Here is a 144179-nt window from a genome sequence, read left to right on the forward strand (position 1 = left end):
ATATTCCTTCTAGGTGTAGCATTTTCATAAACTTCTTTTTATCTCCCCAAAATATTTAAACTGTTAATATTGTCACTCTGCATACAAATCAGTGTTTTAACAGATTTGTTAAAAACACCATACAAGAAATTTATGAGCTACAAACACAGAGACACATAAAGCATTATAACTTGGATTCTCTTTCAGAATTTAATTTGTAGATGTTCAAATTTTCTGGTTTCTAGACCTGCCACTAGAAAAGGGAATATTTGTCAATCCATGTGATTGGAACCATGATAGTGCACTGTGCTTGTGACATAAGAATAGCAGGCTAGCATACTGAGGCTCCACTCCATACTACTAATTAGGAAAGTGAGATGAGACAGCTTTAGGTGGTGTACTTCACAGCAGAAGAATTGTTCAAAGAATTCAAATAAAAGGTGGTCTCTTGACTTACTCTTTCATTGGACTGCATCCAGAGATCACTCCTTGAGACCTTAGTCTGATATTTTGATTTAGATGGATAGTCATGCTGAAAAAAACCCACTAGGATTTGTGGAAACTTAATAACCATAATATCCCAATGTGACAGTTGTACAGATAAAATGGTGATTTCATTATGTGTCTATGAAAGGCATAATTTTTGGTGAGCTCTAGTTAAATGAATATCAAATGGAATCTTGCTTGAAATAGCAGTCAGTAAATAAGCAAAAGGTATTTAGATAGGAGCATAATTAAAAGATAAAAAAATGTTATATTGCATTTCAAAAATGTTGTTGTTGAGTAAATACCACTTATAAATCATTTCCATAGTGCAGAATGAATATAATATCTTTTTACCCAACACAAAGGAAGAAATTCCTGGTAGTACAATTAATACTATGGAAGATGTTGTTTTAAAAGGTCTGCAAGGGACACAGATCTACCTCTCCCTTTGCTGTACCTGCAATTTTGAAACTAGCCAAAGCAGTGCTCCTTTTAATACTTGCTATTACTATGCTACTCTTCTATGTTGGGCTGGGAGGCATTTAAACAGAAAAAGAGTGAGCTGGAAAACACTCCAAAATTCTCAGTCCTGAGGCAGGTTTTGACTAATAAATCTAAATTAAAAGTAAACAAACCAACAAATAACATGACCACTACAATCCCCCCACATACACACAAACCCTCAAATGAACAACTCCCATTAATAAGTGTCTAAATACTTCAGTCAAAATTATATGGACTGAAGGCATTTCAGGATCACGTGGCTGTCCTGAAAACCTTGATTGGTGGCCCTTAGACTGGATTTATGATATCTCCAGCTGCTTCAGTTGGATGAGCTTTTAGAATCAGCTGGCCTCATGCAGACACAAAGCTGTAGAGGGAAAAAACCCCAATAACATTACCATCTCCCTATCTACCACTGGAAATAACTGTTTTTCAAAACCAATAACTTGGTTTTGTTTCATACCTTCCTTAACAGGTGAAATATTCTTTCATTATAGCCCCAGATCCCAGCTTCTCTGGTACTAGGGTAAAAAAGGTTCCTTTAGAGTTGGAAGACTAAACTCCATACCATGACCTAACCATGCTAGGTACTGACCCACACAAGCACCCACACAAGTATGATATAAGATACTTCCCACCCAAATCCTCATATGTACATGGACTTAATAGGAATATTTTTGCACATGCATTTGAAACTCTGTGCTCAAATTTTCTGATACTCCAGCTGTTTTGATTGTATTGTGTTTAACTTTATGACTCCCACATCTGCTTTTCACTTACTTGCTTATGTTTTTATAGAACCATAAAAAGTTTTGGGTTGGAAGCAACCTTTAAAGATGTACTGCAAGTCCCTTGCTGAGACACAATTCACTAGGTCAGGCTGCTAAAAGCCCCATTCAACCCTGAACACTTACAGTGGTGTGACAGCCAAAACTTCTCACTCTCATCATAAAATATTTCCTGCTTATGTTGAATTTAATCATCCCTCTTCCAGTTTAAAACCATTACCCCTTGTCTTGTCACTGCAGGCCTTCGTAAAAAAAGTTACTCTCCACCTTTCTTTTAAGACTTTTTTGCATGTTGGAAGGCCTCAATAAGGTTTCCTCTCCAGGCCAAACACCTCCAGAAATCTCAGCCTTTCTTCACAGGAGATGTGTTCCCTCCTTCTCGCCATTTTTGTGACCTTCCTCTGGATCGCTCCAAGATGCTTATGTCTTCCTTGTACTGGTGAGTCCAGAGTGTGGTGCAGTACTTTAGGTGGAGTCTCATGAGAGTGAGGTGGAATGGAGAGGAAAAATCACCTCCCTTGATCTGCTGCTGGCCACAATAATTTTGATGCAGCCCAGACTGTGACTGCCTTTCTAAGATGAAAGTTCACATTCCGGCTCATATCAAGGACTTTCTACTTGGCCTTGTTGTATTCATGAGGCTCATATTGACCCACTTCTACAGGGTGGCAAGGTCCCTCTGGATGGCAACCCTTCCCTGAAGTCTTTCAATCCTTCCATGTTTCTATAACAGCAGACAGGCACTTGTATCTGTGTTTCTGGTGTAAAAATCCAAAGATGGAGGACATTCACAGTGCTTCCATAAGCACACATAGGTTTTTGGTTTTTTCATTTGGATTATCTACTGCTTGACTGATGGTGTGAAATACATCTTCTATCCAAGAAAAGTTATTTATTTCCTTCAAGAAGGAAACAGGTTTCTCTTATGTGAGTAGACTCTCAAGTCCTTCAAAGAGATAGAATTTTGGATTACTATGTGAGAAATCTGCATGACTGGGCAATGAACACCAGATCAGTCTGATTTTTAATATGGCCCAGGATTAAAAAAGTATTTTCGATTGAAATTGCAATTTATTAGTATAATATTATTTTTTCACGGTAAGTCGGTTCAGATCCCAGTATAAAATTCCGTATTGCTAGGAAAGATATAACTTTCATGAAGTGACAAGGCAAAAAAATCACATTTTATCTCCCCCATGTATTAGCTAATCCACAGTTTTGAGAAGCTCTTTCTGAAGACTTATCTCATAGAAACTTTAATCTCTATCAGCAGTTCTCCTAATACATATTCCCAGTTGTGAGTATATCCCCTCTTCTTGTTTAGTAATTTATTCTATCCTGGGATTTGTGTGAGGCATTATGAAACAAAATAAAGAACTAGAATAAAATACATAGGAATATACCCAGACCAAACATCTTGAAGAATTGGGCTGTCAAATAGCTTTCAGTAGCACCAGTGACCTGCTGGATGTACAGTGCTCTTAAAGTACTTTGAGGTTCTGAGTCTTCAGAGGTAAATAAATCCAGAGGATAATCATAGGACCATTTATATGATCAAAATAAAATTAATCAGTAAAGTTAACCCTGAAAACAAATTTAAAAAATTTAAAAATATTTAAAAAGAGACAGGAGGGAAATATATACACGGGGATCAACATAAGAAGCAGAAAAATTGCCATTTCATCTCTTTCTCTCTTTCTGGTAAAATGATTATAATATCATTATATTTCAGGAACTTAATGAATGTTTATAAAAGTATTCTTATGACAGGCACTGCTTTAGGGGATATCACATCTACTCTTACCTGAACCTTTTATGAGAGAATATCAGGAAAAGATTACATTAGCATCTATTCCAAGAAGAGATATATATAAAAAGAGCAAGCTGCCTCTCATATTCTGAAATTCTGAAAAGACAAGCCATTTCTTGGATTTCTCTGAAATTCTGAAAAGACAAGCCATTTCTCTTCATAATATTTTTTCTTGAGGACTACATTTTTGAAAGTCTTATAGTACTATAGTCTTATAGTACTATAGTCCAACAGTCAGGACAAAACAATTGTATTTTAATCTAGTTCACAAAAAAAAAAAACCAACCAAAAAAAACCCAAAACCAAAATGTACAAAACAACACAGATCTTAGCTTCCTCAATGTGGTACTACAAAACTTAAAGAGACATATTAATTTAAAGGATTTAAATTAATAAGGGTTTAATTTAGGAGAACCACAAAACAACAATATACATATAGCAGGTGTACTAAATGTTTGTCTTTTTGAGGGGTGGTAGTGTTTATTTTGTTTTAAGATTGGGTTTTATCATCAAGGTTCATTTCTAGCTGGAGATGACAGAAAGACATCTGCTTTTCCTCTAAAGGAAACTAAGGAAACTTTATAGGAATTAACTAATAGAATGATATGGCTTGAAGAGGGATTTAATATGAAGCAGTTATCAAATTTCAATTTATATTGGAACAGCTGAGCTCACAACCCGTTGCACAGCACCTCAATCACAGTCTAGGGCATTCCCAGATTTCTTCTAATGCAATTCTAATTTCTTCTTCATGCAATGTCTTCACTGATGTACCTACCTGAATTCAGGAACTTTATGTGGGTAGATTTTAGAAAAGCTTCTGAGCTATTCTGATTCAGGACTGAATATCTTACTTAAAATATTCTGACATATATAATGAAATTTCTTGTCACAAAATGCATTCATTCGGGAAAAAGGTGGTATTAGATATAAGCAAATACACAATTTAATAATTTTATCTACTTTTTCCCCTCAGAACACAAATGCAAAGTTAGATATGTTCTTAAAGACATTGTCATACACACTACTGTCTGAAACAATGACAAGTTATTAAAATTTTTTAAAAAATAATTTTTGAACAGCATTTCTCATCATTATTTTTGATGTATTGCTCTTAGATAGGACACTCTGACAGCACATTTACAAACTTTTAATCAGTCTTTAGTTGTCCTAATACTTTCTAAAAATAAATGTGAAATACCTCTCTTTGATCTGTATATAAGGAATTATAAAAATTAAATATACATCACTCTTCTTGTAACACATAAGGCTCTTGCACAAGTCCTGCACAGAGCAATTCATTAAACCTCACGTGATGCAATAAGCATAAACTACTTGGTGTCTTATATGCACCAAAAAAAATCTCATTGCAATAGCTGAAATGCTTTAATTAATGACTGATATGAAGAGCATAAACATTCTTCATGCTCATGATGACAAGGTTTTTCAGCACTAAAGTGTTCTCTCTAGTAAAACAAAAGAGAAAACTGAATATCCAGCCCAGCAAGAACAGAATGAGCTACACTATATTTCCAAACAAGTAATCTTGTTCAATGTCTTTTTCAGTGATACAGACAGTGGGATTCCATGCACCCTCATCAAGTTTATCCATGACACCAAACTGTGTGATGTGGACATACTGGAGGCAAAGGACTCCAGAGGGACCTCACCAAGCAAGTCCATGTGAACCTCGTGAAGTTCAACAGGGCAAAGCACCTGGATCAGGGAAATCCTTAACACGAATATTGGCTGGTTGGAAAATAAATCAGATGCAGCCCTGAGGAGAAGAACTTGTTGGGTGTTGATTGATGAGAAATTTATGAGCCAAAAATGTGAGCTTGTAGTGCAGAAAGCCAACCATAACCTGGGATGCATCAGAAGCAGCATGGCCAGCAGGACCAGGAATGTGGTACTGCCCCTCCACTCTGCTCTCCTGAGGTCCCACCTGGAGTGTTGCATCCACCTCTGGGGTCCCCAGCATACGCAGGACATGAGCAAGTTGGAGCGAGTCCAGAGGAGGCCACGAAGATGGTCAGAGGGCTGGGAAAGGTCTACTATGAAGACAGGCTGAGAGGGCTGGGGCTCTTCTTCCTGGAGAAGAGAAGGCTCTGGGCTGACCTTAGAGCAGCCTTCCAGTACCTAAGGGGGGTACAGAAGGGCTGGAGAGGGATTTTTTACAAGAAGCCTGTGGCAATAGAACAAAGCGGAATGACCTTAAGCTCAACATGAGTAGGTTAGGATTAGATATTAGGAAGAAATTCTTAACTGTGAAGGTCCCCACTGGGGAGATTGGCACTGGAACAGATTGCTCAGAGAAGCTGGATGCTCCACCCCTCTAATTGTTCAAGGCAAGGCTGAACAATAAGCTAGGGGTCTGAGAAACCAGGTTTTATGGAAGTTGCCCCTGCACACAGCAAGGAGGTTAGAGAAAGATGATCTTTAAGGTGTCTTCCATCCCAAAACATTCCGTGAATCTATTCTATAGTTAATCAGAAAAATACTTAGGAAAAAATAAATTAAACTAACAGGTGACAATAAAAAGATTAAGAATACAAATTAACATGTCTATAAGCAAGCATTAGAGAAGTAAATACAGGCTTAGAAAAATTACTGGAAGCTGGAAGTCAATAAGGGCAGATACAACAGGGGTCTTATGAAGTTGAAATTTACAGAAAAAAAAGCTGTGCTGGAACAAAATTTGCCTTTATTTTCAAAGGTCAGATTCTGATCAGTAAGGAAGTTATCTTTGGTGTGAAACTTCTGAACACAAATTATGGATTTCTCTGTATTGCACTGCTAGAATAAGTCCTTAACAAGTTTTAGTTTACAGTCCTACCACTCTCATTCAGATTATCTCTGGTAGTTTCAAGACTAATTTTCATCTGAAAGAAAACCCACTTGAATTTTGTAATTACTTCAAATTTAGTCAATTTTTATTTCACTTTTCAGTGATTGGCAGCAGCTTTCCTGAGACTATATTTGTTCACCTGTAACCTTTTCTGTTTCTGAAATATTTTACTTGTATATTTTTCTTGATCTTCTAAGTGTCACCTCCTGATTTAGATTTGTTATTTCACTGAGTTATTTGATTTCTTGTCTGTTAAGATTTGTTTGATTTCAATGGGGTTGTGACTGGTATAAGTGAATTTTTTACTTCCCCTGGATCTAATTGTCCTTCAATTCATAGATTGTCATTTAGAACTGAAAAATAAAAGGGCATATTTACAAAGCATCTGCTACTTGCATAGTACAGCACTTGTGTTTGAAAGGAAGATTGTTTGAACTTTTATGTGATCATACCCCATAAGTTTTCCCTTTAGCTGTCATTTGAGATCTCAAGCCTGTTTTCCAAGGCAATCTTGTATAAACACTGAAAAGATGAGTTAGTCTACATTTTTAATAGAAAATTTAAGTTGTTGCAATCACATGTGAGAGATATATGAAAGATACAAGCAAAATTTAAAAAATAAAAGCCCAAAATTCAGTTTAAAAAGTTACTAAAGAAAATAATTTATTGAAAAATATATTTAAAATGTGGTGTTATTTTTTTTCCTTAGGCCCCATTCCCTAAATTATGCCTAAAGTTAAACTTTATTTTCTCATAAAATGTTTAAATATAATATGATCCTTTAATCTACAGTACCTGTACTCCATATATTATTTGTGGGGTCAGCTAAATTTTTTAACAGGTAAGTATATCTCAAAGATATTTTCAAGCTGGTAAAGATTAAAAATTGCTCACAGAATAAATAATTTGCTGGATCATCTATTTAATAATTATTTTGCATTATTGTTGTATGTTTATTTGTTTGCTTCTAATGAGGGAAATAAGGGCAGTCATTGCAGAGTATTTTAGCATCCTCAGTGTTTAGCAACGTCCCAGAAATGCTCACCTGTGTGATCAAGTGAAGATAATGCTGTGGGTTTCCTTCTGCAGTCTGAGATAACATTGCTGTGCAAAAAGAGTTGCCTCACTTCCATGCAGCAAAGCCTGAAATGTTTTGTAACAAATTGTGCAGCAGAGTGGTTGGAGTGAGAGGTAACTGTCAATACCAAGCTGTGCAGATGTGGTCCAAAATGGCCAGGATCTCAGCATTTTGCTTTCCCATGGATTTCCAGTCACATACAAAGGCCACGTTTTAGTTCTGTGTATGCAGACAGCGGTTACATTCTAGGAAGAAGTATGGTGAAAGCAGGAAGGGAGAAAGACTTCAGAATACCATGCCAGTAAGGAAATTACAGGACCTGGATGAAAAAGTAATGGGTCAAGTGCACACAAATGGACTTCTAAGTCTAACCACTGAATGGGTGGAAAGGCTTGGAAGTTCAGCAAGGGTAATGACATCTTCTAGGAAAAGAGTTCCAGCGGTCCTTCAGCCCAAGTCATCAACCTTTACTAAGGCCCTAGGATTATCCTGAGAAGTAGACTAGTGAAAAAAATTGCTCTCACTCTTCTATTATTATTTTAATTGCAGTGTGTCACTCACAAATATTTTTCTCTATCAAAATGAACTTGACTTCTCAAAGTCTGAGTGGCTCTATCCACCAGAGGAAGGGATTGTCACATCAGAAGAATAAGAACATTGATTTCCAAAGGTTATTTAAATTTCTTATGGGCATACATATTGCTCCTTGCTTTGTATTGTATATGAGTAGTACCACTATGTCAGCCTCAGAGAGCTGATGAGTATGGAGCTTAAATATATAGTTTAGGCGTAAAAAATTCCTCAACAATCCTCATATACGTCTTCACCAATGATTTATGTATTTGCCCAAGGTTTGTTCAAATGCTTCATTCAATTAAAAAAATGCATATAATTGAAAAATCTCCATCTTATATTAAAAAAAGTTGTTTATATTTGTTCTTGACTACTCACCTAGGGATAGGAATGTGAAAGAAACATATTTTTATTAAAATATTTATAAAATGAGCTAGTAGCTTTCTTAGAGGAAGTTCCCTATTTATTCTGTTTGGAAATGGTAACAAGAAGGCTTGAAGGAACACTTAACCTTTAAAATAAGAAAATTAAAATTCTTTACTACACACTGCTAAATGTTAAAACTGAAGTTTCCTTTGCTAATTCGCATAATAATAATGCCACGCAGAATATTTGTCATAAAATCCAAAGTTATTTTTTTACAAAACACATCCACCCACCCTGAAGACACACCTTAAATGATCTTTATTCACTCTACTAATGAAAAAGAAACAAATATTCTATTGTGAAGAGATGAACGACATTTCAGGCACAATTCCCTTTGCAAAGGAGAGCTATTTAAGTAATTTGTCATGCATTTTTGCATGCTTGTTTGTCTCCTCTGAGTACACGTGAACAGATTTCTTAATGAGACACATTTGTTTTATTTGGATAATGTTTATGCAGCTCTTTGAGTACAAAAAGAGCTATGTAAGTGCTCAGTATTATTCAGTCCAGTCCTCAGTCATGACCTCTGTTATTTTTTGATTCCTGATATAGCCTATAATGAGGAAAGATAAGAAAAAATAATTTTAAAATTATGCCTCATTTAAGACTGTGACTTAGATCTATTGAATTGTGACCACAGAATAAGGAAGCAGAATATCAGACTAAATTCCTCTTTGTAAAAGAGAATGGCAAAATGAGAGAGAGAAAGACTTGATCTGAGGGGCTTTCCAGTTATGGTTAAAAATCCAGAGTATACGCATATGGGTCACAAGTTCAGATTCAGTCCAGGTCACTAATGGCTGAAAATCATTACCACCTGAAAGTTATTTAGCTGCCCATATGAAAGTATGTTAGTGTTCTAAGGTCACAGAGAAGAGAAATCTGTATATTTAACATTGTCATCGTATTAGGTAGTATGTGCCTTTTGGAAATGGCCTTGAGGCTGATTTTTAGCTCAGAGCACTCCTGTTCCAAACTAACATAAATTAAGTTCTGCTTTAGAACCTTCTAGATAAAATTAGTACAGAGTCCTGAAAGTTTAAAAAAAATGAGAAATGCATTATTATTTATGAGGGGAAAATAAAATTAAAATTCTACATGTCACACAACACATCAATTTATTATGATGAAAATTCTTGTGTTCATTGTATAGAGAGATTTAGGAAGTTCTTGAGCTAGATCTTTTTTCAAGAAATGAGCTTGAGAAAATATTTTCAAGCATAGAACAGACATTAAAACAAACTGAAAGACTAAGAATCAATAAATCAGCAATATTACAGCCAGTAAAGATTTTTAATTGAGCTTTATTAAACCATGGAAATTTCAATTATGTATATATTTTACTAGCTAAATTCTATGTAATTACCTAATTAAGTACTGCTAAAATTTGTCTCATGGTTACAGAAAGGTAATGTTCAGAGATTTGTATGGGGACTTGTACTTCTCAATACATTTGCATCTAATACAGTGACTAGAGAGAACAGTAAAATGACAAGATTTGTTGATATTACAGATATAGAAAAATTAAATCTGACCCAAAGAGCTACATGACAATTTCACAAAAATCAAAGACTAGTTGATGGAATGAATCTAGTGAGGCAGTGTAACAGGTTGGCCAGAGAGACTGTGTCTGCCTCATCAGTTGGAGATGTTCAAGGTTGGATGGGGTTTGAGCAGCCTATTGATGGAAAGGGGCTGGAACTGGATGATCTTTGGGCTCCCTTCCAACCTCTAACATTCTATGATTCTATAAAAGTCAATGTGAAATAATACACAGAATAAAACATATGTAACTGTATCCAGACAAAAATAAATTTGTAGTAACTATAAATCAATACATTTATGGTGAATAGGTCCTTCAAAGTTTTGGTGTTCATAATTGATTGAAAAAAACGGCCAGAAATATTAGAAGAGGAGATGAAAAAAGAAAAGAAGCAGCAAACATAATTTGGCTACTGGGTAACTATTTTGACCTTGAGCATTTTATTTTCTGAACATAACAAAAAACTCCAAAGGTAAACAAAGATTTCAAACTTCTGCACAAGGACAAAGTCAATCAACTAGAAGCTTAAAAATATTAAATTTTTTTGGGTGACAAAACAGTTTTACTTAATAATTAATGAGATGGATAAAAAAGCAGAAAAACTTACTCTTTGAGAGAATTCACCATATCCCACAATGAATGAATGAAGGGCCATCAAATGAAGCAGTCAGGTTATTAGTTTAAAGCAAAAATATATATATATTTTCATGTAACATGCAATTAAATCATAGCACTTACTGTTTAGAATGTTGTGCATGTTAACAGATGAGATGGGTTAAAAAAATCTATTTGATTAATTCATGAGCAAAAAGTGTATCAAAATCTATTAAACAAAAAATATAATTTTTAGTCAAGAATTCTATCACAGTCTAAAAGAAACTTAGACATTACCCAAGAAATAGTGTTAATGTTGAGCTAGCCTCCTATAAGGAATTCATAGGCTTGATTTCAGGTGGAAGAATATAATTTATGTTTCTCAATAATGATGTAGTAGTTTAAAATGTAGCAGAATTGAAGAAAGGAGTTTGCTTTACTCTAGGATAAGGAGAATACTTTTGGGCTCAGTCATGGGCTCAAAAGCTTCCACAACTCAATCATGTCAGCAGATTTCTCAGTGAGAAAAAGATTTAATTAATTTTAAAATAGTCCCATTTTTATTCTTGAAAAGTGATACTCAAGCCTATTTATTCCCAATTTTCATCATTCGAAAATCTAAAGTTGCTTCTCTTTCTTCCTTGACTTATTTGTCAGTGCCCTTCCTCAAATTGCACTAGTGTCTGTGCCTCAGTGGTTTTGAAAACTGTCACTTTCATCTGTTGCCATTTCACATGGTCAGTCCTCAATGGGAGATTATTTTATACTCCATTACCTTCAAGTAGAACAAGGACTGAAGTATAGCTGTTAAGAAAACTTATTCAAAGTCACAAATTTTCCTATCATTTAAGAGAACCAAACACATTTTGGTTATTTCTGTAGCTCTGATGCTTTATATAACTTCAAATTCTCACCATCCATAATGACATTGCAGTTAAAATGAAGTTGTTTTGTTGTTTTTCTTTTTTTAATTTGATTCAATTGAACTATTCTGCAGTTACTTCAACTAACAGAATCACCTAAAAAATTCATCCTGATTTTAAGAGTTATTTTAAAGAAAGTTTATCTTATTAAAATTATTTAAAGTTACCAGGTTTTGAGTTCCTAGCCTGGTAATTTAACAAATCATAAAATGTGTTGTTCTTTGGTGACATGCTGCACAATGAAGTCACATTTTTCACCGAGATGCTCTTTTGAATTCGAACTGAAAAAAATAGGAACCAGGGAGAAAAAGGGGCATTTTACAATGCTCACTTGCTCACAGGCTTTTATGAAATCATTTATAATTTTAAGCCTGAAAAATTGTAGTAAACTAGAATCCCAATAGACTTGAAGATTGGTGGTAGAATATCGAAATGCTGCTTCACCATAACACTTGGTCTTTGAGCTCATTTATATTAACAATAGACAGAAAAGCAGCCAGATAAGATCACTATTACTTTCCATATCCAGATGGGACTTTTGCACTGGGCTCATTAATCTCTTGTCCTTTTCAAAGTACAAATAAAAAGTCTCAGTTTATTTTAGCTAAACTAGAAAAGCTTTGTAGACATTCTTAGCATAAGTATCTGTGTGTAGTGGATTTGCATGGCTAGGTTTCGGTAGCAGAAGACACTGTGGGGTGGCTTCTGTGAGAAGTTCTTATAAACTTACTCCATGTCTGACAGGACCAATGCCAGCTAGCTCCAGGACAGGCCTGCCATTGGGCAAGGCTGAGCCCATCAGAGAAGGCAGTTACATCTCTGTGATAGTGTATTTAATTCAGAAAAAATGTTATTGCACAGATGTAATTTCATTAAGAGAATAGAAGGGGGAGCATTTGTGACAGGACAGACACCAAATTCAGTGGACAAGAAGGGGGCAGAGGTGCTCCAGGTGCCAGAAATTAGATTCCCTTGCAGTCCAAGGCACATCCTGCTGTAGCAGCTGTGCCCTTGCATGGAGGACCACGAAGATGCAGAGACTCACCTGCATGCCATAGAGTAGACCCAGACCAGAGCAGGTGGATGCCTGAGAGGAGGCTGTGACCCCTGGGGACACGCACGCAAGAGCAGAGTGCTGGCAGGGACCTGTAACCTGCGGAGAGAGGAGCCCATGCTGGAGCAGGTTTGCTGGGAAGACCTGTGATCCTGTGGGGAACCCATGTTGCCTGTCCATGACGGACTGCACCTTCTGGAAAGGGAAACCCATGGGAGCAGTTCACAAAGAACTGCTGCCTGTGGGAAGGACTGATATTGGAACAGATCATGGAGGACTGTCTTCTCTGGGAGGAATCCAACACTAGAGCCAGGGAAGGACTCTTCTTCCTCAACAATGGCAGAAACAACCTGTGAGTTTTCAAGATTCGTTTTATTTCTCATTATCTTGCTCTTAATTTTATTGATAATAAATTCAATTCATTTCCCCAAGTAAAATCTGTTTTGCCTATGACAGGAAGCAATGAGTGATCTCTCCTTCTTCTTATCTCAATGTAAAAACCTTTCATTATATTTTTCTCCCTTCTGCTCCTTTTTGGAAGGCAGTGATAGTGCAGCTTTGGTGGGTACCTGGCACCAAGCCAGGGTCAACCCGGATGCTGTGAAACCAGTTTTCTTTATCACCCACCAGCCTTTAGATAAATGCTGCATCTGGAGAACACAAGTGTTAAGTGTTGGTTTCCTACCTGCTGAAAGAGATATATATATATATATATATATATATATATATATATATATATTTCTACATCACTCAAATGCTATCTTTACAGTGTGGAGAAAGAAAGCAGAGATGACAGAACTTTGTTCTAAACCAAACATTTTTTGCATAATTTTCTTCTGAAGGCTGCTGGACTAGAACCAAAACTAGATTAAAACTAATCATTAAAAACTTATCACCCTCTATTCCCTGAATCTGTAGGAATGGTTGTCTCTGAGCCTTCATCCCCAGGACCACCACATCAGTCATGTAAGAAAACTTGATGGCCAGCACTGCATATCATCATCATACATTCAACGCGGTTTTCTTTTTTCAATTAAAAATACCTACAAATCAACAAAAGAATGCAATTTCTTTTTCGTTACTCCTGACCATATTTTCCCATTGTATTCACAGAGCCCATTTCACAGTTCCTGTTTAACAGATGCACTTGACCCAACTAGAACGACTTCAGCATTGTATGATACCTAGTAAATTAAGTGTAAAGAAAAATTATGGCTGTGTTTAGTCCGTGCTTAGGTAGAACACTGCAACCTACACTTGCCTGCACATCATCAAAGGACCACTTAGGAGAGCTGAAAGTCTTTCCATCCCTCTCTGAATGTATACAAACCTTGTGGTGCTGTATTAATGAAATACTATCCTCTGGGTAGGCTTGAGGGTTCTGCATGCTCCAGAAGTTCCATATTCCCTCCCTGGCATCATAGATAACTGAGGATGACCAATAGTTACAGTACTGATATACTCAATAGGTTCAAAATAATCATGGAGGTATGGCATGCACTATGCAGCAAGCCCTTTGTGTTTACTAATATCAAATAAGGTCTTGATTAGCAATGTTAAACTTATATTGAGTGCATTTTCTGAAATAGAAAAAAAAAATAAACCCTCCAAATATTGTACACTTGTACTTTTGTACATACAAATATTGTATATTAAAACAGTGAAAATTTGGTATTCCAGAAGTGACAATTTTAGAGACTCAAACAGTCGTGAGAAGTTAACACAGCTGATGCAATATTTCCTGAGAAGATGAATTGTGAGGTTTGTTGAAGTGGAAGATTGAGTGGATTTTCCTTTTGATATTATTTTTTCACAAACTGTGCTTTTTTTACCTGCTGCATACAGCTTTTAGATATGTGGCACTGAAACACTTAGCTAATACACTTATAGCATTCTACTTGCAAATCACAGCACACACAGAGGACTTGACTTATATTTCAACCTGGCAGCTGTCTTTCCATTTGCTATTTAATGAACCCAGCAGCTTCATTTATATTTTTTCATCCTAATTTTATTATGAGGATCTTTCAGAGGCCATGCAGAGCACTGCTTGCAAGAAAAAGTGGATGGGGGATTTTAAAGGCACATACAGTTATTTTCAAAAGAACAGCTCTTAGACACTACTCAGACCTTTGTGTTTATTAATCAAGTCATTACAAAGCACCATGCAGAAAGAAAAAAGAAAACATTTCTTTGTTTCATTCAACACTGCTCGCTATGCTCCTTAATAAGGAAAATTTATGGAATAAAATGATATTGCACTCCAGTGGAATGTTTTATTACTCTTTTTTTTTATATCCTTAATATATTCTTGCATAACTTTAGATATAGTCAGTACCACAATTTTTTGCTTTGGATTTGGTGTAGAATTTATTTTTAATCTAGTAGAATAAATATATAAAAAATCTTCTTGAAGTATAAGTCACTTACAAAAAGAGAAGCAGGACCTAATCTCAGCTTCAAATCATGCTGCCCTTTGTACTCTACTTTTGCAATATTAACTAAGCAGCTAATACAAAGTACTAGTATCAGTAGTTAGTAATACTAAATAGCATGAATGCTACTTGGTGCAAGGATTCTTGACTGAAAAATGAGGCCTATTATCAACATGCCTAAATTTTTGCCATAATGAATGTTTTAAGTACATCATTTTTCCCTGGCCAAATTCCAACCTTAAGGAGGAATCCTCCTCCATTAAGGAGGTTTCCATTCAGCCTCAGTCTTTTCACTTCCCTTCTCAGACAATTCTGCACTATATCAAACACCAGCATGAACAAAACATCAACTTTGTAATTTTACTTCTTTTAATGTATCATTCATTGACATGATGCTCTCATCATTGATTTGGGTACTGAGGTGGGATGACCCAATAAAAAACATATCTTACTTTTTTACCCCTTACTAGTTTAATTTTCTCTCATGTTTGACATGGGCTACACACAGTCTATCCTGTCCTATTCATATGGTGAAAACATAAGTAGAACAGGAGGGGCATGTATTGCTTTTTGTCTGCTGCTGCATGCCTCTGTCTCTCCCACTGCTTTGGGCTTCTTCATTTTCCACTGCTCTGACATGTGCTGTCAACAGGCTACTGGCTTCAGAGGTGTCCCTGCCTCAGCATGGGTAATTCATAGCTGCAGCCCTTCAGGGTGCTTGTCGCAGCAGTGGTCACCCATGGCCACACAGGTCCTCAGCAGTCTCTAAGCCTTAACGTGTGTCCTCCAAAGGCTGAAGTCCCTTAGGAGTGCTCCTTCCTGACAAGTGTCACCCACAGCCAGAGTCCCCAACCCACGAGACGTCCCTAAGCCAATGTGGGTCTCCTCTTTGCAGGACACCATCTCCAGCCTTGCCCGCAGCTGTCTCCTCCTTACCATCTTTTCTACCATGTCTTCCTAAATCTGTATCGTTCTACATGTCTCCACTGCATCCAGAGCCTCACCAGCCCCTTGGGCCTGCTGGTCTACCTTAAAAAATGCACCACAGTGTTCCCAGTCAGGCTGCAGTGTCCACAGGTGATGGGCTGCCCAGCTCAGTGTCAGACTGGGTCGAAATAAGCACTAGGCACTTCATGGCCTCCTCCACAAAGGTCACCTGCAGCTCTTTACTTCAAAAGCTTTACCATTTATACTCCATACAGTCACAGTGGCTCTGGCTATATGACTCTGGATACTAGCCACATTATAGTTACATGCTATAACACACATCAAGGCTGTCCAAAATTCCCTAAATCTTTATACCACCTTATTTTTCATCCTCTAAAATGGAGATACTGATGTTTTCAAATCCTCCAGATGTCTTTTGGAGCTCACTATTCAGCTAGCTGTCATATATTCAGATGGCAATCATATATTAAACTAGGACAGAGCTCTGACTTTTCCTTCTGCATGTAGTTTTAACTGTCAATCAATCAAAGCTAATCGCATTAATGAAATTCGTAAATAAAGTAAAAGCAGAATGAAGAACAAATACCTTCTGAAAAAAATAAATAACACTTCAAAAGCTATTATAAAAGCACCGGCTGAGAAAAACAAAGGGAAATTTATCTTGGAAAAGTCAGGCTAATGCATCTGTGCAAAGCAAATCTGAAATGCTGGCATTTAACATGACATACGTTTGAGAAGCCGTAACATTTTCAAGAGGCCATGGACTGATGATGGAACTGAACGTCAGGGTAGAGCATCCTGAATCAGAGACTTAACAGTCACTTTTCTACACTCTGATTCAAGAAACTATGCTGCAAAAGCATAGTTAGATACAGCTGAATTTGAACCCTGCAAACCACCCTGAAGACCACTGAATAGAAGCCTTTGTTAAGAGTGCTACAAAGGTTCATATAGAAGAAAAGGAAGACAAAAGTAAAAAATCATCTGTGAAGAAGGATACATGTGCTTATTTATTTAGTTATTTAAAAGAGAACTTAGGCCATGGAAGAAGGTCTGCAAGAAAAATAATTTAAATTTTTTCTTGGTTATGCCTTTAAAAATAACATGTAGAAATAGTTCATTTACAATACAAACCCTTTCTGACTGGGAATTGGCAGATAACTGGTTGTTCGAATTTCAAGATAAGTATTTGTATTTTCATATTTCTCTTCTCTGTCAATATCTGATGTTCAAAAAAGGAACTTCAAGAGAAAGAATAAAATTAATGTCTTCATATGCTTTCATCACCTTATTACATGAGCACACTGCACCACACTGCTTATGCAAAACCACAGAAAAGCAATCAATACTAGGGAGCACTTAAGTATAAGGGTTTGCTTAGTAAAAAAAATCCAAGTGAAATTGTAGGCAGGTAGAGGAGTTATTATACTCTGTGGGCCAGATCCCAAGTGCTCTGTGGCACTAATTTCGCTGACGACTGAGTGGTTTGTCTCAGTCTACCCAATGTGAAATTGCCTTAGAACAGCACAAAAGCTAGTGCTGACAGCAAGGGAATGTTGAAACAGAAGCAGCATGAAAAATATCAGTCCTTCCTAGTTCAGCAATTATTAGCAGTAAATTTTTAACTGCAATGGACTTCTGCCAACATGTCTCAGCCAAAACCACTACTTAAAAATGTAATTTTAGTGCTGCATTATACTCAGGAATCTGAAAGAGTTTAGTGCAGGTGTACTGGTTGTTCCTTTTAGTGGAAACATTTCTCACTATCTGCCACATTATGACATTTGCAGTAGCACAGCGCTTTTGTGTTCCGAGGAGGGAACTATTCTGGTGTCTTCAGTATCAGGGTGGCCACTATAAGTTTTTATTAAGTATACATTACTGCACATCACATACAAGGTGAAAATGGTAATCAACTCAAATCTAACCTGGCAGTAGAGTATTTTACAAAACCACTATGTGACTGCAGTCAAAGAATATATAAGAAAAATTTGGGAAGGTGACATCTGGATAATTCTGTGTTTCTTGCCTTTTCTGTGTGAGACTGCCTCTACCCTTTAGAGGCTTGACTAGATTATAGCATTTACTGCTGCTAAAAATCCTCTGAGAAAAAAAATGAATAGAGCTGTTTTCACCTGGTGAGTACTTGCTAATTTATAAGAAATGTTACAAAGTCCTTAGCTCCAGGAAAATTGCACATTTTGACACTTTGCCTGAATCTCTGAATAAGTCACTAGTATTGTAGTATCTGCTTTCACCTTACTTGCCAAACACAGTTTTTAAAAAAGCTAGTCCCAAATTCTTCCTTCTTTCTCTGATGCTTTGATATATAAACTTAAATAGAATTTTTGGAAACAGCTATATTGCTAGTAAGTGGAAGGCTTTAACATCAAGCATTAGTATTCGCCTGATAGCAATTCTCAGCTGAAAACTTTTGTGTGTTCTCTAGAAGAGGACATTAAAGTAGTTAAAGATATATAAATATATATATGTATGCATATAATAAATAATGTAAGTAGACATAAATATATAAATAGAATTTATAAATTATATAACAAATATAAAAATAAATAATAAAATATATAATTATAAAAAATGTAGTATATAAAATGGATAAAGCTTTATATAACTATTTATACATTCATATGTTGTGAAAAAAGTGAGGAAGGGAATGAAGTTCAAATAAGAAGATACATTTTAAATTTTATAATTAGTCCATGTTATGTCCATTCCACTCAGCCCTGAAAGGTCCTGATGGCATGTATAAAACAATGGGTTAAGTGTTCTCCACTTTGTTCATCAGAAGGAAGTGTGGGGGGAGGGTGAACCTCACATATCATGAGGGTTTGATGGCTGTTAACCTACACAATCTGAAAGCTTTCTCTGCTTTGTGGATGAAGAGTAGTACTCTCTCTTGTGCAAGCAGGATGTTACCCCACACAGATTTGAAAAATGGGATAAAATATGAAGAGAAAGGGAGAAAATAAGGAAAAGGAAATTTAAAATATATTTAAAATATTTATTTCCAGCCTGAGCTGTTTGAAGACAAACTAAATTGGAGTCCGAGTACTAGTGATGTGCAAACCTCTGGCCTCTCCAGTGCTGAATGGGAAGACATTAACTTCCCTCTGTCTGCTGACCACACTCTTTCTCTTTCAACCCACTATGATTTTGACATGCTCATGAGGGCAGAACACTGACAGTTAATGTGAATAACCCAATTCTTTCTCATCATGCCTTCAGTCAATTGTTTCCCAGTAGTAATTAATGGGATTGTTATTCTTTTATCACTTCCTCTGCAGAACTTTGCATTTCTTATTACTGAATTTCTCACACTTTCTGCTGGCGCCAATTCCAAAGTTTATCATGGTCCCAGTGGACTGAACTCTGTAATTTGGCACTACAATTTTATATCCTAATTTAGTACCATTTGAAAAGGTGCTGAGGGTGCAGACCATTTCATCATTCAGATGAGAATCAAATAATAGCAATACAGCATTGACCCTTGGGCTGTTTATTTGTTATTGGCTGCCAACCAAATATTAAGCCAACAACAGCTACCCTTTTAGACCCCTTGTCCAACCAACATTTAACCCATCCACTGATCTGTTCCTCCAGTTCATATTTTCTTCATTTTCAAAATAGAATTGATTGAATGTTTTATTATTTTCCTATCACTGTAAATTATGCCTTCTTCAAGCCAGCTTACAGTAAATATGCAAATATTGACAGTATCTAAAATAGACAACTCAGTCATAAATCTTTAAAAAATTCTAAGATTGTATAAAAAGTTCTGTCTTTATGATATTCATCAGCCTTGCTCTATCTTAATAAACTATACAGCAATTGGACAGTATATTTTCTTTCTTTTAGTGGACTATATGTGGTTTAATAGCCAATCTTTACTCTGAAGTATTTCAAAAGTTATAGACTAGCTTAACATTTCATCCCCCAGATTTATTTTCTTTCTTCAATGAAGTGTTAAAACTCTGACTTCCATCTTCCTCTCTCAGTAATTCTTAGGCATTCTTCAGTGGGAAAGCTCAATTAACTTCATGTTCTAGACATTTTTCCTTTACATTAAAAACATACATAATTCAAACAGCTGTAGTCTTACTGTATGCAGTGTATAATTGAATTTTGATTGAGACCAAACAAACAGAAATCAAATTACTTTGGGTAAAATGTCCATTAGGAGTGATGGAGCTCCAACATCTTCCTTTTAGACATGTTGTAAAACCTCTTTATATATCCTCATTATAATTGAAAGATAGAATAATCAGAGCAATGTTCTCACTGTTGGTCAAAACAAAGATGAATAATTAGATGAAACATATCATAGAGACAGATTTTAGAGTGGCAAATCTCTCTTGAAATATAGTGCGAAAACTTCAGAATGTTATTTCTGAGTCTGAGTCAGATATGATCTTATTAATGATTAGTTCTACTGTAGATGTTAAGCATAAAAATGTGTTTTTCAGTGAAAGACCCTCGCCTCAACCAGTCTTTGTGATAAAAAAATAACAGTAAATAAATATGTCCCTTTAAAAAAAGAAAAAAGTTGTAGTTTGAAACCATAGTCACTAGAAGAAAGATAGCAGATCTCTAAGAATATCAGACATGGCTTTCTCAGAAATAGACCCTATGATGAGTAAAAGCATCCCTTTTGCAAAATCAAACAGCAGCTTCCTTCATTACTCCGAGAACTGTGAAAGTCAACATTTTGCAGTAATGTAGTTGAATAATTCAGATCAGTGAATAGGAATGAGAAAGGGAAATAGAAAAGGTGTACATTAAGTACTTGGGCATTACATAAAGATAAACTGAGTAGATCTTAAGTTGAAATTATTAAAATCTGCCTCTCTCAACCTGCATGACAGAGAAGAAAAAGAATATATGGAAGGTGTGATAGATTATATAGAAAATATAGTTATTATAGATAATACAGTTAGAGAAGTAAAATTACTATCTCCTTTTCTGTGTTAAGTAGGAAAAAGTGGGAAGTAAGGACTCAGGACAAAAGGTAAATGAATATGCTCTATCCCTAAGCTATTTTAAAACTTATTTAAATAGCAGAAACGCAAGCAATAAGTTTCATAAATATAATAAGTCTTTTGGATAAGTCCAGAGAAATACAAATACATGTAATTTCCAGCATTACCAGTGATACTGAAGTAGGTTTTTTCTGAAAGATAAGGGTAGCATCATGTTAGGCATTATACAGAATCACCACATGGCAAACTTTGGATCAGTTCATCAGTGGCAACTTAGACAACTAGAACAGGGACCATGTGGTGGTATTTTTTTTTTTAATTACCTTTTCCCCTCATTTTTGTGAATGCACAGAAAAACATGATTTATAAAAGTTCCTAGGATTAAGGGAAAAGGACACTGCTGTTGAAAACAATACTGAAAGGCTAAACTGCTAGAATAACATTTTGGGAAAAAATTATTTGGCTTTAGGAAAAAGAAGCAAGAATAAGTTTTGACGAGGATACCGTGAAAAATTTCACATGGAAGGTACTATTGTCTAAGTAAAATTGGGAAAGAGAGTACATTCTCTTAAAAGGATAATTTGAAAAGGGGGAAAATAACAAAGACTGGCAAAAAGAAAGGTGGTGTTATAAAATGTGAGATAAAGCCCTTAGTTCTCATATTTCTGGTATTGATTAAAAAATATAACTCAGTTATTAAATAGGGCATGTTAAAGAGATTCAAATGAAATCTAAACAATCAGATCAAAATATTATCATATTGTTTTCTTAAATCACAGTGAATTCAGCTGGCAATTCATTTAAAATGAATACTATTACTTCCATTCAACACTCAAGTCAGGCCCCAGGAATTTCACATTGTAAAACATTTCATCTTCTTTGACCTTCCTTCAAATATAGAGCTAAAGTTTACTGTGGAACCAAACCACCTCTTTTCATTAGTAAGGGATACAAACTTAGTTTGTATCTGCAGCAGTATCCTTAAATGAAAGCAATATTCCTCATACAGCAAAAATTGGAAGGTGCTGAGGCTTTAAAGACATTAAATATTATATGCCTGTGGTAAAGTTATGGAAGTTTGCTGATAAAATAACTCAAGTGTGCATCTGTTTGCTGATTAAGGATCACAAAAAGAGGAAAAAGGAGGTTAATGGAGTTGCAGTGTTTTATAGCAAAAACATTAAGGGAAGACTGACCTTGATAAGAATTTGGGATTAATTACAATGAAAAGTAGTATACAAAGAATCAGTCATTAGCAAAATGGTTTTGCTCTGTCTTTAGGTCAAGATAGCAAAGCAGACTTACCACTTCATTAATAATGATGATGATGAAATATATATTCCATAGCTGTCACTGCATACATATATCAATCAATGTTAGAGACCGAAGAGTTTTTCCTGTTGCCACTTCAGAACAGTTTTAGGTTTACATCAGAAAATTCTGAGCAAATTTCTGAAGACATATTTGTAGCTCATATGTGATGAAGAGTGTTCATTCAGATGCCATATATTTTTTTGCTTGTTTTGTTCCCTTCAGTTACACAAACTGAACTTAATATAAGCAAACAGCTTCATGGAAAATTGTGACTATTAGTTGTAGAAAACACCAGAAATAGAAGTGCATTAGGCTAATATACATTGTGTTCTTGAAACAAGAAACATTAAAATCTATATTAAATGAGTTTTCACTTTTTACTCAAAAAAATAGACCTCCCATCCTGCCCAGTAGCTTACTGTTCTTCTATAATATTAAAATTATGGATAAAATAATGTTATTTGAAATGAAATTGTTCATGGTAAACTGTGTCAAAGAAAGTCATGGTTGAGCTTATATTGAAATAGTGGGGCAACTTTTTACCAGGTAAAAAACTCCTCTCTGGGAGAATTTCACTTCAAAAATACTGTTGGAATCAGTTCTTGCATTTTAGTATAATTATTTAGTAGGCTTGTTGTTCGTGATGACTGGATAATTTAAGAGATTTGCAGGTCATTTGTAACCATGGAAATCATGTTGCCTGCATATCTAATAGACTAATTTCCACATGCAGCAAGGCAGTAGTTCTGTTTATTTACTAGCTTGTTAAATGCTATTTTGAACTACCTTGTTTTCCTCAGGGGAATTGTCACTCAATTTCTGAAAAGAAAAACAACAAAGTAATACTATGTCCTTACTGAACCTCAATGAATATGCACTTTCTTATATTTTCAGTAAATGTATATTTGACCATATTTGTAGAGGCACACCTTTGTTTGATTCTTGTCTTTCACATTTAAGGTAGAGATTGAAAGTATTTAAAGATTAAATATGTTAAAGACATGCATTAGATTTCAAAATTTTCAGTTGTTGGCCTCAGTAGATAGGGATATGAATTAGTGATTGATTCAGGACATCTCAACTGTGGTTAAAATTTACTAGCCAACTGACTGCATATGCATGTTTCTTATTCTGTCTTACCTGTGGGTCAAAATGTTTCAATCATATTAATTTCAACATAGTAGAGTATGTCAAACTAAAAGTTCTTAGAAAAGATAGGAGAAACCTGAGGAGATCAATTAGTTTCTGCATCCTTTTAATTCACCACAGTTGAAAAGCAGTGTCAAGTTCCTAGCTCAGAGGACTTAAATGGCAATAATACAGACTTTTTAGAATAGGTCCAAACTCCAGACTGCAGAAATTTTAAGTTATTAGTAGTAAGGGTTTGTGTTTGCTTTGGGGGTTTTTTTGGTTGTTATGGGGGTTGATTTTGACTGTGTTGTAGGGGTTTTCTATGCAGGCTTTTATTAAAGACGTCTGGGATGTCAAAACATTTCCTTTTCTGTTAGTTGATGTAATCAAGATTCAAAGGTCCATTTTTCACATGCAAAATGTACATCATAAAGTACCATTCAAGCAGACAGGTCTTAAAAGGTCACAAAAACCATGAGTCACAAGGTGACTCACCTATCCTCTGAAGTGTTTTCTCTGCCTTCATGACTGTGAGGCTGTTTTCATGTCCCAACAGATCAAACTCACATTTTATTTTATTACTCCCATCACTAATTCAGCCAAAATACTTTAATATTTCCATAGTACTTGCTTGATTTCAAGTTTGTGTCATGGCCATTGACAATTTAACTGTCTTCATCTTCACTAATCTTAAAGCTGTCTACAAGCTATTATCAATCACTTGTTAAAATGACAATACTCTCTTGGCATCTAAATTATTTTAATAGGAAAATTGCACAGCAATGTGATGTTGAAACATTAGATGAAAAATATTTTCAAAAAATTTGCTTCCCAAACTTTTTCAATTGAATGAGCACTTGGGAAACAAAAGAGAAATTTGAAAAAATAGTAACAGCATATTAAGCTTTAACCACAATTCAATAGTATCAGAATTGTCATTTCTATCCAATCAGAGAATCACATTTGAAAGATAAATCAAAATAAATGTCATGTGGAAATAAACCAATAAATTCTTAACCAATAAACTAATACATTCCCTCCTTCATCAATATCTCTGTATAACAGATATCCCTGTTTAAATGCTAAACAGAAAAAAATTCTTCACAAGAATGGTAGTTCATTCTTCAATACTCTCAAAAATTTAAGAATTGGCATGTTTTAATTTTTGCTGTGCTGTAGCAGCCTTGCACTTTTTATATTACAGAATCATAGGATGGTTTAAGTTGGAATAGGACCTTGAAGATCTAGCTCCAACCCCCCTGACATGGACAGGAACACCTTCCACTGGACCATGTTTCTCAGTCCCATCCAGCCAGGCCTTGAAGAATTCCAGGGGTGGGACACCCACAATTTCTCTGGGCCACCATTCTAATGCCTCACCGCCCTTACAGTAGAGAATTATTTCCTCATATCTAAGAGAAACCTACCCTCATTCAATTTGAGCCAATTATCCCTTTGAAGCCATTTGATATTACATGCTCCCATAAATAGTCCTGCCCACCTTTCCTGTAGGCTCTCTTCAGGTGCTGGAAGGACACAACTCAGTCACTCCAAAGACTTCTCTTCCCCAGGCTGAACAATCCCAATTTTCTCAGCCTTTCCTCACAGGATCATCTTGATCCTATGAGGAACATATGAGCACATACGAGCACACCTCTGGATGTGCTCCAACAGGTCCATATCCTTCCTGTGCTGGGGTACCCCAGAGATGGATGCAGCCTTACAGATTAGGTCTTACCATAGCAGAGGGGCAGTGTCACCTTCCCCAACCTGCTGGCTACACTGCTTTTGGTGCAGCCCAGGATACATTTCGCCTTCTGGGCCAAGAGATCACATTGACACACATTGACAGATCATGTTCATCCTCTCACCCACCAGCACACCCAAGTCCTTCTGGGCTGGGCTGCTCTTGGTCTGTTCATTCCAGAGTCAGTGTTGATACCAGGGATTGCCCCAACCCAGGTGTAGCACCTTACTCTTGGTCCTGTTAAAACTCATGAGATTCGCATCGACCGCTTCTTGAGCCTATCCAGGTCTCTCTGGATGGCGTCACATCCTTCAAGTGTGACAACTCAGCTTGGTGACATCTGGAAATTTGCTGAGGGTGCATTCAGTTTCTCTATTTATGTAATTAATGAAGATATTAAATAATACTGGTCCCAAGGGTCTTTTTTCTTCAGTTTTTAAAAATATTTATTATGTTTCCCTTTTACCAGTCAGCCAGGACTTCCTCTGAGTGCCATGACTTTTCGGATTATCATGGGTATATATATCTAATATAGAGCCAGGTGGTATCAGAAATTACCTCAGTAAATACATTGAAACAAATGTTACTGGCAAAAGAGGACTAACCTTGACCATTATGTCTTGGGAAAATTTCATTGAGGTGCAATTGAATAGCAGATCTACAACATAAATGTTCATTTTTATAAACTGTACTAAGCAATGGACAGAAATTTTAGTTAAACATTAAATAACTTGTGCTAAGTTTCATAGCAAATTTCAAGCAATATATCAACTAGAAAATATACTCAATGACAATTAGACTGTCCCATTTCAACCATCTACAGTACATGAATGAGAGATGATACATGCTCTGTTTTTTCTCTTTCAGGTATAACGAGAACTTAGATAACAAGCTCATATAAAGTTGTCTAAAACTGCCTGAAAAAAATGCTGTAATGTGAATTCACCCAATGTGATAATCTCCTTTTTTTCCACCACTAATGTTATGAAAAACAGTTGTGACTTACTTAGCTACATACATTATGTCATTTCTGGACCCTATAGAGAAAAATTCATTTTTTTCATGCTGCCAAAGGGAATTCAGGGAGAAATAGGAGGGCTGGGCAAAGTCAGAGAGACTTCAGACTATATAGGGAGGTTGCTTAGGCTTGGGTACTGTTTCCTCCACTTACAACCAAACTGGACAAAGCCCTGAATAATTAGATGTCACCTCAGATCTGACTCTGCTGACCAACAGGTTGAGCTAGAGTCATCATGAAGTCCTTTGCAGCCTGAGCAATCCTGTGATAGGATTATATATAGGATATTCATACCATTTATAGGATAGTCACCTATAAAATTCCTTGATAGGATCCTATAAAAGAAAATTAGTGAGGTCAGTCAGAGACCAAGAGATGAAGCTTCTGGAAAATATGTAAAACTGACATGTGTTGCTTCAGCCTCAAGTAGTTGGATGCTTCTTTGAATAGTGAGATTGTGCTTACTGTACTGCTATTATTCTTTGACTGATATGTCTTTCCTGTCCCTATATTAGTCTGAGGAACATGATCTTTCCTCCCCTTGCTCTCTCACTAATGTGCTGTAGTAGGTCCTATTAACTTTCTTGTCTCACAAAAATTTCCTGGGATCCTTCCCAGCAGCCACTGTTCTCTTGATGAGAAAAAAAAAAAAGTATGAAAGGATTGAGATGTGGCAGATGGAAGACAGAACTGGAAACAATGACTACCTCACTATTTTTTCCACTGACATTTTAATCTATCTCAAATATACACTGTGTGTTGTGTATATAAGGGAACACGGACGAGTAGTCAATATTTTAATGATTTCTATGTCATAATATAATTTTCTTATATTACTCATATTTGTGTAAATAGTGAATCGAGAATTAAAATATATTTTTTAAGTCTGAAGAAAATGTAACTTATGTGTTTCCTTTCTTTTTTCTTTTTCTTTTGCATAAAATGATACTTCTGACGCTTGAATCTTCTCAGTCCTGAGAAAGAAAAAAAATCTTTATCTGTTTTAAGGAAAGTTTAAATTTTTGAGCTTTAACCATAGTGGAATAACCAAATTTCTCTGTTCAGTATATCTCTGCTGGACCAGATCCCACATGTAATCACATGGATAATTTCTCTTCCTTTTGTACTCACATAATATTGTAGGAGATACTACAGCAAATATGTCATATGACATTATCATCTCTTAGAAAATCAAGCCCCATGCATTGATTTTTCCTTAGATCAATTAGAAAATTATTACAGAAATTACTAACTTGAAATGGGTTGAATTTCTTGTTAATAATGACACTCCAATTATTTTTTGTGCTAAATTTACTATAAAATAAATTTTAAAAAATACTTAACACTGTTGGAAAACTTTTTTCTTACACTGCTTCTTATGCATGGAGTGATCCCAAAATTTATGAAGATTCACATTATCTACATCTAAGTTTTCTGTAAGACTCATTCCTCTACTGGTATCAAAAGAACATTGGTTATTCATACCTGCTGAATAGGAGAAATGTCAGTTTCAAATAATTTAGATGCGTTATGTTTAACAGATCAGGCAACTGGTGAACAAGAGTAAATGGCACTAAGCTGCTCCAGGGGAGCTTCAGGTTGGACATGGAGAAGACTTTTTTCACTGAAGGTTGGTTAGCTCCCCAGGGAGTGGTGGAGTCACCATCCCTGGACATGTTCAAGAAATAACTGAATGTAACACTTAGGGCTGTAGTTTAGTCAACAAAGTGATGTTTGTTAAAAGACCAGATTCAATGATTTTGGTTTTTTTCCCCAACCTTAATGATTCTGTCTAGAATAATAAAAACCAGTTACATGTTTACTCTCATGTTGCTTGACTTGGCACCACTGTCTTGTTTTGTAAGGTCTTTATGGTCTTTTTACTATCTTTGATCACATTTTAATACCTAACATAGCAAGCTCATGCAGAGCCACTGTAATTTAATTTCTTAACTCCACTTCTTATCAGCAAATATTTTGTTTTAAATGTCCTTGTAAAGGATTAGCTGCACACTTCCAGCAAAATTATTGTTTTGAAGAGGAATTTTAAATATTTATTAAAAAAGAAATCCGAACCCTAATATTTTTAGATATTTTATTTTATTTTTAATTGTAATGAAATCTGCCTTTCTTATGATTCATTACATACTGTGATCTGGATCCTATTGAAAGGTTCTGATGGAGAAGAAAGTGAATGTTATTTCATATGAAATCAAAAATGGAAAGGCAGCAAGGTAAACACTAAAGAAAAAAATTAGCAAAGTAAAACAGCAAAAAAACAATAGGAATCCAAAGGGAAAAAAACTGACACTGTTATCTGAAGAAAATATGGAATTTAGTTCAAGAAATTGGAAACTCACTATGTATCTTCACCATAGGTACTAGATGGCTATTTCTGAGGTTTTATAATTATAATAAAAGTGTGTGTTCTGTTACATATTGCAAAATAAATCAAATTAAGTCACAACTTCCTGGTGTCAGAGAAATAATAAAAGAGAAAATAACGTGCTAAAATAGAAAGTTGGAAATTCTAATTGCCTTTCACTGAAAAAGAGAATATGTTTGTTTTCCAACAGAACCCTGATAGACTGACCTAATGACTACAATGAAAAAGATGAAGTTTTCATTTGATTGATTGGTTGAATTTTTTTAATGTGAGCAGTAATAAAAATAGTAATAGCAAAATGTCTTAAGCAGTTTTTCTTCCTCATATATTGTCTGTAGTCTTTCATGCTATTTAGAACAGCTTGAGGAAGAAAATACTGTTCAGATAAATCCATATGTCACAATTCCTTCTTTAGTATGTGTTCTGCAGTAGAAATAAGAACTGGGATATAGGTACTTCTGAAATTATCTCATACACAGAAAGAATTGGGTTAAATTAGAGTTTACTAGAGATTATTCAAGAAATAGAAATGTTCACATAACTGTGTGCTGGGGGTTTTTTTGCTTTCAAACTTGTTATTATAGGCATAAAGTGTGATATACAAAGAAAAATCAGGGAGCTACAAAGATTGAAACACAAAGATAATTAGAGTCATCAATAACTTCTATGTATACTGGGTAAAATTCAAGTCAAGCTGTGGGCGTTAGATTTTTATACAGTATAATTTACGTTTTCTTGGAGGATCAGACACACCACAAAGAAAATGGCAGTTTCTGCTCTAATCTTAACTATCCTTCTAGCTTTAGTTCAAAACATATCTTTCAAGCTTCATCTGTAGAGTAAGATCTCAGAAAACTTCCCACGTCTTTTCATCTTCCGTTCCCTTCCTCTTTCTCAATACATTCAGATTTCTCCTGAAAGAAAAACACGTGTAGAAAAGGAACAGTGAGACCCTTTGGAAGTTACAACCAGGCAGCTGGAGGGGATGATGGGTAGTATTCTAGAGAGCACAATAAAATTCACTGGCCACTTTTTAGAGTAACCTTTGAGTTGGTATTTGATGGACATAATCATCAAAATATATTTTAGTTCTGCATCTTGTAGGAAGAAAAAGATTGACAAAGCTCACTTTCTCATGTAAATGTGAGAAAGATAATTATTACAAAATTGAAATGGTAGAATATATGAGTCTTTAAATGGACTTTATTTATGGGGGAAATAAGCCTCAAAAACACAAGTTGCATCCATGAAAGGTGCAATAGAGCATGCACCTGGAAGTTCAGATTTAAACCGATAATGTTGGGTCAAGAAACATGTCAAGAACCTGTATATTTAAGTTGTAAAGTCTCAAAATAAAATCTTTTTAAACATATCAAAATCAGAGGGCTTGTCAGAGAGTGAAAGATATCAGCAGATGATGAAAGAATGTGAGGAGCACTCATACAATAAATTTGCATGAGAAAACTGCAGAATAAAGAAGTGAATTTCTAAAATTGTGCTCAGTCCAAAGATAATTCAGAAGATTCTCATATCAGGTCTTAATTTTGCAGCATGAATTTGAGGAAGTACTTCCAACTGAATCTATCTTGAGATTAAAAATCCCCAAAAGTGTGTATAAGCAAGAACAGTGAACCGAATAAAATGAAATAAATTTCACCAAACTTTTAGAGCACTCTGATGTGAAGCTATGAGGATTTTACTACCATGTGTAACCTATTTCTTTAATCAATTGACAGAGCAATGGAAGAACAAAAATATGAAAAAATATTTAAAACTGAAAACTAAGGATTTGACTGATATGTATAAATCTAACTGGTAAAGCCTATGCAAAGAAAGGAACTAGTAAACACAGGACATATAAAGAATAATTATGTATAGTTAATATGGGCTTTGCAAATGAAAAATATGGCTTACAAATTTTTCTGCTTTTTCAAAGTATCACTGAGTATGTGGATAAGAATGATGTGATTATATTTCTATTTTCAAAATGCTTTCAACATTTCTTAATTTGGACATTGGCTGCTCAACATATGCCTAAGTGTTTGGAAACATGATAAATAACAAGGCAGTGATGTTTTCAAATAATTCAAAATAACTCTACGTAGTCAAAATAACTCTACATAGTCAAAATCAAAAGTGTCTGTAAGGAGATCAAGAGGATTTCTCCACAGTCAGTGACTCAAGAATAAAATAACATATGAAATGTAAAATCAGTAGGCATAGAATAATGCACACAAAAGGAAAACAAAAGCAGCTACAAAACAGTTATAGTGAAAATCTCTAATTTGGGTATACAGAAAGAAGCCACCAGTCAATATGGACAGGTCCCTGGGAAAGTATATTATCAATTATTATTGACTTGCATAAATAACTGCCATCTGGAATGTTACATTAAAAATATTATCTGTGATTGAAAACCAGACTATGGCAGATTTAGAAAAAATGTTATAACAAAGAACAATTAGACATATGTTATCTCACCCACATAAAGTGCAACTGAGTCTTAAAAGGTATGACTGAGGAAAAATAGCATCAAGGTCTGTATAATTTCGAAAAATAAATTGTAAATGTGGTTATGAATCATATTATCTTTTTTTAATATTATAATTATGGATTTTCATCAAAAGTTCATCAGATATACAGTAAACACTGTTTTTCTCAGCACTGTGTTGAATGTAGTGTTGAGTTCTTTGTTACAGTCATTTTGGAGGTCAAATGTGCAAATGTATTCAAGAAACAGATTTAAAACATGTCTCAGGCATTTAGGCTGAATGAATATTAAATACTATAGTTCAGATGTAATTTTTACAGGCAGATTTTAAATGGCTAATTAATAGAAATCAAGAGTTGGCTAAAAGATGAATCACCCAGTGATTCCTACATTTCCTAAGCATTGGTGTTGCTTCCAAAGACAGGATGCCAAAACATGTTTCATTTTGGTTTGACTCTATAGAACAGCTCCTGCATTCCTTGTCTAATATAATATAAACAAAGCATGAAATAAAGGAGTTAAACATAGACAGAAAAGTATTCTAAAATATTTGACCATGTCCTTTTAACCACTTGAAAATTCACTTTTAACTGTTCTGCCTATGCAAACATTAAGTCTTTAAACTCTTAAAGAATTTATTACCTTGGACTTGTGCCACAATTCCTCCCTTTTATGAGATGATTAAAGAGATATCTATTTTAGGGTGAAATGTGTGACTCTGAAGATGTTGTTGTTTACAGCAAAGGTAATCTAAGAAAATTAACCTAGATTTAGGCAGCTAACTTTTGAATATTTATACTATATAAAATTAAACCCATTCAATAAAAGTTGTGTCTTGAAGTTAATATTGTTACCTAATTAGTATAAAATGAAGAAATAAAGACATCTCTTGCTCTTGCTACAATCACCAGGTTGTCTAAATGGCAAAAAAAAAAGTAAATATTCAAAAGCAAATAATCTAAATTATTTGTACTTACCACACTGTAGTCACATTAACTATTAATTAACCTTGCTTCTAATTTTTTCCCTGTTACACATTGGAGGACTAATAAAACCAATTTGCATTGAATCAAGACAGGAATTATCATGAAAGCGTATTGTTATGAAATGTGTTCTTCACAACCTATCATAAAATTCACTCTTGGGAATGAAAGTTCTAAAAACCAGAGGACTCTACTGTAAGTGCTGCAGGTTTGACAGCCCTTCATCTTTACATACATCTGTATCTTGCAGAGCAGATTTTGAATAATGTATGTCATGGCATATTTTCATGCCATGAGTGATACTGTAGATCAGCAAAGTTCTTCATTGTTAAATGCCAGTATTTCTGAGTGAATATAACCTGTCAACCCTGAGAGGGAGAGAAAATTGCTACTATTTTCAGAGGAATCACAGAACTGTGTTTGCTGGAAAACACCACTTCTAGAGGACAGCTAGACCAACCTGCCCAATCAGAGTAGGGCTATCACTCAAATGGAGCAAATTATGGCTGTAAAATGGTCTAGGTACTGTTTGTTTACTAACCACATACAAATCCAAAATCATAATCCCTCTGGCTACATCTGTACTGGCAAGTATGATCACCAAATGGCTTCACACATAGCACATAGCACTGGTCTACAACAATCCACTACACTTCGCAGTTATCCCATTGCCTGACACAATTTTTGGCTCACACCCCTGTTAACAAAAACTACAATGTAAGACAGTAACTGCAGCTACCTTAATGATCTGATCAGAAGACTACAAAAAGCTTGAAGTAACCCAATAGGCAACAAAGATGAGACAGTTCTCTTTGGTAGGGGGAGAGAGAATTTGGCTGTATAGATTCAAATTGTATTGTCAAACTTGCTCTTGGTTAGCAAGATGAGCCTTTGGGTTTTTCCAGTTACCAGAATATGCTCAATCAGCTGGTCATTCAAGTTACAAGAGAATTTCTTCTCCCCAGTGCCAAAACTAATATTCTTCTTTTCCATTAAAATGCTGTGATTAAATGGTGCTTGCTGACTCAGTGCATTTGCTATGCAGTTTGAATGAGATCTCATTGAAACTGCATAGCAAAATGCTCACCACATAAGTGAGCTTTTTGTGTATCTGTATATGTGTGCGTTGTAGATCTCCACTGTCATTTCTTATGAGGTAGTATTTTGCAGTTTGTGGGAAAATGGTTGTACCAGTTAATGCTGTTTAGAGAAAGGATAAATTTATGCTAAGGCTTGCCAAGATTCTCTGTTTCCTCTTGTATGGAGACAGCTTTATCCTGACACAATCCTTTAAATAACAGTACTCTTAGTAGTAGAATTGTTTGCAATAAATATAGGAGAAACACATGCCCTTTCCACTCATATAATAAATATTTTCCTGTTTTCTTAGTGCCAAGAGAAACTTCCCTTCTGACCCTGTTTCTGTTTCTATCATGCATTGTATCCAGAACACTGATACAAATTGTTGTTAAGTTAGTAGCAGAGACTGTTAGCGCTTAAAATCAGAACTTAAAATAAATGCTTTAACTTATTTTACATCTAGACCAGAGAAACTATCCCTAAGAATTTATTGCCTGCCTTTATCTCAGAGAATCAAAGATGAATCTGGCCTCACTGAAAAAAGTTAATGAAACATGTAAGCCTCAAATCCTGCCTGCTTTTCTGAGCACTATTTTTGTTTTCCTACTGAGGACACATTCTTTCCTGTCTAACTCACTACAAGCAATCCTTGCTTAGCATCAATATTCAAGGTTGAATCTACAAAAATATTACTCTGGAAAACTACCTTCCTCCTGTAACAAAGGGGTAAAAATTTTAATATAACAAAGGGGTTAAATCTTTAATATACCTTAACTTCCTTTTCTGAACAGTAACACCTTCCTTCCTCAAAATCAGTAGGCAGAGTAAATGCTCATGAACACCAGATGTCCACACTGACTTGTGAAGTTGGAAAGATAAAATTCCATGTGCACACAAGAAGACATTCTCAGCATCAGCAGAATGAAATAGAGACATCAGATAAGTGAAAACAGATGTTGTTAAAATGTCAAGTGCAGCAGATGTGTGTATACAAGACAAGCTTTGAAAAGATTAAACTTTGATCCTGGTTGGGCTGTAGGAATTTATGTTAATCAAGTAGAAACAGTAATCTACTTTGGAACAACTATTTCCACCTTTACTATAATATGTTATTGTGCATTGTTTTTAATGGAAGTACCTCTGAAATATTAACCAGTTGAGCATGAGCAGTGGCAATATGTTGGCTGTGTAGGCTTTATGTTGTGTTCCCATAAATCTGCTCTCATGAACAGCCAGCGTTCTCAGTAAATCCTTTTCTAGTCACATACCCACATTTTAATCCAATGGAAAGGGGAGGCAGTGGAGGAGAGGGAAGGATGATGTATGACACGATGTGCATTCATGTCTCAGCCTGATATGCTGTCAGCATACATCCAGGCACCATTAGCAGTTCCTCAGTTTTGATGTGGCTCATATTTTTTGCATCTTCCATTTAAAAGGTAAATATTCTTCCTCTTTGGTTTTAGAACCTTCCAAATATGAATTTCTGGATGGAAAATCTGACTTGGTTGTAATTTCAGAGTTACGTCTGCATGTTTCCTCATATCTGCTGTGGGATTTGCTTCATCAATAAGAAGGTTTTTGTTCTGTGTCTGTTTTAAAGTATCAAGACCATATTTTTTCAACCATCACAACCACGAACATGTGTTACTAAAAGTCTTGTATATATCTGCCAGAGAAAGGAAGAAGGAGCTACCTTACAGAAGCATTGTACTTCAGAGGTGCTCTGTGGTATTGTCTCCATAGGGGACTAAAAAGTTCTCAGGTTTCTTTTCAGTTCTAAATTCCTATAATTTACTGCTTCATGTAACACCTTTCTCTACACCCATGCAGCAGACCTGTGTATTTTGTTAGTAGTACTGATTCAGTGTGGAGCCAAGGTTTATGAGGGACTCTTATCATTTCATTAATGATTTGGAGCTGGTAGGTTTAGCTGTGCATATTTGTGGTGTAAAAATTGCCACATGCTTATCTCTTTGATGCATAGCTCTTTTATTTTTCCCAGAGTCATATGAGAGATCAGGGTTTTTTTCCAAGCCTTCATGGAGATGAAATCTCAATTCCGTTGTGTCTAAGCTCTCTTCTCTTTACTTTCTCATAGGAAGGTCATTTTGTTGGCTGCCATATTTACCTCACATACACCATGTGGATATAGCAACCTAATCTATCAGAGGTTCAAAATAACTGTTTTGTCCCTCTAAACCAAGTGTTACACACCGATGACATACAGAATAGTAACAGCTTACATGTATTTAACAAAAACTGGATAATGATTTCTGGTTACGATTAAGTATTTAAAAAAAACATTTATTTCTACCTTTTAGTACCTGAATATAATCAGTCTTCAGTTTAGATGACTAAGGGCAAGAGTCTTACTCAGATTTTTAGATGATTGAAATTTACAGCAAATAGGTAATGCTCATTTTTAATAGTCTTTTGCTCCTGAGAAAGGAGACCAAGAGAAACTGAGGTGCAATTATACCACTTCTACACATCCTCTTTTTGTATTGCTCAATAAAACTACTTGGTTTTTTAGGTAAGAATTTATACTGAATGAAGTTGATGGAGGGACTTTTTCTAGTACCAGCGTGGCACTTTAATACCTCAGCTCTTTGTGACTTACAGCTGCAAAAAGCTCTAACCTTTAAAGGAATTTTCGATAAGTGCTTTTTCTTTTGCAGAGATAGCACTGCACAGACTTGTGCTCTGAGATCAACCTCAAGATACCTTATTGCTTTTAGGGGCTTTAAAGTCATAATAGAATAGTTTTATTTTATTACCCAGATCAGAACCTTGTCATCCATCCCAACTTGTTTGAGTTACACTTTGGTTATACTTTCAAGTTTTTCTAGAATTTTTATATGGTCTTGAACGTTTTGCTTTCTGTTTGTATCAACAAGGATACTTGTGCACTTAACTGGGAATTGGCACCTAGGCACATTTCTAGCAGGTCAAACTTGCCTTGCAAGTTTTATGCTAATATCTATTTTAACAAAAATTTCTTGCTTTTTAGTAAGCAAGAATAATTTTGTCAAATTCAATTCTTTAGTGAAAGAATTGACTTTGAATAAGAAACTAAATTTTAAGTTAATTTTAATATTAATTTTATTTAATACCATGTCCATTCATATAAGATCCCAAAATATCCAATTGTCTTAAGTGCTCTCCTTCACTCTATATGTGTTTGAAATTTGTGCAGGCAGTACCAACTTATCTGATAAAGCAAACTCTAGGTATCTTTTCAGAGAGTTTATTATGAACAGAGATTTTGCACTGAGGATGTTACCAAAAGTTGGAAAGCATTGTAATAAGTTGGGGGGAAAAAAGAAAGCAAATATTGCATGTTCCCTTTCTAGTGGATCATCCCACCTTTACAATAGGCTTCTAGAACTTGAGCAGATGGCTACTAAGTTGCATCCTTTTTTGCATGATTTTGGACTTTCTCTGGTTTTACTACATATCACAATTTGAGCAGCATGACAATGTCCCAGGGCATATCTCTGCTGGGGCAAGTAAATTTTCTAGTTCTTCACTGTGTGAAGGCTCAGGGGCATGACTGGCATGAGTGGTCAGTGCTCATTCCTGTTTTGTTCTAATTAGACAGCAGAACAGTGTTTCTTTTTTAAAAAAATCGTCAGTGACAGAGAATGCATTATTGTATGCTTCTTGCTTTAATATATATCCACAGAAAACAAGGAAACCAGACTTTTAGAAACTCTGTTCAGGGGCCCATAACTGTGAGTACACCCTGTCTAAGCTGTCATTCTGTTTTCAGCATTGCTGAGAAGTCTAAAGATGTGCTGGAATTACATGTACCTACTGCTCTGGGTCAGAAGAAAATAAAATGGCACAAAAATATCAACATGCATATATGTAGTACTCTGCTTGTACAGTAGCAGTATCCTGTTCACATGTTACACTCTGCTTTTCAAATTACTCTTAACTGGGATAGGCTTTGCCTAAAATATCCAATTTTCTTCTATTAAGAGTGAGAGCAGCCTTGAGTACAGCACTATCGACTACACTAGGAGAATTCAGCACCCAGAGTGATGATGAGTTCTGATGAGAACATACCAGTGGTGACTATGAGTATAAACTGTTTAAAGAATGCAACTATGTTAAATTTTAAGTCACCATTGAAGATGGCATAAGGGTCATTTTTAACACAAGAAATAATATCTGCAAAATGCAAAGTTTCAAAAAAGAAAAATGCATAGTGTATTTCAGGGTATTGTAGCACTTCTCCGAGTCTCAAGCAGCATTTAAGATGGAGAAATTTGCTTTCTTCTCTGGTTTCTTGGTCATAACTACACTTTCATTGCTGAAAATTTTTTGAAACATTCATGAAGATGTTTACTATTATAATTTTCAAGTAAAACAGGAAAGTTTGGCAAAGCTCATATAATATAGACAGCTTCGCACAGCAGGGAGTATCAGGCAGCTCTAAAAATAGAGACTGCTACTAGTTCTGCCTAGAATAACATGCCTGAAAGAAGAATACACATTTACACAGCTGGCTTTACATGACCTTGTTTACGCAATAAAACAAAAGGAAATTGCCTCTTCTGAGGTTTTATTTTTTTATCAGGCACTGATTAAATAATAATTAGTTCAAAGTATCGTGAGTCATTTCTACGTATGCATACTTATCCTTTTTCAAAGAGCAATTGTTTCCCTGAGGTAATATAGAACATCAGTGATCTGTGCTCTGCTCTAACAACCTTTAGTTCAGTCGATTCAGTTTCAGCAGTTGCATAACCTTTGTTTTTGTCTTAAACAAGTGTCAGAGTAATGGCTTCTTCCTATGCGGAGGTGATCAAAGCTGAATTTGGTCAGAAGTTGTCAGCTGAATGCTTAATATATATTTAGACCAATGAGAAACTTGCCATTTATTCCAGAGTGTTTCTTTAGGATTGTAGTCTTTCAGCACTTTATTTCTTCTTGAAAGCTCTCCCTCTGACTCTCATATTTTTTTCCCCAAAAAAATCACTCATTGATACGTCCATGGGCGTCCCATTATTCTCTTTATTTTCCTCACAAATGCTATCCAGGAAGTCTCACAGACACTGCATTTCATTTAATTCTTCCCTAGCACGTTCATAATGGAATTTAATTGTGTTTCTCTTATCTGAAACCTTTCTGCTCCCTTGAGTAGTTTTCTCCTTCCTTCAATATAATAGAATATTCCCTAGTATTGTTAAGATGTTAATCTCATTTATGTCCTCTTCTCTAATTATTCCATACCTGCAAGGATGACAAGCAATCTTTTACCAAAAGCATTGCATAAAGACATGACCTTTTTTTAAAAAACATAGAATAAAACCAGAAGTCAATCAAATATTGTTTTCCTGAGAAGTCTTTCTTTGTTTTTCCACAATGCTTTATAATATTTTGAAGGAGAAAAATGAGAAAATCTGTAAAGGTTTTAATTTTAAAAATAATTTTTAAAACCCCATGTAGTCTGAAGCCTTTGACTGCTTTACAACTTTTATTTAAGCAATTTAATTTTCCTTAGTTCCTGGCTTGTTCAGTGTAAAAAAACCCCTTATTACTATGGGAAACTGCTAAACAGGGGAAAATATTGTAATATATATTTTGCTCCAAAAATTGAATGAAAGTGAACTTCCTTTCGGTTTATCTGTGACTACATCTCTGGTGGTCTTACAAGACTGTTCTGGTCCTATTTTTTTTTTTTTTTTACAGATTCTTTTTTACAGATTCTTCTCAGGTTCTACCACATCTCCAAAAATAAATTAGAAAGAAAACAAAGATTTGTATGTGTGAGGTTTTTTCCAGCCAATGTGTCAGACTGGCAAAATGCCCTCTTTGAAGATAGAATAGAACTGACATATAATTGTTGCCCTTACCTTTGTTGCCACTGACACTAGAATCTGAACCCTCCTTGGAGACCTGAAAACAATTTTGCTGTGACACTCTGAGAAGTTACCACTAGTATTTTACAAATACTGTGAGGTCACAGATTTTGACCTATATAGAGCCCAGCAAACCTCTGGAGGGCGTTGTGTTTTATGGGAAAAATGTTTCCATTGATTTTTTGATTAGCATTTTACTGCAACATAGAACAGATCAGTAGCCATGAAAGACAAAATTCACATTACAGTAGCGAGAAAAGTAACATAACCCAAGATGTGTTTAAAATCTAAACTTTATTTTTTTCTAACATTCTTTTATGCATGATTTTCCATAGTCACAGCAGAAATATAAACAAGGAGGACTAATATCATATATTTAGATCAAATAAAAAATATACCATGCTTCTTCTACATGGCATTCAGTATTTCCTGAAAGTCTGAAAGGGTTAAAACCAGTCATTTAGCATAAATCCTATTTAGCATTTAATAACATTGTGATATGTAGAATCTTTCCTTCTTTTTCTGAATTTCTGTAAACACAATATTTACAGCTATTTTGCAAGAGTAAGCACCAAAGCTATATTCCTGATTTAACTTTAAAACATTGCCCAGGTACAATACAAGTTTATTAAGTTTACAAATTAGATATTTACAAGTAGGTATTTGCAAGTTAAATAGCCAATGGCAGAATTTTCTAAGGCAATTGCCTCATAAAAAGAGCTTGCTCATTTATTCTGAGGCTCCCATTTTCCCACAAAGTCATAGTATTTCCAGACATATGTTAATATCTGGGGAAGTAAACAAATATTTTCATAAATTACTCTTAGTAATTCAACAGAATTTGAGGTGAAAAAGGCATGATTTCTTTGTCCCTCACACCTGTAGGGTGTGTTATTATATCTTCTTTTAGGCAGAGACTGAGCACAATGTCACAGCACAAGTGACATCTCTTGACCTCCTTTCTTATGAAGAGAGGATGTACAACACTCATTTGCGAATAGAGAACAGATGAGACATAAAAGTAGTTCCTTTTACAAGCTATTTTAAATGTATGTGGAAAGATTTTTTTCATTAGACAGAATCTGGGTATTAAAGTCCACATATAAGACCCCAAGGCATTCCCTATTATTAGACTATTGCTATTATTTTCCTGTTAATTCAATAAAAGCCTTTGTTTTTTTACTTGTGGGACAGGTTTTCCCTGTTGAAGAAGGATTAAGAGTTGTCAGTCTAGGCACTAATGTGATATATGTTCAAAAAAATCACAAGAATTTTATATTTAAAAAGTTGCCTTTCTTATGGTTTATTTATTTTAACATGATACCATGTCAAAATAGAAATTTCTGTATTTATCATATTCAGCATGCATCAGTAATTGCATAATAATGGATGTGTTGAGACAAACTGGCAAGATAACTGTGAAGAGTATATTTTAAATACTCTTAAATTACTGACACTAAGCAATACCTTTTAACAAGAGAGACTTGAAAAGCAAGGACTTGCAAAAAAAGTAAAATTGAAAATATATTTTGAGATACATTGGAAAAAAATTTCTTTACAAGAAGTTTTTTTAGGAAAGTTACTCCTTTTGCTGCCTTTTTTTGTTTCATCCCTCATTTGGGTATTGAAAATTAGACGAGGAAAAATTGGCACACACTTAAATAAAGCTTCATGCTTTTATTGATAATTATTACTAGATCTTTAACCTAATTAAAATATTTCATATCACTAAATTATTTTTGTTGCACAGGAATCTTGATTTTTTAACATAGGCTTTTTTCATGGAAAAAAGTCTACCTTCCAACTAAAGAAATCATGAAGATGAGACTCGTGAATGAAAAAATATGTGGGTTTTTTCCACCATTTATGAATTCGTTACAGCATGCTCCTCCTTCAGATATAAGAAATTCCAAGGAATCAAGTGTTATCAAGATTAACTACTAAAACATTACACCTAAGTTTTGTGGAATATTTTTTACATACTCAGTACCATGGTGGTAGTTTCACAGACAAGCAAGCAAAGAGGAAGGAAGGTCAAAGAAAATTCTGCAATGTATTTGTCAAAACCTGGGAAATGACTAAAGGACTTGGGAATCCTGGCCCATAGCCCAATACTTATGACCACAAAATAAATACTGCACTCTAATATATCCAATCTAGCCAAAGTGTTTTAGTCTACATGACAGGGCTACCCAGAGCTGACAGGATATTAATTCTAAAATTGATCCCCATTGGTTTTTTAGGCAACTTTATATTAATCCTCCTGCAAGCCACGCAATGCACAATTTTCATCTTACATTTACTTTTCATCGTGTGCACATTATTTCCTACTAAAACAGTTACGGTGCCATCTGATATGAGTTTTGGGAGGTTTCCATAGTTCAGCACTGCTGCCGATAGTGAGGACCCCTCTCTAAATAATCATCCTTAATCTCTTTAAATGAAAGGAGAGAGAGAGAAGGTGGTGATGGCAAGTGTGCGCTGGGCTCTGAGCACAGCAAGTGGGCAGAGGCTGTCAGTGCCAGACTTTCAGTATCTCCCCACAGGACAGCAAAGAGAACCCACTCCCACAGCCATGTTGGCTTCACTGCTTACTGACCCCTTGCTGAAAGCCCACCCCCCAATGGAAAATGACTAATAAAAAATTATGATGCTAGAATGAATTTGGCTCATCCTTAATGCTCCATAATAAAATCAGAGGTGCACCTAGTGTTCTGCACATTGTAAGATTACTACTCACATGTTCACTTTTTTTTTGGTTGAACTGAGAGGAAGAATCAAATCCAAATTAATTAAGCTTCATGTAGGACTGGCTTTGGTAGATACAGTTAATTTTCATCTTCTACCAAAGAGATTAGAGTTCATATCTCAAAGGTAATTGAAAGCCCATATTTGAAAGGAAATAATTCCCTTAGGTTCAGAAGTAGGATTTACTTAACCTACAATGAATGAAGGAGTGGTGCAGTGAGTTTAGCTAATATAACAGCTTTATGCTCTTCAGATATTTTTTCACTGAAATTTCCCTCCTGCTTCCTGTGTTTGACATTTTAAGGAGTACATTTAGTTGAGTTTTTCAATGAGTCTCTATGGTAACAGTAAAAATGCCCAATCAAAATACTTTGCCTCCTCTGCCTTCTTGCCTGTTCACCCAGCAGAAGCTGCAAAGCAGAGAAGTGAGAATCGCTGGTCCTTTTAAGTGTAATGACAGTGTATTATAAAGTACGAAGAAATGATCTGTAGATTTCAAGACTACTAATGATCACACTAACTAGAGAAAGAAGTAATCATTTGTCAAGTAGCAGCTTCAGTATCAAATAATTTTAGTTTTACAATTAAATCTTTTGTATAAAACTGAATAATTTATATTTTGTTTTATATTAAATCTAAGAATTGTTCTTTCAGTTTTTCAGCCAACACTGGGCTCTACTGGAGTACAGCAGCAGGTGCAATATATTCATAAAGTATTTTACTATAAATAACCACAAAATGCCGCTTTTGGGGCAATGTGTATATATTTTTCTGGAAAAGTAATAATCACCAACTCCATTTTTGCACATGTAAAATAAAGACATATGTTAATAGATTGCCTGAATTTTAAAAAAAATAAAAATGGAGGAAGACAGAAAAGATACAGGGGATTAAACCTTCTCGTCAGGAAAGCATGGTAGCCTACTGAAGTCTGTTGAAGGGATATTAGTGAACAGATATTGTTGTAGCAAGAATGGCTTTTCCATGTATTACTGCTTCTTTCAGGAGATACTAGAGGCTCAGCTGAGATCCTCTAAAATGTAACTGAGCCAGTGTATTGCCATTTCCCCTAGAAACTGTTTAGTTGCATAAGATATATTTTAGAAAGATATTCAGTGTGCTGTGGGACACCTCCCACACCATTGTCAAAGCAGTGGTGCCAGGCTAGAGGTTGCCAGCATTTGCCCGCCAGGAAAGCCCTCAGGGGCCGCATCCTTGCCAGCCCAGCACGGCAGGCTGGGAGCTGGACCACATCACGGGGCTGCTGCAAGGTCCTGTTTGTGCCGCCTGGTCACGGCAGCCTGCTCTGCACAAAGAGCCAGGCAACACACAAGCAGATCTATTTCACTGTTCTAATCAACCTAGCTCAAGCTCCAACGTGGTTATTCATAGCTTAACCTTTTGGAGATCATTCATCATTAATAAAAAGTGATATGTTCATAAAAATTCACTCATAATTAATAGTCTTTTCAGCAATGCAGAAACAAACTGCAATGTTTTAATGTGATTAAGAAAACTTTTCTCTGGCATTTGGTACTCAGTGGACAGTTTCTCATTGGTTTCTAATGAACCCTGACCATTTTTTTTAAATCAGCTGAGGATCTCCTTGGAAGTGGATAACTACCACTTCTTAGGGGGTAAGTAAATTAATTAACCATGAACAAATGCATTGTGTCCAAAACAGATTTAAGTCACTCATTTTGACTTCCTATTGTTTGCCCCTTTTCAGGAACAACTGAGTGGGACAAGGGCAGGAAAGCCAAAAAAGCTGCACAAAAGATGGAATCTCAACTGCAGTGTTTGTGCTAGGTTTCTATTACCAAATAATTAGTTTTTGTCCAACTCTTAACCAGCAAAGTAACTTGATCGAGTTTTGTTTAAAGGTAATGTTAAATGTAGCAAGAGAAAAATCACTCAGGGTATATTGCAAGTTCCAAGTATCTACAATTCACAAATGCAATATCAAAAATGGATAGAACAATTGTAAAACATATTCAATTATTTATGTGTGAAAAACTGGAATTCTGCATGCATTTAAAACAAACTTTGATATTTGCATAACATCATGACTTTTAGAAAAGCTCTGAGAGGTCTAAAACCAAATTCAGCTTGAAATGAAAATATAAATTGGTGTTGTATATTTATAGCATATGCTATTAAGAAAACTTCCCTCTTCCACCATCAGACACCTCTCTGGCAGTCACATTTAACCACCTGAGCTCGGACTGAGGGTCCTTCACCACACACCCCACCCTCACACAGTCATACCAGGTTTCCTCACCAGCTCAACACCAGGTTCACCACAGCACAATCTTAGATGTCCAGGTGCTTCAAATAATTTAATCTTGCTGCAACAACAAAGTGACAGCTCAAGCTGGGTGCCTCCGAGGAGGGACCCCAAGCAAAGGAGCCCATCATCTTTTATACTTGCACAGTCTGAGTAAGCAGAATCCTGAGGTCATCAGCTCCCGCTCTGTGCATTCACCTGGCTGGCCCACAGGTCCCTATGCCCCTTGTTAGGATAAGGGTCAGCTGTTCATATCTTCTTGCCCAGGGCTTTCTCCACCCAGAGCTCAATCTGCAGCTGGCACTGCATCTTGCAAACCGAGGTACCTGCCCCTAATGTATTCCTTAACAACAAAAAGTGTCAAAGCTGACCAAAATTACAAGCAGTGCAGTTTCACTGAAGAGAAGCAGTAGAAGAACAGCTGCACATGGTTTTCAGAATTTTTATTAGAAAGAATACATGTGAAGTCAAGCAGATTAGTGAAACATTTCCAAATACAGTAACTGTTGATAAATGATATCAGAACTGAAAAAGATTTCTGAATTCCAGTGAACTTGTTCTATGGTCAGATCAGATGTTATTTATGAGTTGCTACAACTGTACTGAATTTTTGACAAAAAATGCTGTTGCATAATCAAGATATAAAAAGTGGCTAGTACATATAGATCAAGACATAATGTAGTATGTGGAGGTAATGAAGGAGATAATCAAAGGCATGGTTATAATACAGAATTACAAAGAACTGATCATTCTCATTAGCTTTCAGAAGTAAATTAACATGCAAATGATTATTAAGGCTTTCCAATGAAACCATGAATGGGTTTTTTCCTGTCTTACTTTAATTACACCAAGAAAGGAAGTGTAATTCACAATCAAAATCAGTATAGTATATTTGTTATATAAATGCTTCTCCACATTAAAACTGTTCAGATACAGGAAAGAGTGATGTAAAGGCCTTGCCCTTCATTCTAGTCTGCCTTATTGTCATGTTTTTACCCCAGCCAGCAGCTCAGACCCTGCTCACTCTTCCTCAGTGGAATGAAGAGAGAATCAGAAGAATGAAAGTGGGAAAACACAGTGCATTGAGACAAAGACAGCCTAATAGGTAAAGTAAAAAGTGTAGTAACAAGTAAAGTAAAACAAAGCATTCATCAACTTCTCATGGGCTGACAGGTGTTCAGCCATCCCCAGGAAAGCTGGGGTCTATCATGTACAACCTGGGAAGACAAACAGCATCACTCTAAATGACCTTCCTCTTCTTTCTACATAATCCAGCTTTTGCGTCTGAGAGCATCATATAGTCTAAGACATTCTTTGGTCAGTTGGAATCAGCTGTCCCAAATCTGTCCCCTCCAATTCCTTGTGCACCCTCAGCCTACTCCCTGGCAGGGTGGGGTGGAGGCAGAAAAGGCCTTGACTCTGTATGAGTGCTGCTCAGCAACTGCTAAAATTTCCTTGTGCTTGTGTTAATAACACTGTTTCTCTCACAAAGCCAAAACACAGCCTCATACCAGCTACTATAAAGAAAATTCACTCTATCCCAGACAAAACCAGCAAAGTCTCCATGCCTTGGGCCATACCATTTAAGTCATATGCAAATCTCACACTATCCAATTGGATTGTCCATTCCTGCCCATCTTTTTCCACTTACCTTGCCACCCACAACTGCACTGCATTGGGGCATATCCCTGTGATTCTCCTGAAATAGTGTGATAAATTTTAGAAAAGCCAGGAACAGATTTCTGACACACATCACATATAAGCATTCTGATTACTCAGGTATGTTCAAGGTCTTAGAGAGTCATTCCAACAAGACAGAAGGCATCTACTTCACAGGGAAGGTAGCAGTCTTTGTTTTCTCCACAAATTGGCTCTTGGAGAGCCAATTGAAATGGGAAAAGTGTAATTGCTAATTTTTTTTCCCACAGCACTAGGACAACAACACTGTGGATAACAAATATCAAATATGATAAAAATCTTAAGATTCTCAAAAATTCTTTAAGAGGTTCTTTCTACCTAAACAAAAGTATATATGCATAGATGCTACATATGGCTAGTCATTTTTACATGACCCCCAAGACCTCTATTCCAATACCTCTACTACTATTCTGCCTTTTCCCATTTTCTGATGGCGAAATTGAAAAAAAAATGAGAGACATGATGACAACCAATCTGAGAATCAGTGTTATACCATTTAAAATTAAAAATTCTCTTAGTCATGTGCCACTGGCTCAGCTGCATATCTGTCATAGATACATAACATCTTAAGAACATACCTGAGAAATAAAATATTTTTTTTGTCATAAATTAAGATTAAAGGTAATAATTTCCTCTATAATCATCTTACAAATTCAGTCTTTGAGCCACTCTATCTTAAGGTTAAATATACTTCATAATACAAGGCAATGGATTGCTCTGTCTTTCATGTAGGTAGAACACTGCTCCTGTGGTCTTAACAAAGAAAAAATTGAACACAGACGGTTTTTGACAAAAACAGAGACAAAGGAAAGTGCATAAAGTTTGGGGGTTTTGTTGTTGTTGCTTTTAAATTGCTCGTGTTCACAGCCTTCCCAAGTCAATTTGTCTCTTAAATTCTCAGCTTGTGCCATAGATGAGGTCAAGCACCAAGTGGAGGCATTCATAATCTTCTAAATGAAATGACCGTCTCGGCAAGAGATCCCACTCCTTTAGCAGCATGAAGTTAAGGGATTACTGGAGCATTACTGCAGTAGACAAGTCTAGGTATCCACTCCCTAGCAGAATCCTATGGAAATGTCAATTTCAGCAATAAGCCATATGGGTCACAAATGAAGTAAGTAAACTCAGAAAATCCTTTCAAGGCAACTATTTCCCTCAGCACTCTCCTACAGATTCTGAAACCGAGACTAGGGAAATGGTGTATTTTACTGAATCCCTAGAGTGTCATAATTTAATAGTATTTCACAGCTACAGTACATCATCACATTACATTACACTCTCCCTGTCACCATACAAACTACAATACCATGAAGTGATAACACAGTGTAATGAGACATACAATACAGTGTAATGTGATATACAAGAAAGTCAATGCAGCATATCTCAAAAATTACCCCCATTTAAAGGGAAACTTTATACATATTTCATATAACTGTAGAGGTCATTCATTTTGTCCATTTTTGGATGTGTTTAATCACTGTGCATCTTGATACTTCCACAGAGAAATTTAATATTATAGTCAGAAGCAATCATATTTTACTAAGAAAGCTGAAATCATAAAACTGAAACCATTTTCTATGCAACTTTCTGAAAGGACTTTAAAAGTCTTTGAAAAAAAAATGCTTTTACAGGAAAAGAACTCAAGCAATCTTAAAGGATCCTCATGTCTCTGAGAGGTGGTATTCATTGCAATTAACATTGTCTACAGAATTGAAAATCATGTTGGTTGGAGCTGGCTTCCTCCACACACATGTGCACACTAATATCCTTATACTTTGGCCACTCTATGAGTACTTTCACAGATAAATAGCTAATCTTTCTTTACTGCTGTTGAGATGTGAGTTAGGGAATTCTGCCTTTGCAACAGGAAAAAGTGGTCAAAATCTAGCAATGCAACCACTCAAGAAAAAGCTAATAAGGACAAACTTAGATGCAGATGGGTTTAAGTAGACATTCTAAGTCTCTCCAAAGAAAAAACATTCAAGTGTAAGTTAAATAGAGGAATGCTATACTAATATTACATTTATATATCAGAACAGTTATTACTTAAAAGGAAGCCTAGATGAGAACCCACAAAAAACACTTATCAGATCTCCTTAGTAGATGGGTAAAGTAGCTGATTTTTTTTTTAATCAAAATTACTACTTTGTATTTTCAATTATTTACATCTGTTGTAAGATTGCCTAGCTAGTCTAAAGAAGTTGATTTTCCCTCACAACCCTCTGCATTTATCAGGAGCTGTGTCAATCTCCAGCATACCCTCTTCCAGTTTAAAAAGCTAGGTGTTTTTCACCTTCTGTCCGCTGAGAAAGGAAGATATAAATAGCTAACAGGAGAGAAAACTAGGCACCAAGGCACCCTACAGCCACCTCCCACTTTCACATATGTGAAGAGATTTCTTTGAGCACGTTTCAGTGAGGATTGGAGGGTCAGCGGTGGGACAGCAGGAAATGGAACTGTCATGGTTTGACCCTGGCACAATGCCAGGGCCCCCATGAAAGGTCTAAAATGGCTACTGTGAGATGTGACCCGGAAACAGAACAAAGCAGGCTCCAACTTGTGGATGGAGGGAAAAACACAACACTTTATTAATTACAATATCTACAAAGGAACAAACACAAAACTAAGAATGAAAACCCTCCAAATACATTCCTCCCCTCCATTTTCTCCACAGAATGAAATAACACCATAGATTTCCACCCCGTCACCATCTCTCACATAATCAGCTTTCAGTCCATCATCACCCCTCAAATAATCAATCCTCAAATCCATGAGGGAGAGAGGAGTCCCCCCTTGCACCACAGGCTTCCCCCGGAAACACAATTGAAACCTCTTGTGTTTCCGTGTCACTCATGGCACCGCCCAGAGAACATCGACCCTCGTGACTTCTCCCCCCGCCATGTCCAGTGCTCTCACCACTGGGCCAGGACTGCTTTTAGGGTTCCCCGTTTAAGGATGCTCTACCCAGTTCCAAAAGCAGCAGTCTCTCAACTTCGGGACACCAGTCCCCCCCTGGGGCCGAGGGGCCTCATGAACAGAGATCTTCCTCTCCACGGAGACAGAGGGCATCCCACACCCTCCTCCGCCATCTCTGTTCACGCCACTGCTTCACTCTTGACTCCAAGGTGTTGCCTCCCCCTAAACAGTCTCCGGGTCACAGGAAAAACATGGGTCAGTCCATGGCCATACAAGAAAGAGTCCAGCTCAAGGCCACTCCATCACCTCTTCCCACCTAGGATTCTTCTCACCTCTTCCAACTTTCCTCACACTTGCCCATTTCGTCAGTCCATCGTCTCTCTCTCCTCATTCTGATTCAGGAGGATCAGTATTTGTAAGGTCTCCATTATTCTACAAAGGGGTTAAAATCTTCACCTCTGTTTGCCCAGGACTCCCACAGCTCCCGGGCACCTTCTCTCGCCGCATCCCCCGCTTCTGGCCGGCTGTGCTGACAGCACAGTCTCTCTCACTCTCTCCGGGGGGGCTGCCCAACATCCCAGGTCTCCTCCACCCCTGCACCTTGCAGGGGGCTCCGGCCTCCCTTCCCACAGGCCGCATGGCCTTCCCCTCCCACCCAGGCACAGCTGGGTGTCAGACTCACTCACCTCCGGATCCAAAAGAGGAAGTTCTCTGGGAATCCTCTGCTTTTAACCCCTTTGTGTTCTCAGAAGACATCCAAATCCTCAGTGGCCACAACAGGTACCAATTTCAAATCTGGCCACTGATTGGTTTGACCACAACTTTTCCAGAAACTCACTTCCTGACCAAACCATGACAGGAACTTAGCCTAGGAAACTGTTCTGTGTATGTCAAAAAAGTCATTTAACATTGGAATTATAATACAAATTAAGTTAGAATATATTTCAGGAAAAAAAATAACAAATATGCATCCAGTCTTCCACCTCTGTAAAATATTCCACGTCCTTGAACACACAAAGTAATCTTTTCATAACATTTTCACATTTTAACTCATTCTTTTAACAGGTCCTAAGTATATGTTTTACTAATTTGCAATCATGATATGATTTTTTGTTCTACAGAACTTGTATAAAGGTCACTAAATTTGAACCACATTTTCTGTATCTTGCTGAGATGTATTACTTTAGGATTATTACTGTCAAGAATGAAATATTCTCCTAACCATGCTGCTTCACATCACAAAACTTCACAATTGAACCAGCATTCCATTATATCAAACTAGCAAAGTTATCTGCCATTAAAATAATCAGTAATAACTGCTGGTTTTATGGAATGTAAAGATGCCTGTTCTCAATCAGAACAACCTCAAAACATCAACTTGTCCCACCCCAGAAAATTCATTGTTTATGAATAACATTGTCTTTCTTACTAATAATTTTTCAAAAGCCTGAAAAATTATGATTTTTCAAAAAATCAATGTGCAGAAAAAGTTTAGATCAATTTATTTATAGTTATTATAAATAATATGGGGTGGGTGGTTTGCCTGATTTTCTTTTTCCTTTTTCCTTTAGAGAATTAATGCTGGTAGCTTACTTATATAATTATTTACATATTCAGGCATTCACATTAAAATATATTGAGGTGGACAATTACAGAAAACAAATTAATCCAGAAGTTTGTGCTGCTCCAGGACTCATTCATGTGATGCAGATTTCACAGCTAATGGTGTGTCAATGTGAAAAAGAAGTCCTCTAAGACATCATGACTTTAACATAAGATTTGAAAATGAAGATAATCTTCTTAAAGCAAGATAGCTTATCTATTTTCAGATATCTTAACTATTTTCAGCACTATTAACGGAAATAAAGCAGAGAAATGTTACAGTGTTTACAAATAATTGCATTTTCAACAAATATGCAAGAATATTGTTAATTGATCAGAAGAGCTAAGGAGGGAATTACATTTGCAAATTAATAATTTCAAAATTTTGCTACCATGATCTAGAAGACTCCCTTTTCTGCACTTGAAATCCACTGCCTAAATCTTCATAGTTATCCAGATGAAAAGGCTGTACATTTTTCCCATTCTGGCAAGACCTCTAACACCCTCTTGAAACAGAAAAAGGAGTTTTTTAGCTTTAGCTCTCCTTTATATCTCACACAGGATTAATCCTCAGAGATGAGCGTGGCCAAAGGCACAAGATAGAAAGCATAGTTATTACTTTGGCAGGTTGTTAAAGTCTTTTATTTGAAATCTAACATTGTCTTTGTTGTTACAAGGAAAACTGTTCAGCATTCTTGTAGTATTTGTTCCATTCCAGTTTCCTGGCATATAGCCCTTTTGTAGGCACTTCAGAGGCTAGTGCCTGTGCTTAAAAAGGCCATTTTATGTTTGCAGTATGATTTTTCTGCCTAGAGTCATGCTAAGAAGAGGAATGAGATATGCTGCAAAATTCTAACGCTGATGCCTGTTTTCATTTTTCTCTGTACCCATGTAGTTGTGAGGGCATTGCTCTATATATTCATCTCTCTTGAAGAAACTCCCAGTATCTTTCCCTAAGACAACCTAGGAGACCTGACAGCTATATATCAGAGCCAAGATACTGAAGCAGGAAAAAGAGATGAAGGATAAGACTGTGCAAAAATATAATTACATTATTAATAGCATATCTTCTTCTCCTATAGTGGTAAAATTCTCACTGAAGCTTTTAGATCTGCATTTTTCCAGCTTGTTCCATTTTGTCCAACTTTTTTGAATATTAACTTCATACTTTCGTTCAGACTTACATTCTTCATTCTCCAGCATGCTGAGTAAGAAGTTATGAATTGTTTTTATTTGTAAGAAGTTATGTAATGACGTCTACTGTGGATGTTCAAGTCCTGGAGTATAATATTAAAATAGCATGAACAATCAAAAAGCAATGAGGTGAATTATTCCTTGGGTTACACAGAGTTTTTCTTATCCGTTCAGTGCAACATCTCAGCCCCTACTTTTAAATTAACACAGTTTCATTAACTTCTCTTTACTGTACTCCCTTTCATGGATGTGCTAAAAACCTCTCGGCAATATGTAAACAGAAGTCTTCATTTAGAAAAGAAATCTTAATTTATAAACCATTATTTATTTCCAAAACTCATATAAAGCAAAGATATTCTTTTGTAAGCTGCAGTCTTTTATCAGGGTGAATGACAGCAGATTTGAAAAGAGCGGAACATATCTTTGTTTGCCTGTCCATAGCTGAAGTAATGGCATAGAGCACTAAACCAACGTCTCTTAAGACACCAAATAAATTTTCTTTCAGGATTAATGGTCCACTGCTAGTGTGAAGGAGATTAAAACTAGAAGCAAAGAGACAAGAGAGTCCAGGGCTGCCCCACGGTTCATTTCTATGGAATTTGTTAGTGAGCAGAGCCAAAAAGTCAAGCATTTGGGTAAACAGTTCAACGTGAAATTGCTTACTGAATGCTATCCGACGTTATGGTCAAATACATCTGCTGCACAGTTAGGCAGTAGATAGAGTGATTTAGCACTGCATACAAATCACTGGGATTCTGTGTGCTGGTACCAACTGAAAGGCTGGCAGCCATAAGGTTGCCAGTCACCGAGTGTCACTTCTTCATTTACATCACATTGCTATTCAGACAATGGTAAACAACCCCAAAAGTGAATTTATTGCTACAAGAAGGTCAATATTTTATAATAACTGTAGGGATTCTGAAGCATTAATTTAAAAGACTATATAGAGCAAACCATTTACTCTTTTATATACATGTATATTGCTGCTCATTGCCACAGATACCGAAAATCAGAGTAGCTCTGTGAAGCTGTTAATTTTAGACACTTGGTCTTTTACAAAGAAAACTGCCAATATTTGGTTTAGCTAGTAAAACTAAGCTTTTAGAGACCTCCTTGACTTTCCTAGAACAATTATTTATTGTACATGGTTCATTTGTCTCTCTCTTTTTAATTTTCTTGAAACAACATTTCATTAGGGTTTTTTGCCCTGAAATGTGCCATCAGGCTGTCAAATCAAACCAGCCTATTTTCTTTGGAAATATCAGTCTTGCAACGAGCTATCTTTCTGAAATGTAAAAACCTAAAAGTTCAAAAAGTTGAACCAACAAAATGAAAAGTAAGGAATGCTCTGATTTTTTACACTTTCCTTGTAGCATATAAAACACCAAGAGAACTTAAATTTCAGTATCTTTTCTGTGCTTTTTATGTTTGAAAACAGAGAAACACTCAACAAACAGAAACACATAAATTACATAAGTACTCACTTTATCATCACTAGTTGTTTTTGGAAGTACAGAAATCCCTAGACTCAGCAGATATGAGACTGATACTCAGCATTCATTTAATTCAAACATTACCTGATCACTTGACTACATCTTGTAACTACATTGAGTTATCCTTATTTATGTAACTTGTCTTTCATGCAATGGATGGACTGAATCTCCTACTTATCCTTCCCATACTTATCAATCAAATTTTTTTTTCTTTTTTTTTTTTTTTTTTTTTGTTATAAATTGGTGGGTTTTCCCTATCTGGGAAAAAAAAAAGAAGTCTTCAACAAAGACATAAATCTATGAAGCAAAATTTGAATTCTATCCCATAGGCATGTATTTCCCACCTGACACTGTCTTCTTGTCTTCATCTCAAGATACATTTCAGTAGATATTTCTGCAGCTGCAATACAGAAGAGGTAAAAGGCAGCAATAAGCTTTGTTTTCATTAAAGTTCTGCAGTTTGTGAGAGGGAGCATTCATTTTGAAGAGAGAAGGAAACATTTCTCAGCAACTAATAATGGTAGTTCACAAGTCTGATTATGCCAGTACTGGCTCCTAGAAAAGACCAACCGATATAATTGATCTTGTAACATTTAAAGGCTCTTCACTTCAAGCGTATTTTATTGCTGGCTGGCTACAATTATGTTGACCAGAAGTGAGGCCAGCTCTGGGGTTCAGAACTCAGAGGAAAATCAGTTCAGCATGTAACCACTTCACTCCTAATGGCAGAAGTTGCATGGGAAATTAATTTTCGGATCACATTAAGTCAGACTGCAGAACTATTGTGGGATTCACTTGGATAAAATTGCTCTAGCTGCTGGAAAGATGAGTGTCAGTAATGATATTTATTAAACAAAATGAATAACGTTTGGAAGCCATGGAAACCAGAGAACTAAAATTGGGTATATGCACTAAGTGCAAGAGGTCACCAAGAGCTTTTAAGACAATCAAAGGACTTCAAGTACAATTGCAGATTAGATAAATTCCTAAGCATTTTCATCCACCCTCTATCTCATAGAAGATAACAAAGTAAAATTAACAGAAAATACCAGAATGTATAATCAAGGAAATGAATGTCCAGCCCTGCTATAATGAATGTTCAGGCCTGCTATGGAAGAATATTTTCATCCTTTGAATATCAGCCTCAGTTAAGCTTCCATTCTTTATGATTCAAAGACCAATTCTTTACCTAGATAGACCGCAAAACAAAAAAAAAAAAAAAGTGGGGAGATGGAGGGGGCAGGAAAATCTCCTAGCTAGAATTAAAATTTGTGAAAAATGCATAGAAAGCTGTACAAATATAGTCCATACAGGTGTTAACTTTATAAGGAAAACAGAATGTATTTGACATAAATTAAATTAGAAAAGGTAATGGATTAAAAAACATTTAAAGACACATGGCTCTGAATGACTTAGGGTCTATTTTGCTTTCCTCTGGAAGACTACTATACTGTAAATCTTTCAAAATATTACATCCATGTTTAGCTTTGTAACTATTTTTAGTTCAGGTGACTAGTTGAACTATTTACACTGTGCAAAGTTAAGATTTTAAGATCGCAAATTAGAGAGGTAGAAGAAGGAAGAGTTATAAAAAAGCCCAAGAGTTTTGTTTTCTGAAAAACTAACAGAGACCACTGCTTTTGAAATGTAGCAAAATATTTTTATTTGGAATTTTTGCTTAAGTAATTCTTTAAGAAAAGAAAAAAAAAAGCTAGATCACTATAGCTGCCACAAAAAAATTCTACAATATACTTCTTATCTCTTGTACAATACAAAAGAAATAAATGAAAAATACAATCACACAGATTCTTTTTTTTTTAAGCAACGGTCGAGTTGTTCAGAATATCTTAACTTGGAAATGAGATCTCAGTTCTTTCACAGAGCATTTTGCATTGCTTTATGGACAGTACAGCACTTACTATGCTCGAACTGATGTTTCATTAGTCATATTATCAGCAGGAATAATGGTGTTAGTGGCTTTCTCTGAAAAATATGTGTTTAAGTACAACTATGCAACTAAAAAAATAGGGTTTTTAAAGATTTTAAAAAGCAATCAGATTTACTCTGCAGCAAAAGAGAAAAAAGATAATGTTACTTCCAGCAGGAGCACTCAAATTTAAAACACCATCTTATTGTGTTTCATTTGAAGCCATATTACATTATAAGGTACAGATACAGTGAGAGTTAATCAAGCATACCTAGTATCTAAAGCTGACAACTTTCTAAGATAATACAAGTGGTTCATTTTACCCATTAGTGGGAACATCATAAGGGTGAAAATGTCCTTTAATACTCAACTTCCATAAATAGGCCATCTGTTTTCCATTAGCTCAATATAAAGATATACTGAAATAAAGCCAGACTCCTGTATTTGATTACAGTAACATCCTTTACCATACCTAGAATTACTTAGTTAGTTCACCTTTAAAAACTCAGAGCCACAGATGCCATTTATGTGGCATATTCCATGTTCTGGAACACCTGCATTTTGCAACATATCCATATATTACTGCACTGTAAACATTTCTCTCCTAAACTGATGCAAAAATTTTTGTACATATGAGCATGATGGTAGGGAAGAGAGCAGCACCTTCAAATGGGATGTCTAATACATAGTGGGGAAAAAAATAAACAAACAAAAGGAACATGTCTAAATGGCATGGCCATATTTCTTTAAACTGTTCACCTCCTGCATTTCCTCCCAGCTCCAAAAAACCTTTTCCTTATTTGAATGGGCAGGAGTTGATAAGATGTTTCTTCTCCCTTCACTGTTTTTCATAAGATGGCAACATTAAGGTAATATCATTCAGAGAAGATAGCAGGCCCATTCTAGATCTTGCAATCAGAATTTGATGGATTTATTTCAACAGCACAGAGATGGCTATGCACCCATGGTGCTAGAGATTCAGAGTATTGCTTCTTCTTGGTTGTCATCAGTGAATGTTCCAAGGAATGTTCTGAAGTAATCTGTTCACATTACCAAGTGTGTTCCTGCACCCTGAAAACACAGGTGGATTTAAGAGCAATAGTTGTAAAAGCAAAATAACAATAAAAAGTAGAAATCCGTATATATTTTGTTTAAGTCTCTACCTGAAATAATTTTTAAAAGCCTTTGGTTTTTTAATTGGTACAGGATCTGAACTAGTGTTCTTTACCTTGTAGTGGTGTTTGGGGTTTTTTTCCTGCATATATTATATAATAAATTTGTGATTAGAGAAAAAAAAAGAAAACTTTAAGTAAAAAAAATACCTTTCACAATTAGTGAGGAACTTATTGCATAAAGGATATATGTCACCAACGGTTTTCACTATCCTAACCAGGGAAGGCAGTTATGATTATTTTTAATTTATTTCCCTAAGGTAGTCTTTAAGGAATTTGAGAGGTCCACTTAAAAATTATTTTCTGCAAAAACTGGATCACTGCAAGATATGTAGAGAAAGTGATATAAACATCTGATATCCATATATGTGTATATATGTTTAAACAGAGAGATATATATGTATGTGTATGTATATGTGTATATACATATATAAAGACACAAATTGTGAGTGTAAAGGGTAGGACTGAAGACAGAAAATATGAGATGTCAATGTCAAGAACTGAGGAAGTAAAAGTCAACATCTCCTCATTATAAAGGAGGAGGTATTCACAAACAAAATCCTTTATGTCTGGGGGAAGAAAATCCTCATGCAGTAATGCAAAAGTAAATAATTTTGTCATTTGCTGTAGCCAAAAGCCACCAATATGTCCTATAATTTCCTTTTCCACTAGCCAAGCTTCAAAGGCTTAATTTGATTCATTCTGTGGTAACTTTCCAGACTGGCATCTGCCTCTGTGACAATGATGCCTGATTATTGTCACTCCCTACTCTCAATCTTGCAGCTTGTTCAGAGCACTGCAACATGATTATTAAGTGGTTTAGGCAAATCTGATGCTAATGCCTGCATCCTTTTCTTTTATTACTATTTGTTTGAAGATTAGCCTAGATGTGTTAGTGTATAATCGAAGTCCGTGCTGAAGCATTCTGTTAAAAATCTGCTGTGAAGAATAGGGAGTAGTTTGCCTTTCTTTCCACCTGTAAGATAGAAAAATTCTTTTTTTTTTTCCTTCTAATGTTCCTCCTCTCCACACACTGGCTTGCTTCTTGGACCTGTTTGGATGGGGCAGCCTTTTGATACAGCACGAAGTTTTAAACACTGTCTGACAGGAAGCAACTGAAGTAATTATTATACATGCCTTTCAATTTATATTTCAATATGGAACTGGTAAACTTCATGGGGCAGCTCTTCAGCTGATGTAAGTCATTATAGCATATTTAGCTTCAATGAACCTTTTTAATTTTACCATAGAGGAGATGGCTCTTTTGCTGTTTACCATATTTAGAACTGCTATTCAGCAACTCAAGTACTGCTTTTGAAGCTCTGATTGAAATTACTGCTCATTACAGCCTCTGCTATTTTTTTAAATACAATCATCCACATAAAATGCACAAACATTTCATCTCTTCTAATATTATTTCTTTTTAAGTTTTTTCTCCTGCAGGATTGCATATGACTTGATTAATCTCATTCCACATTTTAGTTATTTTCTTGCCCAATTATCTTTAAAATTCTGCATATCACAGTGCAGTGGTCTCCATATTTTTGAGGAACCTCTGCCTCTTTTTCATTCCTGTCATTTTTAACCTTAAGAAGATTAATTCAGAGACATTGAATTATCCCATCTACTTTTAAGATAAAATTGATATTTTCTCTAGATTGCTGTCATTTAGAGAGAGCACCATCTCTACTAACTTTGCCAACTGCAGTTTAGATGTCCAGTCTAATTAAGTCATCCAACTCCCCCTGTCACCAGTGGAAGGAGGTAAGTTGAAAGTTGACATAAATCACATTTCAGGACCATCCATCCCCCTCCACCTTTTATACAGAACAAAGAGATCTAGGGGAAGGCACCATTTTAAAAAACATCAAGGGAATGCTAAGGAAAGAAGTGAAAAAGTCTCCACTGTTCAGCAGTAACTCCAGTCAGTGTATTTAATTAGGAGGGTTTTGTTCTCACCTGTCCAAAAGCACTCCACTTAAGTACTCCATTTTGGATTGAAGACATTGCTATAAATTGTTGGAGGCGATGCACACTGCCTCATTTAACAGCCCTAATCTCTCTGTCACTGAGTCATTACCTTTTTTGTTAGCCCAGCCCTAAGGAGTACAAAAGTGTGACATAAATGAAAGAACTTGTCCTGAACAGATTTTGACCCTTATCACTGCTCTCTGTTAGCTCCAGCTGCCTCAAGGAGCAACTGATGGTAAGTCTGTGTCATTTGTCACAGCTCCTGTACCCACTGTGACAAGGAAGAGCCCAATATGACATTTTGTGAACTAAGTGTCCTTCTAAACTGAGGCTGAAAAGTTAATTCCCACTAAACAGGCAGGCAGAATAGTCAATCCACTTCAGTAATCAGGGTGTGGCAAGACATGTTGAAGAACTGGTGCTACCTCAGTCCCATGTCCAGAGGGCAACTCCCAAAAATCTCATCCTCATGGCTGCTAAAGCTGACTGACTTGAATTTTGGGAGCCAAGTGTGAGATGTATACAAGCTTTCGTCTTCATGAGAGTTAGTATCTCTCAATCATTGTATTACTCATGGAACAACAAGCATAATTTGTACAACATTTGGCTGAATTACATTGGTTTTGTTACATACTACACCACAGTACATCATACACGGAAGCTAAATTCCTCTGATTTTAAAATTTTCCTTTTCAGTAAGACTGATGACTCTGTATGCAACTGGATCCACAGACAAAATTGAATTCAAGTCTCCATAACAAACAATTTTCAGTTCAAACATATTCTTAAGAAAATTAATTCAGTGGGTGCTTGCAAAATCAACTTGTTGATTAGTAAAATAATTTTTACATTGCTTTTTAGATGTTTTCAGGTTGCCTTTATCCACTGCAAAATATTTGTACCAAAAGAGTGCAGATTTTGACAGACAGTAGAAACCTGTGATACAATAGACATTATGATTGTAATAAATTTGTTTTTTTCAAAGCAAACACAATCATCAATTTCATTTTGACAACCGAAAAAGTGTCTACACAAAAAGAACTCCAGAATATACTAGCTCAAGGCCTCACCTAACTTAATAAAAACTCAACACCATTACCTTAGAATGGGTTCATAACTGTCAATTTAATTAATTTTCTCTTATTTCTAGAGCAATATATTTATCAAGTTGGAGGAAGAAAATACAGCTAAACTAATTCACATAGAAGTCAGGGAAAGCAGAAGACCTTGGGAGGAAAGGTAAAACCTCAGGATATGTCTTGGCCTAGTTACTTATCTGCTGCTTGATTCTGGACATAAATAATCTTAAATTTTGATACACTTAATTTCAATAATTTTATGTAATCCATTCTGTACTTCTCATTTTCAATAAAAATACGTATGGAAAATACAAAATGGGAAACTTTTAAATGAAATAATTAAATTCTGCAAATGCAATTTGTTCTAATGATACCAGATGCCTTACCCTTGTGTAGCAATCTCTTCTTAGACAACCACGACACATTTAATCTCCTGTGCTCATAGACACAGCTCTAAGACAAAAAAAAAAGAAAAGTTCAATCGAGTTTCCATGTAATCAATCTACTTGCACATATCAAACAGAATAGAAGCTCCTAGTCCTGAAAAGGTATTTATCGTACCTACCAAGAGTCCTGCTCATCTTGTCATGGTATGATAGGAATTATTCCTAACCCCCCCACCCCCCGGGGTGGGCTGACTTTGCCATGACAAGATACAACGTTTGTATCAATCACGCAACCAATTCCATACCCTGCATTTTAACATCAAGGCTCCAGTATTTTAGAGTGTAGGATAGTTGGGTGTTACCCTTTATAAATATGCAGCACAAGCATTTCTGGCCGTAATAGTTTTTTATCCAGGTGGAAAAAAATGGCTTTGCCATAAACTCTAGCTTTAGACATCAAATTATGAGATTATAGCTCTTTAAACCCCTAATGAAAAGACTCATTTTTTACCAAGGCACCTTTAAAATGCTTCGTACTCTTGTTTGCATCAGAGACACCTAGACAAGTGACTTCTTTATCTCCCTACAAGGCAGGACCTGAGGTACTTTCTAATTTGTCTTCTTTCCCTTATGTTCCAAAAATAGCAATCCAATGACATGATACTTTCTTAAAGAGAAAGGAGGAAATTTGTCTCTACAATCTACTTTCAGCTGTCCTTGCTCTTGTTCTTAAATTACTTAGCTATGCATCTGAAAACCAGTTCAGCAGTATCTGGGAAGGTACAGGAATAATAATAAAACTGAGAGACTCTCAAGTTTGTCTTCAGCCAAAAGACCTTGTTATGAACACAATTTCACAGATCTCATGAAATATAATACTTTAAATTATTTTGCGTGTTCTGTGTCTGAAGAGACAAATTCAGAATGAATATGAAGGAAATAGTGCCACCTGCTGTGGTACCAGTAATATTCCCTCCAGTACGCAAGTCAGGGAAAACCGGAAGCTGAAATGCAAACAGGATGAATTGCTGGATAGTTAACAATAATTAAATCACAAAGGAAATTATGGCTTGCAGATGTCATTATGGTGGAGGAATTTTTTTAATTGAGTTAAAGAGTTTTTTTAGATTAAATTTTCATTGAGATATTAGATATGGCCCGGTTCTCCATCACATTGAAGTACAATTGTCTTTGTTATTCTACTTTGTTCGCTTCAGCAGACAGTGAAACTAAACTCTTTCTGATATGTCATCTATGTAGTGTGGCCTACAATATGCATGTCCCTATGTTTTGATTCCTCTTTAACTTTCTGCTCTCTCAAAAGCAATATATGTATTTAGAGATTTTTCTTCTACACTACTAGTTCTGTCTTCTTGACAGAAAATTGATTTTTCTCATCCTGATCCATGAGCCAAAATAAAACTGCTACCCTATTACTCAAGATCTTACAATACAATCAAATACGGCTTTAAAGCATGTCATTAGAGACAGAGACATTAGAATAACTATAAGCAGTCTGAAGTAGTTCCTTTATTATAGAATTAAACAACCCCTAGTTCTCTGCTGATAACAAGATACAGACTGCAAAATCATTTACTGCATTTACTGAACTCTGTACAAAGAATAAACCTCCCCTTTTTCCTCTCTGGAAATAATATTCAGAAATATATCCTACCATAACTGTTATTCCATCATGCTTATCTTGAAGCAAGTTGGAAACTCACATTTATTTCTGCATTCACTTATTTTGAAGATACCTTTAAGTGCTATAATTTAAAATTATCGTGTTTATGATGAGTTTACAAAGATAGATGCTCTTCTGACCACATCACCTCTCATCATCATGACCTAGAATCTGCTACTTCACAGAAGGCATACAGTGATTTACACAGAGTGTGCTGATGCCTTCTGATAGTTTTTTAGAAGTATCCGCATCATGTATTTACAAACCTGATCTTTTCTTTTATTGAGCTGTCTCTAGAAAGCTATTCCAAGACAGAACTCCATTACTGTTGGACTCTCTTCTTCTACAAGTAGACATACAAGTCAGATTTGTAAGGCACACATCTGGTGCTGCATGGTGATGAGCAACCTGGTCTACCTATGCTACAGTGTTCAAGGATGCTGAGAGCTACAGCCCACTTAAACTCTCACAATAAATTTATTTCTGCACAAATACAAACTTGTAAGGATCACTTCTTCTGATATTGTTTTCCTGGAAATGAATGTGTACAAAAGACACTGCCACTAACAATATTGAGAGGTTAATGTCATGACGTTACTTCTTTTACTTCTTTCTTAAATGCAGATTTTATCTAGACAGCCAGAAAAATTATCAAGGCCTCACTTTCTGAGACAAAGGAACATTTTATGTTTCTTCTGTAACTCACAGGTGACTTAAAATTAATTTGAACATCCACAGCAGATAAAAAAATTGAAGCAACAGATTTAATGCTAGTACTGTAACTTCTACCAGTCAAAGGCAACAAGTGAGAAGGAAGACGTCTTTATTCTTACTGTTGTCTCTAGATTTTTCTAATGTATACAAGAGGCAGAGAATCAACCAGAACAAAACTTCAAAAGAAAGTTTAAAACCCATCTTCCAAACCTAAAATAGTTTTTGAGTTATAATATCAATTCAGCCTTGTAAGTTGTTGTCACACATATATACATATATATACACACATATAATAATGCCACAAGAGGGTATTGTGTTCAAAGATAGCATTATTTACAAGTATTCCCCCAAATAGCAATACAAGATAAAATAGTAATCACATTTACTTGATCTTTTATGTTGTAAATTTTTGAATATGTTTACTCCTGAAACTACTGACTATAATATCTGATTCTGCAAATGGACAAGGAAGCCCATTTTCTTCCTGTAAAGACTTGTTAAGTAAGGTTAACATTCCTTTACAGAACCAGTAAAAACCTTATGAAATTCCCATGTTTTCCTTGACTCCAGGCATTTATGGAAGTTTAATTTGAGTTATTGTTCCATTTTTTTCTAGAATACCACAAACCAGAAAATACACATATAAAATATACTGTATGTAGCCATATATGCAGAATTACCATAAATGCATAATCAGAATTTGCAGATTCAAAGTTCTGCTGAAGATTTTGTAGTTAAATATAAGGTATTTCCTACCAAGTTTATGTTTCAGAAAAATTAATTTTTGTACAACCAAGAGCAGCATAACTATATAACTGACACAGAAATTATCCCATTGAAATGTCCTCACCTAAACCAACAAGCAAATGAGGTTCTAATTTCAAACTTGGGTGCTTATAACAATTAAAAACTTGATAAGTATTCATGGCTGAATGTGGGATTTATTTGATTTGGTTTTAATGCTCTAAGACATTCTAATGTGAATGTTTTGGCTTTTATTTTTTCCTTTTCTGACTATGAAGATGACTCCTATGTATAAGTGCTAATGAAGCAACTCTGCAGCTCTGAAGTTTTAAAAAGATTATATACATTAATATTTTAGAGCTACTGCATCTGTAGTAATACCAACCCAGTTAATTCAATTTAAAGTTCATGTAATTTGAAAGGATATTTTGTGAAAGTCAATTTCAGCTTTCAAAGGCAGAGTATCCACTAACTCAGTTGTTTCCAGAAAGCTAGAAAGGCACTTCTTTCTACCATTTCCACATCAAAGCATTCAGTCTAACCACACTCAGAGACACAGAACTTCCACCTGACTACATCCTGCTCTGATCCACACATTCATCATCATGGGATTTACCTTACCTACATTTAGATAAACTGATGCCTTTATGTGAGCTACATACTGAAGCCTCTCTTCAGTAGAGAGGTGTCAATAGAAAGCATCAAAGGTTCTTCAGGACATGAGTAACCAACTGAAGTAACTAGCTGAAACAGGTCAGATAAACCACAGCCTGAAAATGTCTGTTTCTTCTCTCTGATGGAAGACTACATCAGTTCTAAGTACCTGTTGGATATGAATCTATGTTTGACCAGGCTAATCCCTCCTGTAAACACAATTAGTGTTTGACCTTTAGGTGTGGTGCCTTCTGGTGCACTGAGTAATTGCAAAGGATGCTGCTGCAACTTCCTTTTAATGAGGCAATAAGACCGTTAGTTACTGTGGGTGCCAAGTGTCTTTTCTAAGAAAGAGAATTGGCTAGGATTCAATGGAGAACAGAAACAGAGTGATGTTTTAGAGAGACTGGAGAGATATGCACCTTACCTGGGCATAAATTAAACAGCAGTAAAGACTATTTTAATCACTTGTCTTAGCTGATGGACATCTAGATGAGACCATGAAGGCTGAAAGGGCATGGCCTTTCTGAACTGATCTGTAAAGCCATTACTGTCTTCTCAGCCCTATATCCCTTGCAGGACCTTTTCAAGCACAACCTGTGTCAGATGTCACTCAAGCTGGATCCTTCTAGATGTAAAAGAGAAAGTACTCTTTGCAGTGTTCTCAGTAAAGTCTTTTAATCTGAAATAGTCCAAAACTAATGCCCTTGAGGGCATGCTGAAAGATATATCTTTTTCAGAGAGTTGCTGAAGCGACAAACTTAACCAAGGAGTGATGTATAGTAAAAATGAAGAAACTTTCATCTTCATTATTTATCTGCTAAATGGTGATTGAACATTATGAGATATAGTAGATTTCCATTCATTTCAACACACTGATTGGTTCTCTTTAAAAAAAAAAAAAAAAAAAAACCAAAAAAAAAACTTATCAAGAACATCTAATGTGTAAAATGAAACTCTTTTGTCATTTTACAATTTAAAATCAGGGGTGAGAACCCTTCTGAAAGACTATATCTGAAGTGTTGGTACAGGAAAACAAATTATATACCTCTAATATGACAAGAATGTGTTTAGTACATTATACAGCCTAACCTGGCAAATAGTTATTTTTACTTTCCATCTAATTTTCCCTATTCTACCTGTCTTTTGATCCTACAAATACTTACATGTATACTTAACCACTTAAAGACTCTTTCTAAGCTCTAAAACTCTGCTTATTCCACTAAACTGAGAAACAGTCCCAAGTTCCCCTAAGCAAGGGGACAATTTAGCCCTACTCAAGCTCCATAATGAAGCACTGTCTTCTCCATGCACAGACTTGCACATGTAGATGTGGAGTGGGTGCCACGGGAAGAAAGTTTGTGTAATCACTGAGCACTCTTCCCATATTCTGAGGACATGAAGGTACCCAGCAGATGAGAGTAGACTCAGCTTTCAAATGTTTGTGTGACCAGGGTTAAGCACACACATTTTCACATTTTCACATTTTCACTGTGAACTGAATTGGAGTTTTAGTTTGTGAACTCTAGACTGTCATAGTCTATAGAGTCATTAAAATCTTTTCCCATTTTTACTCTAAGGCAAATTTTATGTGGGGATCACAATTTTCTTTCTATTGGTAGAGTTAAAGCCTAACGTATAAAGAGCTACTGTAAATGAATAATAGCACAGATTTCAACCATTGATACCAAAAAAGCATTTAGTTAAAAAATTCACTTCAACTTCTCTTAAGATCTCCTTATAGGCGTGGAATAGGGCTTTGAAAATATACTTTTGTTAAGAAGAAAATAAAAGAAATTAGACATAAGAGATATCATGAAAACATATTACATTTTAAAGATGTTGCTGCCTAAAAATAAAGTGTATCTCCATGTAGTTCTTAATGATGGTTCTCTATTTCATTCAGTTAACATTTCTTGAAAATTAAATTTTATTAGATTAGTTTTTAGAGTCAAAGTACAGGTTTTAGCGTTATGTGCTCATCTTTCTTTCTTTCTTTCTTTCTTTCTTTCTTTCTGTCTGTCTTTCTTTCTTTCTTTCAAGCAACATCTGTAAAAGAAAGTAACTCATTCAGGTAGGATTTCCTGTTACCGATCCTGTGCTGTCCCTTTCTGACATTGTCTTACCACCAGGCTGACTGAACATCTCTACGGTTACTCCTGTAGGTCCACAGATCCCTGCACCCACTGCGTTAAACATCATGTGCAAAGGCCTGGAAGAAGGCAACAAAAGAGGAGAAACAGATACAGAAACAGAAAGCAAATACAAATATAAAATATTTGAGCAATACTAAACTTATATTAGTAGTTAGTATACAGTTAACTCCAAATAGCATAATTTCACCCCCAATAAAATCAATGGGAAAGGAGTGTTTCTTTGTGTGTGTATGATTGTTTTGTTGCTACAGTTTATTGTTGCTAAGATTTTATCTCAAGATTCATTTGGACCCATACAAAGACACCATTGTAAAGTGTAAAGAGATTTATTCAAAAATACCAAGAATATTAAAGTTAACTGCTTCAAAATAACACATTAATGGAGAAAAAAGAAAGAGAAAAATGTCTTTCTTTAAAATGAAAAACTGGTGAGTTATTTTTGCTGGAATTTTTCAAATGTTGTTCATCTTAGTGTAGACATCTGTCATGGGGCATATCAGTCTGAACTGTTTAAATATGGCAATTATAGGCTACTCAAAGCAGCATCTTAAAGACAAAAAATTTTGCTCACCCTTAGCTAAAAGCATTTATTGGGAGTAAAATAATATGAATCAGTAAAAAAAAAATCTATGTAATACATAGGTAAACAGACCTGTACGATTTTTTTCAAGGCCTATCCATAATTAAGAGTACATGGTTAGGAAACTAACTTTGGTAAAAAACTCTTTAAGCAAAGGCTGAAAAACAGAGCAAAAAAGCAACCACCCAACAGTTAAAGTTGCCATTTTTTAGAGCATGACATATCTGCTTCTTCTAAATTTATTTTCAGAGTTCAAAAGGCATCATTGACTAATTGTCTGCCAAATGCAGTACTATTGTTTAAATTGTACACATCTTAGTTGAAAAACACTTTTATTTCCCTAATGCCTTCTCTAAGCATTTTTTTCCTGCCATTTTGTAACACACTACATAAAATCTCCTGGGTACAATGAAAAGAATTTTCCATTTATCTTAGAAGTCAAAGGTATTTCAAACTTTAAGACAGGAGTACTGTGGGCTGATTTTCAATGGGGGTTTTTGTAATTTAAGAAACTAGGATTAGTGATTTGAATCAATAATGTACATCATTTTCAAGGCAGTCTGAATCCTTTTCATTGAGGTGTTTCCAAAATCTCTTCATTGGGTCACAGAGGTACCTTCTGGACATTTAGGTCAGTTTCTGTGAACACTTCAGTTGACAAGGAGTAACTTCAGCTGGCAAGGAGTAACACTCACTTCATTCGTTTCATGCCTATTTTCAAAAGCATAATGAAAATAAACAGTTATAAACTGAAAAGGTTTGCAGCATTCCTCAATTCAGCTGTGTCCCCTCCTGCCACATTAATCACAAATGTAGCTGTGCTTTAGATACTTCTAGATGTTTTCTGAAATTATTAACTAACACATGTCACCTGCTACCCACATTAGCCTTATACTTATTAGAAAAATATGAAGCTACTGAACAGCTAATGCTTATTTTAATATCCAGTTCTTGTAGGCTGGAAATGTCTGTACCACAGATAATCTGTCAATTTGTGATATACAGCTCTTTAGCAAAAGCTGGTTACTTGTATTATGTGGGGTAACCTTTTTCACAAAATATTGAAGAAATCTTCAAGCAGATTAAACAGCCACAGCAGCCCTGTCATCTTAAGTAAAATAACAGTACTCAAATAATGACTAAGTCTTCAATTTATGTGGTCTCTAAGCAAAAATCACTTCTTTTTTTTTTTTTTTTTTTTTTTTTTTAATTCTCTGCTGGAATATGAAGAAAGGCCGTGAAAATGGAGTTTTGTTGTTCTGGCTTAAAGTGGTTCTACCAGGTAGACAATTATGAAATGAAAACCTAAATGTCTCTCACAAATCCTCAGCACATTTGCTCAGCTTGTATTAAGGCTCTTGAACCAAAAGAAATAGGATGACTGCTTCTCCCAATTTAAAAAGGAAAAACACCAACAGAAAAAGCTGTTTACTGGAGCTATAGTGAACCAGCTACTATACTGTGTAGGAAATGAATTTTAATTTTCACAAAATTGCTTAGTAGTTTGGTTTGCTCAGCCAAGTAATTTTTTCTGGTTAATAGCTTTTCAGGAGATTTTGCCATTACAGCTATATTGGAATTCATATTCTGTAGTTATAATACAAGTGGGTTTTAATTCAAGACCTGGTTAAAGCAATTTTGGTACAGATGTTACTATTGTATCATTTTTTCAGTGATAACGGTGTTAGGTGGATCCCTTAAGATTTAAATGGATCCAAAATAGTTGAGATACAATTCCACAAGAAAAGTCATTAAGCATTTTCCATCTTAATTCATTGATATTTAAATATTTCATGGCACCCTTTACATTATGAAGTAGTGTATTATATTTTCAAGGTGCTATTAAATCTTCTGCGAAACCTCCTCACAGGAAGCTTTGCAGAATCTCAACTACTGAAACCTAGGAAATAATTGTTGTGCCAAACCTTAATCTTTATATGAATATGAAGGGGAAAGGATTGATATTAACTATTTTTAGACAGTAGCATATCTGAAATACTTTCATACTGGCATCTGGATTTTCAATGTTCATATCCTACATTTTTCTTAAAAATTTTATAAGCAGAGGGGGAAATTTTCTCTTTCCCAAAGACACAATTCCATAATCACAGTATGTGCTTTTACTTCCATCTTTAAATATACTTTTGGGTTTATATTCAGACTTCACCTCATCCTAAAGTAGACATCCATTGTGGGTCAGGAGAATGCTAAATGTGCCTAAAATTATTAGCTCAGATATGGATTGTGTTAATGGTGTCTAAAGTTAGGAGAAACAAATACGCCTCTGAAACAGGCTTACTAGATTCTCATATCCTATCAAGAGGAAGAACTTTTTCCTGTTATGCCACTGCATAAAGAATTGTGGCATTCATTCGTCTGACCACAGTGGTACAATAAAGTTGATACAACAGAGTGAACACACACACACATATATATATATATATATATATATATATGTATATGTAATAATGAGCATAGCATAACACCATATGTTGGTTTTCCACAGTAAAATTAAAGCATCCAAGATGTCATTTAATGTGCTTAATTAAGACCTTCCTATTTTTTTTTTTGTAATTTAAACTGCTCTTTGCTGACAGTGATGTCAATAATGGTTTAAAATGTACAGTTTGTTTAAGCAAATCATGGTATCTGTATTTCATAAGAACTCAAGCTAAACACAAATCTGTTCCAGAAAAATAGCCTTTAAAACCAGCACAAACTGACAAAACTTCTGTTGCATTTCTAAAACTTTTAATGTCTTTTCATTTTTATTCCAGCTCCTTATAAACAATCCCATAATTACAAATGGCTTTGATGTCAGGTATTTTCTGTTTGTACATTACTTCATAAATTTACTGATTTGGGCTCATTTGAGATATTAATGTCTATTTTCTTTCCACATATAATGGAAAGTGGCCTTTTTTATTATCCATTCATTTAATATTATTTGCTTCAAAAGAATAAGCCTAGATTTCTCAATACTATTATATTTTGAGTACCATCCACCTTTTGTAACATTTTTAACTTGCATGCTGTCATTTAGTTTGTAAAAAGTCTCAAGCACTGATTTCTCATTTCAGTAGCACTGTAAAATCTTAGTCAATCTGTTTGCATGAATTATGGTTTACCAAGGGAACAGAAAATCAGTCACTTACTAACTCCTGAAATCAATCAGGTTATGTAATACAATTTTAGTTTAACTAAGAGTTGTAGAGCGTTTCAAGACACAGATGCCCTAACAAAAAATATCTCTAAACTTTTGCAAGGTTTTTTAATTTCCCCAGTGGTCATTACAATAACCTTGCTTGACTTTAGGGAGCGCCCTTCAAATCAGGTTTCAATTTTTCTGCCAGTGCAATGGCAATAACAATGCCTTCTTTCCTCTTATAAAATAAGTCAGTCAAGAAACAATAACCAACAGCAATAAATTACTAGAAAAAGTAATAGCTGTCTTTCACATATATTGATGTAAAAAATCAAAATGAGATAAATTTTTTTCACTGCTAAAATTATTTTCCAGAAGTATTAATTTGCAAGTTTCATGATGTTTTGTTCCAATTTGGCTAGATATTTTCTCCTCCAGAACTGCTATAACACCTGCCGGGAATTGTTATTCAGCTATCTTGACTATTGCCCGCCATGAAACTGGGTTTGGGACTGGGTAATCTTTAATGTCCCTTCCAACCCAGGACACCATTCTGGATTCCATGATTCTATGATTCTATGATTCTATGACTTTATGATTCTATGATTCTATGATTGTATTTAATGATGTCCTTCTCAGGAAAATTTTCTTGGCCAGAATTACATTTCCATGGGCAATTTGCTCATAATTCATCCCAACAAAACAACCTAAAGTTTTTCAGATGTATCTACAGTGAAATGTCTCATGTTTGTTAGCAGAGGCAACCACAAACAACCTCTTCATCTCCCCCAAAAAAGTATGAGGTGTACCAGTTAATATTGCTCCCCAAGGCTCAGCCTGAAATTAAGAATTCTATTCTTCCTCCAGTTTAGACTGAAAAAAACCTGTTTCCAAAATTATATTTTTTTATAACCTTGTCCTCATTTCCCTTGTCACTTTTAAGTCTAAGTTCATAAAAGGGCTATCAAAACTCTGTAACAAAAACTGTTGTCAGAATTCCCTGACTCAATTCCCAGTTTATACTGTCCTAAGTCTGAGCATTTTTTAAAAGTTATGTACTTTGGAAGAACTAGGTAGAAGGAGATCTTCTTGATATCTTAATTCTAATTAAAGCTGATTATTGCTGTGGTGTTTTGCCTCAGCAGAAGCTTGGCCTTTTCACAGCTTTCCTAAAGAAAGTATCCTCTTTTTCTTAAGTGATCCTCAGAGAGGCCTTTTTGTGTATCTAAATGGGAACAGTTAAACTGACAGTCATACATCCCAACTTTGGGCATCTAACTTAGGTGTCTAAGGACGTCAGCTCTCTGTTTCATTTTGTGTAATTTAAAAGCTATCAATATAAATCAGCCATTATATCAGCTGGTGGGGAGGAAATTCTTAAGTGACGCATCTAAACCCATCTGAAACATTTATCTTAAGGAGGGGTGTAACCAGCTGAGACTGAGGCCAGCTGGATTGCACCTAAAATTATGTGCTTAACCACTTCAGTTCGGGCATTCTGAGTCATACTCTGAATCACCCTGTGCAGTACCCTGCACATTGCATTCTATAGAGATTAAAAAAACCTTAAAACTTAATTGTTCAGCTTTTAAATACTTAAAGTCAGGGCAAATATATCAACATCTGCGTAATCTTGCGTAGGTGGCATTTATTCACTTTCCCATAGAGGCCATAGCTTTGATGGTATCACCAAGGAAGTGGGAGCAGAGGAAATGAGGCGCTTCATCACATTTATTTGAGTCCCCAGGAGATTTGCACCTTCCAAACAAAAGACATCTGAGAGGAGGGTTGTGGCTGACAGTGGTCTCTGTGGTGCCAGGGCTGCGGTACAATCCACAGACACAGGCATGAGTAGCTGTATGGATTCACCACTGTGACCATGTAGGCAGTGACATTCATGGTTTTGTAAGCTCAGTAGGGGTTGACTTTTTTGACTTTTTTTTTCACATTATATATATATATATATATATTCAGTATTGTTGGTTTCATTTTGTCATTTCAAAAAAATCATTTCAAAAATTCTATCAACAGCTGAAATACTTACTTAGTGAGGTTTCCCAAACTGGGATAACTGGAAAAAAAAAATCAAATTCAAATAAATTACTATGGAAACAAAGAGCATTTAGACAGGATAAAATCTATAAACATGGAAGCTGTTTGAAATATGGCCAGGCATTAATTTGAAAAAAACACCCTGTAACAGTGAGTCAATTAAAAGAAAAGATCAATGCAATTTGAGAGCTAAATATGTATATGTGTGATTGCATGTCTGCATTAAACATAATTGTTATTAATAAGTGAGATATTTTATAATAAATGCCACATGTAGTTAATTGCAAGCAGAAATCACAGAATGTGGAAGGGTAATATTAAACTGACAGTTCCATTAACCTCAGCAGGTCTCCCACTTACATGGGTGCACAGTCTGCTCAAGGGCAAGGGTGTATATAGAGTTGTTTCTTATCTCACGTAGTATCAATTGAAGGAAAACTGGAAACTATTAGCAGTCTAACTGGGAGTACAACAGTCTCCTTGTATACAGAAGTAGAGAATTATTTAAAGGAAATAATGATTCTGTACTCATTAGGCATAAAAGCAGATTTCAGATAAGGAATTTTGAACATTGTGAAACAATTACATATCCGTATCTAGGACAGCACTAAAGTTACACATTTACTAAGAAAGGTGAGAACAACCAGGGTTAATTTCAGTGGTGTATCTTTCACTTTCAGTTTAAAGGTGTTTAGAAAATACTTCATTTTATGAACAACGAAGATCAAAGGTATCAAAGTGTTTTAATGCACTAGGTTCTTTTTCACCCCTCAGGAGAGCAACTTTCACTTCTGATTTATGGTACACATTAAATTAGCTTGGTAGTAGTCTCCATTAATCCCCTTGTCTATATATATGTCTAGATCCCAAAACCACCAAGTAATTTTGTGTGACTGGCAAGCTTTGCTCAGGAGAAACTCTGGTCAGGGAAAGTGCATTGCAGGTCACTACTGACCTAAACTAGCAGAGAAAAGCTCAGTGTTTGCCTATACCTAGTAAGAGTCTAAGTGGAAAAAGGAGTGACTGACCAGCAACCCCTGCATTCACCACAGAGCTTCTGACAATAGCTCACTGTATTTTCCCTGAAGTCTCTTGACATTCCAGTTAATTTCAGTAACTCATGCTGACATAATAAGAGCAAATTGCTTCAAGACACATTCATAAAGCAATACACTTCTGCTCTCTTTTAGGTTTTGTTACTTTTGATACTGGCATAATGTATCCAAGTATCTGCTATTCATAAAACAAGTGTAGCTGACGTCACCTAGTGTCATCGTGAAATTACTTTGTTATTTTTATTCATGATTGTGCATATTGTATCTTTATTTATCTGTAATCTTTCAAGATCTCTTTCATTTTCCAGTAGAGGGAAAGTATGCTTTATGGGTTTGTGAGTTTTCTCTTGCAGACTTATGGCAGAAAGGGTTTGGTAGAGCAGAATTTTCCATCTACCTTTCTTGAAAACTGAGACATTTTGGAGTAGTTTCTCTAGACATAAATTTTCAAGTTCAACTGCATTTAAATATTAATTATTCACTAGTTGCTATAGTTCAACCAGGTTTGTGAACCACATTTATTCTTAACTGAACAACCCCAGTGAAAATCAAAAACTTATAGATACTAAAGAATTTGGCTTGTTTCTAGTATTGTGTGTGTCTTCTTTTTCAGAAAATATTTGTCTATTTCAAGTGTTTGCCAATGTAAAAGATGCTAATCTTCACTAGGCTTGGAAAGCTTCTCTGTCCTTCAAGTGGCTCTACTAATCTTATTATGCAGGTGAAGGAGCCATTGCCAGACAAGAGGGGTTTTTAGAAAATCCATATTTCAGCACAGCAGCCTAAGCCATGTCTTCAGGGCAGCTTCTGAACATGGAGCCATCCTCGTTGCACAGAGGACAGACAAGCAGCCCTGCACAGTTTGCATGTCTTGCTCCTAATTGTTTGGCTTTAATCAGCCCTTGCCCTTGAGTATGTTTTGTCAATATAAAATATTGGGTTCTCTCCATAAAGAGAATTATTGAAGATACTAAGCTTGTCTTGCAGTCAATTTACGAGAGAAAATGTCTCTCTTCCTCTGCTGCAAAGGGCAGAGAGAGGCAGATAATTTATACAGGATCACTTCCTGGCTTTGGATACAGAGAATATGGATGTGAGAGAATCTCTGTCAAGTTCATCTCTTTAGGGCTAGAACCTAAATGTCAGAAAGATTTGGTTTGGTTAGTAGTTTGGGTTTTGTCACAAACAAGCACTATAGTAGGAGGTGTAATAATAAAGTTAATACTTTTTTTGAAGTTAACCCATTTGCTAAATAGTCAAAAGAGTTCTAAAGGGCCTCTCCATCATAGTAATAGAGAAAAGAATTCCAGAGACACCTACTTATTTTTGGTAGCAAAAGCCTGCTATTCTTTCCACCAGAGAGGGACTGGTTATCTTAAATCTCATTATTTTCCAGTTTCTACATGTTGGTAGATTGCATCTTTTCTTCTTTGGTGGAAGGCAAACAGAAGAATATGATGCTTACAAAATGTCAGATAAGGTTTTATTTCTTGTGTCCTGTAAAAATAAATAGATAAGCTAAAAAGTATGTTTCAGTACTGACTAAACAGATGGGAATTTAGTCTAATACCTGCTGCTCCAGTATCATGACAAGTCTGTTGTTTTTTTAAAATATATTTACAGCTGACCTGTGCTTGCCTACAGACAGAGCTTGGTCTGTCAACACCAGTAATAATGAACACAGCCACGAGTTTGTTTGGGGGCACAGCTGTTGAAATGCTCATGTTGCCACTGGTATGCACCATGTGTAGTGAAAAAGCTACACGAGCACACAGACGGAAGTCTGAAGGAAACCAGTCACACAATGTAGTGACACAAAGGGAAAAACACTCCATTCAGCTGGACGGAGAAACAGCACACCATAGACACTGCCAAGAGGCTAAACACTGAAAATATTTTATGTAATTCCAGCAAGGATAGTCCCTGGAAAATCACATGCAGATCTGGCAAAAGGATCATTTTACCCTCCTTATCCCTAAAATTTGCGGATGACATACTATTAATAGTGTTTGACAAGTGTCGGAGAGAAACTGAACTATTATATCACTGGTCATTCACCTAAGAAAGGAACACTCATAACTCCATCTTTGTCTCTTTTTTGAGCAAAGATAAGCACAAAAAGCAGCTTTATCCATGCAAAAAGGACATATGTATCTGTCAACCACGTAAATTGATAAATATCTCAGGTAAGGTATGTATCCCACTAGTAACAGTTTTACTCTAAGAATTTCACAGATATTACAGGTGCTTTTGAAATACAGTCTGATAATTAACTTCACTGTTTCTAAGAATTCTGAATTTACAGGCAAAGTGTGCATGAAAAGCAAAAGTTAAATTCAAAACTATGTACTTTTTAAAACACATCTCTCTGTTTTCTGGTTTCTTTCTATTTCTTCAGATCTTGAAGTCTTCATATTAAATTTCCCACACATTTTATCCCAGTTTTTCCGGAAAGAATACATGTTGAGATTTGCAAACTATTTCCAAACCCTAGAAATAAGTAGGAAAATAGCAAATAAATTAAGACTCTGAAGTATTATATAAGGATAAATTAAACAAGATGCACCAGACTACAATAACTGAAAGTCAGTCCTTGTGGTACTCCAGGTCTCTCATATGCTTTGGTAATTGCCAGGAGTTTCCTATATGAGTAACAATAATATGTGTAGGCACTCCACAAGACATAAGAAATTATATTTAAAAAGGCGTATTTTTTAATCCAGTACCCAACATCAAGCAATTGTAAAAATATAACAAACCTGGTAGAACATATTGATGTGACATGAAATAGTGTAATGATGGAGGAAGAACAGACAAATTACTTTTAATATTGATGTAAGGTTTGACAGCTATATTATTAGAACTGTTTAAGCCCATTGCTTAGATACTTCCTTTGTTACATATCTAGCTTGGTTTTAAAATTTAGGGAAATTTAGATATGCAGCTTTCTTATATAATGGAAAAAAAATAACCAAGATTGTACCTGTACTAAAGCTGTCACCAGTTGTAGCATTTTTGATAGAAACTTGACCAATTGAACCCTTATATTTGAGCATGGCAATGCAGTACAGTATATTAATACATATAATATGCTAGTCAGGATTGCTGCTGTTCAAAAGAGAAAATCTAATACATTGCCAGGAAATTCTATCCTTGCTAACTGATTAACCTTTAGGTTCCACTTCCTCTCTTCTCGTTGATTGAGTGATATTTTGTGAAGCACCTACAGCTTCATGCTATACAAAATGGAGAATTGTTAAGGTACACCTCTTTCTTTTTTGATTAATTGAAAAAAAAAAATTAAAAAAGAAACTGCTTACCAGCATATATAACCAATCACGTTAAAAAGAATTATATTTATAAATGCAAATTAGACATGAGACAAAGAAAGACAGAATAATGATAATTATCATAATGCCTCAAAATACTTATACATTAAACAAAACAAGGCACAAGTAAAATTATTTAGGTGGTAGTAATATGGGGATACCTTAACAATCCAGAAAGCACATGGACACACAAGAGTTGAAAATATGTCCTTTTTGATGTACCTTCAGAATATAATCAGCTGCAATTCTTTTCTCAAGTCCGTTTAATCAGAAATGATTTTTCATAGCCTAAAGTCTAAAAGAAATCATCATACCAACTGCTGAGTTTTCTAAAGTGCAACTGGACTGCCTAAGGGGGGGAAGAATAATGTGCTCCAGTGGAGCAAATTCTAAAATATTTTATGGCAGATGGAGTTTTCTCTGGAACAACTAAAGTACAGATTTAATTTTATTTTAAATGTGTGCTCTTTTTAATTATTATATTTCTATACTGTTAGTCCTTCCTTGTGAAAAGGACATAGAAAAGATTTTAATTCAGTGTTAGAATGCAAAACATATCAACCCTTACTGAGAGACTGCAGCATTTTTTAGAGTTAATACTGCCTGTGACTTCTACTTTAAAACTCAATTCCATTTCATATATCTTTGCCAAAATAAAATCTTGAGATGAAAACATCATTATTATTAGAATTCCTGTCACTATTATTATCAATATTACGAGAAAGGGGATTTCAAGACGAGTTCTGCTATTTTTCTGAATTGGGCAAGATTTCAAGATTGGGCAAGTATGGCAAAGATTTTTCTTTACCTGCACTTTGTAGAGGAAAGAAGTCCATCTTATTTCATTTTTACAAAAATATCCCTAAGTTTGTTTTAATAGAAGTTGCTTTTTCTGTGCTGAATATAGCATGTATAAAGAGGTGGCATAAAAAAAATTGGTTTGCACATTTGCAAAATTTTGGAACAATCTTCTCTTTGACATTCCCTGGAATTTTAATGCTAAGATTTGAAAACGTAATAGTCATTAAGTACACTGTTTTGCATTCAATTATATAAAATAGCTTAGAGTTAAGAAAGGGTGAATAATCTTCCAGTATTTTTCTCTCATAAGTAGGTTCTGCCTCTGTATCTCATGGGTGGGCTATTAACTGTCTTCAGTGACTTGCAACCTGGATTCATTGAAATGTACTTTATTTATTCACACCTCATAACACCCATCTTCACACCACCGTGAAAGAGGTGGTAATAGAGCCGTGGGACCACCACTTGAGGTAGCTTGTGCCCAGGCTGTAGGAGGTTATTCAGAGAATTCCTAAGAAACAGCTGAGGCACAGCCTGGCATCTGCTCAGTGGTGTTCCTGCAGGAAGGCAGCAGGGGAACTAAAGGCAGCAAGGTGGTGGGGTTAATGTTTAGGGCTTGGAGAGGCATAAACACCACTACAGGGTTTCAGCTGTTTTACTGAGACTGGCCAAACTGATGAGCCCTCTACTATGGAACTGCCACTGCCAGTCACGGACTGTAAGCTTTCTACCGAGTTTGGAAGACCTCAGAACTGATACTTGCCAGGTATCATATATATGAAACTTTATTCAGCTGCCTACTCTCTCTGTGATTTGATTTAGTTGACAGCAATTTCTTTAATTGACCAGGTGTCCACAGCTAATTTGTTTTGCTTTTTTCTAACTCTGTGTGATTTAAAACTCATAATTTTATGCATATAGAAATAGTGGGGAATTATTTTATGTAGAATGAGATATTTATAATTCTCTCCAATTTAATGTGGAGAAAGGCAGGTTTGGCACAACAGTAGAAGTCTTGGGAAGGGGAAACAGGAAATGCGGTATAGGGAGGACTAGGCATGGTTTGATCAAAGATAAGGAAGATGCTTGCCATGAGAAATCTCACATGTATAAACCACTCACCTATAATCAGCTAAAGAAATGCAGACCTGGTAGTAAAAGAAACTAGTTTTAGAGGTAATAAAGAAATCATAACACTGCTATCTACTGTGCATGAGACATCATATAGAACAAATTCAGATGTAGTTTTCAAATGTAAGTCTCCAAAACAATGAATAAGATTAATGAAAATAAGAAAATGTCCAATGCATTTCTCTGAATTTGAAAAATATATAAAAAGTATGTTAGAGAAATTTTAAAATAACAACAACAAAAAAATCCACCCCTACATGGAACCAAAGCTGATGAGAAAGAAAATTGTCAAAATGAACACTATATTGCACCATTCAAAGAGCTAGATGCTCAAAAATTGCTCAAAACACTTCCCATTGCCACCACCAGAGTGAAACCACCTGCCTTAAGGACCTAAAGGAGAATGAGAAATATGAGCATTACACCATGAATAGCTGAAAAATTACAGCATGTGCACAACAGATTTAACTTCATTGTTGCTTATTCTCTTTCTGTAAGAAAATATTTCAGTTATGTTATTATGCTACTTTTATATAAATGTCATGGTTTAGGAATGGTTTATAGCTCCCACTGAAACTGTGTTCCTCTCACTCACTCTCTCCCTCTCCCTCCCCTGCGGTGGTCTGGAGAGAATTGGAGGCATAAAAAGTAAAGATTGCAGGTTGAGATAAAAAACAACTTACTGGAAACAGCAGTGAGACAAGAAAATGAACGGTAAAGGCAACTATACTAATGACAGAAGGTACAAGAAAGAAACAAATGGTTCTCACAGAAGCAATACCGGGTCAGTCCCTCCATCATACTGGGCCAACTCAGAAGGGACCTCTTCTCCCTGGAATAAACTCCCCATCACCCCCAACTCCAGCAATGACATAGAGTAGTACAGAATAACCTCCAGGTAGCAGCCATGTCCCCTCCTGGCTACTGCAAAATCAGCCCTATCCAGGCCATACAATAAAATATGCTGTATATTTATGTCAATATTTTGAGCATAGCTCTGCAGATCCATTGATTGTGGTGAGAGATACATAAAAAGCAACCTGATTCCCTGTACTCAAGAGGCCAACAGGTACTTTTTAAAATCTGAATTATTTCTGCCTTTAGCTAGCTAGCAGATGTGTAGTTCTTTCCTCCTGAAGTGTGATGTGTGGATTCTTGCCTTTCATGTTTGTGGAAAGGAAAACATTGTATGCCAGTCTGTCTCACTGTATTTCTAATAAACTACCCACAAATATAAGAAACATAATTTACAATGACAAGGAAATTAACTTCTTTTTCTTGTTTGCTTTTTTTTTAGTTTGAGCACGGATCAAAAGTCAAATGGAGTCATTCAGGATAATGATCCTTCTCAGGGGCAAAATTCACTGCAGTTACTTAAAGACCAGGTAATTATGCTTGAAAAAGCATAGCATGAATTTCAGCCCCCAGTTCAACAGCAAGTCCCAGAGCAACACTGCAGCCCCTGTGCTATCACAACTTAAATCTATAAGCCAAGGAGCTATTACAGTCTCTTCCATGACACTTTAGAAATTTTCATTTATTTTCTTGTCTGTAAACCTACAAAATTGGCAGTCAACTTCTCCCTTTCTCCTTACTAGCCATGCTACTGTGAAGTATATTGGTAAAATATGTAGTATAGTCTGTGTTGAAATGCAATTTTTTAAAATAAATGTAAAATCTTATAAGATCTTATAAGAGTGGGTATAATATTCTAATTTAAAAAAATCTGAAATGTTCTAAGATTCATTAAGAAAACTGGAAAGAGAGTTTGTTTTGAGCTAAGATTGGGGGTTTTTTCTAATAAAGATATTCCACAAAGAGGACTAATGTTCTCTAACTTAATTTCTGTGACCACTTCTCTTAAATGACTGTATTGGAGCTCCAAATTCATAGCCCTAGGTAGATGGTAATCTTAAACAGTCAGCCTTCTCTTGGACTTTAGCCCACAGTAAATTAGTCATAAATAAGAACTACCATGAATATAGCTCAAAGTGACTACCTTTGAGATTCTTGAAAAGATAAATAAATGTCTGAAAGTTTAAAAACACATTAAAGGATATCAAGTTTGCTGAAAACTGTGAAAAAATACATGCCTTTATTGCATTTTTATGTCAATAATTTTTTACAGTTTTTAAAAGTCTGTCATGCAAGTCATCTAGAATAACTGCTTCTAAGTAAGTTATCAGAGAATAATAATTTGTTTCTCTCCAGTGCCATATGTTACCCTTCTAACTAGCCACAATGAAGCAGACTGAGAATAGACAGTTATAAATATCCTGCAGAGTATCTCATTCCACCGTCGTCTCTCTAAATGAAGGACAGAGCTCTTATAATTGGGGAGTGTAACCTCTAGAAAAAGAGGCAAAACACATTCCCTCAGGTAACTCCGACCCTGTTATTCAATCACTGAAATGAGGCAATATAACTTTCAAAGCACCTTTGTACCTGGCAACAACAGCATCACTTTCCAGCAGGAAACAGCAAGCTTTAAAATGTGCTGGTTAACGTGTGAACACATTAGCATGAAATGACGCTTGTGGAAAAGTGACTAACTGGAAAGATACAGTAAATTTTAATATAAACTTAGCACTTCAGCTCCATAACAGCAGACCTTCCAAGATGACATTGTTTTCCTATAAAGATCACAACAGAAATCTACAGCCTAATCCTGTTTTGCACAGAAAATATGTCACCTCTGAACTGGAAAAGTAACCATATTGTATCACTGAAATAAGGGTAAATCAAGGACAGAAATATATTGTTTTGACTAAAACAAACAAGAGACTATCTCAAACAATGAGATAGCTATCTATATCCATGCCTTGATGTGACCAGTGAAGGTCAGCTTTGTGAGTCCTTCTTGAGGTTTATCTCAGATTGTGGTCTGAGGTTAACACTAGCTTGTCTCTGTTCAGATTTTACATGGAGATCACAATCTTTATTTAGCTTCCCTGAGCTAAAAACACCCTTATTTTTGCCACAAACACTGTCTTAAGCAGTGTTTTTCATTTATCTGAGCTGTCCTTGTGTCTTCAACAGCCATAGAGAAAACTAGTTTCCTGAATTTTTGATCTTTATCTGGTGAACAGCAATAACATTACATCATGCACATTTTTATATCCGAAATTAGAATGTGGTAGGACCCCACATACCCCAAACCAGGAATTATTCTCAGTGCCAGATGACTGAAGAATGTGAATGTAGAGGGAATGTCAAGGTTATTTCCCTGACCATATATCCTTTTTTGGAGTGAATCCAGAGGAGGCCAAGAAAAATGATCAGAAGGCTGAAGCACCCCTCCTATGAAGACAGGGTGAGACAGATGGGGTTGTTCAGACTCAAGAAGAGAAGGCTCTGGGGATGTCTTAGAGCAGCCTTCCTGGTGGCTGCAACAAAGTTGGAGAGGGACTTTTTCCATGGGCAGGTAGTAATTGGAAAGGGGGAATGGCTTTAAACTGAATGAGGGTAGATTTAGATTAGATAGAAGAAGTCTATTACAATAAGGATGGTAAAATTCTGGAACAGGTTGCCCAGAGAGGTGATGGATACCTCATCGCTGGAAATATTCAAATTCAGATTGGATGTGGTTCTAAGAAACCTGATGTACTTGAAAGTGTCCCTGCTCATTGCAGTGGGGTTGGACAAGATGCTCCCTTCCAAACCCTTCTAAACCCACTGGCCGGTGTTGGAACACCAGTACAACCATTCTGGTTTTTGAGGTGAAGACTTTTAAGAAGAAGAAAATAAAAAATGCTGGGTGTGGAGTTCCTCTTATCTAAGTTCAGTCATTTGCAACTTAGGCATTTGGCTTAAAGCTGGTTGCCTAGACTTCTATAATAAAGTGAAAAGTAGAATTATTTCAGAAGAATATATATAAAGATATTTAGGATAGAGAGGACCAGAATTTTGGAGGATTGTCCATTTCTCCATCTCTATGCTCCATCTAGACAAACCTAATTTTTATCTGAATTATAATCTGGTTTCAGGCAAATCTGCATTAGACCTAAACGACAAAAGAAAAAAAAAATAAAGTATGCAGGTGTCTCCATGTTCATTTCATTCCTGTTCTGGGATCCTCTTTTTCAATGTAAAAGGCAATACGCAAAGATTGGCATTATGTTTGTCAGTATTTCTACGATACTGCTTTTTTTTTTGGTAGACTATTTTTTCTTTTTGACAAAGCAAAGTGAAAGCACTAGTTAGCTGGATACAGTGTCCCTTGAAAAGTAACATAATGTTAGAGTGTGACAATTTTGCTTTCAAAACTTCAGACTCAATAGGGTCTAATACTCTTACCAGTCCAAGAGCTGCATGTCTATTTGACATGATTGTCAAATTAAAATAATTTTTCCTGACAGCTAAATTAAGAACAAATAAATTACAATTTAATTCATAACTTTTTCCATTTGGGAGATGATCATGAGAGCCTGTGCCCACAACCTGTCAGACAAGCTTACCTCAGAAAGTGGCTAAAACACACACCCCCACAAACAAAATCTGTAGATCAGATAAAACAAAACACCCTTTCATAACAATGCAGAAGAGGTCCTAGGAAAGAGATTTTAGAGCTCTCTACTGATTGCTGTGAATTAAACATAGGCTTTGTCATATAAACAGAATTTCAAAATAATTGGCACCTATTAAACACTTCAAGAGGTTTCTTAAAGTGGTAAGTAGATGGAGCTGAGCTAAAATGAAGATGAGTCCAAATTAGGGAATTTATATCTTGTGAAGACTTCAGGAATAGCAAGTACCTAGTGGGCTGAAGTTATTTAATAGGTTTATATAGCTCAAACTCAAACATATGGACTCCCCAACATGAAATGTTGGCTGAAGTGTGAAGTATTTCTCAAATCTGACTCTACTCATCCACATTTTCTGGGCAAAATTATTTTAACCTGAATTCTGGCTGTTTTCAGGCAGCACGTATCATATTCCAAGCTTTTAAGAAAGAACTTCCAGTGATCCCCTTTCTCTGACAGTGGACCCCTGATACTCCTGAGGGCACTAGAAGAAAAATGGGATGGGTAGATGAGGCAGGCAAAGCAAAAACTGGTATCCGTGTGCTGCATCTGCAGCAAGTGAATTGCATCTTAATGTCAGATTTACAGGGAATGGAAATGTAAGAATAAGGCTTGAGTTATTCCAGGCCTGGACTGAACAGCTTCCCACCAAGCAAGAAATACAGCAAAAATGGCTGCTTCTGAATTTCACTAGAGTAGTTACCCTAATGTCTTGAGTGGCAACAGGAAACTGTGACTTTCTCTTTTGTCACAGAACCTGAGCACCCGTGCTGGTATAATACCCTGAAAGAACAAGCTTCTTCAGATGTCCTTGTTTCAAACAGGGCTTTGCTCTAAGCTTGACTTCCTTTCCAACTGCTGTGCCTTACCTTCAGTTACCTATCCTGGAGCCTGCTCAAGGAAATGGGATATCCTTCCATTTTCACAACAGAGTAGTTATTGAGATTTTTTTTTTACAGGATTCACCTTGATTTTACAGGATTCACACCGAAACATCCTGAGCCTTTTAATTTTTTTAAATTTTTTTATTAAGCTATTGCCACTACCCCAGGCTCTTCTTCAGCATCTGGAACATTTAAATTAAACAAAAAAATCTAAGATATTTTCTGTAAATTATATGTCATCATAATTACTAGATAAACTTTGATGGCTCATACTATGAGTGGAGGTATTTTTTAATGATCACTATGATTTATTATTTCTTTTAAATTTATGAGAAATAAATCTATTACAATAAAATGTAATATATACTGGCAGAAATCTACCTACACTTTTAAAATTGCTGGGGCTTATGCTAGAGACCATTTCATATCTGATCTAATTATATATAACTTAATTTAAACTGCATGCTGCAGGTGAAACTACAGGAATGCAGCAGCTTTCCAACATCACCTCTCCAGTATGACCTTAAACAGGTGAAGGTCTCTAAGAAGTGACTTTCCCTGGAGTGCTCTCTCCTCCCCCAAAGCATAGCTTCAATTTCTCAAGGACATTCTCTAAGAACTTTTATATTTCAGGAACATATAATATTTTTCTGTGGGCATGCCTAATTTCCTCTCACAATTCCCAGCAATCTGGACAGACTACAGCTTACTGTTAAAGATAGGGGGCTGTGCCTCCCACCTAAGCAAACTTTGATGGATTACATCAGGAGACTTTGCATGGGACAGTTACATGCAAAACAGCACCTGGAAAACAGGGTGAATGAATAAAACAAATATCCTTTTGTATGAGTAAGAAGCTCCTGTGCACAAGAGGCGGCAGTTCCATAATTTGTAGGACATTTCTGGGAGAACAGTTAACATCTGGCAGACAAATACCCCAGCTGTCACTCCTGATTCAGTTGCAGGACTTCACAGAGTGGACATGCTGCCCAGGACCAGCTTTGATGATGGTTCATGCCTCAGTGCAAACCAAACAGATTAGTACCATAAAACTCATCCCACAGAAGTGCTCAGATTGCTGAAAACTCCTACCTAGCTATGAAATTAGGGACAAGTTTTAATGATGGATTTGGCAGTGCTGGGTTGATAGTTGGACTTCATGATCTTAAAGGTCTTTTCCAATATAAATTATTCTGTGATTGAATAAATAGAGTCATTGAGAGGTCCTTTTTGCCAGTAATAAGATTTTGAGTCTAACAGCTGAAAAACTGAGATGCCAGGGCTGGGCTGTGGTAATTTTCCTTGCATGAAGGTTCAAACTTTGTGGAGAAGTGTGTGTTTATGGGAAGCTTGGGGAGGATATACCCTAAACTCTTCATCCCAGCTCTACCTGTAATTCCTACTGCTGGTCTTCCTTTAGAAGTCTTAACCAAAACTAGACCACAGCCATTCATTCTTTTGGCAGCACACACTGCTGGGCAGCTGAGAAACCTCTATGCAAATTGTTCCAAAAAGAAGAGGAGTTAGGGTATCAAAAATGTGAGACACTTTAAAGGAATAACCCTGCAGCATCTTTATCTAAATGAAAAAAATGAATGGGTGTTTTGATTTTGCTTTTTCAATGCCTTTTTGCCCCATCCATAATACCTGCAAATTCCTTACATACATTTTGACCTTCAGAATCTGTAAGATTTAGTGTTATAGAAGAGCACTTGACAAAATTATTATTTTATTTTAAATAACATCTACAACCACAAATAAAACAGGATAAAATAAAATTAAATTAAGAGCCCACACCACTCAAAATATGGAATTACAGTCCTATAGAATAAAATTATATATTATCCTATTATCATAAGGGAAGTCCAGGCTATCAGCTACTAGATGATATTAGCTGGTAGCTATCACAAGGCTATTATTAAAAAATATATACAAAGTAAGCAAATGAAACTAAGCTTGAATATCATGAAGACTGACTTTCAAATCTTAATTATCTCTTTTTAATGCAGGATTTGCTTTCCAAACTACTTTTTTCTTAATTAAGCCAAGAAAACCTGCATTTCTTTTCTGGACTACTGCACTGCAATGCTTTAGTACCTCTTGGTCATATTATAAATGCTATAGACACATTCCACAGTGCAAGTCTATGACTGGTTTGACTTGAAATATATATACATAATTTTAGAAAATCTTAGCATATCCCTTTTTCTCTTTTGTCTCACAGTATTTTAATTTATTCAGTGGGATTTTTAATTAGTGCCAAGTGATTTTCCATGATCACAAGCTAAAAAATCATTCAGGAAAAGAAAAATCTACTAGGTGGCAACTCTGAGAGTACTTTCATAAATACAAATCATATTCTCCCTGTGTTATCAAGCTACATCCTAGATGATAAATTCAATGTCTTTCACACATAACAAAAAGTCTTCCAGCTCAGCAATTCTACGTGAGCCTATGATGTCTGTGACCTCTGAAAATACTTGTTTCTGGCACAGCAAAAGAAAGACTTCTGGTCTAACTTTGGAGAAATGTCATAGGTGACAAGCATTGATTTTTTTAATGCTTCTGATACATTAAAATAAAACCAGGTTATTTCCAAAAATACAGATGCCATTTTCATACTTACTTTTGGTCTCTAGAAAAATAAACTGTAACTCAGGGGACCAGAATGAATCAGAAATTCCAAAAACTGAAACTGGTCCTGAACATGTACCTAGGAAGAAAGTAGAGCAAGAAAAACAGTTTAATCTCTCTACCAACTGCCATGAGACTTGCTTGTAGCAATGCATGTACCATAGCTGGGTACCAGTTCATGAAGGGTCTGTATCCAAAGGAAATTGGATAATTGGCTATCCCCTGCATTGACTAAATAGAAGAGTGAGGCAGAAAATTAGCTAATGCTTTAAGGTGAAAAATTGAGGATGGAGAGACAAGAGTCCAGTTTTTTGGTCCAGTCTTCTGAACCAAAGGTTCAGGTCTTCTGAACCAAATTCTCTTGAGGTTTCTGGCATAAGATTTTTGTCAAGGTAAGTTAGTCAGCTGCTTTGTACAGCAGCACAATATGCTGATCATGCTGCTTACCATTCTGTCCTATGGACTCAAGAAGTCAAGCATCCTATTCTGTCTTCATTTTAGGTAATGATAATCCACCACAAACTGATTTCTCTGGCCAGTTCCCTTGTTCCATCATTCACTTCTGTGAATCCTCCCCATGTCCCTTATTTGCCATTCTCATTATTTCAAGTGCCAGGCTGCTGTTCCTTGCTTCTACTCTCACTTTTACAGTGCAATTCAAGTCATCAAGCGCTGTTATGCCATAAGTCATTTGTGACTTCTGTAGTCAGCCACAGACAGAAAGTTGTCACAAGAGCAAGACTTTTTATTAGGAGTTAAATGAGGTTCTTTAAGACAATAGCTGAAAATAAAAAAGAAGGAAACACTCATGATGGTAGGCCTCAAAGCACTGGGCATGCAGCGAGACAGAAAATTCAGAAGATGGAGAAATGTGGCCCTAGCAATGAAATGAAACAAAGCTTATGGGAGAGAACAAAATGGATTGGAGGAACAGATTTGAAAACAGTGAACATGAGAAATGCAATTAGGCAGGGAAAATAGGGCTATGACCACTCCTTGCAAAGAATTGGCTTATGTGAAAGAGAAAAACAATATCCTGATCTATCTCTGCTTCTAAGCCACTTCAACTTTCAAATGACAACTTGAACTTTGAATTGAAGAGAGAACATTGCTACTTATGCTGCCTGACCTAATAAGTAAACACCACTCAGTAACAAGCTACAAGAATTAAATCAACTATGTAAAACCATATAGTTCAGTAGAGTAGCAGATTTGAGTAACTTCTACCTACAGTTAAAAATTTACATCTGAAAAGCCCAAACCTTCTCTTACAGTTATTTTTCCAGCCATAATTCTGTTTTCCAGTTATCTTCTGCACCAAAAATGACCATCCTTTAGATTAGCTCTGAGACAAAGGCTTAATCAAATTTTGAGGAACAAAGAAATGTCACTTATACAGCTGAAGTTCTCTGTGATAAAAATCAACAAGCCCACTGCATACATTGTAGAAACCTCAGCTTCTCAAAATGATAGGTATGAATATCCTTTGCAATGCAGACTTTTGTGCAACCTAAATCTAGGGCTTACAACTAGAGAGATGTCTTGCCTCCTTTTAAAAACTGTCTCTGTATTCTATTTTTTCCCCATTTCCTTAAATTGTTTTGGTGGTGTCATTGTCAGTTTTTCATTAAATCATTTGCTAGAATATCCCATGCTTCCATATCCTTTTCTCAGCCTTCAAATGTGAAATGAATTAGCTATTCACTAAGTGGAGAAAATGTCATTCTCTCAAATACTATCTTTCTTTTTGTGTTATATATATGTACATATATATATACACACACATATTTTTGTAAAGAAATCAAAACAAAAAAGAAAACTTTGACTTGAACTAATATGATTCTTCCAATTTTTAGGGAGTCCTTTGGGGCTTAATCTTGTTCCAGTTTAGTTGAATATTTTCTGGTTAGTTTATATTAATTAATTTTATCTTAATTACTAAAACAATATTAAAATCATATATTTCTCAAGTATTCACACGTGGTGGTTTCCAATGATTTAAACAGTGTTATCTGGTTTTGACTTAACCTTTTTCCCTTATAAGAGACAGCACATTTAAGAGAAAAAAGTATAATAAGCAGGATGCCTGCTAAGCATATTTTGCATCATTTACATCCAAGCTCCAGTATTTAAAATCAAGAGCTAAAAAGAGGATTAAAAAGGCTGTCCTCTATGAACACCAATCCAGAAACAGTGAGTAGTTTCCAGAAATAATCCTTACCTCCACTGTAGCCAGCTGGAGCCACAGGCAGACAGAGGAGATATCTTGGCTCTGGTGGCAACTTTCCCCCTGCATGAGTCCTCACAGTACAGAAGTGTCATAACCATGGTGAATGGCACCATATCATGTCTCCATTTTTTTACAATATGCTCCTTCAGTGAGGGAAGAAGGACAGCAAAAAACATGACTACTTTTGATCTGGTACCTTGAAAAATATCTTCAAAGTCCACCCACTGATAGGAACCTCCCTTAACGTCCAGTCCTTACTTAACACACTAGGTAAAACTTCTGGTTTCAATTGGCCTAATTTGTAATAGTTTGCATGTAAATGCTCTATTTTTGTGGGAATGGAGAAAATTACTGTGTTGTTGATATTGTCAGTACAAGATGTAAATAGTGATTCTGTGGATTGTACACAAAAGGCTGACCATTTTCTTTTCCAGTTCTAAATAAAATGTATGATTCCATAACACAGAGAATTTATCTCAATTTATAGAATGAAGGTATTGTACTCTCCACTGTCAACAACAATATTAATTTCATTGTTACTGTTTGAAAAATTATAACCACTCTTAATCTAGTACAAAAGGGTAACTGATCCACTTTCCCTATCCCTGTGTATATTGATAACTTTGTCCCCTGAGACTGAAGACATCCATCCAGATCCTTCCAGAACCACAACTCCTAAGTTTCCTGAGGTAAAATAATTTAATTTAGCATACTGTGAGAGCCATGGTTTAAAGAAACAGTCATAAAAACAAGGTTTTGTGCTTGGGTTTTAAAAAATACAGTGCAACACCTGTAATCACAAAAACCTCCCATGTGATTATTCTCTCCTCTGACCATGTAGGTAGGGACACAACAATCTCCTCTCTCCATATCTGCACAGAGACCAGCAGCAACCTCCAGGAGTTGTAGAAATGTAAGTCTGTTCCAGAACAACAGGAGAGAGAGAAAAAAAAGAACATTGTGTATCCTCTATGAGTGCTGTGAAATATGAACATGCTACTACAAGTTCTCTTTAGTATGCTATTTTTTCAAAGCTTGTTTCAGTCCAGTAATGAGCAAGAATCTTAATCTCATTTTCAAAATCCCAAGATATTTTTGTTTTGTTTTCCCTTAAGTCTACCAGAGCTTGTGGTTTTGGGTTGTGGTTGTTTTTATTTTGTAGTGGGTTGTTTTTCAATCTTGTAAGATGACTGTGCACAGTCTCTCCTCCCCTCCCAAGACCATATTAGTATTTATTTGTATCAGCAAACAGTATCAGTTCTCTGCACTACCGAGTGAGAAAGCTAATACTTCAGTAAATTGTTGCTGCCTCCTGTTACATCTGTTCTGTTCTGTTCACTAATTGCCTGTCACAACCACTGAGCCATGGTGCCAGCCATGCTGCCACTTCCTCTTTGGTCAGCTTGTCAGCTCCTATTAATCTGAGCCCTGTTGCTTTTTCCACAGCCAATGTTTTTTGCTCTCTGGATATAATGAAAATCTATTACTTTAGTGTTATATGAAAGTGACAAAATTATGATTCAAAAAAAAAAGTTAATGACTTCTTGCGTGAAAGTTGACAGTTTCCTACTGTTGCAGTAAATTGTTTTCTTTGATCCTGCTTCATTTTCAGGACTATATATAAATGTTTATGTATCTTTCAATCTGATGCAATATTATTAATGTTATTATTCATTATTAATCCTTGTTATTGCATTATATGGAAAGACATTTCTAGAATGAAACATTGTGAATGTGAAAAAAATATATCTGATCATAATTAGTGATATCTAGAATACAACAATTTTAAAAGAAGGTCATCTGATTTTTTTGGCAATTTTTATTAGCTTTTTTTCCTTAGGACTAAATGCAGTTGCTTTGAAACTGATCGATATTTGCTAGACCAGATAGTTTTTTGCAAAACTTTTATATTCTCCACAATTTAATTCAGTAGCCTGTAGTACAGAAGTGAAAGATCATACCTTAACAGATAAAGAATGAGAGCCATAGAATCAGGGAATCACTTACATTGGGCAAGATCTTTAAGACCATCGAGTCAAGGCATGTAAATTAACTGCTAAACCACATCTCATGCTTCATCTAAATGTCTTTTAAATACCTCCAGGTATGTTACCTCAGCTGCTTCCCTGGGTAAATTCTTCCAATGGTGGAAACTCTTTCCTGAAGAAAGATCACTGCCCTGCTCCTGCTGGCCATACCAGTTTTGATGCAGGCCAGGATGCCATTCTGGTAAGCAGGACACACACTGCCTCATATTCAGTTGCTGCGGACCAGCACCCCCAGCTCCTTCTCCCCAGTTTTCCAGCCACTCTTCCCTCAGTCTGAAGCACTGCACAGAGTTGTTGTGACCCAAGTGCAGGACCTGGCATTTTGCCTTGTTGAACTGTTCTTATTCCCAACAGGATTCCACAAGGTGAGGCATGGACAGTTACTTCTGGGCAGCTCAAATGTAGCAGAGCAACAGTGTACTCCCCTGAAATTGTTTGTCACTCATTAAGCTTTTAAAAAAATGTAGATATAATATGTCTCTTAAGGAAATGAGAGCTCAAGGTGACACATAAATTACAGAACTGAGAAACAGAGTGATGCTCTCACAAGCAATTAAAAGTAGTTATGGCAGTTCTTGCTTTTTTAGGATAAAATACCATTTTAGTTTTTAAATTATGCACAGGGGGAAAATAACAGAAATATCATTTCAGAATAATCAAAATCATTCTGCTGCACAAATTTCTGAGTGTGACTTCATATGGGAATCAAAGTCCTAAAGCTTCAGGGCTAAGCATATGCTCTCAGATTATACAGATCTGAAGGACACTTTCCCCAGGTTGGATAATTTGGCTGTCTATGCTATCAGCTCCTCGGAACAACCCGTCCTTGCTGTGGTCTTGATGAATTAGCATGCTTTCAAACAGTTCCTGGGTGCAGTTCAGGGGTTAGGATGGGTAAAAGACCTTTAACAAACCTGCTGACAGAGCAGAAGCTGCATGTTATATTTACAGGCAGGTTTATGCCTGTTTTGCCCTCCGTGCTGGAGAACAGCATGGAGCACCTTTATTTTATTAGCAGGCATTTATTCTCAAAGTCCTAATAGCAGAATGACAAGGCAAAGCCACCTCTCTGTTCACCCCATTTCTGTGAGCTGTGCCCAAAAACAGGAAGACCTGGCACTGGAGTTTTGGGATTCTTTGGTCTGTAGCAAACTCTCCAGAGCCTGTGAGAAGCCCTGGACCCACAGTAATCTGCCTGACAGGTTGACATTCAGGATGCTTTCCAGCCTGACATGGAAATGTAAGACCCGGGGAGTTACTCCGGATCAAAGCGTTTAGTCTTTTAGGAACATAATGACTTTAGGTTCCCTCTTTATTTGCTCAACAATAAAAACCCAAACATGTGAAAATTCTGCAGTTAGGTACCAAATACAAATGAGGCATTTTGCAGACTGGGAAACAGCTGCATGCCATTATTGCCAGTGGTCACGCCATTACTGACAAGGTTGGCATGGATTTTGATATTCTGCAACACCCAAAAAAAAAATAAATAAATAAAAGAAGAAGAGGGAAATTAATCCAAACCCCACAGCATTTATACTAATAAAATACAAATAAACATATCATAAATATTAACATCTGCATAATTTCATAATTACCTAACTTCTGTTTGAACTTCTGATGCAAAGGACATACACATATAAAGAAAAAAAGCATGCTGAAAAAAAACGAGCATTTTTTCAGAGACCTAGGAAGAAGTAAGGCTCATTACATAAGTAATGCATTCTCAATAAAGAATCCCATGAATGAAAACATGATGTAGTAAAGAAGAACAAGCTGCATGACATGACACTTCATTTCTGAAGGACCTGGGAAATCAATAACTAAGTCTGCGTAAAATTATTCACATCTCTTCAGAAAATATGACCTGAAGAATGAGTTGATGTGCATCACATTTTCTTTCAAGCAACAGGGATGTAAAATTTGTTGACAAGATCATTGATTTTTTTTCTCCTTTTAAAAATGAGATATTACGATGAATTTTTTCTGAAATATAACATCAGTGAAGTTATCATTGGGGTAAACTCATGCCTGTGCACTTACTTATTTAAATTGACATGTATATTCTTTTAAACCATTCCTTCATTCTGCTTTGCAAGTTGAAAAATAATTGCCTTATACTTGATTATTTCAGTTTCTATGCTCTTGTGCATTTTGAAAAGAAGAATCCCCAAATATTGTCTTTCCAATTTTGCTGGTTAAGCACTTAGATTGCCACAGGGCTGGACTGAAATTGTTCAGGACATGATGAGACTCTGGATTTCCCTGGGCTTTATCAGCCAGTCAGAATTCAGCCAATATATTAGAATGAAATGTCAATTACAACGCTCTTCAGTGTTACAAGTTTCTGAGGATGACTGGGAAATAAATGCATGATGGTTGGAGAAATTACTTTCTTTGTAGTTTAGCTGTAATAGTGGCAGCCAGCAAAGAGAGAAATCTTATTTTCTGTTCAATTTATTTAAGGGTCTCCACATCTGTGAAATGCTCAGACAACAAGACACGCTTCCCTAACCAGGCCAAGGTACCCAGCCAATTCCTACAGTAACAGCCCCTGCTAGTATTTTCAATACAATGTCTTTCTGTGTAAGAATTACTTCTTCTAGTAAAAAGAGAGCAATGCCTTTAATGCTAATTTCTCTTGCACAAATTGCTTCCACAATATTTATTCTCCCATTGAATTAACATTATCTTGGCTAGAAATTAGAATTTCTCTCTATTTTAATGAGATCTCTACAAAGACAAGGTCTTAATCTGGAATGACCTTACTACAACATCTCTTAATTGTTGATGGCAGCAAATGAAATGCAAGTGGACACAGAACAAATTGCTTCATTAACAGTATAGTCTATACCTGAGGAACTGTAACCCACATTTCCAATTCATGGACCAGTTCATTTAATCATTTATCTCCCACAATGAGATTATGCTGCTCGTGTAAGCTAACAGTATACTTACTTGTCACATTATGAGAATATGCTGTTTAGCAGTTTATAATAGGTATTATTAACCATTTAAAATATTGTCTTCACTTTCAAATACAGAAAGATCATAATATTTTAAAAGCATGTTGTATCTGAGAACGCATGAGAAGGCCACATCAACAACTGGATTTCCACTGAGAGATCCTTGCATTTATCAAGTGTCCTATTCAGAAGTTTGCTTTCTCACGTTGGCAGTAGGGCACCACAGGTCTTATTGAAAAATGAAAGTGTCAATGATAATAAAATTATCAGCTAAAAACTCACCCAAAGACTGGAAATGAAGTAACATTTGGGTTCAACGTCTGCTATTTAAATATTTGTTGTTGAAGTGTGAAAATTGCAATATTAAAGCTCTTCCTGGGATATTCAGCTATTTTGACTATTGAATGCATTTATGTGTGTGTTGCACTGTGCAGACTCATAAATTTAACTTTCTTTTAAAAGTAATTAAATAATGGTTCACCAAAACCAAAATGGCAAACATAGAAAATGGGAAATGACAGAATCAAGTTGTTTGCAGCTTCAGTTCAGCATCTTTGAACTTACATAAGTTCTTAAATAAAACTATGTAGACAATGGTGGCAAATCCAGAAAGGCTAGTTAGCTTTCATCTCAATGAAAAACCATATTTTCTTTTATTACTGTTTTGATTTTCATTCGGCATCCAGGCTGTGTAATGAACAAAGGACATATAAAAATGTGAGAACAATTAATATATTTTCGCATGACACAAAGGGTGAAACAAAAGGGTATATTTAATCTCAGTTGTGTGAGTAAAATATCTTTAAAAATAAAAGATAAAGGAAAAGGATGTTTTAAAAAGAAAATCTACCTCTAAATAAACAAATAATTCATTACTTCGGGGTAACTTTGGAGATGAAAAGATGTCATTTCAGGTCTTTTAAACTTGCAATCTGCACAAAGAGCACCTGATGCAAAGCATAGCTGATGAAAATAAATTATTCTTTGTGTGGAAAAACTACCAGAGAATGGGAGGGAAAGGAAAGGACAGACTAAGTATCTATGAAGATACTACTCTGCTCAACCATCCCCGTCTGACCATGATGAATCCAGAATTAACAAATCACCAGGAAGATCTGAAACCCCTATGTCCCCTACCAGTCCCTGCTGCACCCATACCAAAGTTGTGGTTTCAGCTGTTGTACTTCATCCAGGATCAAGGTCTGTGAGACCTGTGAACTTTCTCTACACCTGAGCACACAGAAAATTCAACAGAAGGCTTCTTGATGGCATGCTTCATTGTATGTGAACCTGTGGCTTTTCAGAGTCTAATAATTTTTTCCTAGTTAACTGTATTTTCATAAGCATAGAAGAAAAGCACCCTGACAAAGTAGTTTTCCTGCTCCTAAGCCCAAAGGCACTAGAATACTTCAAAGAAGCAAATTGTAACATTATTTTTAAAAGAAAAATGTTTTTCTTCTCCGAAAGTAATTTCCATTTTATATGACAGAGACATTTTTACTGAAGCATTAAAATAAAATAACTACTTCAAATATGGAAAAACTTATGCCAAAATTATTAGTGTTTGGAGAAGTTATAATAGGCTTATAATAAAAAATATTACAGCAAACTTTACTCATAATAATAGGTTCTTTCTTCTCTCCAAGCTCCACATAGGAAGCATCTTAGGATCTGAATATCCACTATGGTACTATTCTTTGTTTAAGACACTAATATTTGACATGTATAAAAATTCATGTGCCCTCAGTTTGATAGTTCAGACAGACCACTACTCACTGTCCTCTCTGGACTCAACACATCCTCTGAGACAAAATCAGGTGTTAGTGAGGGATAGTTTGCTCTAGTCTGCAGGACTGTAGCTTGTTGTGATAAGGTAATTAAAGGTTTGTGTTGTCCCACACCCCCTAGGATTATTCCAGGCACCTTTCAAGGCTCAAACACACTTATGTGCCATTATTACATTTTGAGACACTGAGGGATGTGCTCCTACCTTCTCTACATAAAAACCTTATAAGCAGACTGTGATATCTCCATCTTTATGTATTTCAAACCAAAATTATTTAGTTATTAAAGGTCTGTAGGGTCACAGGGCAACAGACGAGACCTGGACCAGCTGATAGATAACATTAACATGTCAAACACTTTTCAAAGGAGAAGGTTGCAGTGGGAGGTGGGTCATCCTGCACCACCCACCTTGGGACCCAACAAAATGAACCTCTGAGCAGGGACTTCAGTAGCATTAGCAGAGCCAGAACCAAACCTGCACCGATTTAGAGAATGCATCAATGGCAAGAATACTCATTTTTTATTTGATCAGACCTATGTGCATTGATTCAGAAAGCAAACATTTTAAAACGTCTCTGATTTTTTGAAACAATTCTGTTAGTGAGATCAAAGGCAGCATCAGTAATAAAGTTTAGCAGGAAAAATGTAGATGAGTAATTACACAAAAATCTATACACCTCCATGCAATCTCATTTGAAAACACTATGGACGACTTCTTGCAACGGACATCCCTCTCCATCTCTCTACTGGGGATAATAAACCTTGGAGATTAAATGAAGGAAAGAGGGAAATGAGCCATTTAGTTCTATTAAGTATTCTAACCTGACATGTATGGAATTATATGATAATTACTATTCAAAGGTAGAACATACCATATGGATAGGGCAGAAATGGTCAGGCAGTATCAAACTACAGTTCATTTCAAACTGGACTGTAATCTCTTAGCACTGCCAATTTTAACAATCTTGCCAAGTCACTGAGGAAGCTGAATCAACAAAAATGAGTTTTTGATTGATTAGGATTAAATCACGGTATTCCATTTTTCAAACACAGAGATATTGAGGTTATTTAAAGGTTATTAAATATATTCTTCTGTGTATATTTAAGCATCACCCTAATCTCATCAACATTATTCAAGAACAGATGTTTCTGAAATAGCTCAAGAAGATTTTGAAGTACAAACTGTTTATTTAATGATCAGTTAACACTCTGAAGGTCAAAACCCAAAAAGACAAATCCAAAATGCCACTATTTGCAGTTGATGGTGTGTCCTATTTCTATCACTGCTAGTAAACCAATACACTGTGAGCTTTACATTCATAATACAAATTCAAGTAACCAAAAATTTAAATCTTTAGAAGCAAAATCATGTAAAATGCCCCAAGCAATTTGCACAAAAGAGGGTTTACATACTGCAGGATGGGAGAATTTAGCCCTGTCTAAATAAGTGTCAAGTTGGTAAAGGCAGTTTCAGATAATAACCCTATCTCTGTGCATGTTATAAAATTTTTGTTAAATATTACAGTGATCCTCAGGTACAATAAGAAATTAATAAAAATAAAAATCAGAAGTGAATATGCAGAGGAGAAAATGTCTCATAAATGAAAAATTACCTAGAACTTATAGGCCTTGAGTCATTTCTCTAACAGCTGCAAAAATGTCAACAGCAGTAAAACATAAAAAGCCAGCAGTGATTTCATTAATAGTACTCAGCTACACTGCAGAGGGAATCAAGCTAACATACACTCGAAGGACAGCATTGCCTTTAAAATTCAAATACATGAATTGGAACTTTTCCGCAGCTTCAACTTACCTGCTGCTACCTACACAAATGAAGCTGGCCAACAGGAGATCATTAATCCGTGGTCCTTATGAATCTCTCATTTTCTCAGTGAGTAGAGAACAGCATGCTGGAGCACATTCTACTCACAGCAAGAGCATCACAGAGTCCAGAGACTCTGGAGGAATGATTGCTGATTATGCTAATTCTGCACTTAGAATATCAGTCGAAAAATATCCCCCACACCACTGCAGGTTGAGAGCTACTATATGTGTGTCCTTGAGGTTTTTGTTTTCCAGATATTAGTGGCTCCATTTTATAATTTAGCCTGTCTTTAAAGCAGTCTCTAAAAAAAAGAAAGCAAATATACTGTCTGTGAAAGAAAAAAGTCACTGTGGTTAAGATACTAAATGAGGTCTCAAAAAATTGGGTTAAATATTTAGATTTTCTCAAAGAAGCCTGGACTGACCCTAGACAAACCAAGAGAAGAAGTACAATAAAATCACTTAAGTGAGGCATGAGACCACTGTCTTGTCTATTTAATACCAAGCTCTCTGTACAAAGAGGTTGTCTTCTATTACCTGCAGGTGTGGTACTCATGTACCAGGGCATCACTGAGGACTTATTGGTGCTCCAGATTTATATTATAGCAAAGGTCAAGTAATGTTTTTGGATGCAATAAATTTAATGCTGTAATATCCAGACTGCCTGAAAGCAGTAGAAAGCTTACTGTTGTCATTTCACATAGTGAGAAAGAAGTGGATGAGACATGGGGCTGACTGCAGTGCTCTGGCCACACCTTTCCCATGCCTTTCCCCTGCTCTCTCATGTGACACTACAAATCCAATACGTTGATAGAGGCTAGAGTAATCAAAAAAGTTGAATACCTGAAGAACAGGAATCCTAGCACAGCTTGGAAGGATTTCTAATAGCTAAGATCTCATTAAAAGATAGGGTTTGCATGTAAAGCCAGACAATAGTGAGATAGGCCTCGTAGGCTGTGATTGACAGTGCACCTGCACTCTTCATCCACTAGAGACCTACAGGTTTATGGATCAGCAGCCAAGGACATGACACTGCTTAATTTTGAACTGCAGAAATGCAGCACGATACTACACTCTCATTCTCCTGTTTTTCTTACAGAACAGGTGACCTTATTCCATTAGGATATTGACGATGAATGCAGCAGTGTCAGATATTCCTACTGAAGTTAATTTTTGGAGAAAATCTGTGTCCTTCTAGGCAGGAGAAACTGTTGAATGTCAAGTTACATCTATAGCAAATACTGAGAAATTCAAGAGTCTTGTAGTGGCAGTTTGACAGGCAGAATGTACATTTCATTACATTTTAAAGGTATTAGAGTAGCTGAGATGTAATAATTGCCTTGCTATTTTATTTCTCAGTATTTTTGCTAAAACAGAATCACAATTTTGTAATCTATTTCAAACAGAAAATCAGGTCTCTAGCATTCTCTAAATATTAATTTTTACCAAAGAAAGAAAGCAATGTGAAGGCCTTTATGTGGTAAAGATCTTAATGCTCTTTTGCTCAAAATATCTTTGAAAGCCCTTGAAAACACTGCAGAAAGCAAATAAATGAATCTCATAAAATTCTTCAACAACCTTCTCAGATCCCAGGAGCAGTTTCCTTTCTCACTGATAGAAAAGCTATGTAAACATCTATCTTTTCTTATGGTCTCTCCAGTAAGTCATGTTTCTCGTTTGCGAAAGCTTCAAAACCTGCAGTTCTTTAAAAAAAAAAAAAATCCTACTGTTAAAAGGAAAAGTTATTTATTCCTGAAAGAGCTTACTTGTAGCTTTTCTGTGTACCCTCAATGTGGCAGCAGGGTCTATACAGGCCTACCCCCAATTATGCTGTTATATAGCCCAAATATGGCCCTCTACATTCTCCTTCCTTAATATCCCTTATGTAAAAAAGAGAAATCTGTTCAATCTTTATCATCAAGGGCTTTGTAAATCTAGTTTTAGCCTTCATTTGCTTTTAAATTTCACCTGAATTCCACATGTTCCATTTCTCTCAGACAGCTATGCAATTACTCAAACAACTAATTACTGTGTGCATTTCCCAAAGGACATATGGAAAGGCCATCAGGCTCTTCTTAACCAATCTCTACTTTCCAGCTGGGAAGCATAAAAATCTTAATCTATTTCTTATTCCATGAAACAATTATATTCTATTTCTATAGGCTTCTGTCAAACTGAGCCAGACTCACAGAACATTATGGAGAAATTTTCCCAATTTTTACCCAATCTTCCTCTATAAAAATTCATGATGGATTGACCCTGGCTACATGGCAGGTGCCCACCAAACTGTTCCATCATTTCCCTTCCTCACTGGACAGGGAAGAGAAAATATAATGAAAGGCTTGTGGATTGAATAAAAAAGGACGGCATTATACACCAGTTATCCCCACAGAATCACAGAATCACTGAACGTGTCAGGTTGGAAGGGACCACAGTAGGTATCTGGTCCAACCTCTCTGCTCAAGCAGGGTCATCCTAGAGCACATGACACAGAATTGTATCCAGATGGTTCCTGAACATCTCTAGTGAGGGGGACTCCACAACCGCTATGGGCAACCTGCTCCATTGCATGGTCACCTGCACAGTAAAGTTCTTCCTCGTATTCAGATGAAACTTCCTGTGCATCAGTCTCTGCCCATTCCTCTCATACTATTGCTTGGCACACTGAGCAGAGCCTGGCTCCATCCTCTTGAGATCCTGCTGTAACATACTTAAAGACATTGATGAGGTCCCCTCTTAGATGTTTCTTCAGCTGGGCTGAACAGCCCCAGCTTCCTCAGCCTTTACCCATAAAAGAGATGCTCCAGTCCCCATATTGTCTTTGTTGCCCTCTGCTGGACCTTCTCCAGGAACTCCTGTCTTTCTTGTACTGAGGAGCCCAGAAGTGGACACAGCACTCCAGATGTGGCCTCAGCAGGGCTGAGTAGAGGGGCAGGACCATCATCCTTGACCTGCTGTCAGTGCTTTTCCCAATGCAGTTGAGGGTACCATTTGCTTTCTTGGCAACAAGGGTTCACTGCTAACTCATGGACAGTTTTCTGTCCACCAGGACCCTCAGGTTCTTCTTCGCAAAACTGCTTTTCAGCAGCCTGTCCTGGTGCCCAGGATTATTCTTACCCAGGTGCAGGACCCTGCATTTTCTTTTGCTGAATTTCAGACAGTTCTTCTCTGCCCATCTCCCCATACTGTTAAGGTCCTTTTGAATGGCTGCAGAGACTTCTGGGGTATTGGCCAGTCCCCACATCTTTGTGTTGTCAGTAAATTTGCTAAGGAAGCATCCATCCCTTCATCCAAGTCACTGATGAACAAGTCAAAAAATACTGAGCCCAGTATGGAACCTTGGATGACACCACAAATGACAGGCCTCCAACAAGACCCTGTGTCACTGGTTACAACCCTCTTCAATCTGCCATGCAGCCAGTTCTAAGTCTACCTCACTGTCTACTCATCCAGTGCAGACTTCCTGAGTTTGCTTATAGGGCTGTTGAAAAAGACAGTGTCAAAATCCTTGCTGAAGTTGAGATTTTCTGGGTCCTCCTTCTGGTCCTTTTTGAAGACCAGGGTGACATTTGCTTTCTCCCAGCACTCAGACACCTCTCCTGACCTCCACCACCTTTCAAAGATGATAGTGAACCACCTAGGTGTTATGTCTGACAGCTCTGTCGTCACTAGTGGATGCATGCCATCAAGGCCCATGGATTTGTGCATGTCTTTTTTGCCTAGGTGATCTCTATCCCAGGCCTCCTTGACCAAGAGAAAGTTTTCTTTCCACCGTTGTATTATCCTGGTCTTTGTGGTCAGTGAATACTGATGGCTGGTCTTGCAAGTAAACTGAGACAAAAAAGGTGTTCTCTAAATCTGCCTTCTCTATGTCTTCTGTTAACAGAGTCCCCATTCCTTTAGTAATGGGCCCACAGTATCCTTTGTTTTCCTTTTCTTAATTATATATTTGAAAAAATCTTGTTGTCCTTGATATCTTTGACCAGATTTAATTCCAGGTGGGCCTTGGCCTTCCTTGTATCATTTCTCCTTACTCTGACAACTTCTTTATATTCATTCTGGGTGTCTTTGATGCCTTAATAAAATAAAATTATATCTACGAACCAGAAACTTGACTGATTTGGGCAACAAACCCTAAGACATACTCCAATTCAATAAGTTTTACCTCAAAGTGCTCATTTCCAGAAGCACTGTGTTCTGTAATTCCTAACTCAGTTACATGTTACTCACACATAGGTCCCTCCTTCCTAGTACATTGTTCAAGGCACTGAGATAGCCCCACTATGGCAAGAACTGCAAAAGCTTTATGCATTTTGAATGGCTGCAGATGAAGTGTAATTGCTATATCCTAAATTTTTTGCTATATCCTCTGTTTTTTTAATATATATTTCTTTTACTACACAACTCAAAGATTGCCCTTGTCTAAAGGTTCTGCTGTAACCAGTTTGCCAGTTTGTTGATTGAGATTTCCACATCATTAGTTGTAGCAAATGTTTATTCCCTGCTTCTTCTAATCTCTTCTCCCTTTTAATAATTTATGAGACCTTCTGCACATTTTTAATGCTCATCTCCAGTCCAAGGATGTCATGGCTCTCCATCTTTCCACTCTGCTTAACATTTTCACAGTTGAGAATCATTAAAGGATGAGATCTGTCCTTCCCCGAAAGGTGAAAAGGTCCTGCTGCTCAAAATGGTCCTGTTGAGGATGTGGACATCACTGTATTTTCCAACTATTCCCTCCAGCACAGGAGGCAGAATCTTGTGATCAGAAATTCAATTTTTTTTCTATATTTCATGCCCAAAAAGACTGTCTATGAACTGATCACTTTGTGCACATGCCATTTCTTAGTATCTTCTGTGCTCATGTGTGTGAAACATAAAGCACATTTCTTTTCCCTGAAGGGTTTGCATCTCGAGGCTGCTGTGTGCTGAAAGCCACTTATCCAGGCCCTCAAATCACGCAGTGCTCAGCATTAGGATGTTCAGAAACACCACAAACAGATGTCTGTCTGAAATATCCACAGTAACAAAACTGGAAAATACAAACAGGGAGAACAAGGAGATGAAGTTGTATAATTCATCTAGAAAAGTTCAGAGGTACCTTTTAAATCATGCTGAACTGGACACCTTGAACCTCACGCAAAAGTAGTTCTGAGACTGCAAAGTGATAGCAGACCCAGTGAATAGTATGTTTTATGTCTATTTTAACTCTAGAAGAAAGTTGCCATAGGCTTAATAGAAAACTGAAATACAGAATTTGATGTTATGTCAAGAACTTTTTCTAGATTTAAAGCTTTCCCAAATAAACAGTCCTCACTGTAAGAAGAAAAATTGGCACTGATTTCTTAGGTAGCTGACAGATAAATCACAGATTTTGCATATGTTTCTCTACACTTCCAACACCTGGGACTGCATGTATACTGTGATATAGGAAAATGTTTTCACTGTAAGAGGTTCTGATTGAAGCCTCAATTATCTGTGAGATATCCAACTGGCTATAGATATTTGCTTTATTCATCTCTTGGGAGACACATTATTGGCATAAAATTTCCCCAGGTTATTATCTTCCGATGTTATTCCTCAAATGCTCATTTCTTAGATCCCTTCGTCTTGCCAAAACTGGGATTTTCCTTTATATTACTAGATACAAAAGAATCTCTACAACATTTAAAAATTCATCTTTCTGGGCAATTCTTCACCTCTAGAGCTGATGCCTGCACCAAGTACATGATTAGTATGATGTAGATGACACTAAAGTCAAAGAGATGGAGGAGACCTTTCATGTCTTTCCTTTTTTAAGAAACAGAGAATTCAGCTATGTGACCACTAAATTTGCTTTTATGTTTCTGTAGCATGTTTGTTCCACTGTTTTTGTCTTGACAATATTTGCCCAATTAATCAGAAAATTCCACTTCTGTTTCATTGGAAGACTTGTTGAATGTGCTCTCTGCTTTATTGTCCACATTAATAATGAATATATGAAAGAATACCAGCAGCAGTATTAAATTCTGTGTTACACCACTTGTGCCTGGAATCCAAATGGATTCCATACCACTGATAATAACCTTCTGAGCCCCAAAATTTCATTAATTTTTAAATGAGTTTTCTACCATTTTTCTAGCCCATGTTTCATAAACTTGCTTATGAAGAAGTTATGGTAGACAGTGTCAAAAACCTTGTTAAAGACAAGACAAACAGGATTCACCACTGAGCCAGTCATCTCACCATGGGAGGCTATCAGGCTGGATAGATGTGCTGCTTGTCACCAGTGCCTTTCTCCATTCAGCACCTGGCCTGCATATACCCAAGTCTTTCTGGTTTTAGCTAATTATGGACCTGTAGAAGATCTTGTTGTCCTTCATATTCTTTGCTAGATTTGGCTCCAAATAGACTTTAGTGTGAGCATGAAATGTCTTCTCAATAAAATTGACAATGTGTTAATTTTAGCAATAAGTGTTCTATTGGACAAAACAGGCGGCAAATATATTAGTAATTTTACGCTGCTTGTGTACTCTGGCCCTGAGACTCTTCAGCATGGTTTGGCTTCACCCATACCATCAAGCTCTCTCAGTCTTCAAAAAAGGTGATCATATGTTTGTTCCAAGTGAACAAATAAGATAAATCAAAAAATATTACTAAGATTTTTTTAACAGCAAAACAAGGCAAAAGTATGGCAGAGATTATTCTAACAATGCAACAACATATGTAAAAGGCTTCCAATGCCTGGATAGTTCCTGATTTCATTTAGTCTGTGGCTTAAGCATAACTTCTGTGACTCAAGACAGAACATGTACCTGAATGTTTTACAGCACAGCACTGAAGTGACGCCATAGACCTCTGACTACTGTCCCAACTGGGACACATTCTTTACTTTAGGGGTTTAATTCAAGTCCCTTTGAATCTACCCCAGCATGTTGATCAACACTGTACTCCTGTCCTAAACTGAGGCAAGGTTTACATATATTGTAACACTAACCATATAGTCTATTTTCTGCTGCTTTTAGCTTTCCAGGCCTGTCCTGCTCTGAGGTTTGCACCAAGATGTGTAAGATGACCAGAGAAGAGGATGAATAAGACACCTTCTTGCCCTTTTTACTATCAGATTAAGCATTAAAGCAAGACAGGTGCTTGCCTCCCACTTTGTGCTTGGACCTACCTATATTGTCAATGAGCTTTTGCTAAGACATCATAAAGCACTGGCTCAATATTTTAACTGGCTCATACAAACACCATGGCATTCAACACTATGGCACAACTACAAAAATAAAAATCCCATGTCCTCTTGGGTTAAGAATCCTTCAAATGAAAAGTGGAATGGTCAAGCTAACTGCATGTCCTACATGACCTCACTGAAAATTGAATGTTACAGAGAGTGAATTCCAGCATTGAGCTGAGCCTGGCATGCCTTCAGGTGCAGACTTTACATTTGCCCATGGGTCACCCACAGATTTGCTTTAATTTGAGCTGCATCTCTGCTGCTTATCCTCAGCTTTAGGAACAAAAACATGAATGAGACTAATTCTCCCCGCATCCCTTGTGAAGGGCTCACAGCACGGCCAGCATGCATCCAGGCTGCATCAGCCAATAACGGCACGTAGTTTAGAAGTATGAAATTACAGCCTCTGTTCCCATGGAAGGCAGACTGGCACACTGCTGATGAAGGTTTGCCTCTTATGTGTATTCTGATAAGTATTGCATTCTATTAAAGACACCTGCTTATTTATGTAAGTAATAAATAACTCCCTGTGATTTTTTTTAAATTGACTTCAGAGTATTTTACACGTATTACATTACATAATTAACATCTTAATATCATAAATTTTTACAATATACAGCTGCTGAAGCTGTAGGACTGTATTGAAAATATGATGAGCTGTGTTAGCTGAGCAGAATGGTTACTTAGATTTAGTAAAAAAAAGCATTAGGAAGTTTGATTCTATACTTTCTCCTACAAAACTTTTTATTGGTTTACATCACATACTTATTATTTCCAATGTATTTCAAGATATAATATAAAATGTCATTCCTGGATATATGATTATGACTGAGGACAGAAGAAAGAGGAGTTATATCTTTTTTGCTGATGGGCAGACCAGGCATAAGAAAAAAAAGGTCAAGAATTATATCTTAGCCACTACTGCATGTACATATGATTCAAACAGTCCTGTAGTCAAGTGCCACATTATAAGATAAATATTTCCTAAGTAGAATTCTGTGACAACACTCCTTACTCACTTGCAGCTGTATAATACACACATATTTTGTTCATTAAAGTTGTAGAAATAAAACTGGAAGATCATTTGTCCTTTAGTTATTTCATAGACATATATAGAACATACATTTACATGATCTAAGTATTGCAGGATTTTTTTTTATGAGGGCATGTGAAGAGGAGAGAAAGTTCTTGCTTTTCAGACTTATTGAGGGAAAACAAACTAAATCCTGCTCTCAGAAAAAGCCAAGAACTGTTATTTTCATACTGTCCTGAGAAAATTGGCAGAGCAGGTGAAGCTAACACCCTCTCCATGTAGTAATAATTTGAGGAAGTGATCTGTTTTAAAGTACTCAGTAGCCCTAAATCTATTTTAAATTTAACCACTTGTTCTTGTAAATACCAGAAAAATATAATAATTCCTTCAACTTCTCCTGAGAGTCAATATTTTCTCTTTTCTCTCATTGGAACAAATGGGCTATAGCCGAGCCATAGAAGCTCTTCCTGACTCCTTCTTGTGGATGTAAGCCTTGGCCATATCTAACAGAGAAATCCATTTAGCCAACCTGACCAGATAATATTTCCCCAAAAAATAAAAGGGGATACTGAGTGAACATTGGTACATTCTAACAGTACATATGAGTGCAGATGCAGGCAGAGCTGGTGCCCTTGAATATGTTGCTTTAGGGAAGTTCAGCATGGTAAGAAAAAATATTTTTTCCACTTGAACTTATGTCTGCATCATAACAAATTACAGCAAATTATAAATGTTTTGCCTGGTTATATCAATTAGCTGCATGGAAATGTACTGTTATTGGATAGCTAGAACTGCAGTGTGAAGACAAAGTCACCAGTGACTTAGTCCTGTCTTCTTTGTTACAAATGTACTGGGTTTTTAATATGTCCTTCTTAAAGCATCAGAACATCACACAACAACCCTAAAAATCAAAATCTGAGAAAAGCATATTTAGAGCAAAATAACAGCTTGTTGTTTTGGAGGTAGAATTCAAGATTATTATAATTATTTCAAATTATAAAGTTGCCTACAAAACCATGATCTCCTCAGCTTTTTTGAATTTTATAAGCCACCTTCAATTTAAAAAAGCTATTTCATCAGCAGAGGCATCCCTTGAATATAACAGAAAATGTGAGACATGCTAGGAGCCATGTGTCTGTCCCTCAAATGAGTCTGCTCTCTATGGGAGTCCCTCCTAGACCTAACAGTTGTAGCAGGTACACACAGAATCTATGCAGCCTTTGAGTTACAGCCTTTGTAGGTTTAATTGTAAGCTGGGGCCAACTGGAAAGGAAAGTGATGCAAAAGCCTTAAGAAAAAAATCTTGCAGACCCTTATACAACACTAATTATCATCTTAAAGGGAGTTCTGCTCTCAGAGTAATGAAATTATATAAAATAATTAGCAAAGTGAAGATGGTTTGTGGTTTGTTTTTTTTTTTCATTATACTATTCAGAACCCATTTTGACTTTTGGGGGTGTACCATAGTATCCAAAATACTCTGTCTTCAAGTAATCTTCTGTAGTGTACTGGTTTCTCTTTGAAAACATTTCACAGACTTTTAAGAAGCAGTACAAAACAGATATTCATTCCATCCTAACTAGTTGTACTCACATTTCCCATGGTTGCACAAAAACTCCAGCCTCAAGAAAAGTTGTGCCACAATAATGGATAAAAAGCTCTGCTGTTATGTGGCCAGTTCCCCATCACAGGTTGGAAACATATGCACCGTCACATATTATACTAAAGGGGAATGAAGGCTGCAAGGACACTGATGTGCCTTCCTGTCCCAGCCCATCTGCTGAGATTGCTTTGTAAGATGAAAGGATTTAGCCTGGGTTATGTCTATTTACTGTGACAGGATCACAGGCGTGCTTGTGGCAAAGCAGGAGAAGACCCCATTAACACGTACACACAAGCCTGAGTGGCTCTAACTTTTCAAGGGAAGAGTCAATATTCACAGAAGATATTCTGCCATTGGTAGTGGTGTATTTTCAGGCAATCTGACATTTGTGGAAGGCAAAGACATATCTGTACCAGCTAATGGAAACAGTACACACAGTACATATTTTCATATTTCACTTCACTGTTTTTGTCAACCAAAGAATATAAAATATATTTCAATTTTGTTCTATCTGGCATGCTAAAAATGCTGCCATGGATAAAAATTATGTGTCAGTGGGAATCTTAATTTACTAATGCCAACTCTGCAAGATATTTCTGCCAACAGACTGATTGAAATGACACCAGGGCACTCAAAGGCAGAAGGGCTATATTTATATTTAGAATTACTGTACTGTTTTTCTTTAAATAGTAAAATAAGAGGAATTCCTTAATGAAGCTCCTAATTCACGCATGCTCTTTTAGGAAACGGTTGTGAACCTTCAGACAGCATGATTTACTGGAGGTAGCCTATGAAAGCAAGACTTTGGACAGGGTCAGTTGCAGCATCTGAGTGCTTCTAATGCAGTCTTAGTAACTTCACCCTCTCAAATCCAAGTAATGCAGTAATTTCCAACTTCTCTGTGAAGATTCATTAACCACTGTCCTTGGAAATCACCTTGATGAATTTTCATGCTTCCACTTTATAAAAAAGTACATGGCTGGAAACTTTGGTAAGAGAACTCTATGACACATTCAGCCTGGCAGATTCAGACAACCAATATGTAAGAGCTATGGATTTATTCAGTACTGTGTTTTTCAATCACGCCATGCCCTCAGATAACCTTTCTGGAATGTTTACAATTATAGTAGTTTGTGGGCTCCACACTTGTTGTATATTCCATACAGATCCATCTTTACACCTGGACAGTATTCAGCTTGGGCAAACCAGCACAGTTAAGAGAAAGCCAAGAGTCTTGATTTTTATTTGAGTCAAACCATCTGAGAATCCAGCTCCTAACTGGTCTCTGAACCTCTTAAGAAAGGCAATGTAGCTTGATATACTTTGCACAAGATGGTTTATCTGTTCCCAGATGAATGTCTTTCTGTGCTGTTACCAGAACCCCTACCCTCCTTAAAAAATCTTCCTAAACTGACTTTCTAGCATAAGGTCTACTTCCCTATTTCCTTATAATTCACATGCAAGTTCTCGAGACCCTCTAGTGAACTGTACTGTTTGTATATTTGTTCTAACATTCTATCAGCCTGAACTATATATCCAGTTCCTCCCCCAGTGTATAATAGCACTGGAAAGATTAAATATTGATTTTCCCATATTACTTTAAATTATTTAGGGAAAAATGCATTCTTTTGAAATTATGGGTTTCAATATAGTGCAGTAGGTTTTATTCAGATTTATTATGTACCATGTTGTACAGTATGAAAATACTGTGGACACTGAACATTGGAGTCTCAGTACAGCCTTTGCATAACTCTGTTGACCATATAGTAGGAACAGCCAGATATAATCTTCTAATGAAATTGTATGAGTTTCAACCTCGGAATTATGAGGTTGGATTTTTTCATTGGATTCTAGTGCAAGTTAAAAAATACTGCAATTAAAGAATTGTAACTTGAATGCCTTTACTTATTAATTGAGTTTTTGTTACATAGCTTATTCAGTGCAATCTCACAATAGTCCTCATTTCCAAGTATGCTTTATTTTTATTCAAAGAATATGTCTTGAAATAAAAGGCTGCTCTACTCTGAAAACCATCTCCTCAAATTGACAGTCAGATTTTGGCTGGTGCTGATCACTAGGATGTACAATAATTTATAAATTTTAAATTTATATTGCAGTAAGTCCTGCCTTGTTATGAGATCAACAAGGGAGGAAAACCAAATAGAAGGAAACAATTTTCAGTTACTTTTGGCCTGGGGTTAGATTGGAAATGGTGACTGTGAAAAGCTTCAGATCTTATTACCAAGCCCTCAGCAATACTGTCTTTAGTCCCACACTCTAGGACAAAATTACCACCTACACTGCCCTGGGGATTTGCCTTCCCTAGACTGTTGGGGTTTTTTTTATATGTGGCAACACTAGGGTGTTTATTCATCACAAGAACAATCTAAAACTAAATACCGTTGCTACTACTCTATGAAATATATAATAATAAATATGCAGATATACACAAATTAAATCACAAAGTAGAGCCTCAAATAACAAAAAGCACCCTTAAACCCCATCTAAATTCATATCATAAAATACAAATTTCCTTTTAGGAAGCCATAATGACTGCAAAAGGTCCAGAAAGGTAAGTAATTTCCATAAGCAAGGGGTATAGTCTGTAAATTCATGCAGGTCATGCCCTCTAAGATACATGTATCACATTTATTTAATGGGATTTTTTTTAATTCTTTCTTCCACTATTTTATAGGACTTTTAATTTGCACTACAAAGAATTGAGGGCAGGGTAATGGCGTGTGCTTAAAGTGCCACAAAGAAGAGAGAGGTTGTTAATTTGTAAGATATGGCTGCTCCCAAGACCTCCATCCTTGAGAAAAAAAAAGTCGCTATAAGGGAAACCCTGATGGGGAAACTTTTCAGTTATTTGGCTCATTGGTTGCCCAGAGGCAAAATTACATGTATTTAATACACAATATTTTGGTCACGGCTCCCTCACTCCTTGCTGCTACAGCCACTCTGGTTGTGTAGAAGTAAATATTCTCTGCTCTAGAAAGTTTGTGGAAGCCTGTCATTGAAGGTCATTGAATGGTTCCCTCATGATTACCCTCCATGCAGTGATACTACAAAATACTTAAGCAATTCCAGATTCTCCTTGAAATAAGTATGTTTAAAGTGTTTTAAACTCCGTTTAAATAGGATTCTACGTAAAAATGAGCATCTAATTAAATAATATTTATTTCAATTTTCAGAGTACAGTACAGATTAATCTCTCTCCTTCATGCTACAAACTATTTTATGATATGCAATAGCATCATTCAAGCAACATTTTTTCATATGCAAATGTATTTTGTTACATTTTATTTCTGGAATTTAATTATTTTACATGGCCTTGACTGGAAAGGCTTCATTCTTTGTTTTTCTTGGAAGGAGTTATTTAGGTTTTTACTGGAAATTATTTTTCCAGTACATGATTTGCAACAATCATGTCTTCATTCACGTGCTCCCAGATTCTTCCACTGTACTTTGTGTACCCGGCTTAAATACTAAAATAAATTAAATAATCACTCAATTAACTTGTCATAGTCACTGCAGCAAAATATTCACCATTACAAAGAGATGCCACTCTCTTCCCAGTAAATTCAAGGAAAATCCTGGTGGTTGTGTTTGCCAGTTCTTCATTCTTAATCCTGCAGGTTAGACGGTTAAAGTTGAGAAAGGTCTCCATCTGACTCGAGAGCAGCTCTGACAGTGCTCACACAGAGGCAAACAGATGCAGGAAAACAAGAGATGTGTTACCGATTACTGAGACATCTCTGTGGCTGTTGCTGGTTCTGGCCAGTGAAACAACGACTTTGGAAGTCAAGAATGGGAATATCTACAAAGCAGTCGTATTCTTGGACTACCAGTACCCTGAGAACTGCTTTAGGAAAAAGTGTCCATGATCAAGGCAGAAGAAGAAAAATGAGTTGCCATTAAGTGCTGGCTGCAGGAAGAAAGGGGCAAGAAGGTTGGTTTTGGATTCTTTTCCCCCATAGTTAAAAAAAAACAACCTTCGGTTACTTTTTTATAATTTATTATTTTTTTTTCTTTTTGAATTCTGACATAACTTAGTGTGCTTTTTGTTTTGGTTTGGTTTTTTTTCAGTCAACAGCACAATTTTCTATGAAAGCAATTCTGAGATGAAATAGTAAATAAAATCTGTTTTTAATTTTGTATGGGCAGAATAGACCAACAGATATTTGCTACCACATTTTTTGGTTTATATTATAAATTCTTTTTTTGTGTGAATGTTTTAAAAAAAATTTTTACAAGTCAACCTTAGATCTCATGGCCAGAATACTGCAGTGTTCACAACAGATCTTTGTGTTAAGCATGAGCAATGGATTCTAAAATGTGTCTTAAATGTCTTAACATTTCAGTACAAATAATGATGAAGACCAAAAGCAAGAAACTCATCAACAGACAGGAAACCTACATAAACTGAGGAAACCTTTCATTCAAAGTGAATCTTTCCAAAAGAAATCTGATTCAAAAGCATGGAGCCATTTTTTTTCAAAGTTGTCCTTTCTTCTGCAGTTTTTTGTGGAATATTTTAATTTTAATAAAAGTTAAGGAAATAAAAACTTCTATCCAGAAAAAAAAATCAAATGGTACCAAAGTTTTTGGTCTTTAAGTGTCAGTGAACCTAGAAAAAGTAAATTTTACCAGACTATGGGTGAAAATATTGTTACAATTAACCCAGGAAAGTATAGGCTACCTATTTTTCATGTGATCTATTAAAAAATAGCCTGGATTAGACAAGGAAGACAGCAAATTCTGCATCAAGGTTGACAGCAGTATCTACATACTCTGGTATTCATCCTGGTCTGATAGATTTCATAGAAGATAATAAAGCCACGTGTCTTCAGGATTCGGTTTGCAAATTATGTTAGATTCAGCAATGACATTTTTCATCTTGTTTTTTCTTTTTACTGTCTTCTCGTCTACTGTTCCATTTTCATCTTCAAGTATTCAAAGTTAACTTCTATTTCATGGACATGAGTCCATGAATTCTAATATTAATCCTTTTTAGCTTCTGAAATACAGGCGTCTTTACATACTAACAATCAAGTAAGACCTTATAAAACATCTCTTATCCACAGCAGAAATCTCCTGTGTCCAAGATGACAGATACATCAACGTCAGCATTTCAGATACTACTACTCACAGGTAAATCTTGGACCTCCTACCAAGATTAGGCTTCAGACAAAGTAAAAAAAAGGTTCTACAAGAACCTGCTCTGCCAAGAATTCGCATACACCAAAAAATCAGAAAAGAGTAACAGTTTAGGAGGGGGAGAAGGAAGTGCAAAGGAAGGAATTTTTTGGTTTTTAAGTGCCTTCAGACTGCTGAGAAGCTCACAGCTGCACTGAGTTTCCAGATCTTCATGGACGCTGGAAGAGCATGTGTGCACTCACAGATAATATGTCTAGAGCTTGCCACTGCAGAGGAAGAAGTTTAATTCCAGCCAAGGAAGGCTGCCTGGGGTATGCAGAGTGTGGTAATTGACATAAGTTTCAGTGAAAGCAAGCCAACAGGAACACCCAAAAAATGAGTGCCAAGAGAATGTTAAAATAGAAACTTATATATAGCTATAACTCTAGGGAAGTATGGTTGGAAGGAAGAGGAAATGTCTTTTCTTAAATCAGTTGATACAGTTGAAAAAGCAGACAAAATTTCAGTCTCAGAGTCCCTTCATCAAGTCCTTACTGGTCCTCCTATATTCACAAATTTTTCTCATCCACTTGCATGAAAAGAGTTGAAAAGCACTTTTTTGAATGTCAATGAGGCATTCTTTTTCACCACATTTAGGCTTGTGTTTTTAACCATGAATGAAGTGATAAAGTAAACTAGGACAGTGGTTATAATAAAAATATATTATAAATTAATTTAAACATTGAAAAGAAAAGTATTCCAGTTTTGGTTTCGGAGCATATCAAAGTTACATCTGAAGCATACTGACCCAAAGCACAATGACCTGAGATGTATGAGAACATGTATGAGAAATGCAGAGATAAATTAGAGAATAATACTAGAGCAAAAAATTACCTCATCATTTTAATACTTTTTTTTTTTTCCTGGGATTTATTATAGGCCTTGGCAGCTTGTGCTGACAAAAAACTTGGAGCACCTGTGCATAAATATATTCACACATCTATCCCTTCTCCAATCAGTATTCAGTTCTGCCTGGAAAGTTGTTGGCTTTAGCTGACATTTTAATATTTTAAAACAAAAATTGCCAGCTGTAACACAATCCAGAAATGACCTCTATCTCTCAAAAGTGACAATTTCATCAATAACTGAAATATGAAAAAGTCAGTGGCATTTGAAGAAATAGCCAAGATTTAACTTTTTTTTCTTCTGCATCCAGGAATTGTAAGAAAAGTACTTAGTAAACCAGTGAATCTTCCTTATAACAGAAAAGAAAAAAGATTACAAAGAAAAGTTTACAGTTTCCAAGAGTTTCCTGGTGACTGAAGAGTGGAAATTTAATTTTAAGGGGTTTTTTTTTGTTTGTTTGTTGTCAAAATAGACCAAGTCACAGAACTGCAAAGAAGGAAAATTATCCTGAGACAACTATGTGGGAACATGTGAATAAGCACATCGACTGTGGATAGGAGACATGAAATCACACAGGTTTGGACAGGTAGCATACCTGAGGTTAAAGGTGTTTTTAGAGATATAAATATCTGGGTCAGTAAGTAAAATTCAGATTTATTTAATTCTGTTCAATTTAGCAAAATATTTGACATGGCTTCCTTGTGAAAGGGTGAACGTGCTGGCAGCAGGATAGGAGCAGGGGACTGCATGATTCAGCGTAGAACCACGTTGATAATGCCCAAGGTTGGTCCGAGTAGTTGGGTACATCATGTAGACCTGACACTTCATGGGGCTGCATGACACTGCTGCAGAAATAATAGCTAAACTCCCAGAAGCAGTGGTGTGCTTCCTGTCAGTGTGCTTTGCCTACAGCTGATTAGCCATCTCCTTGTCTACTCTGCCACCTCCCAGTCCAAAAACAGCTTGTGAAGGTCTGCCTATTACTTTGTATGAGAATGGCCTGGAGACACAAGATAAGCAAGAGATACTTTAAACAAGATTATTATTATTATTATTATTATTATTATTACCTGAGAGGGCTGTTTCTCAGAATGTGGCTTGTATGTATCTGAGTGGAAGATTTGGGAACATACATGAAAAACACAGAATCAGAGATAGTTTTTGTGGAAGCAGGCAAACTCTTCCATCTTTATGAAGGTAGACAGTCTTATAGAAGTACTTAGTCCTAAGAAATATTTCTTACATGATATTTTAAGAGAATAAGGAACCTGCTTGCAGCAGGAAGTAAAAGGAAAAAAAGCTGAAAGAAAAAAAAATATTTCAGTAAGTTATATCAACACTTTTTTTTATTGTTTTGATGGAATTACCTATGACTATCAGACATGAAAGTAAGCAGTGCTGTGCAAACTTTACAGGGGCTTTGAAACATTTCTTCTGTTTGTCCCACAGTTGAAGGCCAGATCACTTTGATAAAGAGAACGCAATATAAACAAAGCAATTCTTCTCTCCCAACTTCTCAAAAAAAAAAAAAAAAAAAAAAAACACCAAAAAAACCTCTCAGTTTTAAATATCATATGAGGGCTATCTCATGACTACCATACATCTAAAAAATTTAAGGAGTCCAGAACTATATTCATGTATATTGCCAGAAATCATTGTAACCATCTGAGAAGCAACTTTGCCTTACATTTATGTCGTAATGGACACAAAAATAGCTTGTAACATGGTCTGAAAGTCATCCAAAGAGATATTTAAAATTATCATCCAGCTTCATCTGCACTTTCAAAGCTCTTTCTCTTTAGCCTATTGATAATAAATGTCAGAAAGAAAAAGCATCTTGTCTGCAGCAGAGTTAACACACTTTCATCACTTGAAAATGATAGACATCTACAGCAGGAGATGACAGTATCAACGACTGAAACTTAAATCCATCTAACTTGAAAAAACTTCTTGTAACACCTGAACAATCATTTTTAGAGCAAAGATATCCATAGATAACTTCTCATACTGGTAATAACCATGTGTTACACCTACCCATAGCTGTACCAGGTATGGGATTTTCAGCATTTCTTTGGTGATATAGGCAATGTCATTTAACAGCTGTTGGAAATACTGTTTTCAGTTGTAAGCAGTGTGCCTATCACCTAGCATTCATCACAAGATCACTCACATAGACACAAAGATCTATCACAAACTCTCATAGGATTCAAACTCTAAAATATATATTTTAGAAAAGAATTGAAAGAAAAAAAAGAAAGTTATTGCTTTTCTGTTGTTTCATTCTATCTCTGACTGCAGTACTAACACAGAAAAAACACAAATAGACATAGCAGAAGCAGGGAAGGAGGGATTCTTCTCTATCCTAAGAAGAAAAGCATAAAGCCTGAATATGGAAAGCTATTTTGGAAGTGTCCTCAAGAATGTTGAGACATTTTCAGACTAATGATTCCATTCTCCCAGTAGCTAAAAGAAGACAATGACATTTTAAATGTATTGTGTCAAATGGCGGGGTAGTGAAAGCCTTCAGTGACATTCCTTGTGTCTGATCACTCAAAACCTGAAGGATTGAGATTATTTACTGGTGATTTGCCTCTGTAGTGGTCCTGAAACCAGTTCTCATTGTCTCGGATAGAGGCTGCTCAGGAGACAGTACAGTCATACTCTTTGACAAAAGGTTACATCATAATCTTCTGTCATTCCATATTTCATTGCTACTTTATTTCCTGGCTTCAAGGGCAGCAGCAACTATGATTCACATTGTGATCTCGGTGGCATTAAATCTCTTCCCTCGACAGTGCATGTCTTCAGCCTTCAACTAAACAGAGAGCAGCATCCCAGGTATTTGCCATGGCTGCAGCATGCTCCAGCTGGCTCAGATCCTGAAGTGCTACCCTTTTGGACTTCAGACCGGCATGAGCATTCAGTGATTCAACCATATTTGACTGTATCTTAATTGAAACAAAGTGACCATTAATCTCATCAGGAAAAACCAAATGCAACACAGGCAAGGTTGATTATGCAACAAACAATCTGTGAGTGCATCTGTCTCTCCTGAGACTGAGATTGATGCCTTCCTGTACAATTCGATAGCCAGTCAGGGTGGGCAATTCTTCCCTATGTCTCCCTGTCTCCCTGTTTCCCAAGAGTATTTTTTTCACGCATCCAGGTTCATGAGCCTGTCCTCTGCATTTTTAACTTGCTAAATATTTTGTGTCCACAATGTCCCAAGAGTCTGACAGTGAGACTGGAGACCTTGCTTCACAAAAGCAAAATTTACAAGCGACTGGGTTTGTAGTGACTATGCATGTAGAGCAATCTGAGCTTCCTGCCCACTTCCCAGGTTGCTTCATGTTTTCACTTCTCAGAATTGCACCTTATACCCACAGAGCAAACTACATAGCAGCAAATAGCTGAGTGTGCAGCAATGAAAAGATAGCATAACTATCACCCCATCCTTCTCACAGAAAACTACAAAATGGAGACAGTGTGTGCTGCTCAGTCTGGCTAAAGATTCAGCCTTCTCTCTGCCTGTAGGGAAAGTTGCTCCAACAATATACAACTCTGACCATAGTCAGTACAATAAGTTGCAAAGTAGGAATGACACCAAGTTAGCTAACTACTCCTCAGTTTCCAAAAGATTTAATGTTCATGATGATTTTACTCTGTCAGCAAATGAGGTGCTCAAAGCACTCTGCCTTAAAGGAGAGGAGAAAAGATTTTCCTTTCAGCTCCTTAATCCTATGTGTTATTTCCAGATTTCCTGATTAGATTTGACAACCTTCAGGTTTGGGGTTTTTTTTCTCCATGACTGACTAAAGCTAAGAACCATCCTTTTTCTCACTGAAGTCACCTTGTGACTTTCTTTCCCCAAGAACACTTTAGCTGGCAAATCCATGCATTTTCCTGACATTGTAGTAGTCAAAGTCAAAATATGATGCAGACTTTGCTTTTATTTCTTATTTTCAGAAAAGGTGTCTAGCTTTGCCCACAGTTTACATACAAAGAAATGAAGGATACCCCGCCTCACAGAAGACACTTTGTCATTTTTAAGGGGATGATTTGTCCCTTTCTGAACAACTGCCCATTAAAAGAACATTTCTGCCCTCCATCTTCACTCAGTGACTTGATCTGTGCTAACTGTTGTGATTCTGCAACTTCAACAAGCATTCAGGAATTACATTGGAAAATGCTGTCCTCATCTGTCTGAAATACTGATGTCAGCTTACCTCTGGCACTGTGCCTTCCCCCAGGATGTATCAGACCAGCCACAAAATTTTGATTCAGACATCACTTGTTTCCCTTTGAAACTACCAGAAATTACATTTGACCTATCTGTAATAAAACAAGCTGTTTCTACAGAGGATGCCAAGAACAAAAATTCCTTCTAAAGAAGTTTCCTTTCTATTTCATCTCTTGTCTCTGACAACCTGTTGAAGGAAGTGAGATCCTCAAAGTCCATTTTACTGATGTTCTTATTATGGAAATTAACAAAAATAGTCCCAGACCATGACTAGAGTTTCTCCATGGTATAACACAATTATCTGATTACAGCAAATTCTAGCCAGATTTTTTTCTTTAGTCTGGGCAACTTCCTCATTATATCACCTTTTTTCCTCTTGGTTTTGAAAATTAGGAAGAAAAATGGATGGTTAAAAAAGAGCAGACTAAAACTAGACTTCTAAATGAGATTTGCAGTGGTGTTGAGCACTTCTAATCTGTAAGTGTCTTTGCTTTCTTTGTTTTTTGCTGATGCATTTTAGCTACTTAGTATTTTTACAATGATATCCCTAGATGCTTGTCTTCACAGCCCCCTGCTCAGTGAAACGCACTGAATTGCATTTTTCCCTTCTTTTCTCACAAGAAAGCTACTAGTAATTCTTGAAGTATAAATAGTCTTCCTTGTACTACAGACTATAGCATAAAAACCAGCTACAGCGACTCAACAAAGAATCATAGAATCATGGAATTATTTGGGTATTTGGAATCTCTTTTGAGGATCATCTAGTCCAACCCCCTGCCATGGGCAGGGACAATATCCACTTAATCAAAGGCATCAAATCCCATCCAGCCTGTATCTGAACACTTCCAGTTATGGGATATCCAAATTTCTCTGGGCACTCTCTATCTCATTACCTCTATCACAGAAAATTTCTTCCTTAGGTCTAATCTAAATATACCTTAATTCAGTTTAAAACCACTGTCCCATGTCCTGTCACTACCAGCCTTAGTAAAAAAAAATCTCTGCATTCAACTTTCTTGTAAGACATCTTTGTATATTGAAATGTCACAATAAAGTCTCCCTGGAGCCTCCTCTTTTCCAGGCTGAACATCTCCAAATATTTTATTTGCAGGGAAATCCCAACAAAGGAAGGAATGATGAATCTGACTCCATGTTCTCAGAAGGACAATTTATTATCTTATGATTCTATATTACATTAAAGAATACTATACTATACTACATTAAAGAATACAGAAAGGATACTTACAGAATGCTAAAAAGATAATAAAGAAAACTTGTGACTCTCTCCAGAGTCCTGACACAGCTTGGCAGTGATTGGCCATTGAGTCAAAACATTCACAGCAGAAACCAATGAAACAATCACTTGTTCGTGAACAGTCTCCAAACACATTCCAAAGGAGCAAAACACAGGAGAAGCAAAGGAGATCATAATTGTTTTCCCTTTTCTCTGAGGCTTCTCAATTTCTCAGGAGAAAAATCCTGGGTGAAGGGGTTTTTCAGAGAATGTGAATGCCATACCTAATTCTCTCAGCTGTCTTCTGATGATTTTTGTGGTCCTCTACTGGACCCACTCTAAGTCCATGTCATCCCTGTACTGCTGATCCCTGACTTGGGTGCAGTACTTCAGGGAGGGTCTCATGAGAGTGGAATAAACATACATAAACATACTGTGGAAACACACTCTGACTGCCAGATATGATCATGCTTATTATGCCTTTACCAAGCTATGTTTAGCACTTCCATGTGAATGCTAACATGCTGGGACCCAAACAAGGAATGCATTTCCTTTTCTAGGTGTACGTTTATCTTATACCTGTAAAAAGTGATTCCAGATATAGTTTAATCTGTTTTTTCCTCTCTTCTGAAGCTAGACAAATGATTTCAAGCATAAAACATACTTTACTGACTTTGCCCTTTGCATATTATTAGATTTTGGCAGATATGTCCAGATCTCAAAAATTTTGATGAATAGTTTATATATTTATGTATGTGGTTGGCCACAAACTCTAACAAATTTGTAACTTCTGATATGTTCTCTTCATAAATATAGGTTTGTGAGTTTTGATTCAGCCTGCAAATAGCTGCACAGTGGTGAATAAGAAAGTAGGAGTACATATCTCTTCCATAACCTAAGTAGAAGCAGATATTTCATTCTCATGGTGTAATAAAATGAATGTTTGTTGCTGCCACCAATGCTTCTTTCAAAGAAGGGGGAATATTTCTGAATTCAAAGAATAAAATTTCTTTATGAGTGACCAAGGTGCAGTGTACTCTCTGTACAACTTAAGAACAGAAATTGAATACCCTGAAGACCTATACTGAACATATGAAAGGGGGCAAGAGAATGTGGTTCCTCTTTCTTCTGCCTTTCATTTTGCATTTCCAGATAGGAAAAACAAAACTTTTAGGGAAATAGGGAACCAAAATTTTTTTTTTTTTTTTTTTTTTACAGTAGGGCAAAAATGTTACATATTACCGAACGTTTAAGTTTAATTAATTAACTCAATCCAGAATTGCATCTGACAAAACTAAATATCAATTGTCCTGGGGACTTAAAAAGATATTTTACTTATTACACAGGTTATTTATTGGCCTTTGTACTCTGGAAATCTACACAGATTTCTCTTTAATGCTTACATACTTTGTAAATGTAACGAGACCGAGCAGAGAAAGTATGTAGTTTATTTTGCATACATAAGATGGTTGGGTTTTGTTAGAAAGTAAAGGTAACCCCTATTAGCAGAGGCTGACATTATACATTATACAATTTTGCATAATCCATTTCCAATATTCCAGAAATTATACAAGTTAAGCATTTCTACATTTTCTGTGTTTATTTTCTACTAAATTTGTTGTTTGTGGTCAAAGGATGCATTGCAACAGTATAAAAAGAAGGAAAATGGTTTCACAGCAAATGTTTTTGATTGATAAGCAAGAAACTTCCTTACCTTTGAGGCCTTTAAATCACATCAATTTGTATCATAGCCAGATTTAGTGCCATAAGAAAATACATAGCCACAAACATAAAGTGAGAATTTCCATAGAGCAAAGATTCTCTTCACTTAGAGTAACATTTCATTTCTTCATGATCATCATCCATGTAAACATATGCATAGTAGAACTGAAAATACCTTCAAATCCTGTGAGATTAATTGCAGAAAAGATAAATTTCCTCCCTCTAAATGCTGAGAGTTGTTTAACATTTTGCTGACATTGAAAATTCATGCCTCCATCCTAATCTTTCAACAGTTAAATGTTTCAGCTGAATCAAAGAAGCAAGGCTGAGAACAAGTATGTGCAAATCTATTATTAACCACTATGACTGTTTGATTTTGTGTTTAGATGCTTTATTAATCACTAAAATATATTGTAATTGACAGACATTGTCTTAGTAGGGTTCCATTCAAAACAATATTTATTACAGATTGAAATACTTCCCCACCGTGAATATGATGTTGTACTTGGGGATAATCTAGCACAATTATCCCATAAATAAAGTGTTTTGTCATTTCTACTATATGATGTCTTGATCCAAAGATTTTTCTAAATAATCATGAAATAACAAAGAGTTTGCAGCTCAAAAATATGATTAATTTATTAATTTTTTACCACAGACACATTAATTAGCAAGTAAGCAACCAGTAATGCTCTTTTTATGGGAAAAGACCTGATCTAGTCCTGTCAATTTCTAAGACCACTATCTCAGACCTCTCAAGTGAAAATCAACTTTAAAAACATAAACAAACAAACAAACAAACAAATTAGGTTTTTTCTTATTGAAAGGTCACACAAATAAAACAAAGTAGATTTTCTTTCCATCTTCACATTTTTCAAACTAGTCACAATCAGTTTCACTTTTAGGTAGTCAGAAAAACAATGGTTATGAAATGGTTGTGGTAGGAGTCATAAGTAGCATCACAAATTTTGAATAACAGATTAATAATCTGAACACTTTATGAATTTATTCTTACATGCTGAAAGGATCCAAAAAGAATTCCTGTAAATTCTTTTTCATTTAAGTTTTCTAAACAGAAGTTTACTTGAGGAAAACATAGAACATTTTAATTCCATTATGTTGCAGAAATTAAAGATAAATAGGCAGAAATTTCTTGTTACAAAACTAAGAGTCAAAGAGAACATTTTCTTCAGTTCTGGGGAGAAAGAGCAGGAAGATGTTAATAGAAAGGGCTTTGCAGTTTTATTACTCAATCACACCTGGAAATACCTAGCACAAATCTGTTCTTAAAGAAAAATATATAACTTTAATAGAAAATAGCCCTAATTAAAAAAAAATATGAAACTGGTCAGTCTCAACAGAAATAAATACATTGAAAATCTAATGGGGTTTTACATTGGAAAATTCTGCATATTACTGTTCTTAACTTTAAACTTTGAGTAAATTCAATGCTGGACTGAGACAGCTGGGATCCAGCTCACTACTGAATGTCTTTGTCAGAAAACGTAATTTGTAGAGATTTGTATCATAACCAAAAGGATAACTTTTCTCTTGTGTAACTCATCGTAAATAATATTTAGTTTATCATTATCAAAAATCTCTGTAGATTATAATACTACAGAGAAATTTCAAAAATTTCAGATTCTAGAAATAAAAGTTAGCATTAAACCTAGGAATTAATTCCTACTTTAAAAAATACTATTTATTTCAGACTTTCTCTTTGGTGATTCCAAAGTCTACTTCTATAGAAGTGAGCAACTTTATCGTTAATTAATACTGTCTGTCAATTTAAAACAGCTTCTCCACATACTTTGGATTACCTATGTACTGTAGGTTTAGAGTCTTTTTTTAGGATTGGCTTTTGCTCTTCTCTGGTCATGATCATTAACTTTTTACATATGATGATGGGTCTGATGGACATCAATATTTAATTTGTTTGTAGTTTTCATAGTGGACGAGGAATTGCAATATTTATTATTTTACATGGTTGTTCTTTTGGGTTTTTGTTTTTTGTCTGTCAATAGTTTCCAATGCCCAGGAGGCCTAATTGAAAAAATGTTCTTAATAAATATAAACAAATGCTCCGAACATAGTGTTTGACCTCCAAGTCTGTGCTGGCATCAACACAAATAGGTCTTGATGCAGCTTTTTTTTTGGAAGAGCAGAAGTGGTAACAGCAGGATTATTAGCATGAACAGACTGTAACAGGTCAGTTGTCTTGCTTTGTGAAGCCAGCGCTTCTTCCACTCCATTATTCAAGGGGTAGCAATTTTAAAATTATGACCTCCCTAAGATCTTCCACAGTTATAATCAAATAAAAGGACCTGTAGGTCAGCATATTTAGACAAATGTTAAAACCTGGTATTGAGTTGGAGGTGAAAACCAGGAACCTTTTGTGCCCCCGTATGAAAAATGTTCTGAAGGTATGGTCATACTTTTGTCACATTTTGACCAGTTGCTACTATGACATCCTGTGATTTAAGATGTGTTCATGATGAGTGAAAATCCATTAATCCATCCATCTGGATACATGGTATAATTATGAGAGAAGGACTACTTTCCCTGCAAAGTTTCTTGGTTTATTTACTGAAATATTTAAGTTCAAAAAATAAAGGGAAGATAGAGGAGGATTAATTTGGTATATATTTTTCTTTATTTGCATTGTGCTGATCTGTTGGTCTAGGAAAATGAGTAGAAACTGTGTGGAGTAACATAATTACTTATGAATGTTGGTGATATAGATTCGTATAAATCAGACACATTATTTAATTTTAGTAAAGCCTTTATTTTAACTAGACTGTCTCTTTATGGTAAACTAAATGCATATTTAGGGAGTTAAATATGGAAAAACAAGCTACTAAATTTTTAACAATATTAATCATTCCTGCTTGTTATTTTAATTTAGAAAAGCAGCTGAAACAGCACCAGCAGCCCCTTCTTCCAAACCACATAAATATTTCCTTCTGTTTCAGGTATTTGCACACAGCAAAAACAGCAGTGTGTGAATCAAAGGAAGAGTAGGTGAGTGAAAATTATATACACCCAGTCTCTCCATCTCACTTAACTGGAGTCTTAACTAGAAAAATATAATAGATATCAGAACATTGTGTTTAGTAAGGTGAAAACTCCTGTGACGCTTCAAGCAGAGTAGTTGCCATGGAGCAAACTGGCTTCTTAGTGTTGCTGTGATGAAAACTGGGTTGTTTAGATGGGGTTAAGTTCTTAAGCAGCAATTTGAATCAGAGTACTGGTCAGAGACACAGGAATGTCCATGAGGAGAAAGTCATAGCTCATAATAAACTGCTTTTCATGCTTCCTTCGATTAATATAGATGTTGTTTCCAGCATGATAACTGCTACAGCATGAACATTTCCTGTTGGAAGCTTAATGAACTGGACTCTTGTAACAGTTTTTAAAGAATTTTTTTCTTTAATCAGCATATTTTAACATTTCCTTGCCACTATGAACTTTATTCATTGCAGGACAGAACTGGATGGTATAACTTTAGTGACAAAAAAAAAAAAAAAAAAAAAAAAAAGAGCCCTTCTAAAAGTTGTAGAGCACCTAGATTTTTTTATTTACTTTTAAATTGAAACACACATGCAAATAATTTTCATTTTTGTGGTTTCATTCCATTTCTGCTTCTGCTTTCACTTTCTCCAGAGTACAATACCTCCATAAAATAAACAATCCTTGACAAACTGCAAACAATAGCTAATTCCTTATCCAGCACATGAAACATGTTATTCTGGAAAGGTGTTCCAGAAGTTATTGATGACATTTATTGAAATTCATGTTTTATGAAATGAAAAACAACTTTTTCTTGTAAAACTACCATCAGTTATTTTCAATTTTCTAAATGTGTATACATCGTGGATAATAACCATTTTATTGGCCTCAGTATTTTAAAGCTGGAAAGACCTTTTATTTAGCTAAGAACTTTATGTTTCAAAGGTTACATTTGCACTCTAGACTGCTTCCACACTGAATAAATGGGGAAAATATGGGGGTTTTTTTGTTGTTTAACAGTCCTCCCATATCTCAGATTCCACAGTTTACATGCAAACTCAGTGTTTAAATCCACTCAGCAATGTCAAACGATGATCTGCTTGATATATGATATCATTTACATATTGTTCTGAGTAAAAGAACCACGGGAAAGATGAGGATTCATAAGAATATAACATATATTTTTCTACTAAATGATTGTATGTAGTCAAATAAACCATCCAGCTTCACTGTGTCTTCATTTGAACAGACTTAACTGGATATAATGAGTAGAGAGGAAAGGATTGAGAATAGATTTGTAAAATTGAACTGTGAATTAGTAGTATTTGCCTCTATAGCTGTTTTATGTATGTGCAATTTGAGGATAACAATGGAGCCTTCCTTTGATTAGAAGGAGAGGATGAAACGAAGTGAGAGTCTCAAGCAGGAACAAAGAACTGAAGATTTCATTAGTGATTAGTGGTCTCACTATTTTGCTTTTCTGAGGATAAAAAGAGGACTCTTGGAACAGAGCGGGCAGGTAAGTCCTTTGCATAACTAATGGAAAATGAGCAGAACACCAGAAACTGTTCTATTAAGAAACCTGTGAGATTATATTTACAAGTTGTAGAGAAGTAGCTTTAAGGCAAACATTCTTCCTTACTTTGCACTTCACTTTTTATATTTATAAGGCACTTTGGAAAGTGCGTTATGCACTGCACTGTACTATTGTCAGAGGTTGATTTGTGATGCTGTATTGAGCCTGTTTTGCCTTTAGGGTACAAGTCCTCTAAAGCACTGTTCTGAATGTTTGGCACAGTTCAACTATTGTAAAATCACCATGTACAGGTAACAATAAAGTTATAATAAAATAAGGTTCTGGTTTGCTCCTAACTCTGTGCTCTAGGCTGACTCAATAAAAAATGTATTTTAGTCCACATTCAAGTGAAAAATACAGTAATATACACACTGAACATGTTGCAATACAAGATTACTTAGTCTGATTTCAGACTTTTCTTTGTTATTGAAATGCAATCTTAAGAGTTCATTAAGACTGTGGTGTTAATATTTCCACTTTATCATCTGGATATATTCAATTTAGAGTGAAGAAGTTCCAGAACTATAAATCTGAGAGTTTTTCTCGCCTAGATGAGTGGAAGCCATAGGCTGTGATTTTTCATTACTTTCTGATGGTCCATTAAGCAACTATTCTACCTATAACCAAGACGAGTTGCAGTTCAAACCAAAATTATGGGTACAATGCAGAAATCAAGGTGAGGTACTTTGCTCTATATTGCATCAGGGATCAAATTAGAAAAATAATATTGGCCTTTTGTCCCAAACAGACATGAGGGGCAATGAGATATGGCCTAACACAGTCACAGCTCTATGACTTAAACTCATCTAGCAATTAGTTGGCCCTTTCTTTGTATAACAGAGGCTATCATTTCCTCTTTACCCAGATCTCTGGGAATGATTGCTGTTAATCCTCAACATTTCTCTCACTCCAGCTCTGCTTTACAGCTGGTCCCTTGCCCTCTAATAAGACTGCTTTTGCCCTCCTTACCATGCCAACTCAAGGCCTAGATGAATATTGGCCAGATCTTATCAAAGATACCTAATTCAGATGTCTGGGCTCCATCCTGAACCCCAGACTCCAGTCATTAGAAGGAAACTCTCCCTGCTAAGCCATCTCATAGAAGAACTGAAAGTGCCTTTTTCTTTCTATCCTCCATGGCACTGAGGATGAAAAACATAAGCACCTCAGCTAAAATCATTTTGTGTAGGTATGAGCCTAACACCAAAATGTGTTTTGCATCACTTTCTTGGGCTCCTTTTCCTAAGAATGCTTGAGAATGTTTCTGTCTGTATCATACACAATAAATGTGCTCGTAAAAAATACTTGCATACAAAACCAAAAACATGACTTTGCTGTTCAGCTCTTGGTTAATTTTTCTTCTTGTGTCTTTCTTCCCCTTGCCCAGCTGTCTCAGCCTGGAAATGAACAGAAAAGCTTTTCCCAGACCTGAAAATATCATCAACTGCATTAGCCAAACAAAGTAAAATCTGACTTTTATTCAAGCCAGAGGTAGAAGATACTGATGAAAAAAAGGGGGAAGATAGTTTGGGAAAAAAAACTAACTACCAAATCTGTACATGCAACTCTGGTGTTGGGTTCCAATGCCTTCTTCTGGGTGGTTTTGCCTTCTCTCCACTCCTGATCACAGCACACAGAGAAAAATCATTGAGGCAGCCATAACTTCTTATATGAAGAAGTCATATTTTTCCATCTTTGACTTTGTATATTCTGGCCTTTGTACCTTGTCCCTCCTTTTCTCTACTTCACCCCGTGAAGACATAGAAGGTACTGAATATTGTGTGCACATATACATTTATCACAATTGCCGTAGACACACTACTATTTGGGACCTTCTCAAAACATTTTCACTTTCACCAGTTTGGTTTATTCTTTGCTGCTCTTCTATCCTGTACAAACCCTGCAGCTACCATCATGAGCATCACTGTAAAATGTATTGCCATTCCAGCCACAGGGTAAGTAATGTGATTTACTTTTGTCACATGCACCATAGTTTAGTCTCCCATCTCCAGCTCTCCCAAGTACATCACATTAAAAAATATATATATATTTTATGACATTCACAAAGAATATAGACTCATAACATATACATTGACTTCTTTTGCTGTTACACGAAGATTTGCAAATCTGTCATTTTAGCCTAAATCTTTGTTATGCATCTTGTAAAATTTAAAATAACTTTGTAATCTCAGACTTCACACCTACAGTTTAAATAAACCTTGTTGGCACTGGTAGACCAGAAATATTTTATGTGACATGAAGTCAGACAGTAGTTTTTACATCATAATTCATGAATGATATCTAGAAGATAGAATTTCACAGGGGTATATCAACAGCATGCTCTAAATGCTTTGTTCATTTCAGTATGAACTATTTAAGTAGGAAAAGAAAAAGTCCCAGATAAAAATTCAACTACAATTCTCAAATCGCATTAGATTTGAAACCCAGCTATCCATATTGTAGTTCATAAAGCATTATATTGTATCTGTCTACTTAGGAGGACTAGGAAAACCTTATAAACTGCCTATGTCTCTAAAATACAAAAAAGGAATTATTCATATGAGCAGACTTGTTAAGTCTGAAATGAAAGTCTAAAAAAAAAATCTAACATGGTGCATCCAAACATTGGTGTATTGCCATAATTTTCATAGAGATTTCATATATCAGCCGAATTATATTGCAATGCTATGCATCCTAAAGTCAGATCATCACTTTGCTATGAAGGAAAAATAACAAAATTTCATTGCAGGGTCTGACATAAGGTGCTGTCAAACACAGGGCTTACAACTGTGACAATGGCAGCTGTTCCCTTTGGCAAACAAAACATCTGGGAAAACCACACAGAATGAAATTTTATCTTTCTCACACACCAGGATTTGAATGGGCATATGCCCAAAATATTAGCCATGTAGATGAAGGAAGATTCTAGAGCTGGTAACCTCTTTAAGTCTGTATTGTATGCTCAGTCTGCTCTTGTTAAATGCAGAATGCTGACAAGCTGAGAGGAAAACACCATAATATTCTATGAGGAAAACTGATCTGTTTGAAATTTATTGCAAATGCATAAGTGTGTTTCATAAGCTCAGCCTGACTAGTCCAAGGACACCCTGACCTAAGCAGGTTAGATAGTTCTCTGAAGGAGTTTCACTCATATAAGCAATCTGGTATCTCCTGAAGAAACATCAACCAATATAAGGCTGTAAGAACTAAAGGTTTGGGGTTTTTTTCTCAAGGAAGTCAAAAACGGAACACTCGAGAATTGCTGCAGTGCCAGACATTGCAGGAATGCCAGCTCAAGATATATTTTAAACTACAGTTTAATTTTGAGTTTCACCTTCAAACAAAATTCTTTAAAAATTTGCTAGTACCAGAACAAAGTAGGGACCAATCATCATGATGTATTCCAACAGAGACACAGAGCATTTCTTCTTCATACTCTTCTTCAAAGAGTATTTTCAATTTGTACACAAAATACTAGGCTCTTACCTCCCCAAAATACCCATCACAACCTGTCTAAAGGAAATTAATTTTGGTGTTTACAGGTAAAACACTAAAATTTCAGGGCATGGAGATTCAGAGATAATAGTATAACCTTGGGAAAACAGCAGCAGAAACCCTGTCCATAACATATATATAATCAACTGGTTAGCCAGGCACATTTTTCACAAGAGAACAGGTTGTAGAAATTTCTGTTTGATTTTACCATATGCGGAGAAAAAACTTTCAGATGTGCAACTTTGACTGCCATTTTAGTCTGCATATTCTGGCTCTTTTTGGTGTGCACACATCATATGATCATAATTATGAACATAATTATGCACATAATTATGTTCATAATTATGCATGAAGTATGTAAAACAAAATTATTATAACCAAAACATTGATTCTCAATAAGACAACTATTATTGCAATTATACATAAATATAATAATATTTCACATTTAAAATTTTACATATATCATAGATACGTAAAATATTTCCTATGAGTATTAATATCTGCATTTTTTCCATTTTCATATTTTACATAAATTCAATCAAGAAGTAATTAAATTAATGAATATTATATTATTACAATATAATATTAATCTTAATCATTGATAATTAGATATTTAAAAATATGTAATGAAAAAGAGGGAATCGTTTTTTAAAAAAAGAAGGAATAGGGTTTTTTGACCTTGCAACTTTTTTGATTGAATGCCCTGTCTCTGCCTGCTGCTCTACAAACAGGCTGTGGTCTGTAAACAGCTTTAAATAGCTGGAGCCAAATAATGCAGCAGTGCAAAGATCAAAGCAGTCCAACTCTCAATTTTTCCATCTATGAAATACAAGTCTTTTCCACATTAAAAACACTAAGCCTGGTGTAAAAAATAAAAAGCCCCTAAAGAAGAGTAAACTGTCCTCTATAAATCATCATTCAGAACAATTTTGAAAATACAGACAAATAGTCCCTATTTCATCAGTGTTTGTTTTGATATGCAACCAAATGGTCTTTAAAAATCATAATTTAAAAAACTACATGGCATTTTAAAAATTAATCAGAAAATTAGAAGTACCTGTGAAATGGTTACTAAGGTTTAAAACAAACCTGTGGAAACAAAGGTCAAGAAAGAAATATGTTTGTTATCACAAATAAACTCTAGAATTGTTACAAGTTTTTTTTTAAAGAAAGAAAAAAGACAGAGCAAAAGGGTACGGTGTTATTACAATTTAATTACCTTTTTACATAAAGTATGTATTAACTATCCAATCTGTCAGACCGATCACGACCTCATCTAGATATATGCAGGACAGCCACATATAAACTTTGTAAAAGGACTGGTTTTAGAAGTCCAGGGCTCTGTCAGCAATTTATCCTACCTAAATTTGTCTCCTAAACTTATTTGTTTAATCGAAGTAGAGAGAGTGGGCAAATGTTACATACACTGACAGCCATATTCTGATAACTTATTTCCTGGTGCTTATCTATAGTCTGCCTTGCAGAAGTCAGAAAAATTTGGAAAAAAAAAAATTCACTTTGATTAAGGTGATCAGAAATAAGTTCCCAAAATTTGCCTCCAAAAGATTTTGTCACAAAATGTAAAGCAAGTCATCTTTTTATCAGCCTTTGAAGAATAAGAGAGGTATATTTATATCCACCTTGTCATGCAAAAAATAACAAAAAACAAACAAATAAAAAACCAACCAAACCAAAAATACCAAAAAACCCCAAATAAACAAACAAAAAATACCCCACAAACAAACAAAAGAACCCCCACCGCCAATCAAATGCAAAAAACAGAATCAGGAAAAAAACCTTACAATAAAAAACCTGGAACTGTGTTTTATAGCTTAAATCATTCTCTACTGTAAAAGTACTTAAGTCATAAATTTTTTTTACAGTCTTTTCTGATGTTGTAACAGGCTCATCACAAAGTATAACCAAACAACAACCATTTCTGGAGGAAAAAAATGAAAACCTAAAATTATTACTTGCTGTAATTCAAACCAGTACCAGATCCTTCATTTAGATATTTGTTTTTCCATGATCATGAAGTTCAAAACCAGCCATGAGATAACAGATTCACAGCAGACTCAGGTCTCTGTACGACTGGAGTACTGAATAATCTCCAGCAATCAAGATCAATGAGAGAATAAGGCTAAAGGAAAAAAGAGATACTTCAAAATAATATCCAGACCTAACTTGCACAAAATTTCTATTAAAATTACATATAATCTGTCCTTCAGCATGTACAACATTTATCTGAAGAATAAAAAGAGTTTTCATCCTTAATGAGTTATCCCATGACCCCTTCCAATTTATTTCTACAGTGCAAACTCTGTTTACTGCACAGAAAATATTTCCACATTACAGACCATACCATGGAAAACATTATCAAGGACTTTGGCACCATACAAATTATGAGTTCTGTGGTTTATTTTGCTAATCATTTACTCTGATGGTAGGCAAACTAAAATAAGTGGGAGGGAACAACTGGTTACTTTTTGAAATAAGAAAATTAAATAAAACAGCTCTCAGCAATTAGTGGACCCCAGTTTATTATTATTATAAAAAACCTTTCTAGGTATGACATTAAGATGTAGATAACTCAGTCTTTTTATTTCATACATGCTTATTTCACACACATATAAGTGAACTTTAAGTTTCAAAATTAAACTCAACATGTCCCAGAAATTGCAGTTCTGAAATTTAATTTCTTCTTTAGATTTCAGTGTTATAAATATAATATATAAGGAGCTCATTTGTCCTAATTCAATCTCTCAAAAATTAGATATTCATATCTAATCTGAACATTTCTGTAATGGAAGCAGCAGATAACGGAAAAGAGCAATTCATCCATAAATAGGCAATAAGAAATAATTCAAATGTCAAGCACAGATTTAGACATCTGAGTCTTACATGACTAAAACTGAGCAAAACACATCCAACACAAGGTGACACTACATGCCTGATGAGAGGATAAAACAGGTTGCATTTGGGAATAATCAAATTTTGGGATCCATGTGTACAAAAAGAACTGACTTTGTTAAAAACTTACTCCCTCTGTACAGGTCTAATTTTTAAAAACTTTATTTTGAAGGATATTTGAAAGTGCCTGAAGTTCCCAAATGTAATCCATGGGCTGAAGATTTTAACTCCAATTTGATAGTTAACAATTTCACTTGTTTACAATTTCATCAGGAATGTTGCCAAAGCAGCCATCTTTGAGTCTTTGTCTATAGAGGATTATTAGCAGCAGTGGTTTCCAAATATTCCTAAGTATGAATTCTGCATCACCTGAAAAGCTAGGTCTTTAAACTTCTTCTTTTGCATTATTAGCTCAAGAGACTTTCTTAGATTAGATTAGGTTGAAGACTACCTATATGACACATGTAATTGTCTTTAAATGCAATTTTCCATCTGGAAACAGGAAGGTAATTTACTTCCCAGGCACCAACAAAATTTCTGTGGTCCAGCAGAAAAGGTTTCGCAAAATTATCAGCAGTAAACATATCACAAGTCCAAGAGCTATGTGGGTCGGACAAATGCACTTGTCTCAAGGGGTGAGTTGGCTCACTTATAGACTAAATCACCCTTTGAAACTCCTGTCTCTCTTCACCATAGAGGAAAAGTAGGACAACCACCTTCCTAAAGAAAGACCAAGGTGAAGTGCCTGGATATAGTCACATAAAATCAGTTTTAAAAGAAATGTTTTAATTTTTAAATTATTCCTTAATACATAAGGAATAGCTATTGCTATCTGTAAAGGATGTTATAGTGTTTTCACCTGAGAAACAAGGGAAATACTAGCAAGATCAAAGGAAGCTCTATATCTATTAAAGAAGAGACATCAGATGTGAGTGAAGAATAATTCTGTGTGCAGGCTGGATTTTTTAACAGCTAAAACAAGTTTGTATGGAGCTGAAAAAATTTATTGCACCATTAGCTTGTACAGAATAATAACTTACTCTACAAGAAGTGCTTTGATAAAGAATTGTCACCAAGAGTTAGAAATCAAGGGCTAATGGAAGCATATATTCAGCATGCTCACTAAAATACTTCAAAATTGCATTTAAATCTCCAAATAGTCTGTCCTGAATATTATTTTTCATTCTGAAAAATATGTTAATTTTGCAACAGCTGTAAATCAGTGATTCTCTTTCTTGCATTAAAAACATTTTAAAATATTGTATCTCTTTAGAAGTCTTCCTACAATAACTAAAAAACTCACTGAGTTTAAATGTACTCTTGCAAATTGATTTGCACTTTGCTATATTAACAGAAAATCAGAACAAATGGAAAAAAAGGCAGTTTATGCCCATCTTGGCAATTCACTTCATCTTGGCAATTTGGTTAAAAGCACAGAGTTATAATTGTGGTTTTGCAACATTTTCCTTGAGTTGATTTGCTAAATTTTAAACTTTTATTCAAGTAAAATATTACTTACATTTGATAAGAAATATTTTACAGTGTTTGATGCGTACGTCAGACAACAGCGATTCACATGCATGTCATTAACAGAAACTATTATTTTGACAGATTCCAGCACAGCTGACCATGAATGTATTTCTTAGTCTATTCTATAGAATTTACTAGACCAAAAATAAAGTACTGCTTAGTTTGGACAACGATGGGGGAATATGTTGCCTCTTACTTTACATATACTTTATTATATTTAGGCAGATTGCAGATGCTCAAGGAGGAGATTGGGGTAAAGAATTTTAGCTAGAAGTGAATTTCCATAGAGTTTGTAATCACAGAGGAGAATGTCTTTGTCATGTCTGGCATTCAATAAATTTTCAACCATAACTTGGCATGGAAAAAGAGACATGCAAGAAATAAAACTATTTCATGTCAGAACTATTCTAAAACTACTAGGCAGGGGCACTTCATTTATCAAGGAAAATAAGTTAAAATACCACCTCTGCAACTAAAACAGTCTCTGAGATTGAAATAAAAGAAAAAAATGCAAAGCCTTTGGCTAATGCCTTTTCATGTTCTGTTCACCATTTGCACAATATGCTTAGCATCAAGCAGCTTTACATTTAATCAAGTTCCTTAATGATTGTAATCAAATAATAAAAAAATATAACATGTGACAACCACTCATAACAGTAAATAAGGAACAAAGTAAACAATTAATTAATAATATTAAAATAAATATTAATGAAGAGGAATAATAATATGTTATGGACTATCACAAATTCAGATGATACCAGAATAATTTTATTATAATCTTCAGATGTTATAGAACATTCAAGTGTTGATTCTTATGAAAGTGGAGTATAGCTTTATCATCCTGAGGGAGAAAACGCCGTCCAAAGTAAAAAAATATTTATCCAAGCTTTCTCATATATATTCAGGTAGCCAAATACTTGTGCTGGTGCATGAATACAGGTCTACCTCATTCATTTGAAAGAAATCTCTATGCCTTTGTACAGAGATATTATTATACATGGGCTGGCACCCTCCTGGTTCTTGCCTGGCTTAAGAATTTTGTAACTTATTCAGATATGTGTGAAAGTGTTTTAATACTCTTTAGCAGCACCAACTAAAACCTCCAAACTTACAACTCTGTCTCGATAGCATATGAGATGAATTATTTGCCTTAATGAGTGAGTCTATGGGTTAAATGTCTAAATTCGAGATAATTACGTACACTTTTTTTTAGTTCTCATTACTGGAGCAAGAAAGACACCTCTGGAGAACATTTATTCCTGTCTGAAAACAGGTATCTAAGATGAGCAAAACCAGTAGACTTCCATTGGCTACTGAAGGAGTTGAAGTGACTGCCTTAGACTTAATGACTAACTTTCAGACAGCTGAAACTGGAGAAAGTAAGCACCATCTCCCAAAACCAAAAGACCAACTGACAGAAGCCTAAATAAACAGTTGCATTTTTCCAGATCAAAATGCTCTATGTTGCAAATACATAATATCTAATTAACAAAAATATTCTGAGATACCACAGGTAGCTGTGCCCCTGAGCATGCTTTGGACACCACCTCTTGCAGTCAGAAGGAAAGTGTAGGTGCCATGGAAGGTCTCAAGAGAGACAGGAAAATGAATGGAGACATGATGACCCTCCAAAGGCCTATAGACACCCATCACAGCACTGTTTATGGAAATATATTTCTCCTCATAGAAAGCTTCACAATAAGCCTGAAAAAAAGATAGCTAATTTAGGCAGACTGGATCCTACCACAACAGTGTTCAGTAGTAACAGTTAGTCTTTACTTTCTTGTATTCATCCTTGATTGCACTACTGCAACATAAATATTGTTTCTATAGCTGAATTATCAACCCCTTAAAATGCCTGTTTCAGCAATGGGATTGGTGATAGCATCTCAACCAATATAGCATAACAGTGCCATGATAATTATCGCTGTAGGAAGAGATTTTACAGCAAGGCAGAGTGGTACACTCATTAATTCATTTGCCTGATGCAGCCAGGAGTCAGATACAGCTCCAAGTCTAAAGGTCAGAAGTTGTATCAATCTGCTTCATAAACGTTGATTTTAGTGAGATGCAATGTCATAAGGGGAGGGCAGCAAAAATCTTCCGTGTTTATACAGTGACCCTGAAGCAACAAATTGAAAATGTTAATATCCATTTAGATTAACTTTCTATAACTTTTATTTTTAATGTAATGATGATAAAAACGCCCTGAGGAAAATTCATGCAATTAACACCAGATTAACAGATTTGGCTGTGGATTTGTTGCTGGTACTGCATTTAGAGAGTTTGCTTGAAAGAATATACCACATATACTGAAGCTTTCTATTACTTACAAAATCAGTTGTAAGTAATAGAAAGCTTCAGTATATGTGGTATATCATACCACATATGATAATATCCTGACTTTAGGCTGTAGTGCCAATATGCAAAGAATTTTTTTAATTCTGTGAGCTTAAGTTCACAGTTCCCTTCTTGCCTCAGAAATGTAGGTTGTCTCAAAGCTGGTGCATTCAAGCTGTGAGACACTCATATAACCTGGACACCAATTATTGTTTAGTTTGCTGTGTATCTTAAGCAATGTTTACATGATAATATAGCCTCTTCCTCTTCTTTATCCATAGGGTGGCAATGAGTGAACATTGCCAAATTTAACCATGATACAACATTGTACTATTTGAATAAAGATAAGCACTGAAAAATCATTGAAAAACTATTGGACATCAAACACCACACTTACCCATCCATTAATATATATGTTTTCTTTCCTTCTGTGTCTGTTCCTTGTCTAGAAGCTTTGAGTAATTGAAGTTAACTTTTCTTACACTGCCATTAACTGACTGAGTTCACAAGCTTGATTAGCTTGAATGATTGAAGACGAAATACAGTTGAAAGCTGTCATCATTTATGTAGTGATTTATTTATTTATGAGGACTGTTGTTCTTGAGAGGACTGGAAAAATCTTTCATTAATTAGTTATGCTTTTCCTCATCCAATATGCTTGCATCTTAACATACATACATGTCAATTTATAAAACTAATTGCAGATGCTGTGTCAATGTTTTCTGTCATCATCTCCTGTGTTAACAAAGTTTTAAAGTTCAGATGCATATAAATCCACAAACACCATGCTGGTACATTTCCTTCCTGTTTCAAGCTTATTTTTTGACAGACAATGTTTGAAGGCTTCCTCAGAAATAACCTCAGACACATGATGTACACAGAAATGTGGCTCAATCAGCATCCAAAAAAAGGCTACTTAAAATGGGGTTTTTAATTTCAATATAATGTATTGCGAGCAAAACAATTACTGCTTTCCTACATGAAGCAGCACAATATCCCAGTCCTGCCTCCAACTATGACGCTGCCCTCAACAAATGAGCTCATTATGCACATTTCAAGAGATAGAAACCTTTCAGGAGATATTCTAGAAGCAAAATACTTCGGTCCTCTAGGACAAAACATGGGTAAACTCACAGAAGGGTCACAAGCTGAGAGGTTGATCATTGCTGCCTGACATTCAATAGAAGCTGGATTAGAGGCAGTGTAGATGGTTTTGGCCACTGACTTGAATGGCCTTTGCAGTTAATCACTGCTGGCTCATTAGCCAGCCCAGCCCAGCTGCTTGGATCAGCTCTTGGACAGGTAGCAAGCAATCAAGATACAGTAAAACATGAAGCAATGATCATTACAGAAAATGAATGGGGAAAAGACAGAATATCCCTCATAAGTAAATCTGAGAACATCATTACATGATTGATGTTGGGCAGTTTGCTCGTTTTGTATTCTTTCAGACACAACAGCACTGGCAATTGGGAACCAAACAATAACAAATCAATCCTATTGTTCCCCAGTGTAATTAGGCACTAATATTTGGAAAAGACTGCTATCGTGTTTTCTAGAAATAACACTATTCTCTGTCATATTTTCCAAACCTATTAAAAAACACAACGACCCTAGAATGCAGACTGCATTCATCAAATCCTATCTGAAACACTGAGTACACTGGAGATCAGAAAACAAAACAATTTTTTAAAGCTTTTTTAGCATGGGCAAAACTATTTTTTCTTGTCACTCCCCAAGATTAAAGTGCTTTGAACTAAAAATTAACAATGAAAAATCAATCATTATACACCCATCCCACAGGCTTAAAACTTCCACCCTGTGATGTTGAAGTGAGGCAACATTGTCATTAAGTATGTATGTCCTTAAGTGTCAGGAATGAAGTCTAGAAAATTGTATTATAGACAAGCTCAAACAGCAAGAGCATTCAGATTAAAGTCCCTCAGAAAACAGAGACTCAAATCACTGTAATAATACCTATTCCTGCCATAAGGAAAACGAAATAGACTAAATAATTCAGAATTTTCATGAACAGTAAAGTATGGTGTACTGGGAAAGAAAGAAACAAAAAGGAATCCACAGTTTGGAATGATTTGTAGTTGCAACATCTCCTGCCAGCATTAGTATAAAAATTCTGAAGCTGGGTACCAAAGGTCAGCATGGTAGTGCTGGTTAATACATAGAGAAAAGAAAGATGACCTCTGTACATTAAATAACATCTCAGAAGAGAAAATTATTACTTATTACACAACTTTAATTGCTTTTTTTCTTGATTTTTATTAAATTAAATGGGTTGTCAAAATTCCTTCAGTAGTTTTAATAGTTCTACAATGAAATAATTATGTGGAAATTACAGCACCGCTTTCTCCATCATAAGCAAAAAATAAAAGATATGAAAGAATTATGACAATACATGCAGACAAACTGTGTGTACCCAAGTGAATTGTAAAGTGGTGTTCAACTATATTTTTCAATAAAAACCATAACATAGACAGGAAACAATAAATTTCCAAGCAAAAAATTTTAAGCAGCTATGTTTTCACAGGAAAAAAAAAGAATAATAATGATCCCTCAGTTATGCATTAATTAAACTTACATTAGGCTTAACATTTCTGGGTTTAACAATTTTTTCACACCAAACTTCATCACAATGACCCTCTACTTATATTAAAATACTCAACACCCATGAAGCTCAGAGATAGGTTGTTGACCATGGTTTTAACTAGCTTCCATGAAGTTGACAAAAACAAAAAAAAATTAAGCTTTGCAAGTACCAAGTATCTATTCCATATCAAGCAAATTCATAATACACATAGAGTTATTGGTGCTTATGTGTCTGCAGCTATATCCACAGAAGGAAAAATTACAAAGCCTACATGTTTATACCTGTGTAATACCCAACCTAACTAAGTTGCTACCTATAAAAAGTCACTGACCTTGCACTAATCAGAGCTTTTTAAGATTTATTTTTCATGCACCCGTTCCAGTGCTAATGCAGGTGTAGCTAATGGAAAACAGCTTAAAGGTTTGAGACCAGCAGCAACCTTTCTGTGCACACTTGTGCCAAATCTTTATATTTGAAGGGAAAGATTTACAGGTGTTCTCAGCAGCCACACCCTAGTAGCCCACGGACCCCAGACAAATTTCTGTGCAGGGCTAGAAGAAAGGGGTGGATACTGGCTTAATTATACAATGCAAATAAAGCCAGTGTACCTGAGAGAACTCCTGTTACTCTACGTAGCTTTTTTCTCTTTTGACAACTACACATTTTATGCACATTCAGATTAATAGACCATTTCAATCCAGTGGTGTGATATCAGAATATCATAAAAGATAACAAATCACCATGGTGAATGATGCTCTGGACCTGGACATTTCACAGAGAATTGTCTACCACTAGAAATATGAATATATCTTTGCACATTTGCTTATTGTCTGCAGTTACAGCATCTGCTGTTCCATCATGCTGTTCCACCAGTTTAGATAGTCTTCTTTCAGATGAAAAACATCTAAAGCCAAAACACTGAAAATCCTTTTGCTCTTTTTTTCTTGGTTGTTAGGCAGCTAGCACTCTAAGTGGGCCAGACTTAGGCAACTTTCTTCATTGTTATTCTGAGTTCTTCTGGGTCCATTCAATGAAAATGGCAATATGAAAGAAACTCAATTTTGGCAAGCTCTGTGGACCTTCTCTTAAGTATGATAGAGGAGCAGTCTTCAGCTTGTTGTACCTCAATTCGTGGTGAGAAGGAATGTCTTCAGAAGAGCACGCCCTGAGTTCTTCAAACAGCAATTTTCTACAAAAGCTGTGGAAATCTGCAGGCTCTCCCCTTCTCTTGAGTACTTTCTCTGACAACAGCTGACACAGTTTGCAGTTGGAACTTTGCAAACCCGCTATTTTTCCTCACTTTTTTGCTAAAGGCTGATCCCAGCTGGGCTGCCAGCATTTGGAGGCAGTCTGCAGGTTTAGTCTCACTGCAGCCATCATGCAGGTAAGCCCAAAAGCTGAAGCATATCAAAGCTAAACTACTCCCCAGATATTTTCTTTCCTTAATTAACTTTTTTTTTTTTTCTCAAAACTCTCATTGTACTTCCATTGCTTTCAAAGAGTAATACAGAGAGTTCTCTTGTGAGCAATTTCAGCCCTATAAAATTTGCTCAATTACCATGAAAGTGCCATATAGGAGAGAAGAAAATGTCTCTGTGTTCAAAGGCATTTAGTTTGAGGCCTACCAAAGTTCTGTTTTTCATTTAGAAATGCTGTCACCTCTTCACCAATTACGTTGGTAGTTCTATGTTTTTAGAGAACAAATTTGCTAGGCAAAGGAAAGAAACTACAAAAAAACCCTGACTTGTTGGTCACATTTAGGACTACCTTCAGCTGCAATACCCAGAAAATCCTCTTGCTACTGTCACTGCTACTCAAAAATTAATATGGGTTTTGGAGGAGATGCATTTTCTTCAAAATGAGAGATTCTATTTCCATTAGTTTTCTCTGACCCCCAAAGACAGGAAGGAGATATATAATGAAACACATAAAAAGCTTTAAAAAATATTTTTCACTTGTTTTTTTACCAGGCATTGAGGCATTTGAGCACACATTACAGTAGACCAGTAGTGCACAATTGTTTCACAGTCAGAGGAAAACTTATAGCATAAGGACACCAGAATTTGACTTGTATGAAGTATATACATGCAAAATATTTTTTGATGGCTTTGTGACCGAAAAAGTAAGAAGAACAAAGAAAACTCAGAAAACATTTCCATTGATTAAAGTAAATTACAAAAATAAATTACAAAATTGTTTTAAATCTTGATGTTGTTGACTTTAATAATAGTTTCTGTTTTAGCTCGAGGCAAATTCTACAGACTGATTACAAAAGCAATGAAAATAAGGTGCTGACACAATGTCAACTTTAGAGTAATAATTGCACTGCTATAATAATCTGTTTAATTGTTGTTTATTGTAATTAAATTCTCATAATTCTCATGCACACCAGACTTACAATTTTCTTTTCCATGTCAGCAAGGTTTCCTTTTATAGAACAGTTTGCCCAAAGCAACCAGTGACGTTACGAGACATTAATCAAAGGACCCTGCAAAGCTACACCTGGTATCCTTGAGGCAAAACGTTTGCCAAAACACAAAACCCACATAAATCGATGCATGGTGGTTATGGTGGCATTGTTATGCTTGAAAGCAAATATTTTATAATTCATTTTTAAGTATCTATTATATTAAATAATATTCATGGGCCAATATTTTTTATTTAATGACCAAAATACCTTTCATTGTGAAGACTGACAGCTAATTATAATTAAAAAGACCAATAATTTTCCCATATCCATTTTCCAGATGTTAATGTAAACTAGATTGACAACATAGATAGACATTACAAAGGAGTCTAAGAGAATTCATTTGCACCTGCTCAATACCAAAACTCACAGAGGTCAGCAGAAAACTCAGAGTTAATTTTAAGATTTTGATAAGTTGAAATGACATCTGGCCTCAAAGGAACATTGAGGGCAAACTCTATAAAAATTTATACCACCAAAGAAGCCAGGATTTTAAAAAAAAAAAATCCCTAAAGATAATTAATATTACTTTCACATAGAGCATCAGTAATGTTGAAGCTTAATGTGAAATAAACACTTGAGTCAAGTTAATCTGATGCTAAAATGATTGGGCAATTTATTACAGCTTAAGAAGGACATTGCCACCAGAACAGGAAATAAAGGTTTTAAAACTTGGGTAATTATTTTCAATCAGAGCTGCTTTCAAGGTCAAATGTTTAACACTAGCCATTATTTTCTCTCTGCTAGCTTTGGCAGGCATTTCACATGTCTCATCTATAAATAATTAAAAAAATAACTGCTGTATCAGCTTAGCCTTTGGATTAAAATTTGAGTGTGCAAGGTAAAGATTTTATTTTATTTTTTCCCTTAAAGACAGCAACATGTAGTTTATCTGGCCTAAAAAATACTGTATACTGATTTCTAGTTCAACAATATAAACATTTCCTAATAAGCTTTCTCTGTGATTTATTTTTCCTTTTGGACCATACTCAGCTACTTCAGCAAATTGAGACAAATAAACCTGAAAGTTCTCTGTAAAGGCAATCTGCTAACACACACACACACCAAAGAAATTAAAAAGAATTTTAGCTGCTGGCAGGCAAAGATTAAGTAATATTTGATGTGGTTTTATTCTACTAGTATTGCAACTATTTGTGAAGAGAATGGAGGGACTAGGTTTGTTTTCAATTTACTTGCTCGTATACAAAATTCTAGATTTAGTAATGACTTTATATCAGTTACATACTTATATCAGACTGAACCCCACAGACTGGAAAGTTGGCATCAAAGCAAATAAAAAATAAAGGAAATTAGTTATAATACGATGTGTTGATAAATTCTGAAATGCACATTACTTTCTGACCATCAGCATCTTTCACTAGAGTTGATGTCCTCAGTATTAATCATATTCGGTTTTTCAGACCAACATTAGTAAAAGTTTCTACACAGCTAAGTCCATTCAGTCCAATTTAGTAATTGGAGCACATGCTTAGAACTTTCTTTAAAACAAAATTAAAGAGAGTTATAAGGCATGTTAGTTCTAACACTAAGCAAACTTTTAATTTTCCTGTTTATTCTTTCTTTTTGGTGAGTCTATTTGATTAAAATAATTGTTCTTTGTGGGGGCACAAGTAATTTGGGAAGACAGCCAAGGAATTGGTATTTTACAAGTGATTAAATATACATTGAAATAATTATTTACATGTCACAATTTCAACAATAAGAAGTTATAAATTGAAAGGAAGCCTTGGAAATAGAAAGAGAAGTCACCCATAAATTAAAATCAAGCACAATATTTAGGAATATTAATATAAAATAACGTTTTAAAAACAGGGGGGAAAGGGAGCCAAGGAAGTAGGGTCACCTTTGTCATTGATGAAAATATATGCCATTTGAACACAAAAGGACAAAAAGTTTGTGAAACCAAATAGCTATATTCCTTTCAAAAGTGTTTTAGAAAATTTAACACTTTGGTATTTTTACTGAGGCCCTGAGTCAGCAAAAAAGTAATCAATTGCCTAATTTGTCCATGTACTCCTTATTTAAATGTAAGAATATTAGAGCTAAATCATTGTCTTGTGAATACTGGGCTTTAAAATTCTACTCATTCTATTTGCTTTTGATTATTTTAAAATAGCTTAGATTTTTTTTTAAATGTCATTACACACGTGTAAGTGTGTGACAGTCTCCCTGACAAAGTCTCTTTGTGTTTACTCTAATCCTACATTATTTCCTAGTGCTTCTTAAGCTCAGCATTTCTTAATTAATATTGCAATTAATAAATTTATGTAATATCTGGCTACACACAAAGTGACTATATCACTGCCTACAACAAAAAAAAAAAAAAAGAAGAGCGGGGAAGGTGTATCTAATAAAAAATTGCAACTTGTAAAAACATCTGGCTTAATTGCCTTCTACTAAATCAAAGCAAAAAAAGGTTCTTAAACATTTTTTTTGGTTTTTTTTTTTGTTTTTTTTGTTGTTTTTTTTTTCTCTTGTGGTCACAAATGAGCAATTTTCACACTTACAGACATTCTAATGGACATAATAGCTTCTCTACTGCCTACCATAGTAGTCAGTTATTATTAACCATTAAACCAATTACTGAGGATTGATTTTTGAAAATTAACTTGTACATAGCACTCTAAAACTAAATGCCTACTGGTTCACATTACATTCACTGGGGAATATATATTGGCCTACTGCTGCCCAGATTTATAAAAGAACTTCACATTAACATGGTGTCTGTTGAGCCATTCTGTAGAAAGCATTACAATTTCAGTCTTTGGGACAGGGTCAAATGCAGAACCTTATTTTCACATCTTTCTTCTCTGGGTCATGATAATTAAGAAAGCAGCTTGCTTTGCCCCAGGAAGAAAAGAAAATCATAATCAGAGTTTTCCACATGTCACTCAATGTTTTCTTAATTTAAAATGGAGTCCTCAATTTAACAGAAAGGTGTATTTTGGGAACAATATCTACAAGGATGTGGGCTCCCTGGAGAAACTGCCTTCACATGAAAGACCTACAGTTTCCTCTAAATCGGTTAGAATTGCTATCACCTGAATGCACATAACATTTTGAGCTTTCAAAACAGGCACAATGCAGAGGAAAAATATGCTAAAACACTTAATAGAGTTATAGTTTATCTTGCTATTGGGAAATTAACAGACATAGATGAGCTACATCTTTGATATCTTTTTTTCTGGAAGCATCAGCCAATTATAAACTAGAACACACAAATTAGCCAACAACCTTATCTATGCAGAAGATCCTAAATTTTGCTTATAAACTGTCATGTCACAGTATGCTGAAAAGGCAAAGGAAAAAAGTTTTATCATCAGCTCTACAGTATACCTCTTCATTCTTCAGGCAAATTCAGAGCCTTGAATAATAGGATCTCTGGAGGCTCTATTGTGATAAATTTACAATGATCCATCAAAATGGAAGCTACCTGCTTCACCTTGTAGATAAAGCAGTGCAAAGCCTTTCCTATTTTTCCAGCTCTTCTTGTAAATCACAAGCTGCACATCTGTAAACAGCTGGATGCCAGGTAACACAAAATTCCATGTCAACATGAGAAACCTACATCTTTATGTACTCAGATAGGTGGCTCCATTGGCCATAAATCTACTTAATAATTTCACTTGATGGTAGAGTGAGGATTGAGAGGAAGAGTGAGCTCAGCATTTTAACTTGTGAGTTAATATTAACTTCCAGAATAAACTTACCTGCAAACAGATAAACCCCAGCTACAGGCCTGCCATTAGTTCCACCCTTCAATGGCACCTCTACAGCTCCTCAGAAGGGAAATAACTTTGCCTATTCCTTCCAATTTCAAGCTTATTTATTTTTTCAAATCCCAGATGCCATATCTTTCCAGTGCCATGGAAGAACAGAATATTTTTACATCATATTTTAGCAGATGGAATACGTCCCAGCCAAATTTATCACTGCCAGATGGCTGACCCTTATTTACTGATGAAACGTTAGACACAGAGATAAACTTTCATCAGTTAAAATATCCAGATTTTCTGCATGAAAATGGGTGGGTAACTTTTCCCTCATCATATTCAGCAGAATCAACAGATTGTCTGTTTCCAGCACATCACTCTCAAGCCATAAACCAGCAGACGTTCATGTGAGATTCTAACATCCTCTGGACTAAATCAACAAGATTAGCCAGTAAAGGGCTTAGACCTTTGATACTTCAATTCATAATAAATATGCTAAATTATCTTTCAATGGAATTAATGCTATCTTTGAAACTAATCACTTTTCAGTATTTGTAAGATAAAAACCCCATTGTGCAACAGAGAATGAAAGGGTTAGTTGGTGTTACAGACACAAGTAATATGTTACATACATTATTTATTGGCTACTTTCTTAGTTGGAGAATAAGTTCAGAATAAGTTCTTAGAGAATAAGGTTCAGAATAAGTCCTATGCTATGTTCTCCATTTTAACAGCTTACTAGTTGGGTTCTGCTTTTGAAAATGGTGTTAAATGATGCATAGAAAGAGATTCAGAGGAGTAGAAAGAAAGGTGTAATGAAGGATAGACCTAGGAAAGCAGGTAACCCTAAGCTTATGATTCATGGACCTGAGTTAGATAACAAATGTGAACTTCAATGAGAAATATAATTCTGCAAAGAGATTGCGAACACTTTGTTGTGTTAAACAAGTTGCATTACAGTTCCCTGAAATAGCTCTAATTGAAAAATAACAAACCAATGAC

The 144179-nt window shown here is 35.7% G+C and overlaps 3 long non-coding RNA genes across 8 annotated transcripts; 2 read left to right on the top strand and 1 right to left on the bottom strand.

Annotated features, from left to right (window-relative positions):
- Positions 1–54669: 54669 nt before the first annotated feature.
- LOC135293769 (uncharacterized) lies at positions 54670–69699 on the bottom strand. Of its 3 annotated transcripts, XR_010355866.1 has the most exons (6): positions 69609–69695; positions 66628–66722; positions 65402–65487; positions 63703–63903; positions 59480–59546; positions 54670–55942 (listed from the first exon to the last, which is right to left on the bottom strand). It is a non-coding gene; the product is annotated as an uncharacterized LOC135293769 (long non-coding RNA). The 3 variants fall into 3 exon arrangements; XR_010355865.1 differs by lacking the exons at positions 54670–55942; positions 59480–59546; positions 63703–63903 and adding an exon at positions 65200–65324 and having other exon boundaries at positions 69613–69699; XR_010355863.1 differs by lacking the exons at positions 54670–55942; positions 59480–59546; positions 63703–63903 and adding an exon at positions 65200–65324.
- Positions 69700–70901: 1202 nt separating this feature from the next.
- Positions 70902–92494, top strand: LOC135293771 (uncharacterized). The gene is made up of 4 exons (XR_010355867.1): positions 70902–71037; positions 78822–78909; positions 89900–90024; positions 92310–92494. It is a non-coding gene; the product is annotated as an uncharacterized LOC135293771 (long non-coding RNA).
- A 22526-nt stretch (positions 92495–115020) lies between these two features.
- On the top strand, positions 115021–124374 carry LOC135295332 (uncharacterized). 4 transcript variants are annotated; one of them, XR_010357386.1, is made up of 5 exons: positions 115043–115153; positions 116949–117032; positions 122484–122532; positions 123911–124039; positions 124277–124374. It is a non-coding gene; the product is annotated as an uncharacterized LOC135295332 (long non-coding RNA). The 4 variants fall into 4 exon arrangements; XR_010357388.1 differs by having other exon boundaries at positions 115058–115347; XR_010357385.1 differs by lacking the exon at positions 116949–117032 and adding an exon at positions 119805–119846 and having other exon boundaries at positions 115080–115153.
- Positions 124375–144179: the final 19805 nt, after the last annotated feature.

Source organism: Passer domesticus, chromosome 2 (genome assembly GCF_036417665.1).
Source record: "Passer domesticus isolate bPasDom1 chromosome 2, bPasDom1.hap1, whole genome shotgun sequence".
Lineage (NCBI taxonomy): Eukaryota > Metazoa > Chordata > Aves > Passeriformes > Passeridae > Passer > Passer domesticus.